The sequence below is a fragment of the Coregonus clupeaformis genome, chromosome 37, assembly GCF_020615455.1.
Source record: "Coregonus clupeaformis isolate EN_2021a chromosome 37, ASM2061545v1, whole genome shotgun sequence".
In the NCBI taxonomy this organism is placed as follows: Eukaryota; Metazoa; Chordata; class Actinopteri; order Salmoniformes; family Salmonidae; genus Coregonus; species Coregonus clupeaformis.
Genome location: NC_059228.1, coordinates 8,643,528 through 8,787,706, shown reverse-complemented (window position 1 = coordinate 8,787,706; position 144,179 = coordinate 8,643,528). Strand labels below are relative to the sequence as shown.

The window sequence follows — 144,179 nt, the reverse complement described above, 5'->3', positions numbered from 1 at the left end:
GATTAAGATCACAACAGTGTGATGGTATCATGGTACATCTGCCTCCACTTCCCATCATGTCCTCCTCTTTGATCCTGTGTGGCTCAGTTGGTAGAGCATGGCACTTGCAATACCAGGATTGTGTGTTCGATTCCCGCTGGGGTCACCATTACGAAAATGTTTGCACTCACTACTGTACGTAGCTAAAAGTGTCTGCTTGATGGCATATATTATATATTTACCCAGAACCAGTTCTTACTCCAGACTGACAACAGTAACAGTGATATGGCCTTGGCTTCTTTTTGCACTCCACAACACCTCCACTTTTATAGCGTGAGAAAGAAGGAGTCTTTGGTGAGAGAAAAGCAGAGTGTAAAGCTCCCACAGTCAAACGAATATCTCGTTTTGTTCTCGAATGCCTTTGCATCTATTTGACCCTCTTTGAATTTGATTCCATTTTAGTTCGACCTTGGATCTTGCTAAGCTAACTGATGGTGTACTGCAGGTTTAGTATACAGCTGGTACAGTAATCTACATGTATCAATCAGTACAGCATAATGCATCTGCCAGTCTCCTGAAGTTCAAAGAAGAGGGGTGGCTGGGGGTCCGTGTTCACTGGCAGAGCCCAAAGCCTCTATCTGCCGCTCTGCCAGGAAGGCCTTGTGAACATTGTCCTGTTAGCAATGACAGCAGCTTATTAGCTTGGCCTCGCCTTTCCTGGGAAACACTGTGTGTGTGGCAACTCATGAATAGCACAACAGCCAAATAAAAAATAGCTTTCAAGTAGTTAAACAGTTACTAATGTGAGAAAGCTTCCAGGATAGTGACCATTCAAGTCCCACTCTGTGATATTTGCAGCAGTTTTTGATCATTTAAGTTATATACCCATTTATTTTTTTGAAGAACATCAACCAGTCAATGGGAAGATAGAGACATGTTTACGGGCCTTTAGTGTCGAACTGGCTCTCTCCCTCCAGAGGACATCGATCGACTGGGTATGTTTACATGCTGTGGTCTGTAGCACTTATCAGGGACTCAGGGACTCAGAGCCCCAGGAGTGTATCTGGGCTGGAGTCTTAGAGAGAGACTTGGTTGTAAATGAAAAGGAATGTGTTTGTGATAATTATAGACCTGAAATACTACAAGAGGTAGAAGATGTTAAACCACATGTTTGTTTATAGTCAGCCCTTTTCTCTAGCCTGGTCCTAGATCTGTATGTGTTGTAGCCAACCTGTATGTGCTGTAAATGTATGTGCTAAACTAAAGCAAATAGCTATAGACAAGGCTGCCTTTCCACTGAAATATGCCTGTACCTTTAAAATTGATTTAACCTTTATTCATCCAGGATATAATGTTTTTGACGTAGACACACATACATTTCAATTACAGAAACATACAAGCATCATACATACAAATCCATCATATGTACCACCCTCTGGGCCGGCCCTGTGAAGGTCAGTCGGTGGTGTACTGTGAGACAGAGCATGCCACAGCGTCAGTACTGGCTCATCCCCACCTCCCTCTCTCTGGTCCATGGGATTGAGGTATGGAGGTCTGCCAGTGGAAGGTCAGGGAGATAAGGCGGAATGGTGTTCAGCCAGGAAGATAGGGAGCTGCCGCAATTACCGCCGCGTCGATGAAAAGCCTTTAAATATCTGTCGCCCGCCTGCTGAGATGCAAGCGAGGACACCTCCCCCTCCCCCCGCTCTCTGTTCCCGAGTGAAGGCCAGTACCGACCCTGGGTGGAACACACACCATGTACTGTAGATGCAAACTCACATCATTATAGGCACTGAAACTATCTGCTCTCTCTCTCTCTCTCTCTCACTCACACACACACACACACACACACACACACACACAACCTTGAGTGAAAGCCAACCCTCACATACTTGTAGACACACACTAGTCTTTAGCTCTCTCTCCGTCCCTGAATGAAGGCCAGTGCCAACCCTGGAACACAGTGTAGATGCACACTCAAATGTAAACACATTGATACCCTTATCGCTGTCTGTCTGTCTCACACAATCACAGGCGCACACACACACCTCTGACATAGTCTCACACCTTAATCCGGGATCCAAGGGGAGGAGATGCCTCAAGCGGTTTACTGGGTGAAATGTACATTTATACTGACATGGGAAAACAGGTCTATCCCTGGAGCGTAACTAAAGCTAGACTGGCGCTAGCCTCTCTGAAATAGGCATTTTCATGCAGATAGCAATTCCTGGGAGGCTGCAGTTTTGCAGCCACACTTTTCTGTCTTTGAGCTTCTGGTTTGAGGAAGATGTGCCACTCCCATTGCCTCAGCAAGCGGTTTTCTCTCCCCTCTCCTCTCTTCTGTTTTCTCTGTAAGTGAATGTGACTTGTTGTAGCAGAAATGCTGCATTGGCTCTTTTGCTCTTTTCTTGTTGTCTGCTTTGAATCTGTCAGATGAGATCGCATTATGTGGCATCCCAATTAGAATCTACATGTGCATGATGTTTTGATTTACCCTTGACTAAGGAGCTCTGTCCTCTGTCTCTCTAGCTCTGACTCACACACGTTTTCTCTGTTCTGTCACTTTCTCTCTCCCTCTCTCCATTTCTCTGTATTTCTCTTGTATCAATCTCTGTATCTCTCTCTTTCTCTGTGTGTTTCGATGTCCCCTCGCTCTTAGCAAAAACTCTGATGAGAGAATGTCATTAAAACTTGCCGGTAAATATTTAATCCAAACTGCTTTTGAAGCATTTTTTCGTTGATGATAAATTCGATGTAAAATGAGAAGTATGCTCACCGGAGCATGGCCTAAGTATTCCCTGTTTAGGATGAACAGCTAGCACCTCATTTGTTTTGCGAGCGCTCTCATGCTTAGTGGGAGGCGTACATAGCATGAACTCTCCCTCTAATAATTTATTTATCTATTAAACATTCTCCGGGGAAATGTTACGTCTCAGACAGCTATAGGGAAGAGGGGGAGGGGTCTCCCCAAGACCAACATCATATGCTAATAAAATTAATTAGATGTAAACCCATTCTAAGGGTTTATGGGAAAACCCAGATGGCAGCTAAATGTAAAAAGATGGGCACATATCTGTAAACTCTCAAGGCATTTGGTTTAGTGTGGTGAGATGAGATGAGCATTGCTTTTGACACTTGCCATTTGGTGCATGTGACATACATGTACTGTAGAAGCCATAAGGAGTCAGAATTGGGCACAAACAGCAATGTAATGCTGCATGATGGGTATAAAGGAGCCTTAGCTAATGTAGTCAGATCAGCTGTTAAGTGGATGGGGCTTAGAGGTTCCAGCAGGGCAAGGTACCATCCTTTCCAGCATAGAGAGACAGAACACAGAGGTGGCACTCACCCCTGGAAGTGACCAATTAGACCATACATCAGGTGGCTGATGCAACTCCCATTGCTGTGACATTAAAAAAGGACATTAGCGGTGCAACACGGGCCCATTTCCTCTGGGAGAGAGCGAGAGAGAGATGGTCTGGGCCTGGATTAGACTGGCAGCAGGAGGTCAGAGCAACACTAGCAGAGGAGAGATAGTGTCAGTCTCCTGATGGAAAGGAGTGTGTATCTGTGCGAGTGTGTGTGTGCGCGCGCGCGCGCGTGCGTGCCTGCGTACGCGTAATGCTGTGTATGTCTGTGTGCACACGCCTGTGGAGTCATGGAGGATAGAGGTGATAATATAAATCACTCCCTGAGGCTCAAAACACGTGATACTCATCTAACCCCCTCTGAATCTCAACTAGCATTTAACAGCCGTAGACAGGATAAGAGAGGCAAGAGTCAAGGAGCTCTGGGCCTTAATGCTGCCATCCTTCTTGACTCATAGCGACTGAGTTGGGTCTTTTCTAAATCTATGCTGATGCTCTAGTAGTACATCAATGGTAGGTATAGTAATGGGTACAGCAATGGTTGGTTTTGTAATGGGTACAGCAATGGGAGATACAGCAAGGATTACAGTAACGGCAGGTACAGCAATGTGTACAGCCATGGTAGGTATAGCAATGGGTACAGCCATGGTAGGTATAGCAATGGGTACATCAATGGGAGGTATTGCAATGGAAGGTACAGCAATGGGTAGATGTGTTTATTTATGCAAGCGAACAGGACCTAATCTATGTCAGAGAGCTAAAACATTGATTGCTTGGGTCAACAGGAATAGCACCAAACCCCTGATCTTTTCTATCTTCATAAAAATTAGTTGTGATTCTTCTGATATTTGCTAACAGTTGGTAAATGAACCAATTCAACAGACGTCTGTGGGGTTTTCTCCATCTTTATCGGTCTGCTTTGAAGGACAATGAAAACAAATGATTAGTGAAAAGACTTTCTCCACCTCTGTGCAATGTACATTAAATGGCCTTGTTAATACATCACCAGTGGTTTACTAGGTTGGCCCCATGCCAACCCTTCTGAAAATGGGAGGACTCAAAGTGTGTCCTCTCCTCTGATGCTAATCTAGGCCATGTGGAGGCTGTGCAGTAGCAGGGCAGAGATGAAATAGGGCCGTTGCTAACAGGGCTAGCTAAGGGAGTGGAATGACAGCAGCTGGTTTAGGTTAGGGCTGTCAGATCACACACCTCCTCTTATAACCTCCAGTACCTGTCATCATCATCATCGCTATCCCTCTACCTGACCTTGAACTATGACATCAGCATAGACATGAACAGGTCTCTCTTGCAAAATAGATGTTATCTCAATAAGAATAACCGATATAAATAAAGGTTATATGACTGTGATGTTTGCGACAGCATCACTTTTTCACAATGCTGCCACAGCATCACGGCTTGAATATCATTTACATAATTGTGATAAGGGATGTAGAATTGATTACTGCTTACAGCGTTTACTGCAATTGTCAGATGCTAAACAGATATATTGAGTCCAAGACAGGTCCTTCGGGAATCTTCTTCTTCTTCTTCTTCTTCTTCTTCTTCTTCTTCTTCTTCTTCTTCTTCTTCTTCTTCTTCTTCTTCTTCTTCTTCTTCTTCTTCTTCTTCTTCTTCTTCTTCAAGAGAAAATGGTACCTATTTTAGGATCCTTTATATCAAGCACGTATTCACAAAGCGTCTCAGAGAAGGAGTGCTGATCTAGGATAAGTTTTCCCTTGTAGATCATGAATATTATATAAGATGATATGGACAGGGGGGACCTGATCCTAGATCAACACTCCTACTAAGACAGTTTGTGAATAAGGGCTCAGAACTCATATAGGAATAGAAGCAATCTTTTAGTTTAGCCTCAGTATACTGTATGTACAGTACCAGTCAAAAGTTTGGACACACCTACTCATTCCAGGGTTTTTATTTATTTTTACTATTTTCTACACTGTAGAGTAATAGTGAAGACATCAAAACTATGAAATAACACATATGGAATCATGTAGTAACCAAAAAAGTGTTAAACAAATCAAAATATATTTTATATTTGAGATTCTTCAAAGTAGCCACCCTTTGCCTTGATGACAGCTTTGCACACTCTTGGCATTCTCTCAACCAGCTTCATGAGGTAGTCACCTGGAATGCATTTCAATTAACAGGTGTGCCGAAGTTCTATCAACACATCGACAGTAGTACTCGCTCTGCTAAAACACTCGACCACTGCTACTCCAACTTCTGGGATGCATACAAGGCCCTCCCCCGCCCTCCTTTCGGCAAATCTGACCACGACTCCATTTTGCTCCTCCCTTCCTATAGGCAGAAACTCAAACAGGAAGTACCCGTGCTAAGGACTATTCAACGCTGGTCTGACCAATTGGAATCCACGCTTCAAGATTGTTTTGATCAGGCGGACTGGGATATGTTCCGGGTAGATTCAGAGAATAATATCGACGTATATACTGATACGGTGACTGAGTTTATCAGGAAGTGTGTAGGAGATGTTGTACCCACTGTGACTATTAAAACATACCCTAACCAGAAACCGTGGATAGATGGCAGCATTCGCGCAAAACTGAAAGCGGGAACCACCGCAATTAACCATGGCAAGGTGACTGGGAATATGGCAGAATGCAAACAGTGTAGTTATTCCCTCCGCAAGGCAATCAAACAGGCAAAACGTCAGTATAAGGACGAAATGGAGTCACAATTGTCACGGTTCAGACAGCCGACAAGAGGACCACAATTGCGTCACACCAGAAAGTTTATTTAAACTTAAAGGGAAAGGGATGTAGGGAGTGAGTGAAGGCTCCAGGGGTTATCCCGTCCGATGTGCTGGGTCTGTGCCTCCCCCCAGTGGCAGCGATGCGTCCGATGACGCCGGTGGTTGGTGGTCCAGAAGTCCTGGGGGGGGGGGAGGAAACACAGACACAACGGGGCGGAATGAAACCAGGCAGCAGTACAGTTCAAGGGAAATCCAAAATACGTAGTAGCAAGGCAGAAGGCTGGTCAGAGTTACCGGGATTGAAGAGTAGTCAGGAGTCGTAATGGCAGAAGCAGGTCTGGATCTCCTGAAGCAGAAGAGTATCCAAAAAACAGGCAGGTCCGGGGGTCACAAAACCAGGGTGAGCCAGAAGCGCGAGCAAACAGGTTCCGGGTGTGAGCTTTGCAGACGATCTGACAAAGGAGAGCTGAAAGACAGGGCTATAAATACTGGGAGAGGTTAGTGGGTAATGCAGCGCAGCTGGCAGAGTAATTAGAGCCGAGCAGAGCAGGGACAGGTGGAGCTAGTTAGGCTGAGTAGAGAGAGAGTGGTGAGCAGAGTGGAAACAACTTAAGGTGGTAACCCAGTGGAGTGAGAGGGCTCATGACAGAACCCCCCAAGGGGACGGCCCCAGAAGTCCCAAGAGCAACACCACGCCGGGCGGGAGGAGGGGAGCCGGAGGAGGGCTAGAACTCCTCCGAACGGTCCGAGCGAACGTCCTCATCCTCGGAGGAAGCCGGAGGGCCGTGGTCGGGAGATGGGACAGGTCCCGAGACAGGATCAGGCACAGGACAGGAAGCCGAGCGGGCAGGACGGTTAGGGATCCCTCTGGGGCGGCCCCTACGGATTGCAGGTTGATCAGGATGCCGTTGGTGGAAAGCGGTGATGAGAGTCCTATCCACAATCCGACTAGCTGGCACCCAGGTCCTTTCCTCAGGTCCATAGCCCTCCCAGTCAATGAGGTACTGGAGACCCCTACCCCTCCGTCTGGACCGAAGCAGGCGGCGGACGGTGTAAACCAGACCACCATCGACGAGCCGTGGAGGAGGAGGACAAGGCGCAGCAGGGACCAGCGGACTCCTGGGCACAGGCAGGGGCTGCAGCAATCCAGCTGGGGGCTGGCAGAACGACTTGTGTTGGTTGCAGATGGGGCAGGCTTGGGACGAATTCCCGTACATCCTTCCTCAGAGAGGGCCACCAGAACCTCTGGGCGAGCAGGTTGTAAGTGCGGGTGGAGCCAGGGTGACAAGCTAGGCGGGAGTCATGTCCCCACTGAACGACCTGGGACCTCAGGTCTTCGGGGACAAAAAGGCGGTCAGCTGGGCAAGTGCTGGGACCTGGCTGGTTACGGAGAGCCTCCAGCACCTGTTCCTCAACAGCCCAGGTCAGAGCTGCAACGATGCAGGGACTTGGCAGAATCGACACAGGGTCCTTGGAGGGGTCAGGAGCGGAGTTAGTAGGTACTGGCCGAGGGGGTAGTGCGGCGGCAAGCAGGCAGGTTCGGTGGCAGTCCTCTCCCCACTCCCTGATCACCCCGGTCACCCAGTCGAGCTGAGGGTTGTGCCGGGGCGGAGCCATGGGTAACCCAGGATGAGGGGGTTGGCCTGGAGAGGGGAGCAGGTGAAACTGGATAGTTTCTTGATGGTTTCCGGACAGACCCATCGAGACCGGGGCCGTGACATGAGTGACCGATCCGAGTAAGTGTCCGTCCAGTGCCCGGGCAGGAATAGGAGGTGTCAAACGGAGGTTCTCCAGTCCCAGTTGGCGTGCCAGCTTGATATCCATTATGTTGGCTTCGGCGCCAGAATCCACCAGAGCAGCCAGGGTGTGAGTTGAGTCAGGGAGGCGGAGGTGAACTTGCAGCAGGGGTTTGCGGTCGGAGGACTGGATGGTCATTGAACTCAACCGGACTCCCCCAATGCCCGGTGAGCTTCGGCCCTTTAAAGGGCAGGTTACCACACGATGTCCATCACCTCCACAATAGAGGCAGAGGTTTGAGGTGGAAGCGTCGCTGGCGCTCTGCAGGAGTGAGAGAGGCTCGCCCAATCTCCATAGGCTCAGACTGATCAAGCTGACCTGGGTGAGTGGCAGTAGATGACAGGAGCCCAGTCGGATCTCTCCGAATGCCGGTAGTAGGTGGACCTTGGCGCCCCCTCCCACGACGACGGGTCTGTATCCTACTGTCGATCCTGACAGTCAGTGCGATGGCTTCATCAAGAGTGGAAGGCAGTTCATGGGAGACCAACTCGTCCTTGATATAGTCAGCCAAACTATGGAAGAACGCGTCCACCAACGATGGTGTGTTCCAAGAACTTCGTCTAGCCAGGGTTCGGAAGTCGATGGAATGGTCTGCGACTGTACGTCTGCCTTGTCGAATACTGAACAGTTCACGAGACGCCTCTGCGGTTGGGGAATCCAGGTCAAACACCTTCAGCATCTCCTCAGCAAACAGGTCGAAGGTTGCACATGCGGGGGTTTGACGTTCGAACTCTGCTGTTCCCCAGAGTCGAGCTCGGCCCGTCAGGTGAGTGATGGCATACCCAACTTTAGCCCCCTCCGTGGCGAAGGTCCTTGGCTGCAAGGAGAACTGAAGTCGGCAGCTAGTCAGGAATGGCCGGACCTGGGTTGAATCGCCGTTGAACCGCTCGGGGTTACCAATCTTGGGTTCCGAGCAGCGGCTGCAATGACCGGGGCAGGTAACTCGGGGGCAGGGCTGGTGGGCAGACTGGCTGGGGTCAGGTTGGTGAGGAGTTGAATGATCATGGCGAGTTGTTGTTGCTGCTGCTGGGACTGCTGCTGGTGCTGCTGGAACTGCTGATGCTGTTGGTGGCCGACCTGAAGCAGAGAGGAGATGACGCCGCTCATGCGGCCTAGCTCTCTCTCAGTGTGTTCCAGGCGTAGCATGGCGGTGGGTTGCTCAGGCTCTTCGGTTTCCATGTCGGGGGAAGTGTGCGCTGAGTCCATGATGGTCAGATCGTACTGTCACGGTTCAGACAGCCGACAAGAGGACCACAATTGCGTCACACCAGAAAGTTTATTTAAACTTAAAGGGAAAGGGATGTAGGGAGTGAGTGAAGGCTCCAGGGGTTATCCCGTCCGATGTGCTGGGTCTGTGCCTCCCCCAGTGGCAGCGATGCGTCCGATGACGCCGGTGGTTGGTGGTCCAGAAGTCCTGGGGGGAGGAAACACAGACACAACGGGGCGGAATGAAACCAGGCAGCAGTACAGTTCAAGGGAAATCCAAAATACGTAGTAGCAAGGCAGAAGGCTGGTCAGAGTTACCGGGATTGAAGAGTAGTCAGGAGTCGTAATGGCAGAAGCAGGTCTGGATCTCCTGAAGCAGAAGAGTATCCAAAAAACAGGCAGGTCCGGGGGTCACAAAACCAGGGTGAGCCAGAAGCGCGAGCAAACAGGTTCCGGGTGTGAGCTTTGCAGACGATCTGACAAAGGAGAGCTGAAAGACAGGGCTATAAATACTGGGAGAGGTTAGTGGGTAATGCAGCGCAGCTGGCAGAGTAATTAGAGCCGAGCAGAGCAGGGACAGGTGGAGCTAGTTAGGCTGAGTAGAGAGAGAGTGGTGAGCAGAGTGGAAACAACTTAAGGTGGTAACCCAGTGGAGTGAGAGGGCTCATGACAACAATTCAACAGCTCAGACACGAGACGTATGTGGCAGGGTCTACAGACAATCACGGACTACAAAAAGAAAACCAGCCACGTTGCGGACACCGACGTCTTGCTTCCGGACATGCTAAACACCTTCTTTGAGGATAATTCAGTGCCACCGATGCTGCCCGCTACCAAGGAATGTGGGCTCTACTTCTCCGTGGTATTTAAGCGTGTTAACCCTTGCAGTGCTGCCGTCCCAGATGGCAACCCTAGTTGCGTCCTCAGAGCATGTGCAGACCAGCTGGCTGGTGTGTTTACGGACATATTCAATCTCTCCCTATCCCAGTCTGCTGTCCCCACATGCTTCAAGATGGCCACCATTGTCCATGTACCCAAGAAAGCAAAGGTAACTGAACTTAAGGACTATCATCCCGTAGCACTCACTTCTGTCATCATGAAGTGCTTTGAGAGTCAAGGATCATATCACCTCTACCTTACCTAACACCCTAGACCCACTTCAAATTGCTTACTGCCCCAATAGATCCACAGACGATGCAATCGCCATCACACTGCCCTATCCCATCTGGACAAGAGGAATACCTATGTAAGAATGCTGTTCATTGACTATAGCTCAGCATTCAACACCATAGTACCCTCCAAGCTCATCATTAAGCTCGAGGCCCTGGGTCTGAACCCCACCCTGTGCAACTGGTCCTGAACTTCCCAACACCTCCACTTCGCTGATCCTCAACACTGGGGCCCCACAAGGGTGCATGCTCGGGCCCCACAAGGGTGCATGCTCAGCCCCCTCCTGTACTCCCTGTTCACCCATGACTGCGTGACCAAGCATGCCTCCAACTCAATCATCAAGTTTGCAGACGACACAACAGTAGTAGGCTTGATTACCAACAATGATGAGACAGCCTACAGGGAGGAAGTGAGGGCTCTGGGAGTATGGTGCCAGGAAAATAACCTCTCACTCAACGTCAACAAAATCAAAGGAGATGATTGTGGACTTCAGGAAACAGCAGAGGGAACAGCCCCCTATCCACATCGATGGGACCGTGGTGGAGAAGTTGGAAAGCTTCAAGTTCCTCGGCGTACACATCCGTGATAAACTGAAAATGGTCCACCCACACAGACACAACAGCGCCTCTTCAACCTCAGGAGGCTGAAGAAATTTGGCTTGGCACTTAAAACCTTCACAGATGCACAATTGAGAGCATCTTGTCTGGCTGTATCACCGCCTGGTACGGCAACTGCACCACTCGCAAACGCAGGGCTCCAGAGGGTGGTGCGGTCTGCCCAACGCTTCACCGGGGGCAAACTACCAGCCCTCCAGGACACCTACAGCACCCGATGTCACAGGAAGGCCAAAAAGATAATCAAGGACAACAACCACCCGAGCCACTGCCTGTTCACCCTGCTATCATCCATCTGCTAAACACGTATATGTGACCAATACAATTTGATTTGATATGATTTAAAAGTTAATTTGTGGATTTTCTTTCCTTCTTAATGCGTTTGAGCCAATCAGTTGTGTTGTGACAAGGTAGTGGTGGTATACAGAAGGTAGCCCTATTTGTTAAAAGACCAAGTCCATATTATGGCAAGAACAGCTAAAATAAGCAAAGAGAAACGACAGTCCATCATTACTTTAAGACATGAAGGTCAGTCAATCTGGAAAATTTTAAGAACTTTGAAAGTTTCTTCAAGTGCAGTCGCAAAAACCATCAAGCGCTATGATGAAACTGGCTCTCATGAGGACCGCCACAGGAAAGGAAGACCCAGAGTTACCTCTGCTGCAGAGGATAAGTTCATTCGAGTTACCAGTCTCAGAAATTGCAGCCCAAATAAATGCTTCACAGAGTTCAAGTAACAGACACATCTCAACATCAACTGTTCAGAGGAGACTGCGTGAATCAGGCCTTGATGGTCAAATTTCTGCAAAGAAACCACTACTAATGGACACCAATAATAAGAAGAGACTTGCTTGGGCCAAGATACATGATCAATGGACATTAGACTGGTGGAAATCTGTCCTTTGGTCTGCTGAGTCCAAATTTGAGATTTTTGGTTCCAACCGCCGTGTCTTTGTGAGAAGCAGAGTAGGTGAACGGATGTTCTCCGCATGTGTGGTTCCCACCGTGAAGCATGGAGGAGGAGGTGGTGTGATGGTGTGGGGGTGCTTTGCTGGTGACACGGTCAGTGATTTATTTAGAATTCAAGGCACACTTAACCAGCATGGCTACCACAGCATTCTGTAGCGATACACCATCCCATCTGGTTTGCACTTAGTGGGACTATCATTTGTTTTTCAACAGGACAATGATCCAACACACCTCCAGGCTGTGTATTGGGTATTTGACCAAGAAGGAGAGTGATGGAGTGCTGCATCAGATGACCTGGCCTCCACAATCACCAGACCTCAATCCAATTGAGATGGTTTGGTATGAGTTGGACCGCAGAGTGAAGGAAAAGCAGCCAACAAGTGCTCAGCATATGTGGGAACTCCTTCAAGACTGTTGGAAAAGCATTCCAGGTTAAGCTGGCTAAGAGAATGCCAAGAGTGAGCAAAGCTGTCATCAAGTCAAAGGGTGGCTACTTTGAAGAATCTGAAATCTAAAATATATTTTGATTTGTTTAACACTTTTTTGTTTACTACATGATTCCATGTGTGTTATTTCATAGTTTTGATGTCTTCACTATTATTATACAATGTAGAAAATAGTAAAAAATTAAGAAAAACCCTTGAATGAGTAGGTGTGTCCAAACTTTTGACTGGTACTGTATATATCAGTCTGTACCAGCCATTCCACAGTGCTGCTGTTGGAGCCGGGTTGGCCATGGGACACATATTGATCAGGAGGGGAGGGGTAAGGGCAGGAGGAGTGAGGATGAATGACCAGAGGCCATGGTAATGATTCACCTGATTGATTAAAGAGATGGGCATTTGCACCATATGAGCACGCCAATAAATCCCCCATCCCAACTGCTCCCTATATACACTTTTTTTTGGGGGGTTGTACTTTTTACCCCTTTTCCTCCCCAATTTTGTGATATCCAATTGGTAGTTACAGTTTTGTCCTATGCTGCAACTACAGTACGGACTCAGGAGAGGCGAAGGTCGAGAGCCATGCGTCCTCCGAAACACGACCCCGCCAAGCCGCACTGCTTCTTGACACACTGCTCGCTTAACCTGGAATCCAGCCGCACCAATGTGTCGGAGGAAACACCATACAGCTGGCGACCGGCACGCCACAAGGAGTCGCTAGAGCGCTATGGGACAAAGACATCCCGGCCGGCCAAACCCTCCCCTAACTCGGACGATGCTGGGCCAATTGTGCGCCGTCTCATGGGTCTCCCAGTCGCGGCCGCCTGCGACACAGTCTGGGATCTGTAGTGACGCCTCTAGAACTGTGATGCAGTGCCTTAGACCGCTGCGCCACTCGGGAGCCTATCAACCTTTTTAATGGCTTTTTGAGGGGGAGCGGAAGTGAACCCTGGAACCCCAAATAACTTCTGGTGCGTTTGTAAACAACAGCGGTTCTATCGCGTCTGCAAACAGCTAGCTAGCTAACGTAGTGTAGTTGTTTTAGTATTCACGGTGGGATGGTCCTAACGATCGGGGACAAATCTATTTTTGAAAAGTTTATAGATTTCCCAAAGAAGCATCGCAGCGGGCTGCATTGCCTGCATGGATAGTAACGTTCGTTAGCAGCAGGAGGTGGCGGCGCCAGGATCATGTGTAGCACACGGGTAAGTTGTTTATCAAGTTAACCAGCTAATCTAGGTAACGTCAGCTGGCTAGCTAACTACATATAAATAGGATAGACAGCCATCCAATAATTGCTTTTTTAATGACACTAACATTAAATTGATCTGCTAAAAACAACAATGTTAGCTACCTAGCTAGTAGCTTAGCTAGCTATCTAATGAACAGATTTCCAGACCTAAAGAGAGAACTATGGCAATACAAAAATATAATTGCAATTAAATATCAAATGTCATATCACTTAAGAATAAGTCCTGTTGTAATTTATTTGTTTCCTAACCTCAGATACAGAGACCTGTGAAAGCTGCTAAACCCTGTCTGCGGATGAAGGTCCCAAAGAAAGTCCTGGAGGGACTGAAGGATATATATATATAATAATAGTACTAATAATAAAATGCCATTTAGCAGATGCTTTTATCCAAAGCGACTTACAGTCATGCGTGCATACATTTTTTGTGTATGGGTGGTCCCGGGGATCGAACCCACTACCTTGGCGTTACAAGCGCCGTGCTCTACCAGCTGAGCTACAGAGGACCACTTCATATATATATATCTCCAATGGGTTATAGGTGGCCTATATGCTATTGGTTTACTTTTAGAATTGGTTGTAGGACTACAAAAATACTGTTAAAAGTAACAATGCATACACCTAGAACATGCATGCTCAACCTTGCCCTTAGAGCTACTGGGTTTGTAGGTTTCTGTTCCAGCCCAGCCCTGACATTCTGCTTATTATTTGTATTAGACACTATTCAATTAACTATTCAGTCGTCTCTTGTATGATATGAAATAAAGTGTTGATTCTTTTAATTAAGTACAGTGTATTTTTTGGTCATTGAACATTCCCTGTTTGTCTGTTTTATTTGGTTGTCACTCACTCTCATATCTCTCCGTAGACACTTGAAACCCTACCTCTTTAAGGAATACCTGGAATAGTATAACAGTAATCCTTCTACCCCACCCCCCCATAAAAAAAAGTGGTTGTCCCACTGGCTATCCTAAGTTGAATGCACCAATTTGTAAGTCGCTCTGGATAAGAGCATCTGCTAAATGACTTAAATGTAAATGAATATTGTCTTATGCTGTTGCACAGATTTGCAGTTGAAGCTGATGTCCTTGATCATTATTGTTCATGTAACAATCCCTGTATGGCTGACCTAGGATGCAACCCCTGTCCACAACAGCACTTCATACCCACAAAGCAGCATCCATTATCCTATCATGCACAGGAGAGAGACATTATTAGCAAATATTGCTGTCATGAGGGTGTGCAGAAAGTAATATTTTAAGGTTCATTTGATTTAATTTAAAAACATGTTGCTTGAAATAAAGTACCAATTTGTTTGCTTAATGTTATGTATCATCCTGGTGTAATTATATGCAGTTCAACATTATCACCACAATGTGTCGTCGCTAGCATTTGTATAGTCTAGCTTTACTACATATAAACAAACCACTAGCTAGGTCTTGTAATGTGAGGTCAATACATGCCTAGCATAAGCTAGCGGTTCATTAAAACTACAGTATGTTCCTTAATTTAAACTAAGTGAGCAACACACCTGGGTAAAATATAGTTGCGGTTTGGAGGAAGCAGAGGAAGTGCTAGGAGAGACCAATTGATGAAGGGGGAAAGGGGTTGGTAGTGGGGTAATAACTGCTGCTAGCTAACTTTTGAAGTAAATAATGTGGCCATCAAACAATGGACTCATATGCTAGCTACAGTACATTTAGTTTAGTTATATTGTTGGCTGCCGTGAGAGAAATCCATCTATCTAGCCGGCTAACAAGGTCAACTGATCTTTCTCTACCTTCACATCATGCTAGCTCTGTGGTTATTTGCTGTGCGAAGTTAGCCAAATGTAGTTAACACCACTAGAGCAAACGGGAAATAAATGTCTGATGATTTTGTTTAGTGGATCTGGTAGCAATACGTCAATTTGTGTATATAACTAGTTTGTTCAGTTTTTTGGTTGGATCAAGAAATATAAACTTGTCATTTTGTGCTAGCTAGCCAACTAGCTAGCTAGCTACCAATTATGGCATGCTGTAGCGCCAGATCTGATTTCCTACCGAATCTGACTGACGGTTGTGCCGATCTGCATCACAAACAAACATTTTTGAAGCTGATTCGCTGCTTCTCTCCCATAACTCCACCTCATAGTTACTGTTGCCATGACGAATCTGCACTTGAGAAGGTGTCCCGGGAGAAGGGTCAGATCGGGCAAGGTGCTGCAAGGTTGCTGATGGCAAGTACACACAGCTAGGTTAGATAACTAGCTAGCTGGATATGGTGAGAGGCAACAGTGTGCTCTCCTAACTAGCTAGCAACCAGTTTTTAATGTATAAATTAGCTTGATTTGGTTTGTATTTATTTTACTTTTCCATTTTGAATAAAGAAGACTTAGTGGCTACTGGCTAGCTAGCTAGGCTCCTAGCCTAGCTAGCTACATTAACAACAAAGAAGACATCAACAAACACTCCTAGGTAAGTGTCTTTTTTGTCTTGTAATTTCACATTTGGGAGGTGCATTGAAACAATTAGCTAGTTATCTAGATAGCATGGTTATATGTTTTTTATCACAGCCAGCTAGTAAGTTATGATGCACTGAAGTTACTAGGTAGGGTACCCAATCAAAAACAAAACATTTGACCAATAGGTAAAATAATGTTAATTATTTACATTTACATTTTAGTCATTTAGCAGACGCTCTTATCCAGAGCGACTTACAGTTAGTGAATACATTTTGTTTTTTAGTTTTTTTTATACTGGCCCCCCGTGGGAATCGAACCCACAACCCTGGCGTTGCAAAAGCCATGCTCTATCAACTGAGCTACATTCCTGCCGGCCATTCCCTCCCCTACCCTGGACGACGCTGGGCCAATTGTGTCTCCCGGTCGCGGCCGGCTGCGACAGAGCCTGGATTCGAACCAGGATCTCTAGTGGCACAGCTGTCATTATGTAGATAATCCTCTAAAAAATCCAATGGTCCAAACCTCCCTCTATCATAATCCTTTCCAAATTTATTGGAGTTTTTACCCTTGTAGGATGGTCAAAATTAGGACGAATAAATCAATAGAGGCCAGAGAAAAATAGCATCACGTCAGCTAGGCTGGATGCTGACTGTGCGAGAATTAAGGCTACCGGACAGGTTTACCATTGAACTCGTCGTCTTTCTTTTAAAATCCGGAGGACATAAAACAATTAGAAGTATGATAGATATCGCTTTTGAGACATGAAATGTAGTGTTTTCATATTGTAGTATATGGTGCTCATATTAATGAGAGTTCCTGTTCTTTTTCGAAGACTTTTCACAAAAACAAGATAATCTCTGAAATTTTAACGGAGCACTGAGCGTACTCCAAGCTTTTTATTTTCAAAGCCTTTTACATGAATTCAGCTTGTGTCATGCTAATTTTGCTAGTTGCGACCTGCAGAAACAACTTGGATGACACGACCACAAATGTAAAATCCTCAGAGCTCGGTGCTTAATTAACGGATGTACAGTATTAGGTTACGAAATCCGACTTTTTGGATATAATGTTAATGATATGTTAGAAAAAGACCCCGCTAAGATTCAGAACATGAAGAATCATATTTGTCTTGGTAAAATTTATTTTATGACATAAGGAAGTGAAATGTCATCACCAAAGCGCGTTTTCATCAACTCTGGGCAGAGTGGGTGGACACCCTACTAGAGGGGATAACTATGGTATGTGGGAATTCAAGAACAAGGCAAGGGCATTGTTTGAAATGTCATCATGCTATATATTGTACATCTACAATAGAAAATGTATTTTTACATTTGTTGATTTATTTTTTTCCCAGCTTTCACAGTGTGTGTGTGTGTGTGTGTGTGTGTGTGTGTGTGTGTGTCTGTCTGTCTTTCTGTCTGTATGTCTCTTAAGGAGTTTCAAATGTGGATGGAGAAGAGTGGTGGTGGCCAACACTTCAAATCAAATTTTATTTTGTCACATGCGCCGAATACAACAGGTGACCTTACAGTGAAATGCAAATAGTCTGGGTAGCCATTTGATTAGATGTTCAGGAGTCTTATGGCTTGGGGGTAGAAGCTGTTTAGAAGCCTCTTGGACCTAGACTTGGCGCTCCGGTACCGCTTGCCGTGCGGTAGCAGAGAGAACAGTCTATGACTAGGGTGGCTGGAGTCTTTGACAATTTGTAGGGCCTTCCTCTGACACCGCCTGGTATAGAGATCCTGGATGGCAGGAAGCTTGGCCCCAGTGATGTACTGGGCCGTACGCAGTACCCTCTGTAGTGCCTTGCGGTCGGAGGCCGAGCAGCTGCAATACCAGGCAGTGATGCAACCAGTCAGGATGCTCTCGATGGTGCAGCTGTAGAACCTTTTGAAGATTTGAGGACCCATGCCAAATCTTTTCAGTCTCCTGAGGGAGAATAGGTTTTGTCGTGCCCTCTTCACGACTGTCTTGGAGTGTTTGGACCATGATAGTTTGTTGGTGATGTGGACACCAAGGAACTTGAAGCTCTCAACCTGCCCCACTACAGCCCTGTCGATGAGAATGGGGGCGTGCTCAGTCCTCTTCTTTTTCCTGTAGTCCACAATCATCTCCTTTGTCTTGATCACGTTGAGGGAGAGGTTGTCCTGGCACCACAAGGCCAGGTCTCTGACCTCCTCCCTATAGGCTGTCTCGTCGTTGTAGGTGGTCAGGCCTACCACTGTTGTGTCATCGGCAAACTTAATGATGGTGTTGGAGTCGTGCCTGGCCATGCAGTCATGAGTGAACAGGGAGTACATGAGGGGACTGAGCACGGACCCCTGAGGGGCCCCCGTGTTGAGGATCAGCGTGGCGGATGTGTTGTTACCTACCCTTACCTAATATGCAGTGGTGGAAAAAGTACCCAATTGTCATACTTGAGTAAAAGTGTAGATACCTTAATAGAAAGTGAGGGCATGTTCACTGAGCAATGAGCACATGTAGGAGCTCATCCTCATGAAATTAATCTACAGTATAACAGCTGATACACTGTAGGTATCCCATATTAGCAGTGGTGTAAAGTACTTAAGTAAAAATACTTTAAAGTACTACTTAAGTATCTGTACTTTACTATTTATATTTTTGACTACTTTTCCTTTACTACATTCCTAAAGAAAATACTCCATAAATTTTCCCTGACACCCAAAAGTACTTACATTTGGAATGCTTAGCAGGACATTAAAATGGTCAAATTCACACACTTAACAAGAGAATACGTGGTTATCCCTACTGCCTCTGATCTAGCGAACTCACTAAACACAAATGCATCTTTTGCAAATGATGTTGGAGTGTGCCCCTGGCTATTCGTACATTTTTAAAACAAGAAAATGGTGCTGTCTGCTTTGCTTAATATAACAAATTTGAAATGATTTATACTTTTACTTTTGATACTTAAGTATATTTTAGCAATTACATTTACTTTTGATACTTAAGTATATTTAAAACCAAATACTTTTAGACTTTTACTCAAGTAGTATTTTACTGGATGACTTTCACTTTTACTTGAGTAACTTTCTATTAAGGTATCTAAACTTTTACTCAAGAATGACAGTTGGGTACTTTTTCCACCACTGCATATTAGATACTACTGCTTGGATGGATAGATAGGAGGTGGAGAGTTTGCAAGCATACAGGTAGATACTGTACTGTATCTAACTATATGGTTCCAAGTCATTGCAAGTCATTACTTGGCACCGATTGTGCAACCCAAAGACACATCATGTGTCACACACTGTGAATAGACCGTGTTTGAAGTACCATTTCTCCTTATAAGCAGTACTCAAATGAGTCTCTCAACCACCTCTACGGCTAGTCCTATACTGAAGACTACAGCAATATTACAAGATAAGGGCTATCTACGGCATTAATTAAAATGGTATTATATTCATATTGTAGTCCCATCCTCCCCCACTGAGTTCTTCTATGTGACATTTTGGTTGTTGCAAGTCAAGCTTTTGTTGTCCCCCACGATGAAATCAGAGAGGGGACTGTGTATCTGGCTCCGTCTGTTCATACATTCGTCACACGCAATATCTCAGACAGCACTGGCCCAATTGAATGATGCGTCTTGCCATAGAGATCGGGCATTTACAAAATTACACTGATTGACCCATGGCAGGAGCTATAGTAATTAACTGACATTTGTTAGTCACACACAAAATCTCAATTGGCGGAGGGGGGGCGGCATCATTCGTGGGGGATGACATGTTTTACGGTTGCCTTCTTACATACCACTAAATATTGTCAATTGTCAACAGTGGGGACAGTACCAGAGACTCTGAAAAGTGGCTGATCTATGATATGGACTGGAATTAGTTTCATTCAGTCTCATTTTCCTATTGTGATATTTGAAGGCTACAAAAGTTATTTTTGGAAGAAAAGCCTTTTCTATAGAAGTTGTGTGGACAACCCCAGGAGCTCCTCCAGCAGATGCTGCCCCCTCCTGTCTTCCAGATGCTGCTGACCAAGCTGCCCACCATCAAACAGGTGATGATGCTCTCCCATAGGAAGCAAGGGCTTGTGTGGCAATAAAATGGCTGAAGAATACATTGTAACCCTGATTCACCCCCCTTCTAATGGTCTGCACTGTTACTCCCCTTCATGGACTTAAGAGCAATGGATTGGTACAACCATGGTTGGAGGCAGTTCCACCATATTCCTTACACCACCAGTCCATTCCTTTTAAGCTCATGAGGGTGATTGTATGAGTGCTTACTTCGACTTAGGGGTAAAGGGTAGGCTTGTGTCCTGTTTGTCCACCCTGTCATGTATTTTACAACAATGGAAACTCCCTCTATAGCCAATGATTACACCAATCCAATGTTTATAAATCTATGGTGGGGGAGAAGGGTGGTGAATCGGGATGCAGATAGTCTCATTCACTCTTCATTTGCCTTTGACCACCTTAGTGCATTAGACTGACCTCTTCTGGAATAGCTGTGACAATAGTGTTTAGTCTAGTTCAGTTTACCTTATTCTTGGTCCTAATGGGCAACAGTTTGTTAATTGTCATCCCTATCTGTGCTATAACTACTCAATAAGACCATACTTGGGTAAATTTAGTGAATTAATGGTTGGAGCGTACAGTTATCGTGAACAATAAAAAAAAAAGTAGGGTATTTAAAATGTGACTAGTGCAATTGCCATGAGTTGTACATTGGTCATCTGTTTTAGGTTTCAACACATGCTAACCATTGCAAAATTTGTGCTCCTTTTTCACAGGTGGTTCCGGCTGATGACCTGTCTCCATAGCTGAGAGAAACCATTATCAAGAAAACCTAGTTGAACACTTTGTGTAAATTGTAACATGTTTCTTGAACACCAGTGATTTGAAGGACAATAATAACTGTTACCTGTAGGACCATGTCTCTATCACCTAATTTGTTAGTTGTGCGGACTAATTGTTATGGCATGGGCATGACAAATCAATCAACTAATTAAACAGTGTTAAAGGCTATTATGCCACTCAATTTCCAGTCGACATTGCCAAGGAAAAAGTCAATATGCATTATAGCTATACCGATGACTAGCAGCTTTGACAGTATTTAGTCAAGAAACAGCTTTACTGTTTCAGAAAATATGGTGTCACAGTGCTGGAGAGGCATAGCAGGCAGGTGGGCTTCCTATCTCCTGATACCCTGAGGATGCACACTGGCAGAGATGACAACCAGCAGTATTTGTAAAGACTCTCACCAAGGATGAACTCAAAGACTGTAAAGGCCAAAGGGGTCCTTCTCCCACAGTCACTGTGTTCCAAAACGTGTTAGAACAGAATGATTGCATTAGGTTATGTCCATCTACTTAAAATGTTGAGAAATACACACAACTTGATATTTGCCATATATGCATAGCCATTGATGTGTTTAAACGGTTGTAAATGGCTTTGGTTATGTTGCATTGCCGCTATCTAGCTAAATTACCACACAACTTGCTAGCTAGCTTATTAGCCTGGTAGCTAACAGAGCAAGGTACTGGAGCTATTAGTTTAGAGGATACAATTAACTAGTATTTTATACAGTAACAAACGAGTTGCTAGCTACATATATAGCCACGGAATTAGCTGCTAGCCTGTTAGCTAACGTTAACTTGCAGCACCTTTCCCAATCTGTGTCTCTTTTTCCAGCGAACTGCTCACACCCGTTGACTGGTCATAGCAACAGTAACTATGGGGCGGAGTTATGGGAGAGAATCAGCGAATCAGCTTCCAAAATGTTTGTTTGTGACGCAGATCGGCGCGACGGTCAGTCAGATTCAGTAGGCAGTCAGATCTAGCACTGACACCGAATGTTTACTGGACACTGGATGTTTACTGGGGAATCTCTTGCCTGTGCATATAGAACGTGTTATTGTTTTGACAGTTGAAAATATTATGAATGTGGCCAAGACACTGAGGGGTGCCTAACAGCATGCCAAACAGCTGCTCTGGATCTAGGGTGGCCTAAAAGTGGAAGAAATGGGATGCGACTAAGTACAGCTGAACCCAGTGCTTGACTTGGCAGGAGCTTACCGGAGCTAAGTACCAGCATCTCAAATGTTCTGCTGCTTGAGCTCCTGTTCCTCTTATAGAATATTAGCTCAAAAGGATTGTGGAGCTCCTGCACCTAAATATAAACAGTACCTATTTCAGTCCAAGTCAAGCACTGGCTGAACCTATTCAGTGTCTGAGGATGGCTATAAGAGTCTACATCCTTTGAAGAATCACGCCCATTTCATTTAGCACAAGTATTAGCTAATTCAAATCTAAAAATATTTTCATTTTTTTCTCATTTGACTTTTCTTTCCTACTGGTTGGAAATGTGTATCTTCCCTATCTCTTCCTCCCAATGCTGCTCTCACATTAAGAATCTGCATGTGGTTCAAGGCAGAGCATAATTCACTGACGCACTCTCCGACTGTGGGAACGCATGATGAATACCCCCCTGGGCTGCTAAGGAAGTTAGTTTGTCATTGTTGCCAGTTAGTTCATCATCAGAGTGATAAAGATGGCCAACAAGCCATTACAGTTGTATTTGGTGCAGCCAAAGCATTAGTGGGAAGGAATTCATATATGGTAACAGGAGGCTGTAAATATAAAGCACTTTTATCTCGCTCCAAGTCTCTTTATTTCTCTAGATCTGTTCAATTCAACCTGGCAAACCCCCAGACGTTTAGGAGCATGAGGTAAATACACATTAAATGGCACACCATTAGACACAACAGCAGTGTGAAGGTAATGTTTATGGTAACTTCGCTTTCAGTTTATCTGCGACTACTCTGAAACATTGGTAGGGAGAGATACTACTGTTTTTTTTTTTTGATATTCATTGGTTAATGTTGACTATTCATTGGCTGCCTAACAAATCATTAACTTCATCTGGTTAACAAAATCAATATTCTATGATGGGATGGCCATTATGAGTTTACATTTGCGTCCGTTAATTTCACAGTGGACACCACAGCCATATTTCACCCGTATAGGCTGGTGTGACAGTGCTGTGTGTGTGTGTGTGTGTGTGTCAATGTGTATGTGTGTACTTACGTTTGAGTGTGTGTGTGCCTATGTGTATGTCCGTACTTGTGTGTGTTTGTGTGGGTCTCAATGCACGTGCGTGCCTGTGTGTGGACTCATTCCTCCTCTCTGCAGACGGGCTGACTGCTACAGGCCAGGGTTCAGCTGGAATCAGTCAGCTTGTCGCATCATCAAACACCGTGATGAAATCGCAGAACCCCCATTATGCCGTTTAGATGTGCGATGGGAGATGATTCATCTCGGAAGCTTTGTTCTGGGGCCTCATTATTATGTTTCTTTGCTATGCAGACAGCCTTATTCCTCTGCTTTTCTGACATCTCATTTATTGGCATATGTTCTAGGTGTGTAGGTGGAAAGTGAGGGATTTAGGACTTTGTATGTGTCCCAAATGGCACCCTATTTATTTACATATATTATGGGTGTGTAGGTGCAAAAGTAATGCACTATATAGGGAATAGGGTCCCATTTGGGATGCATCCCTTGGTCTCCTGCTTAAAGGCACAACATCGGAGAGCCCCATGTGACATTATATGCATTATATGTGCATAATAACCACCTCTTACCACCCCTATACACTGTATACCCTGCGTTATAAACTTGCGTTATAAACTTGACTTCAAAACACATCCCCACTTTGACTTTGTTGTAATTCTACCCTCACATTATAATGATGATTGCTATAAAACTGTATACTTCAAATGATTACATAATTTGACTTCTACTGCAGGTATAAAAGTGTCCTCTTACACTGGCCCTCGCGGAGGTCTACTGTCAACCAGTATGCTATTGAATTAGACTTTCATTTAGTTGATGAATGATCAAACCCCCAGTCTCCAACATGAATATTCATGTTTCTACACTTTGATGTAATGGTACTTTGTCAGTTATGAGACCAGTTGCTCCCATAACTCCCGCTCCGAAGCTCGGTGACCTGCAATGAAATTGTTAAATCACCCAGCTTCATAACCAGGTTACCATGGATACACTTGAAAGGGTGTAGCTATACCTTCTCTTTGCTGCTGCGTCATAAATTGGGAAAGGCACTATGGGCCAACATCTCTCAATGGTTATTAATATAAACGAATACGGCCCATACATCATGAAAAAGTGAGAAAGGTGGATGATATTGATCTGTAAAGAGGTGTGTCTGGGTGAGTGTGAGTGTGTGTGCCTGTGCATGTCCTCTTCTAACCTCCTGAGATGTGTTTCTTACCTTTAGAGAAGTGGAGTCACAATCTATGATATATGTGCTGTGCTGATAATTACAACGCAATACATTTGTCAATTTCAGGCTGTTGTGAATTCAGTGTATGCAATTGAATGGTATTTAAACTCACTGAAATTATAGCCCTTTCAGTGGCTTAAATTTACTTAAATTTTAATCAATGGACTGACCACAATTGAGGGGATTGTCATAAAGATCACACACACAAAATCTAAATTTGATAGTAGCTGGAAAGGTAATTGAATGAGTCGATCTGTAGCGTACATGTCACGTTCGTTTACACACGGGTCAGACCAAGGCGCAGCGTGATATGCATGTTTATTTAAATGAATAAACAACCAACAAACCAACGAAACGTGAAGTCCAAGGCAGCACAACACAACATACCTTAACCGGATGGGCATTCCGCCTCGGAGGTGGATCCGGCTTAGGGCGTGACCACCACTTACTCTACACCTCCCTGTTGCGCCCCTGGTCTGGTCTGGACCTCGGCGCGCTGCTTCCCCTCTCCTTCCACCCACGATGTACCAAGCCCTGTCTGGACCCTGGTGTGGGAGACCCCGAACCTGGAAAGGGGCTGACGTCTGGGTCTGGACTGGAACCGCTGACTGGAGCTGGACCCGACGACGGTGGATCGAACTGCTCTGGCGCCGGAGTGGAGCCGCTGACCGGAGCTGGATCAGGCACCGGTGGAGCGGACTGCTCTGGCTCCGGAGTGGAGCCGCTGACCGGAGCTGGACTGGACCCCGGTGGAGCGGATTGCTCTGGCTCCGGAGTGGAGCAGCTGACCGGAGCTGAACTAGGCACCGGTGGAGCGGACTGCTCTGTCTCCGGAGTGGATCCGCTGACCGGAGTTGGACCGGACCCCGGTGGAGCGGATAACTCTGACTCCGGAGTGGAGCCGCTGACCGGAGCTGGACTGGACCCCGGTGGAGCGGATTGCTCTGGCTCCGGAGTGGAGCAGCTGACCGGTGCCGGACCAGGCACCGGTGGAACAGGCACGGGCCGTGCCGGACTGGACACACGCACCACTGGCTTGGCTCGGGGAGCAGGAACGGGCTGATGACGCGCACCACTGGCTTGGTGCGGGGAGCAGGAACGGGCCGTACCGGACTGGCGACGCGCACCACTGGCCTGGTGCGGGGAGCAGGTACAGGCCGGGCCGGGCTGGCGACGCGCACCACTGGCTTGGTGCGGGGAGCAGGTACAGGCCGGGCCGGGCTGGCGACGCGCACCACTGGCTTGGTGCGAGGGGCAGGAACAGGCCGGGCCGGGCTGGCGACGCACACCACTGGCTTGGTGCTAGTGTCAGGAACAGGCCGGACTGGGCTGGCGACGCGCACCACTGGCTTGGTGCGAGGGACAGGAACAGGCCGGACCGGGCTGGCGACGCACACCACTGGCTTGGTGCGAGGGACAGGAACAGGCCGAACCGGGCTGGCGACGCGCACCACTGGTTTGGTGCGAGGGGCAGGAACAGGCCGGGCCGGGCTGGCGACGCACACCACTGGCTTGGTGCTAGTGTCAGGAACAGGCCGGACCGGGCTGGCGACGCGCACCACTGGCTTGGTGCGAGGGACAGGAACAGGCCGGACCGGGCTGGCGACGCACACCACTGGCTTGGTGCGAGGGACAGGAACAGGCCGAACCGGGCTGGCGACGCGCACCACTGGTTTGGTGCGAGGGGCAGGAACAGGCCAGGCCGGGCTGGCGACGTGCACCACTGGTTTGGTGCGAGGAGCAGGAACAGGCCGGGCCGGGCTGGCGACGCGCACCACCGGTTTGGTGCGAGGGGCAGGAACAGGCCGGGCCGGGCTGGCGACGCGCACCACTGGCTTGATGCGAGGAGCAGGAACGGGCCGGACCGTACTGGGAACACACACCACTGGCTTAGTGCGGGGAGCAGGAACGGGTCGGGCCGTACTGGGAACATGCACCACTGGCTTAGTGCGGGGAGCAGGAACGGGCCGGACTGGACTGGCGACACGCACCACTGCCTTCTGCTGCCTAACCAGCTCCTCTCGCCGTGCCTCTACACTCTCCTTCTCCCTTATCGCCTCCTGTAGCGCCTCCCTCTGACCGAATAACTTCTGCTCCCTCTGAACCAATAGTCCCCTTAACCTGGTGGCCTCCTCTCCTAACCTGCAGATCCGCCCTGTCGCTGCCTCCTGCTGCCTCGTCGTCCACACCGTGTGCCCCCCCCAAAAAATGTTATTGGGGTTGCCTCTCGGGTCTCCGTCGTCGGCACTGTTGGCGCCGTTTCTCCTCTCCTACCTGGGCATCCTCCTTCATCGCCTTCCGGTAGCGGACGGCCTCCTCCTCCGTGATTCTCCCCCAACCGAGGAGGACATCTACTAATGTAACCTCCTGTTTAATTCCCGACGTATGCTCCTGAACACGCTGCTTGGTCCTATTTTGGTGGGATCTTCTGTCACGGTCGTTTACGAACTAGAAGGACCAAGGCGCAGCGTGATATGCATACATGTTTATTTAAATGAATAAACAACCGACAAAACAACAAACCAACGAAACGTGAAGTCCAAGGCAGCACAACACAACATACCTTAACCGGAACAAGATCCCACAACTAACTAGTGCCAAAAGGCTGCCTAAGTATGGTCCCCAATCAGAGACAACGAGCGACAGCTGCCCCTGATTGGGAACCACACCGGCCAACATAGACCTATACATACTAGATCCAACATAGAAAATCAACCTAACAAAACACAACACAGAAAATACACACCCTGACTCAACAAATATGAGTCCCTTGAATCAGGGCGTGACAGTACACCTCAGGTTACACACTCATTCCACCTCTGAGCCAAATGTTAAATTACAATCTGCACGGCCACAAAGCATCGACTATTGTTTTAGGTTAAATCACATTGTTCGAGAACAATATGCTATCGGGTAGTAATATTATCGCAATATTATTGAGGACCTCTATGTAGTTGAATGTGATAGCTTTTATTAAATATGTTTCTTTTGTTATTGTGTGTTGAATTACATTGTTTTATACACATATATGTATGTGGTTTTATTATTCTGTTTTTATTGTAATGTATACAGGGCTCTCTTGTAAAATAATCTGTGTGTTCTCCCTGTTTAAATAAAGGTGAAATAAAAATAAGATTAGCTAGTGCTAGTAGACTGTACCTGTGCCAAAACTCCGGTATTTCTTCTTCTATAGCTTGTTCTCCGTCTTGTTTCAGCACTTTTATTTACATGACTAATCAAAACTCATTTTATCATGGCTCTCTCTTGCCCCTCTGCAGCAGACATATTGTGATCAATATGTTTGGAACATCGAATCGCAGTAAAATCACAGTATCGGTTAGGGATGTGACAAATGGACCATTGTAAAAAAAACGTTTCAACTTAAAACAAATAATCGGTTTTAAAATTCCATGTGAATTCACAATGGAGCTGCGCTACTGCCAACAACGGTTTGGGTCTCACTGTGTGTCACTTTCAGATGGTTAATCATTGCACCTGTACTATCATTACTGTACCTCAATTCCACCTCGCAAAGTTTGTATTTCCTTCTAATTTACCTTCTCTAAGTATTGCCATACAGGACTTTGCTGCTATCGCTTGCCTCTGCCATCTTTCCAACTGTTAAAGACGATGACGTAGTGGTGGAGAGTCAACTCCAAAATAATTGATTCCTCGACTCCCTGCACGTCGACTCCCATTTCTGAGTGTCAAGATTTGATTCGGCTTGGAACAGAGGCGACTGATTAGTTGCGGTACTTCCGAGAACACGAACACTCACATCTTTCATAGCGAGCTAACGAGGGAAAGAGAGAGAGGGGAGGGGCACAGCATGAGGGGAGGGGCACAGCGTAGGCAGATTGGCAGACCGTGCACTTTTTATTTATTTATTTATTTATTTTACCTTTATTTAACTAGGCAAGTCAGTTAAGAACAGATTCTTATTTACAATGACGGCCTACACCGGCCAAACCCGGACGACGCTGGGCCAATTGTGCCCCGCCCTATGGGACTCCCAATCACAGCGGGTTGTGATACAGCCTGGAATCGAACCAGGGGGTCTGTAGTGACGCCTCAAACACTGAGATGCAGTGCCTTAGACCGCTGCGCCACTAGGGAGCCCAACTAGGCTTATCTATCGGCAATCAAAAGCTGTATCTAGCAATTAAATTATGTATCTCGCAATTTATTGTCTCGCAATGTCTCGCAACTTCAGTAAAGCAGGGCCTATCATCAATGAATACGCTAGGATATTGATATGAGCGAGATGTAACGCTTTGCTCTCACACAGTCACATACAGTATCTGCGCATGTGCACAGGTTAGCGTCACACTGTTCACAGCGTGGTAGCCAGGGCACCAAAACAGCAGAGAAGTTGAGCCTTGCGCTTCAATGCTCTAAATTGCGGAAATTGACCCACTATGCTGTTTACTTTCTGCATCTACTTTATATCACTGAGTCTACCTTTAAATTGCACAACTTTCTCCAGGCCTTTTTAGTCTATTGTCTAGTTAGGCTATAACACAGAAAATAATATGTTTTGTGATATCTGCACTGTGATTTACATTTTGTGAAAAAACATCATTGTTTTTGTGTTAGGGATTTTTCTTTACGTTAAGGATCCCAATTTTGTTGAAACATTTTAACGTTGAAACGTTCACACCCCTAGTATCTATTTGCAATACATATAGAATAGTGATACATATAGAATCGCAATACATATCGGCACCTAAGTATCGTTATAATATCGCATCGTGAGATCCCTGGCATTTCCCAGCCCTGTAATCTGTGGGGAGATTACTATTTAGTATTAACTCTGACAGATGCTGCTAAAGATGCACAAGTTGGTAGTAGTAACAAATATTTAATGCCCCCTGTTCTATTATTTCTGGCAACAGAGACCCTCTTTATGTCTGAAACAATACCGTTTCTTATTCCGCTGGCAGAAAAATGAGGATCCGTAACTGAATCAGGGACCAGTAGCATATGGGCTTTATTGTACTGTTATCTTGTCTTTTTGCCCCACAGCCTCCTCGACTAAAGTTCTGAAGGTTAAAACCAATCGTAGAGTAATGGAATGCAGAGATCGGACTGAATGGAAAAAAGGGGGTGCTTTTATGATTAATTTTCTCTGGAGTGGGCCAAATGGAGACACACCCCTATGGCAGCCGAATCCAAAATTATGACTTTATTTCACCTTTATGGCAAGTCTAGCGGTAGCACTCCCACTTTATCAAAGTGATGGCCAACTGTTATTACAGCACCAAGTGACCAATCATCCATCGTTTCTCTGAGCTTTACAGCTGATTCAGACTTGAAATGTGTGGGAGGAATATATGGTGCCGATATTTCAGGAACTTTGGAATAATTCCATACCGGCCATGTATGTGGGCAAAATCCTCATGTGAGCCACCAAAAAATGTTCATGCTGTGGGTGTGATGAGGTGTGAATGAAGGAGTCAGGTGCCGGAGGTTAAACACCGAAGTCCAGAGTTTATTCCGTTTACATAATTAAAACGCACCAAGCATCACAAGGGAAATATTCCACCTTGGCAATAACAAATGGAAGAGTAGCTCAACCGAGCTACTTGCTCTCACAATGAAACAATCACTCACAAAGACAAGGGGAACAGAGGGAACACTTATACACATACTAATTAGGGGAATGAGCACCAGGTGTGTTTGATTGACAAGACATGACAAGTGGAGTGATGAGAATGGGATCGGCAGTAGCTAGTAAGCCGATGACGACGAACGCCGAAACCTGCCCGAACAAGGAGGGGAGGCAGCCTCGGCGGAAGTCGTGACAGTACCCCCCCTTAGTCGCTTGGTGACTGGTACAGTAACCTCCTTAACCAACCCGGACCCTAATGGTTGACTATCAAGTCCTCTGATGGGGAGTGGAATGGATAGGGGAACCAATGAAATGCCTTGACGGCGTGCAAATACCCTGTCCATAAAGTTCACAGCTGCGCCTGAATCGACTAGCACCTTACACTGGGAAACTACCAGGTGATCGGGAAAGGAGATAGATAAGGTACAGTGCGCCGCAAAGGGCTCTGAACAAGTTTGGGTGTTCGTTACCTGGGGTGATGCATGAGTACCCTGCCTACTGCCTCCAGACCCAAAGGAACGTTGACTGCGACGTGAGGTGGTTTGTCCCTTCGTGCCACCAGAGTGGCACTGTCGCTGTCCTCCTGCGCTCTCTCGACCGGCGGCTCCCCCCAGCTCCATCTGCTCGGGGTCAGAGTCGTCTGGAGTGGGAACGGGCAGACCCCTACCAGGATGTCCTCTGGCTGCTAGCAGATTGTCCAGCCGGATGGCCATGTCCACCAGTTGGGAGAACGATAGCATGGCATCACGGCAGGCTAGCTCCCGTCGGACGTCCTCCCTTAGGTGGCACCGGAAATGGTCGATCAGGCCCGCTCGTTCCACCCGGACCCCGTTGCCAGCATCCGGAACTCCAACGCATAGTCCTGTGTGGTCCTCGTCCCCTGCCTCAGATGGACCAGTCGTTCGCCCGCCTCTCGACCCTCAGGCGGGTGATCGAAAACGGCCCGAAAGAGGCGAGCAAACTTCCGTAGTCCTCCAATGCGGCACCTCCCTTGTTCCACACCGCATTGGCCCACTCCCTTACATCGCGCTGCCGTCCCATCAAATGCCGGTGGCCAGTATATCTGGATCCCTCCAGGGGCTGGGGTGTAGGTGGCTGGTTCCGGTTGACCAGCTGGTCTCGATAGATCGGGTCCTCTCTTCTCCAGGCATTGTGTTACCTGAAGAACCCGATCCATCGCTTCCCCCAAGCTGGCCAGCATCGAGGAATGATCCTGGACCCTTGCCACAACTCCAGGCATGCGGTCTTCTCCTGCTGACTCTATTCAGCGGGTGAGTGATTCTGTGATGAGGTGTGAATGAAGGAGTCAGGTGCAGGAGGTAAAACACCGAAGTCCAGAGTTTATTCCGTTTACATAAATAAAACGCACCAAGCGTCAAAACGAAACTCTCACAAGGGAAATATTCCACCTTGGCAATAACAAATGGAATAGTAGCTCAACCGAGCTACTCGCTCTCACAATGAAACAATCACTCACAAAGACAAGGGGAACAGAGGGAACACTTATACACATACTAATTAGGGGAATGAGCACCAGGTGTGTGTGATTGACAAGACAAGACATGACAAGTGGAGTGATGAGAATGGGATCGGCAGTAGCTAGTAAGCCGGTGACGACGAACGCCGAAACCTGCCCGAACAAGTAGGGGAGGCAGCCTCGGCGGAAGTCGTGACAGTGGGCTGGATCCTGGCTTCATGGTAACCATTCATATAGAGTGGTTCAGAAAAATATGGATTGCAAGTCATTCAGTTTAATAAGGTGGACTGCCACTCAAGTCATTCAGTTTAATAAGGTGGACTGCCACTCAAGTCATTCAGCTCTATCGTGAGTGAATGCACCATATACTGAATGAACAGGTATTGTCATTCTCTCAGGCACTCAATAAGCCTTTCACTCCCTTTGCCTTAAAATGAATATGGAGTGTTTTAATGCATCACAGCATTTACAGTACTAGTACAACCTCTTCTCCCTTGCGACATTCAAGAAGCATATCTTTGTTCTGCTAAGATCTATCTCAGTACTGCAGTGCAGTCTATAAGATAAATGCTCCCAGGGCAAACAGCCCTGTCACCCCAGCTGTTTTATTTACTAGGAAGAATTATCTGAATACAGGCACAGCATATTCTATGTACATTTGACATTTTAGTCATTTAGCAGACGCTCTTATCCAGAGCGACTTACAGTTAGTGAGTGCATACATTTTTCATACTGGCCCCCCGTGGGAAACGAACCCACAACCCTGGCGTTGCAAGCGCCATGCTCTACCAACTGAGCCTTCTGTACCTACAGAAGGCTTAATTTCATTTCTAACAGTTTGTCTTTGGATGAACCAAACAAATTACATGTTTATTGATTAGGAATGATAATGTCAATCCAGGCACAGCATATTCCTATGTACTTAGGCTCTTAATAATTTATAACAGTTTGTCTTTGCTCCTTTGTAGCTCAGTTGGTAGAGCATGGCACTTGTAACGCCAGGTTAGTGGGTTTAATTCCCGGGACCAACCATAAGTAAAATGTATGCACGCATGACTGTAAGGCCCTTTGTATAAAAGTGTCTGCTAAATGGCATCATATATTATTATTATTAATCAAACAATATGATATTTACCTCATATTTCAATATGTAGAAAGGTCATTTCATAGTGTATTTCTCTCAAAAGTGAAAGAAAAATAGTGGAAGACAGTTCAGAATTGGGTAAGACTGTAAGAAGAGAAATCTGTTTCCAATACCTAGCAGTCACAGTGTTCTGTCTCCACAGAGCCTGTTGTATTTCCTGCCTCACTCCAATCTGCTCTCAATCCAAACCTTGTCTGGGGGAAGCAGCTCGTTGGCATAGCAACCATGTAGCCTGTTTAAATTTCTCTCACTATGGGAGTGTGTAATGCTAACAACACACCACTGAACAGAACTATAATGCTCAAGAGAGATGGGCCATTTAAGCTTCAAACATGGCAATCATTTTGAGAGAATTATGACTTTTTGATGTGGAGTCATATTTAATTGCGCTACAGCCTAACAATTGCTAGAAAGAACTTCGAAAAAGGAATTCCCATGTTCTCATTATGCTTAGTGTAAGCAAATTATGTTACTTATCACTAAACATAGAGCGTGACAGTAGTCTTTCAGAAACACATGCGTGCGCACACACACACAAACAAATAAATACACGAATAAACACAATTATTCATTTTCTCTGACTCACATTTGCCTCAGATTTGGCTCGAAAAAAGATGTCCTGTTCATTTTTTGAGCTGGGAGATATTAATTTTCATGGCACTTTAGCTTGACATTAATTTGAGTGATCTGATTACATGGCAATAGAGCTCACACAGACAGACTGGCTCTCTCCTATTGCTCTTCCCTTGACATCAACGCAACCGAGTCGTGTTTTGCTCAACATTTTTTTACGGGAGTAATTGTTTGTTGGGCCTCTCGGTGTAAACGTCTCCTGTCTGCCGGTTATCAGAGATGGCCCATAATCCCTTGTGGACCTGAGGGCGGAGCCAGTGTTAAGCGTGGGCACACTCTGAGCTTCTGATTCACTGTTTGCCCTGGGGCAGGTCTATGGCTGAGTTTGCCCTGTAGGCTCAGGCGAGATGACCGTCTGCCTAGCTGATAGCATGTATGGCCTTGCATCAAGGAGCAAGAAGGGGGAGTAGAGTGAGTTAGTGTGTGTATGTATGTGTGTGTGCGTGTGTGCGCGCATGTACATGTGTGTTGTCTACGTATGTGTGTATGTGTGTGTATCACCTATATCCATGTAGGCAGCTCACCACCGACAGCCAACCTTGAGGGAAATGAGAAGTGACTCCTGGCATTCGCCTGGATGACCTCTGTGTGAAATGCGAAAACAACAAGCACTAAAAGAAGCATGTGCTCTCTGAGGTATAGGCTATAGAGAGGCTACAGCATGCCACGTTTTAGTAAGGGGTGGGGATCTGGGATGGTCACACGGTGGTGCCGCTCCCAGTTAAATAACTCTGAAGTGTGAAGTCCCCAGCGAGTTCCTCAGGCGAATGTAGCCTAACTACCTTCTTAGGCCGTTCCGGAAGGACTTAGAGCGTTTGTTAAAGCAAGGCCTTGTGCATGCCATAGACAGCACATCCCCAGGGCTATAAATACCTTTGAAATGTCTGGTAAAAAGGATGAAAAGATGCAGAGAGAGGATGGGCTTGTGAGATAACATTTCTGTGCAGTGTTGTGGTATTTGAAACTATCTGTGTTATGAGGTGAGGGCACCGTTTGAGATCTGGGCCCATCACAAAACGTCTCGGAGTATGACTGCTGATCTAGGATCAATTTAGTCTTTTAGATTATAATGAATAAGAATATATATGGACAGGGAGGAACTGATCGTAGATCACCACTCCTACTCTGAGACCCATTGTGAATATGAGCCCACATCCTTGAGCCACTCCTTCAAGGATTCCACTGTATCCTTCACCTGTCCCTGATGACGTCACAGATCAAATCCACTTCGACGCGGTCTGGGATGCCTCTATCCCAGAGCTTTTTAGAAATAGACTGCTTGCTTAAGCCTTTCTGGAGGAAAACCATATAACATAAATGGTATCTCTCTCTGCAGGATGAACATTTTAAAATGAATCTCTGCAGGATTAGAATCAATAGCCTTTCAAGTGTGAGTCAATGTAGAAATGAATAGCTAACAAACCCTTAAAAGAGCAGGGGCTTCCTGCACACATTGGTTTTAAAGAGACGAGATGGTGCTTAAAGGACCCCCCCAGAGGAAGTTGCCGCCACTATTTCGATGTAATAACCTGTCCTAGAGATGAAATACACATTTAGGTTCCACCTCCGAAAAATGACGAAGGCTACTTATACATATTCACGAATTGGGTGTGGGAATTTCCACGTGGAGTTGATACACATCAATGAATAGGGCACTGACAGCTGTCAGTGTAGCTACATAGCTAGCTAGCTATCTTGCTTACCTTAGTTAGCTAGTTAATGTTATCTGTTATTGCTGGGTTTGTTTTTACTACACCGTATTCAAAAGATTAGCCAGCTGGATGGTTCTGGAGATAGATTTGTCATAAGCATTGATTTAGGGAAAACTTCACCAAAGATGGAAACCACTGGCCTATCTTTGACTTCGCCATCTATTGTTATCTCCAAAGTTTTGGGATCTTCCATATATTGCGGGCGCGAATCCGCCATAGAAATAGTTAGTCCCCTGTAGTTAGTCCCCTGTAGCTCAGTTGGTATAGCATGGCACTTGCAACGCCAGGGTTGTGGGTTCGTTTCCCACGGGGGGCCAGTATGAAAATGTATGCACTCACTAACTGTAAGTCGCTCTGGATAAGAGTGTCTGCTAAATGACTAAAATGTAAAATGTAATGACGCTCCGGTAATATGGATAACTATTGAAAGATAGCTCATATGCGTTTTTCTACATTGTAATGGACACAGTGCAACCTTTGGTAGGCTGCTGGCAGGCTTCGGCTGCAGTAAAGCCATGCTTATGGTTCTCACAGGGGAAGTGAAATGATAGGCTACAATGACTTTGCTCATGACAATTCTTTCGCAGGTGCCTTTTCATTATCTGGATAGACACTTATGGTTTCTAGCCAATCAAAGCAGTGGAGTGTGTAGTGAATCAAAACTTTAGTTGTCAAAACCATTCATCTTGGGGCCAACGGGGGAGTGGGTTTGTAAAATGTCACGCAATTATACCATTTATAAAATGGTCATATATACAGTATATATATATATATATATATATATATATATATACACATACATACATACATATACACTACGGGTCAAAAGTTTTAGAACACCTACTCATTCAAGGGTTTTTCTTTATTTTTACTATTTTCTACATTGTAGAGAAATTGTGAAGATATCAAAACTATTAAATTACACATATGGAATCATGTAGTAACCAAAAAAAGTGTTAAACAAATGAAAATATATTTAAAATTTGAGATTCTTCAAATATCCACCCTTTGCCTTGATGACAGCTTTGCACACTCTTGGCATTCTCTCAACCAGCTTCATGAGGTAGTCACCTGGAATTTATTTCAAGTAACAGGTGTGTCTTCTTAAAAGTTAATTTGTGGAATTTCTTTCCTTCTTAATGCGTTTGAGCCAATCAATTGTGTTGTAACAAGGTAGGGGTGGTATACAGAAGATAGCCCTATTTGGTGAAAGACCAAATCCATATTATGGCAAGAACAGCTCAAATAAGCAAAGAGAAATGACAGTCCATCATTCCTTTAAGACATGAAGGTCAGTCAATACGGAACATTTCAAGAACGTTGAAAGTTTCTTCAAGTGCAGTCGCAAAAAACATCAAGCGCTATGATGAACCTGGCTCTCATGAGGACCGCCACAGGAATGGAAGACCCAGAATTACCTCTGCTGCAGAGGAAAAGTTCATTAGAGTTACCAGCCTCAGAAATTGCAGCTTCACAGAGTTCAAGTAACAGACAAATCTCAACATCAACTGTTCAGAGGGGACTGTGTGAGTCAGGCCTTCATTGTCGAATTGCTGCAAAGAAACCACTACTAAAGGACACCAATAATAAGAAGAGGCTTGCTTGGGCCAAGAAACACGAGCAATTGACATTAGACCAGTGGAAATGTGTCCTTTGGTCTGTAGTCCAAATTTGAGATTTTTGGTTCCAACCGCCGTGTCTTTGTGAGACGCGGTGTGGGTGAACGGATGATCTCTGCATGTGTATTTCCCACCGTAAAGCATGGAGGAGGAGGTGTTGTGCTGTGGGGGTGCTCTGCTGGTGACACTGTCTGTGATTTATTTAGAATTCAAGGCACACTTAATCAGCATGGCTACCACAGCATTCTGCAGTGATACACCATCCCATCTGGTTTGGGCTTAGTGGGACAATCATTTGTTTTTCAACAGGGCAATGACCCAACACACCTTCAGGCTGTGTAAGGGCTATTTTACCAAGAAGGAGAGTGATGGAGTGCTGCATCAGATGACCTGGCCTCCACAATCCCCCGACCTCAACCAAATTGAGATAGTTTGGGATGAGTCAGACCACAGAGTGAAGGAAAAGCAGCCAAGACATGCTCAGCATATGTGGGAACTCCTTCAACACTGTTGGAAATGCTTCCAGGTGAAGCTGGTTGAGAGAATGCCATAAATGCAAATAAAAAAAGGAAATATCACATTTATATAAGTATTCAGACCCTTTACTCAGTACTTTGTTGAAGCACCTTTGGCAGTGATTACAACCTCGAGTCTTCTTGGGTATGACACTACAAGCTTGGCACACCTGTATTTGGGGATTTTCGATCGGGTTTGAGTCCGGGCTCTGACTGGGCCACTCAAGGACATTCAGAGACTTGTCCCGAAGCCATTCCTGTGTTGTCTTGGCTGTGTGCTTAGGGTCGTTGTCCTGTTGGAAGGTGAACCTTTGCCCCAGTCTGAGGTCCTGAGTGCTCTTGAGCAGGTTTTCGTCAAGTATCTCTCTGTGCTTTGCTCCGTTCAGCTTTCCCTCGATCCTGACTAGTCTCCCAGTACCTGCTGCTGAAAAACATCCTCACAGCGTGATGCTGCCATCACTATGCTTCACCGTAGGGATGGTATTGGCCAGGTGTTGAGCGGTGCTGGTTTCCTCTAGACCTGACTCTTGTCATTCAGGCCAAAGAGTTCAATCTTGGTTTCATCAGACCAGAGAATCTTGTTTCTCATGGTCTGAGAGTACTTTAGGTGCCTTTTGGCAAACTCCAAGCAGGGTGTAATGTGCCTTTTACTGAGGAGTGGCTTCCGTCTGGCCACTCTACCATAAAGGCCTGATTGGTGGAGTGCTGTAGAGATGGTTGTCCTTCTGGAAGGTTCTCCCATCTCCACAGAGGAACTCTGGAGCTCTGTCAGAGTGACCATCGGGTTCTTGGTTACCTCCCTGACCAAGGCCCTTCTCCCCCGATTGCTCAGTTTGGCCGGGCGGCCAGCTCTAGGAAGAGTCTTGGTGGTTCCAAACTTCTTCCATTTAAAAATGATGGAGGCCACTGTGTTCTTGGGGACCTTCAATGCTGCAGAAATGTTTTGGTACCCTTCCCCAGATCTGTGCTTCGACACAATCCTGTCTCGGAGCTCTCCTGAGTGGCGCAGCTGTGCCACTAGAGATCCTGGTTCGAATCCAGACTCTGTCGTAGCCGGCCGTGACCGGGAGACCCATGGGGCGGCGCGCAATTGGCCCAGCGTCGTCCAGGGTAGGGGAGGGAATGGCCGGGAGGGATGTAGCTCAGTTGATAGAGCATGGTGTTTGCAACGCCAGGGTTGTGGGTTCGATTCCCACAGGGGGTATGAAAAAATATATGTAAGTCGCTCTGGATAAGAGCGTCTGCTAAATGACGTAAATGTAAAATGTAAATGTCTACGGACAATTCCTTCGACCTCATGGCTTGGTTTTTGCTCTGACATGCACTGTCAACTGTGGGACCTTATATAGAAAGGGGTGTGCCTTTCCAAATCATGTCCAATCAATATAATTTACCACAGGTGGACTCCAATCAAGTTGTAGAAACATCTCAAGGATGAACAATGGAAACAGGATGCACCAGAGCTCAATTTTGAGTCTCATAGCAAAGGGTCTTAATACTTATGTAAATAAGGTATTTCTGTTTTTTATTTGTAATACATTTGAAAACATTTCTAAAAACCTGTTTTCGCTTCGTCATTGTGAGGTGTTCTGTGTGGATTGCTGAGGATCTTTATTTAGTCAATCCATTTTAGAATAAGGCTGTAATGTAACAAAATGTGGAAAAGGTCAAGGGGTCTGAATACTTTCCTAAGGCACTGTATATATTTATTATTATTAATATTTGTATTTATTTTTTACAGACTAGGTCAAAAATAAGTGAACATTTACAAATTACCCAATGGATCAAGTTTGCTCCCCCTTTTTTTTATTTGCTCCATGGCATCAGGCGGCCAAGTGGACACAAGGCTCTTTGGCTCATCCCAGTCACAAAGAGGAATAACTTTGCAGCTGTTTCTGATTAATTAACAATGCCATGCTGGTGGGTGGTAACATTCAAATAAAACCCAGCCCTGAAATGAAACGGTGGCTGAAAATAAGTTGTATGTCATATCATAGGAAAAGACACCGCATTCACATGGATTTGCACAAAGTGGGCAGTTCTGATGTCATTTAAAGCCCAAATATATCATACTTTGACTAAAACAATGCATCATCATGGGTAAGCTCTGACCATCGTCTTTCAACTCAAAAAAGTGAATTTCTACTGGTGTGGGTGTTTAAGTATTCTGTTGGCCCATGTTACTTTACAGGATTGGCCTGCTCCGGGGTAATGTAATGGATAGAGGGCTTGTCACGATCGTCATAATGAGTGGACCAAGGCGCAGCGTGATACGAGTACATACTTTAATAGTACTTTTACAATACAACAAAACAACAAAACGAAACGTGAAGTCCTCGGTTATGAACAAACCAACACGGAACAAGATCCCACCAATCACAAGTGCACAAAAGGCTGCCTAAGTATGGTTCCCAATCAGAGACAACAAGCAACAGCTGATTCTCGTTGCCTCTGATTGAGAACCACCCCGGCCAACATAGAAACACATAACCTAGAACAGAACATAGAAAACGAAACATAGACACTACACAAAGAAACTAACACCCTGGCTCAACATACAAGAGTCCCCAGAGCCAGGGCGTGACAGGGCTGAAGAACTTTGACTCTTGTAAGGGTGCCACACTGGCTGAGGAGAGCCATTCATTGCCAGAGAATTGGATGATAGACCCATGAATATTATATCCATTAACCATAATATCTGTGAATCTGGGAGGGAAATAGCAACAATATATTTCATTTAGCAGCCACTTTTATCCAAAGTGATTTACAGTCATGCCTGCATACACTTTTTATGTATGGGTGGTCCCAGGAATTGAGCCCACTATCCTGGCATTGCAAGTGGGATGCTATACCAACTGAGCTACAGAGGACCACAATAACAATGGGAATGGGATGGGGATAGACAATAAGGAGGAAAAGGTTAATCTCTCGCCATGTTTCAGCACCACGGACAGTTCCAGTCCTTCCCTTGCCTCACCCAACTCTCCCCCTTCCCTTGGTACTAGCTGCTGTCAGACTTCTTTGACTTCACATACATCCATAACCACAACAGACCTCATGCACCTATAGAAGTTTGAATGCTTTTTATTATGTTGTTGAATCATGGTTTCACCCAACAGTGTTTCTCTGTTGGTTATTCCCCCTGAATATCCTCAATGTCCAAGTACATGGATGGATAAAAACACATAACTAGTTGGGCAAATCTTGCTGTACTGGAGTGGAAACACATTTGCGTTGCAAGAATATGCAATTATATCGTCATAATAATGTATAATATATTCATTAAACATTTATCAGCAAAATATTTATCAGAGCACATTCACTATGTGTAGGTTGCGTTCTCATATGCCCCTAAGCTGCTGACTGTATCACTTTGTGACCCTTTTATAGGATTAGACTTGAACTTGAACAATGTAATGCCAGCCTCTACTCTTTTTTAGAAAATGTATATCCCTCCCAGAGCGCACAAAGGGTAATATTAGGGGGTTCCATGGTGTTTAAAGGTTGTGAGGGGAAGATAAAGTGAGTCCGGTTGTCTCTTTAAATCAACGCTGCAGAGCTGAGATGGTAAAGCCTTGATCACACCTACAGTGTCAAGCGCAAAATGGAACGCAGCATTATCTGGATATGTGTGCAACAAAAATTCAGCATTCACCTTCTGCTACTATTTCTGTCAAGCTGTCTAAGCATATCATTTGATGCATATGTTCGATAAATCCAATGTATGCACCACACAGAAAACACTGCAACTGCCTCTGCGAGGTAATGCTGCAAGGCAAACGCAGCGTTCCATTGGAAATGAATGTACTTCTGCTGTTCCAAAATGCAAAAATCACTGTCGGTGTGATCGAGGCGTAAGAACCATTTCCACCTCTGCGGCAGAGAGCCTGACCAAATAGGCGCACGAGAGCGCTTCAGACATAGCCTACTGAGTGAAACCCATTCCCATGGGTACTTGTGCTCTTTGGTCGCTTCCAATCTTGGAGAGGGAAGCAATTTGTCAATCATACTATACTGGAGTGATCATTTTCAGTGCATCTCTGGCGAATGGCATTTTTTAATTTTAATGTTGTCCTTTTTTATTCCATCCGCAGAACTCTCTGGCAGTCGCCTCAATCCATTTACAGCTGGCTGGTACGCCTAACCCCTCTGCGTTGCAATCTGTTGATAACTCGACTTGCAAGCTGCAGTTTATTGTCTTTCGAAATGGGAAACTCTTTCCTTGCACAGGGAATTCGTCAAATCTTGCAGATGATGGAAAACGTAGGAGCGTTTCGACACCAGTTGCTTTCACCAAATTAGGTAAGAGGAAATGCATGCATTTTATCATCATGGCTCTGATGTCAACGCTGTCTACAACTATGATCTGACTGTCGACAAACACAGGGACACGCGCATGCATACAAAATGGAAAAAGTGCGCAGCTTGTAGAGATTTTATCCATATTTCATATTTTTTGTTAAACACAACTATATCTACATGTTTGTAAGTTAAACGCATAGCTTAATTCACACCACATTTTAATGATTTTTATATGCATGTAATTTCCGTTACCATCCCTTTGATGATTTCTGTGCCAGATGTTTAATACCTTTTAAACTTTTAACATAAACATGTAAATGAAAGATAAATAAAAAAATAATGAAAGAAAGCAGAATGAATCATAATTGATGGATGTCTGACAACAGTAACATTACTGTGAGTGTGTGTTTGTGTGTGTATGAGTGTGTTTGTGTTTTCGTTTGTGTCCATGCGTCTTGGATGTTGCACTTAAAGACTTTCCACTTGGTTTCCCTAATTTAATGTTTTGCTTTCTTGCAGATAGGTGCACCCTCGGGAGCGCGGTGCACTCGGTTACCATCGCTCTCAGGCACTTCGCGCTCGGTGTAGACCCTACCGCAGCCTATTGGGATTTTGACCTGCTAGATGGGCACGGTGGCTGGCGGGCAGAGGGGTGCCACATAACAGACTCCGTGGGCAGCACGACCACAATTCATTGCACTCATCACAATAACTTTGCGGTGCTAATGGTGAGTACAGAAGTCCTCTCACAGGACACCTTGTCCCCGGCTCTCCCGGCTTGTTGCTTATGATGAATCAAACACATAATTTTGCATGAAGGAGTAGAGCGACGTGCTTTACCAAGCACTTCGTGATATTAAGGGCCCTTTCAAAATATTGCTTTATTGTTTGTTGTAGCTTACTCCTGCGGAGGAAAATGTAATGGGGAACCATGGCTGAGGATGGTATTACTCTTTTTTTTCTACAATTTGGAAACACGAAGTTGGTTGTCTTGTCTGCCACCTCTGCTAAACGGAGTAGGGCAGCTCAAATCGAAACGATGCTCAATAGAACGAGCGCCTTGTCAGTATTCGCCTGCAAGCGCAAGTGGTGTAGCCTACTAATTGTTTGCAACCTCCTTCCACCGAAATGTTCGATTGTAAAGCAAGCCATCTTTAAATCTATCTCGCTCAAGTTGGTCATGGTGTCGTCGCTGTGTGTATTTCTGAATACCTTCTCCTGTCGACGTCTCCTATTAAAATAGATTTCATGAGGATAAAACCGACAGCGCAATGGCATCGCATCGCTCAGTTGTTCCATAGTACCTCTGCGCCTAGTCGGCGTTTGGACGGACAGGAATTCTCCGGATGTTTACCGAAGAGTGGGATTCGCTAGATTGGGAGGTTAGTCCTTATAGTGCATGAAAGTGGTGTTGTGTGGAATGTCGGTGTTTTCCCAAGTTGCTTTAATCTGCATATTTTATTAGGCTGTTCAATTTCGTTCTTATTCCTATGAAATAAGCCGGGTTGAAAAGCAGAAATGGAGGAGTTGGTGTGTGAGACAGGGGAGAAAAAGCAGCATATTGAGAGTAAGGGATGGTGTGCATGGAATACCAAGCTGTTGTCAAGTAGAGCGCAGATGTCAGATTGTCATTGCGTGGGGCTGTGGCATTGTAGGCTGTGAATTTAATATACAACCTGGGCTAGGGGAGATGCTTTTCGCTGCACTTGACGGCACGCCTTTATTGGGTATGTAGTGGCTGTCAGCGCACGAGCAAAGTGAGATCGCAAGACAATTGAGTGAATAGACCTGACAGCAGATTAAGGATTTGAACGTCAGGGCACGTCAAATGGGAGTGCTAGTCGTGGTGGGTGGGGGTAGCTGTTGCAGTCTGGTCTCTCTAAGGAGAGGAGATTATGGTTTTTATTCGGGTGTTTGTGCCAGAGACCCTGCGCGCTTTACTAATGCAGTCACCACACCCGCAGTAGTCTCTGCAGTGCCCGAGAAAATGACCCTTATTTACAGACTCGTGACATCACTCTCTTTTCGGCATTATCTCTGTTGCAGTATGATTTCTCTCTCCTGTTTGGCTCTGGAGTACTGAACCTGTTGCATGATCTCCTCATGTCAAGCTGAAACTGTTCTGGTAATGTGTTTGCTATATCACCATATAATATATTGTTACCTGTTTGTTAACTGGTGTTAAGGACTATGGTCATTGACACAGGTTTGGGCCTCCCAAATAAACCTGAACACAGCTGCCTTGATGCAGAATGACAACAACTGTGTTAATGCAAATCTAGTGATCTCAACAGGTTGTAAACTCTACCCAAACTTTTAGTATGGTATTTGAACATTATAGTAATGCTGAATAGATGCACTGTTACTATCAGAAATAACAAGCATTTATTTCAGAAATGAGTCTTAGTGTATGTAGCTGTGGTATTATCATCCTGGGCAGTTCTGTAGAACAGTGTGATTGGATGATACAGTATTTACCTCTGAGGTCAACCACTGCCAGGACTGCAAAAAAGTAGAGCAAACATGACACGTCTGTTCTCAAATGTCCTCAAATGAGTGGGCCACAGTCAAATCTCTGCTAGGTACAATACAAGAAACCATTAGAGGATAAAACTTTTAACAGAATGACAGAGGGTCAAACATAGAAAGACAGCTCTGGGAGATGGCAAAGCGAGAAAACCATCATCTCGTCTGAAAGGCACACTAGCAATCTCCAGCTTTAATAATGTAGGCAGTTCTCATTCAGCACTTTGGGGCTTGTGTGGCGATGATTCGTCTACAAATAGCATGACAGACCAATACAATTGTCCCTGGGGATTGGTATCCAGTTATGGTTTGTTATTTAAAAGCAATTTAATGAGATGCTTTTGACTTGGCTTAGGATAATTAAATGCTAGTCTCTCGAGTTGACCTGTGATCAGAATGCTAAATGAAAGGAAGAAGGATAATTTTATTGCAGGTGCTCTTTGTCGTCCTTGTGTTTCTGTTTGGATTAGCCCCTGGATATGAAGATGATTAGCCCCTGGATATGAATATTAATATAGATGTGAATAACTTTGGGTCATGGAATAGGCAGCAGGTAGATTGCTAATAGCACCTGTTTCATTATAGTTTGTGAATACCAAATTCTATTATAAGATAGTAGTTGGTACTGGGCTCATTAAAGAAGAGATGTTGAGCTCTCTTGCTGTGTTGACTGTTGAGTCATAAGTTGGCAAATCAAAGAGACTGGAGAAATAGCATGATGCCGTTCAGGTTTCAGCACCATGGACTGTTCATACACCCTGCCTTCTGTAGCTTCCTGCTGAATCCCATGCTATAGAAGACACCTACATGTTTGTATTTGAGTAAATCCGAGAGATAGAAGACACATAGCATGCTGTTCTCCTGGTTTCAGCACCATGGATAGTCCCCCCCCAGCCAGGCATCCTTATGAGTCCCACATTTCTATGTAAGATATGTTTGTTTTTGGACCTAAATTAAATTGGAAATATATGTTGTTGCATGCTGGGCCCCATGTTTCAGCATCTTGGACAGTTCCAGTTATTCCGTTGTCTTGCTAAGTATTAGTCTACTCCTCTACGTAATGTTCTATTGTATGATATATATATATATTTTTTGTAACTGAAAGAGATGGTGTTGCTTGACTCCCCAGGTTTCAGAACCATGGACAGATCCAGACACCCCTGCACACTGTAGCCTTCTTTGGGAATGCCAAATTATATAGTCAAATAAATTAGCATTTTAGTTAGATTGAAAATGCATGCATGCTCTAGGTTTCAGAACCATGGACAGCTCCAGCTGTAGTCCTTCCCTAGCCCCTCCTCTCTGTGTGTGTGGACTGTAGCCCACTAGGCCTGTGTCTGTAGGGAGGGCAAGGCTGATTCATTCATTTATAGCATTGCAGCCTGATCATTCATCTTCATCAGTGACAGTCTTTTTTTCTTCTTAAACTGTGTGTATGTTTTTCACCGTCAAACATGCTGCCATTTTTAGATTGGTCTAAACATAAGGTATAGTCTGGGAGGCATGTTTTCTCCATGTGATTGCTCCAGTGCTCCAGCCTGTTTAATATGCAAGGACAGACCTTTACAGAGAGCAGAATGCAGGGAAAAGCTGGATTTATGAGTATCCAATCATTATAAAGGCTCAAAACTCATAAGCCAATGGAAGAGGGTCTTTTCAGAGATGTATTTCTATAGTCTGTAGGGCAGGCTGACTGTGTAATGCTGAGCGGACACACAGGGGAAAAAATACTTGGTTCAGCATTACAATTAATACTAACTGGTTTCTGTGTGAGAATGAAGCGAAGCAGATGAGCCGTCCGCTTTTACACCCTAGAATACACTTTTTACCATGTAGAGCACAACACCCATATAAGAACTAAAACAAGGAAATGAAAAAATGATGCGTACTGTAAATAAATACAATATTTTGGGAGTGAGTAGTAATCTGTATTGAGAGTATACCAATGGCAAGCAGGAGAGACAGTGTACATGTACTCTCTTTGTCTCATCCTTCTTATCTGTTGGCATCATTGTGGTGTAATTATGCATGCGCACGCACACACATGCACTGCACACACAATCCCTTGTGTGATAACGATGAGGGTTAGGGCAGCGCTAACGATTTGTGAGCCACTTATCCGTACTTACCTCTGACCCCTAGCTCTCACCCACTCTTGTTTTAAAGATGGGTGCGTATGGAGAGAACATTTCCATACATTTCCATGTATGCGTAGGTGATCAGAATCACTACGCCTTCTGGTTTCTGACAGCGAGTCTAGGCTCATTCAGTCTGCTGCGCGGGAACATAGAATCAATTCCCCTTTCATATTGTCTGAGAGGAGATTTCCAAAGAGTTTTTGAGCTGCTAAAGGACACCTGGGGATAAATTATCCTTTTAATTTGTAAAGTGCCTCAGTTGCTCACTCAGTTGAACACTATTATAACGTTTAGACTATTACAAAAATTAATACGAATTAATACACAGGTTCATTGTTTTCCTTTTCTCACATAATCAGATGCCATTCTGTTGGTATGATAGGCAGTAGGGTGTTTTTCACACGAAGCTGTTGGGTGGATGAAGAATCAGGCCATCTGTGTTATCTGCGGTTGTATGACAGTACCACTGAAGTGTTGACCACTGAAGTGTGTGTTGAAAGGGTGTCATTTCTTGCTCTGTGATACACCAGGGCCAGGAGTGTTTCCTTACCATGCAACCTGATCAAGAACATTTAGTGCACAGAGTTTTTCCTGGTCAGGTCAAATAGTCAGGAAAAACTCCTGGCCCCATAGGGATCCTGATAAACGATGAGGTCACTTTTCTGATCTGGGACCTGTTTTAATAGTCACCATACGTCTAGGCAGGTCTAGCAGAGTCGGTATTCCTCACTTCCATAACAGATTCCAACTTGCCAATAATTTTGCATGTGATGCAGATTGTTTTCACCCTGAATAATGAGTTCCGACTGCACAGCATGCCATTAATTTGAACGTCAACAGTTTTGCTGGGGCTTTGCTGTAGTCAGCCAATAGTCAGTGTTGGGGCTTCTTTTTCCCTGACACAACATATTGGATGGGATGGGAAAACCTCCCTCGTACTTGATCCTCCCCTTCTTTTGGTTACAAATGGCATTACTTTAACTTATTGTTATTCAAATGACTGTTGCTGTCCTCGGCTAAGTATATGAAATATTATAATAGTTCTGCTTCTAGCAAGAAGGAGGTTTCAAATTAATATGTCTGTGTACACAATCATAGTCGGAGCAATCCAAATAAAGTTAATGGGCTATTCAATGGTTTCACAGTTTTAATGTTGTTTATAGAAAGCGACTGATTAATTGGCAGCTAAGCAGCGACGGGCTTTTATGGACTGCACCATTGCGTTCACTTCTATTGTAAAACTGTCCATGCTGATGAACGCTATTGTTGTTGGATTACATTTTTATTCTGATGTGATGTGTTAGGCATAACTTTAACAGTGCTACATTTCAGTTGGCTAGGAAATATGTTTTTACATGGGAAAGGGTTGAATAAAAGGAACCATTTAGCATATATTTCTCATATGGAACCACACACACACACACACACACACACACACACACACACACACACACACACACACACACACACACACATTTACATTGAGTGTACAAAACATTAAGAACGTCTTCCTAATTTTGAGTTGCACCACCAACCCTTTTTGCCCTCATAACCATTCTTGATACACACAGGAAACTGTTATGCATGAAAAACCCAGCAGCGTTGCAGTTCTTGACACAAACCGATGCACTTGGCACCTACTACCAAACACGTTCAAAGGCACTTAAATCTTTTGTCTTGCCAATTCACCCTCTGAATGGCACACATACACAATCCATGTCTCAGTTAAAAATACTTCTTTATGGTGTCACTTCCCCTTCATCTACACTGATTGAAGTGGATTTAACAAGTGACATCAATAAGGGATCATAGCCTTCACCTGGATTCACCTGGTCAGTTTATGTCATGGAAAGAGCAGATGTTCTTAATGTTTTGTACTCTCAGTGTATATATAAGTTATCATTTTGATAAAAGTTACCTGTAACCTTCAGACACAATTAATATAATCTACAATAGCAGTGAAGAGTATAAGTACTACATACAATAATCCCATATTAGCGGATTCTAGCCAGGTTAAGAGGAGGAATAGGGACTGTCTCCCAACAACTGTTCCCCACCAGCAGCCCTCCAAGCCATGGCCACTTCACATTTTTTCCACCCCAAGAACCGCCCCTGTCGAAATGAGGACATTATTTTATTTTTTTCTATTGGGATGCCAATGGCGACGGCTAGTCTTCCTTGTGTCCGACACATAACAAAAAAGACATTACAGACAAAATATTTTACAATTTACATACATTTAAAAACATTAACATGGACATTACAACTAGGTCAGATAGGGGAGAGGCGTTGTGAGGTGTTGTTTTATTTGTTTTTTAAAGCTAATTTTGGTGTTTGCTTGAGTAATTTGAGAGGGAAGGGAGTTCCATGTGATCATAGCTCTATGTAATACTGTGCATTTCCTTGAATTCGTTTTGGATTTGGGGAGTGTAAAGAGACCCCTGGTGGCATGTCTGGTGAGGTAACTATGTCTGTCAGAGCTATGTGCAAGTTGATAATACAGACAATTTGAAATGTTTCAACACAATAATATTTCTCACAAAAACAAGAATTGATGCAGCTAATCTCTCATCAACCCTCAACCAGAAAAGACTGGCATGCATGTTGTTGATGTTAGTTCTGTATGTGCTGTTAAGGGCAAGGCGTGCTGCTCTGTTTTGAGCCAGCTGCAGCTTTGCTAGGTCTTTCTTTGCGGCACTTGACCATATTATTGGACAGTAATCAAAATGGGACAAAACCAGAGCCTGAACAGCTAGTACAGTTGATTTTTGTGTCAACAACACAGAACACATTTTTATAACAGACATACCCATCCTCAGCTTAACAACAACTTTGTCAATATGACTTGAACATGATTTTTTTTTAAAAACATTACATGTTATACCTAGGAGTTTAGCTTCCTCAACTTGCTCAATGGTCACACCCTTCATACACAACTCCAGTTAAGGTTTATGTCTTAGATAATGTTTTGAACCAAATACAATGCTTTTAGTTTTAGCTTTATTTAAGACCAGTTTAAGACCAGTTTATTATTAATCACTGACTGTAGCTCCTTATTTAGAATTTCAGTGAGCTCACTGGCTTTGGGTGCTGACATGTAGAGTGTGGAATCATCTGCATACATAGTCATTCTAGCTTTGTGTAAGACAATTGGCATGAATAATTTTACAAACTTCCAGTGCTGCATCTGGATTTACTTCCTTATACACATCAGACCAACATACATTTCTTCTTCAACAAAATAGTCCTGAGAAAACATTTAGTATGTTCTCTTATAAATTACTTTAGGCCCAACCATTGGCACTTTGGCTTTCCTTGTTATTGCCACAATGTTATGGTCATTACAGCCAATGGGAACTGATATTGCTTTGGAGCAAAGCTCTGCAGCATTCGTGAAGATATGATCAATACATGTGGATGTTACTGATCCAACACTATTGATATACACTCTAGTTGGTTGAGTGATAACCTGGGTCATATTACAGGCATTAGTCACAGTTAGAAGCTTCCTCTTGAGAGGACAGCTAGTTGCTAACCAGTCATTGTTCCGGTCACCCAGAAAACTATCAAGCATTTCACACACATTATCTAGATACTGACTGTTAGCACTTGGTGGGCTATAGCAACACCCCAAAATAATAGGCTTTAGATTAGGCAGGTGAACTTGCAATGACAACACTTCAATAACACTTGACATGAGATATTCTCTAAGCATTACAGGGAATATATACAGCACCATCTTCCCCATAGGCATTCCTGTTTCTTCTGTAGATGTTATATCCTTGTATTGCTACTGCTGTATCATCAAAATAATTATCTAAGTGAGTCTCAGAAATGGCTAATATATATTAATGTTATCTGATGTTAGCAAGTTATTGATTTCATTAAGCTTATTTCTAAGGCTACATATAATTTATTAATATAGGCTAAGTTTAGTCCTTTCCTGGGTAGCTTATCAGAGATAGACATAATATGGAACAGAATAAACAAAGCAAGAGAAAAATTAAAAAGTATTCAGCAGTCCATCAACCAGTTGGTGTGTGTGTGTGCTGCGTGGTTGAAGCTACAAACTCACGGGCTTGGCTCTCTCATCCCTTCCAGGCTTTTGGGAGGGAGGGTGGACAATGAGCCCATCATTGCGGATGTAAGCAATGTCCCCACGCACTCTGGCAGCTTTCATGGCTGGGATAAGTTCTCTCCTATTCTGGTGCACATCTTCAGGATGGTCCTCATTGAGGAAGATGTATGTTCCTCTCAAGTTCTTGGCTCTGTCCAGAACAACTACCTTGTCCTTGAACCTCAGGAACTTGACCAGTATCGGCCTGGGCCTGTCACCTGGGCCGGTGTTGGGTTTTCCAGTCCTGTGGGCGCGCTCCACCTCAATCTTCCAGTGGTCCATCTTCATTTTCTCAATGATCATTTCCCTCACTTTGTCCTCAGACTCCATCCAGATATCATGTGGGGATTCTGCAATTCTGCCCACAGCCATGTTGTTCCGCCTTGATTGGCCTGTTTAAACTCACCAAGATGAACCTTGGAGTACTGAAAACTGTTCTTCAGGTCCTGGACTTTTCTGGTCAGATCGTCCATTATTTTATTAGTTGACTCAACCAGTATTTGGACACAACACTTGAAGCTATTTTATTGATGTTGTAACAGCTGCTTGTAGAATTTTTTGGAGGGTCTAAAATAATTTTGACCTGTGATAGAGAGACACCACTGTCCTCAATGGTACTCCCACCGGCTTTGGTCTTTGTCATGGTAGCATCGTAGGCTAACACTGGTACTCCACGCAATTCCAGCCAGCACAGTTTGCAGGACCGATGGAAACAGCAACAAACAGCAGGGATTTAAACAGCCACAAGCCCGGGACTATCCGCGGTCCCAGCCACAAGGGCTAACCGCGTCGTGGGCTGTGTTCAAACTGTCAAGGAAATCTGGCTAGCCGCCAAGCAGCAGCTCTTCAGACTTTAGGGTTTGGCAGTATCCCGGGACAGATAGTAGCGTCCCCAGCAACTGAGGCTAACCACATCGCGGGATCCAAATTAAACAGGTAGGCTAGTAAACCATTTTCTTTCAAGAAAACACTTTTACAGCAACTTTCAAAAACAACAAACTAAGCTCTCTCCAGTTCCGATTGGAGGAGGGCTTGGGCATGGCTGTTGTTATTGTGTATCGCATTAACCGAAACAGACAGCACCTTATTTGCACATGCTGGCTGGTCTATACAAACACATGTATAGCTTATTTTGCATCTATTAGGGCCATGTACAGTGTGATCCAGCTCAGCGCTGGCTGGCTTCAGGTCTGCCTCAAGGGGCCAGGGTTCTGGTCAAGAAGCACAGTTTTGACTGCTCCTACAGTCTTGCTTCGGTACTACAGTTTAACTGACGCCCGGCCCAGAAAGACAATTTCCATAGTCAGCCACATAGATAAGTCAGATTATAAAAATTCCTAATAAGACAGTCATCACCTTCGTGGACAAAACATGCACTGAATTATTCAAATAATTGTCGCTGAGACCGATTTTTTTCCATCACTCACAGCCAAAGATATTAACAATTTATATTCATCCAATGTCTGCCATGTTTTTGGATGACGTGATGACGTTGACGCTGCTCGCGCTGCTCCCTGTGCGCACTAAGTGCTTGTGCGCATGTGAAGTTGGGCCTTGTAAACCAGATGCAACCTGGTTATAGACGGTTCATGAATTGGCGTTTGCGAACGTGTGGATTACATTGAAAACAAAGGTCAGACACATTCTAGAAGGGTCGGAGGTGGGGGGGGATTTGTTGCTTGGCTACCCAGACTAATTACTCCAGCCAAACGTTAGTTTTTTCTCCTCAATGAGTCTGGATTTGACTCCCTCCCCGACCCTTCTAGAATGTGAACACGTTCGGACCGTCTGATTGGTCCCAGAAACCGATGGGTTGGGCCAGAGCCAGAACAAACGTGGTTAGAGTGACGTTTTGAAAATTCGCCATTGGCATTCATACTCTGGTCCAATCGCTGATGACTTTGTTTTGTACAACTCCTGTTGTCACCACAAACAACTTCAATGATGGCAGATTCAGGCTAATGTATGTAGCGCTCGATAGAGTAGTGGAATAATTCAGTATGAGTCGTCAGCAAGGTTATTAGAGTCAACGAAAACTGAAACCAAAATAAAAAAAAGATTGGCAAAATATTTTTGGTAAACAGATTAATTTTTTTCAAATGAAAAACATTTGAAAAGACTCCTTGTGGCAGGCCGGGCGTTTCCTCCAACACAGCAGTGTGTCAAGAAGGAGTGCGGCTTGGCAGGGTCGTGTTTCGGACGACGCATGGCTCTCGACCATCGCCTCTCCCGAGTCCATAGGGGAGTTGCAACGATGGGACAAGACTGTAACTATCAATTGGATATCACGAAATTGGGAAGAAAAAGGGGTAAAATATTTGAAAAACTAAGACTATGCTGAAACTATTTTTGACTGCAAAACTAACCATTTTTTAAATAAAAACCATCATAAATGATGATCAGTTTTTTTCTTCTAAACTTTTAGCAAAAATCTAATGGGGTTTACAAGCTTTTTTTCCTAAATGTATTTTTTGAGCTTCTGAATCGGGTCGGTAAATGCTGCCAGTAGATGCCGATGTTTCGAATAGGCCTAGCTTGTGCATCATTATCACTAGCTATCACAAGCTAGCAGGGAAGAAATACGAGGGTAAGCACGGCGCGTGACTGTGCCAAGCTAGAACAGCTTGTGAAGTTGCTGGAGCTGTTCGCAATCCACACCGACCAAATTCAAACTGACAGCCAGTCGCTGTTTGATGTGGTGCCATGCCTTCTCAAACTTGAGGCACACTTGCAGTCAATTACTGTTGCAAAACAGTTGGCACAGATCCTCCTGAAGTCACTGTGCGAGCGCTTCGCATGCATACTGAATCCTCTGGCAGCCAACTTTGATCCAACCCATACAGCAGCTTGCCTGATGGACCCAAGTGTGTCTCTGTCACTTCGCTAAACAGAGATGGACCCATTTGCTTTACTTCACCAAATCAGAGAGTACAGCAGTGGAGCAGCAGGACCCCAGGAAGATGCAAGCACGATGAATCCAGCAAGCATCTCGACCACAGTGCTTCAGAAATATAGCTTCCTCGCATCGAAGATTGTGCCTGAGATCACTGTCCAGCTGGAGGGTATTAATCTGGCAGGGGGCTGCGGAAATACATGGAAGAGGTAAAGGGGGGCATGTTTACAGAGTCACCTCTCCAGCTCTGGCAGGCAAGGATGACTGTTTATCCAAAGCTTCGCCCTGTGGCACTGGATCTGGTTTCTGCCCATGTATCCCAAGCGTTCATGAGAGAATATTCTCTGTCTGTGGACAACTGTCATCAGGCTTGAGAAAGTTGAACGACCACCTCTCTGGAATGCAGTGTCTTGAAGATAAACCAGAAAATCTTGTTTGAACAGAAACACTGCTGTTTTTATTAACCCTATTTGAAGGGGTTAGTCAGTGATATATGTTTGATATTACATAAACATAACATGTCAAATGTGCCATGACCTCATTTTTTTCTCTCTCTCTTTCTGACAGATAAAGGTAAAGGTACTTGATTCTTCTTACATCTACTACTAACATTTTAAAAGTATTGGATTGGTGTAAACATGGGCAAGAGAGTTTCCTTCCTCCATATTTCTTGCACCAGTCTAGGCGCTTATCCTTTAAATCCAAGTCACATTAGGATTGATTTATAATTGAACCTAACCAAACCTATGTCCTGGTCATGGATTTGTATGGAGTCCTGTAGTGGCCAAAAACCTGTGTTAGCATGGGCAGCACCATTGAGGACTTTCCCCGCTTTGATTTAGTCAACGGGGCAGGACTTCCAACTTGATTGGCTGAATTATCCTGATGACCCGGTTGGCATGACCTGATGACTCAGTTGGAGTCGTGACAGCCGGGTCATCAGGAGGGAACCGGCAATTAATTTTATTTGTGAAGAAGAAAATTGACTTTCAAGATGGAGGTGGCCTCAATGGGGCAGCCCATGCTCTCACAGACGCCATTATGGCACAGACACAGAGATGTTATGTCTATCTAAGTCTATGATCCTGGCCCATCACCTAATGTATTACTGCCTCCCAGTGCCAACAAGTGACATCCCAAAAATGCTAACTATAGGCCTACAACACATACATGGCTCCTAGCCTCCCTAACACTACAACTAAAACTGAAACTAAATAATATAACATTTTAATGTTTTTATCGAACTGAAACTAAATAAAACTAGTCAATCAAGTCAGAAAACTAACTGAAACTAAACTGAATTTCAAATGAAAATCTAAAAACGAATAGAAATAACATCTAATATTAAATCACAAAACTATAATAACCCTGGTAATCAGGCAAGGGGATTTGAGTTCCTGAGCGCCTGTATGTGATGTGAAATAGTGAATATCTAAGAGTAGGTCTACAGCATAACCCCCAACTCCTCTCCAGAGTACATGAATCCGATTGAACCAGGAATCACAATACCATTTACAGAGCAGTGGGACTAAACAGTTCCACAGCAACCACATCAGCGTGACCTGTGCTCTTTGTGAATGCCTTCTGTGCAGCAGGCAAGGCCAAGACTATGCTCTGTGCTAATTAATATATAATAATATATATAATATAATAATACACTTTTATCCAAAACAACTTATAGGCATGCGTGCATACGTTTTACATGTGGGTGGCCCCAGGAATCGAACCCACAATCCTGGCATTTCAAGCACCATTATCTACCAACTGAGCCATACAGGACCACAATTCTCCACTTGAACACTTGGAGAACGTTGGGCCAATGCTTGGACAACGCTGGGACGAGGCATGGGCAGCTGGATGCTGCCTTGTAATTAGAGCCTGTGTATTGATGTGACGTCGCCCCACGCACTCTTCTTAATGCTGATAAGGACAGTAGGAAATGAGACTTGTGTAATTTGAAGGGGGAGAGATAAGGGGAGGGATGTATCTGTGGCTAGGTCCATTAAGCACCCTTTGAATGTCTTATCACTCAGCAAGAATTCAAATATTTTTAATAAAATCATTGTAGCGTGTTTGTGTGTCTGCCTGTATGTACAGTTTGTGTGTGTCTCATCGTACTTCAGAAGTGTCTTAGGTGAGGCTTGCTCTGGAGCTATCATTTGCCCTGACTGTTTTTAAATAATTAAAGCCGTTCAAAACAATGAATGGATGTGAACTAATGATGTTTGCTCTCAGATAATGTATGTACAGTATTTTTTTATGAGAAGGGTTGCCGAGGCAAGGTATAGTTATTTGAGTTCATGTGGGTAGCTCTTCAAGGGTCAAACACAGCCAGTGATGGGATATGGGTAAAGAAGCCAGACAGACTTATTATCTTAATATGCATTGACTTACGTTTCATATGGTCATAATTATGGCAATACCTTTTTATGTTCATTGACCTGACAGTAATAGTTTAAAAGTGGCTCATAATAATATACATTTTTCAGGAATATTTTAGTAAAATGCTGAGAGATTATGTTTCTTTGATTTTAACAGCTCTCTTACCATTTTTTCGGTGTGCGTGCATGTGTGTTTGTTCTTGTTTCTAGCTGAGAGAGGGGGCCGTTTGTGTGTGAGAAGTACAGATGTGTGTGTAGGGGCTGTGCTTGCCGGTGTGTGTGAGTCATGTTTCACATTAGTATTTCTCTGGAGGTCAGGCTAGGCATTGCACCTCCACGGTTTAACTTCAAAGCTCACTCAATTCTCCCCCCACCCCGAATCCCATTCCACTGGGTAAGTGATACGCTCCCATATCAAAGGTGAAAATGAATCTGCCCAGTGAAATGCCCCTTTGCGCATCTAGACACTGTGTGGCGGCCTGCCTGCCTTATGTCATAATGAGACCCGAACATGTAAATGGCTCCAGGATGAGATGGAGCTGCCACTTAGGCCTAAATGGCTGCAGGTAGCAGAGCTTTCAGTGTGTGAAATGGGATTGGCCTTGTTGTTATGCAATCCATAATAAAAAAATGGAAGAGAAGATTTCAGAGGCAGGAAGGGAGGGTGGGAAATGGGAATGCATAGGGGGTCGGAGGGTGTGAGACAGACATTTCACAGCCCATGAACGTACATGCACATAGCCTACGCACACTGTAAATACACACAGACATACCTCACATTGGCATATGCGATAGGACACAGTTCAGCACAGAAACACTTTTTGTCTTTCCCTGCTATCTTTTCTCTTCCAGACCTATCAAGTTGTGCATTGCTGCCACACATCATCGTAGGCCAGTTATGGTCTGGACCTGATGGGGATTCAGCAGTGTCTAGTCTTTGACAAGCCCTTCATCCGCACTAGCAAAATTCAGTCTGAAGTGCTTTGGAAACAACATGTATTTTATGATGATCATAATAGAGTCATCAGAGCTCTAACATTACATTACACTGCTTTTTTATGGGCCGGCGGCACTCGGATGCCATTGGAGGCCTCTGTTGGTTCAGGAGACAGATAAACAAATGTGTTGAACAGGAATAGATGCTTTTTACTTTTTAACATCATATTCATTATCTCCAGCAGCATACCAGTCTTCAAATGTCTCCAGTCTCCCCCTGGCTGGAAACTCATTGTAGGTTTTGGAAATCGAAGTAAAAAAAAAAAAAAAGTATTACTCCCAATGACATCATAGGGACAGATTTTCTAAATAACTTTTCTTCATATCCTTTTCACTGTAGAACATAGAAATGTGCAGTTATCACATGATATATGGGCATGGTAAACCTTGGTTGCACCTCCGTCACTCGGTCGCATTGTTGCCATTGTTATCAACGTTCTACAGAAGCCGCAGCATATTGATGTCTGACTGATGGTTAACGCCAAGTCTTTCTAAACGGGGCTAATGACTGTTTCGTCAAATTTACACTAGTGGCCTGGAAATACAATTACATTGTTGAAGTAGACACATCATTCGTAGAAAACAACTTTGACATCATTATGATGTTGTCAAGTTTACTTTAGAGACATGGCAATGTTGCTAGCAAAGTTTGTCATAAATAGCTAGCAATGTTAACGTTAGCTAGCTAAAATGTTGGTGCTCTCCCCTCAATCTTAGCTAGCTAGCTAAAGTTATACTGCATCTAAAGTCAATTTGGAGAAGTCAAAATGATGACAAAAGCTTTGTCCTACTAATTATTTGCCTATTTTTTTAATGTCATCGTGTTTCCAAGCTACAGTAATGCACATTAGATGAAATCTTTATCAGCACCAATTGAGACTGTATTGATTAGAATGCTCAGCTGGGCATCAGTCCTAAAACAAACGTTCAAAACAATATTGTGAAGAAACAAGCACCCCATTAATATACAATGTTAATAAGTGCCCCTTTAAGCACAATACAGTCAAACACAGGTGCTATTATCCACAAGGCTCTTGATAGGCTGCTGGTGTGGTGTGCATTTGTGCGTAAATGCATACATCGATGCGTGCTTGTGTGTGTTATTATGTTCTTAGAAAAGCACTGCATTGTTCAAGTAGACCTATAGATATTCTAATAGTCTGACAGGGGTATTCATCAGATAATAGGTGTTCTATGTATGTAGGTTGAGAGCTTGGTTAGTGAAGTGTGGAAGTCAGTAAATAGCCCTTAGCCACCCCTCCCCCTTCCCCCCTCCCATACATGTATTTCTATGGATATATTCACATTAGTTAAATCGACATGATACATAAAGAAGTCTCATTTCATACAGTAGTCTTAGTATATTTTTCACTGCAGAACATAGAAATGTGCCGTTATCACATTTCTCATGAAACTACCTCTAACTCAGGGATGGGCAACTCCAGTCCTCGGGGGCCGGAGTGGTGTCACACTTTTCCCCCATCCCTAGCAAACACAGCTGATTAAACTAATTGCATTCTAAACTGAAGATCATGATTAGTTGATTATTGTTGGAGTCAGGTGTGTTAGCTGGGACAAAAGTGTGAAACCAATCAGGCCCCCGAGGACTGGAGTTGCCCATTTCTGCTCTAACTTCCTTCATATTGCACGCAGATACATACAAATGGTATCCACAAGTTCATCTAACTCTGGGTAAGTAGAAAAATTGAATTAGTTGCCAGAATCTTGCAGTATCCCTTTAACCTGTGGAATGTTATTGTTATTCTTTGTTGGGCACTTTAGAAGAAAATTGCATTTTTGTGTACAGTGTATCGACCAGTGAGGGAGGAGATTGATGTTGTCCATATTCTCTCTTAGTGTTGAGCAGCATGTGGTCTCAGGAGGCGTAAGGAACGTGTGTGCATGCATTTGGCTGTGTGCGTATGCAGAGAGCATACAGAGCTCCATTGAGACTGCTGTGTAGTAAAGAGGAGATGAGTCACCCTCCTCTCACTCTCAGCCCCAGACAGTGCCCACCAGCCAGCTCTCCACCAGGCAGGTCACCAATAGATTATCCTCTTAGAAAAGCACTGCATTTTCAAGTATACACTACCAGTCAAAAGTTTTAAAACACCTACTCATTCAAGGGTTTTCTTTATTTGTACTATTTTTTACATTGTAGAATAATAGTGAAGACATCAAAACTATGAAATAACACATATGGAATCATATAGTAACCAAAAAAGTGTTAAACAAATGAAATATATTCAAATAGCCACACTTTGCCTTGATGACAGCTTTGCACACTCTTGGCATTCTCTCAACCAGCTTCACCTGGAATGCTTTTCCAACAGTCTTGAAGGAGTTCCCACATATGCTGAGCACTTGTTGGCTGCTTTTCCTTCACTCTGCGGTCCGACTCATCCCAAACCATCTCAATTTGGTTGAGGTCGGGGGATTGTGGAGTCCAGGTCATCTGATGCAGAACTCCATCACTCTCCTTCTTGATAAAATAGCCCTTACACAGCCTGGAGGTGTGTTGGGTTATTGTCCTGTTGAAAAACAAATAATAGTCCCACTAAGCCCAAACCAGATGGGATGGCGTATCGCTGCAGAATGTTGTGGTAGCCATGCTGGTTAAGTGTGCCTTGAATTCTAAATAAATCACAGACAGTGTCACCAGCAAAGCACTCCCACACCATAACACCTCCTCCTCCATGCTTTATGGTGGGAAATGCACATGCAGAGATCATCCGTTCACCCACACCGCGTCTCACAAAGACACGGTGGTTTGAACCAAAAATCTCAAATTTGGACTCCAGAACAAAGGACATATTTCCACCGGTCTAATGTCCATTGCTCGTGTTTCTTGGCCCAAGCAAGTCTCTTCTTCTTATTGGTGTCCTTTAGGAGTGGTTTCTTTGCAGCAATTCGACCATGAAGGCCTGATTCACCCAGTCTCCTCTGAACAGTTGATGTTGAGATGTGTCTGTACTTGAAATCTGTGAAGCATTTATTTGGGCTGCAATTTCTGAGGCTGGTAACTCTAATGAACTTATCCTCTGCAGCAGAGGTACAGTGTCTTGCAAAAGTATTCACCCCCTTTGGCATTTTTCCTATTTTGTTGCATTACAACCTGTAATTTAAATTGATTTTTATTTGAATTTCATGTAACGGACATACACAAAATAGTCCAAATTGGTGAAGTGAAATGAAAAACATAACTTGTTTCAAAAAAATAAAAAATAAAAAATAACGGAAAAGTGGTGCGTGCATATGTATTCACCCCCTTTGCTATGAAGCCCTTAAATACGATCTGGTGCAACCAATTACCTTCATAAGTCACATAATTAGTTAAATAAAGTCCACCTGTGTGCAATCTAAGTGTCACATGATCTCAGTATATTTACACCTGTTCTGAAAGGCCCCAGAGTCTGCAACACCACTAAGCAAGGGGCACCACCAAGCAAGCGGCACCATGAAGACCAAGGAGCTCTCCAAACAGGTCAGGGACAAAGTTGTGGAGAAGTACAGATCAGGGTTGGGTTATAAAAAAATATCAGAAACTTTGAACATCCCACGGTGCACCATTAAATCCATTATTAAAAAAATTAAAAGAATATGGCACCACAACAAACCTGCCAAGAGAGGGCCGCCCACCAAAACTCACAGACCAAGCAAGGAGGGCATTAATCAGAGTGGCAACAAAGAGACCAAAGATAACCCTGAAGGAGCTGCAAAGCTCCACAGTGGAGATTGGAGTATCTGTCCATAGGACTACTTTAAACCATACACTCCACAGAGCTGGGCTTTACGGAAGGGTGGCCAGAAAAAATAGTTATACACGCTCAAGTTTCCCGTTTTTTGGTCTTATTTCTTGTTTGTTTCACATATTTTGCATCTTCAAAGTGGTAGGCATGTTGTGTAAATCAAATGATACAAAACCCCCAAAAATCCATTTTAATTCCAGGTTTTAAGGCAACAAAATGGGAAAAATGCCAAGGGGGGTGAATACTTTCGCAAGCTGCTGTAACTCCGGGTCTTCCATTCCTGTGGCGGTCCTCATTAGAGCCAGTTTCATCATAGCGCATGATGGTTTTTGCGACTGCACTTGAAGAAACTTTCAAAGTTCTTGACATTTTCCGTATTAACTGACCTTCATGTCTTAAAGTAATGATGGACTGTCGTTTCTCTTTGCTTATTTGAGCTGTCCTTGCATTAAGAAGGAAATAAATTCCACAAATTAACTTTTAAGAAGGCACACCTGTTAATTGAAATGCATTCCAGGTGACTACCTCATGAAGCTGGTTGTGAGAATGCCAAGAGTGTGCAAAGCTGTCATCAAGGCAAAGGGTGGCTATTTGAAGAATCTCAAATATAAAATATATTTTGATTTGTTTAACACTTTTTTGGTTACTACATGATTCCATATTTGTTATTTCATAATTTTGATGTCTTCACTATTATTCTACAATGTAGAAAATAGTACAAATGAAGAAAAACCCTTGAATGAGTAGGTGTTCTAAAACTTTTGACCAGTAGTGTAGATGTTATCATAGTATGACAAGGTATTCAACAGATAATGGGTGTTTTAGCGGTGTTCTAAAGGTTGAGAGCTTGGTTAGTAAAATGTGGAAGTCATTAGTCATCTTATCTCGTCATTCAGACGTGGTTCAGGGTGTTTCATTTAGATAAGGAACTCTCAGCCTACAGTCATTCCTTCAAAATCCTTTAGTTGTAATCATGGTTGAGTAACATTATGTAATGCTGAACAGTGAGTGGGCTGTGCCACACACACACACACACGGGTGCCAAGGTCACTCCACAGAGCACTTAGTATAGGTATCTTAAGCTTATAGCTTCAAGTCTATTAAGACAAGAGACAGCAGTAACTAGAGTGATATACTCATTTAACATTTAAAGTCATTTAGCAGGCGCTCTTATCCAGAGCGACTTACAAATTGGTGCATTCAATTTAGGATAGCCAGTGGGGGGGGGGGATTACTGTTATACTATTCCAGGTATTCCTTAAATAGGTAGGGTTTCAAGTGTCTCCGGAAGGTTGTCAGTGACTCCGCTGTCCTGGCGTCGTGGGGGAGCTTGTTCCACCATTGGGGTGCCAGAGCAGCGAATAGCTTTGACTGGGCTGAGCGGGAACTGTGCTTCCGTAGAGGTAGGGGGACTAGCAGGCCAGAAGTGGATGAACGTAGTGCCCTCGTTTGGGTGTAGGGTCTGATCAGAGCCTGAAGGTAAGGAGGTGCCGTTCCCCTCACAGCTCTGTAGGCAAGCACCATGGTTTTGTAGTAGATGCGAGCTTCAACTGGAAGCCAGTGGAGTGTGCGGAGGAGCGGGGTGACATGAGAGAACTTGGGAAGGTTGAACACCAGACGGGCTGCAGTGTTCTGGATAAGTTGTAGGGGTTTAATGGCACAGGCAGGGAGCCCAGCCAACAGCGAGTTGCAGTAATCCAGACGGGAGATGACAAGTGCCTGGATTAGGACCTGTGCCGCTTTCTGTGTAAGGTAGGGTCGTACTCTGCGAATGTTGTAGAGCATGAACCTGCAGGATCGGGTCACCGCTTTGATGTTAGCGGAGAATGACAGGGTGTTGTCCAGGGTCACGCCAAGGTTCCTTGCACTCTGGGAGGAGGACACAATGGAGTTGTCAACCGTGATGTCGAGATCATGGAGCGGGCAGTCCTTCCCCGGGAGGAAGAGCAGCTCCGTCTTGCCGAGGTTCAGCTTGAGGTGGTGATCCGACATCCACACTGATATGTCCGCCAGACATGCAGAGATGCGATTCGCCACCTGGTTATCAGAAGTTATCAGAAAATTAATTGTGTGTCATCTGTGTAGCAATGATAGGAGAGACCATGTGAGGATATGACAGAGCTAAGTGACTTGGTGTATAGAGAGAATAGGAGAGGGCCTAGAACTGAGCCCTGGGGGACCCCAGTTGTGAGAGCACGTGGTGCGGAGACAGATTCTTGCCACGCCACTTGGTAGGAGCGACCTGTCAGGTAGGACGCAATCCAAGAGTGAGCAGCGCCGGAGATGCCCAACTCGGAGAGGGTGGAGAGGAGGATCTGATGGTTCACAGTATCAAAGGCAGCAGATAGGTCTAGAAGGATAATAGCAGTGGAGAGAGAGTTAGCTTTAGCAGTGCGGAGAGCCTCCGTGACACAGAGTAGAGCAGTCTCAGTTGAATGACCAGTCTTGAAACCTGACTGGTTTGGATCAAGAAGGTCATTCTGAGAGAGATAGCAGGAGAGTTGGCTAGAGACGGCACGCTCAAGAGTTTTGGAGAGAAAATAAAGAAGGGATACTGGTCTGTAGTTGTTGACATCGGAGGGATTGAGTGTAGGTTTTTTGAGGAGGGGTGCAACTCTCGCTCTCTTGAAGACGGAAGGGACATAGCCAGCGGTCAAGGATGAGTTGATGAGCGAGGTAAGGTAAGGGAGAAGGTCTCCGGAAATGGTCTGGAGAAGAGAGGAGGGGATAGGGTCAAGCGGGCAGGTTGTTGGGCGGCCGGCTGTCACAAGTCGCAAGATTTCATCTGGAGAGAGAGGGGAGAAAGAAGTCAAAGCATAGGGTAGGGCAGTGTGAGCAGGACCAGCGGTGTCATTTTACTTAATAAATGAGGATCGGATGTGGTCAACCTTCTTTTCAAAATGGTTGTCGAAGTCATCCACAGAGAGGGAGGAGGGAGGGGGAGGAGGAGGATTCAGCAGGGAGGAGAAGGTGGCAAAGAGCTTCCTCTTAATGTACAAAACATTCCTAATACCTTCCTAATATTGAGTTGCACCCCCTTTTGCCCTCAGAACAGCCTCAATTCGTCGGGGCATGGACTCCACAAGGTGTCAAAAGCGTTCCACAGGTATGCTGGCCCATGTTGACTCCAATGCTTCCTACAGTTGTGTCAAGTTGGCTGGTTGTACTTTGGGTGGTGGACCATTCTTGATACACACGGGAAACAGTTGATCGTGAAAAACCCAGCAGCATTGCAGTTCTTGACACACTCAAACCGGTGCCCCTGGCACCTACTACCATACCCCGTTCAAAGGCACTTGCATCTTTTGTTTTTCCCATTCACCCTCTGAATGGCACACACACAATCCATGTCTCAATTGTCTCAATGCTTAAAAAACCTTCTTTAACCGGTCTCCTCCCCTTCATCTACACTGATTGAAGTGGATTTAACAAGTGACATCAATAAGGGATCATAGCTTTCATCTGGTCAGTGTATGTCTAAGAGCAGGTGTTCGTAATGTTTTGTACACTCAGTGTAATTCAGATAGACAGCAAATGTTACTTCATTTTAATCTAAGGCAGAGGAAGAGACTCTGGGGACATGATGTTAACTGTATCCTTTGATGTGTAAGTAGATGAATAAAGCACAAATTATACACAGGACCCTTAAATAACGATGTTTGTCTGGAGGGATGTTTCACTATTCCAAATGAGATTCATCATCTCATAATGGTCCAAACTACCCGCCCTCCAAGACACCTACAGCACCCGATGTCACAGGAAGGCCAAAAAGATAATCAAGGACCTTAACCACCCAAGCCACTGCCTGTTCACCCCGCTATCATCCAGAAGGCGAGGTCAGTACAGGTGCATCAAAGCTGGGACTGAGATAATGAAAAATAGCTTATATCTCAAGGCCATCAGACTGTTAAATCACTGTCCACTTTAAGAAATGGAACACTAGTCACTTTAATAATGTTTACATATCTTGCACTACTCATCTCATATGTATATACTGTATTCTATTCTATATTATTCTACTGTATATTAGTCCATGCCGCTCTGTCATTGCTTGTCCATATATGTATATATTCTTAAATTCCATTCCTTACTAGATTACTGTTGTGAACTTGTTAGATATTACTGCACTGTCGGAGCTAGAAGCACAAGCATTTCGCTACACCCACAATAACATCTGCTAAACACGTGTCTGTGACAAATACAATTTAATTTGATTTGATTTTATGATGTGTTTGTATTTGATTGAACTTGAATTCATTACACTCATAAATAACAGTGTGCTTATGTGCATGTCTCTGTCAACAGCTTGTTCTTATCTGTCTTATTTAGTCTCCAAGGTGATAAGAGCATTCAGCTCACAGCCTTAGTGAAATGTTGTAGAAATGAATGTTGCATAATGGTTTTCTGAACATCGCCTGTTATTCACCTTTCACTGTTAGTCTACACCTGTTGTTTACGAAGCATGTGACAAATAAAATGTGATTTGTCCAGGGAGGGAGTTTGACTGGCCTATTCCCCTGAGTGCACACTCCAGAATGGCTGCTCAAGGATGATAAAGCATGGTGCTGGATGGAGCCGGGAGCCCTTCGGGCAGTCCACCAAGGGACTTTAATGTGTGTGTGTGTGTGTGTATGTGTGTGTGTTCCTGTGAGTCGCAGTTTTTTTGTCGTATACATGTGTGAGGGAAAAAGAACAAGGGAGAGATATTGAGCGCATGCGTTTCAGTTTGACCATAATCCTTAAATCTTTATGAAAATAAATATTGGTAAACAGATGTGAGTCATTCTACCAACATCAGATGTCATCATAGCATAGCACCTCCCAGACCCCACTGACTCCATGATCTCTCAATGCTCAATGTAACTGGGATCTTTTGAGATTATGGATTGAATTGGGCCTGGTTTAATTAACACTAGTAATCTGATTTCAGGGATGGTGGGGGAGAGCGCATGTCGTGTGGATTAAATGGGTAGCGACAACTCAGACACGGGATAAAGAGGCTGTTTGGCTGCAGAGGGGAAAGGGATAATGGAGTGTGCTTAGACGGAACATGGCAGCTAATCCAGAATAGGTTTAGCCGGCCTGGGCACGGTAATACTGCGTCTCAGTCTGTAGTGAATTGTGCTGTCAGGGCCGGGACAGGGGCCCCGCTAAACACACTAATATTGTCCACACAGGCAGCCAGGCAGCACTCACTGTGATGTAATACGATAGTAATAATGATAATAATAACTGTGAATGGTCTGGATGGAAGAATCATATTGGAAACTGGAGGATGGGAATAGTTCAGAGCCTAGTGCTACAAGGTATTGCAAGGAGACATCACTCAATATCACTGCTATATAAATGAATAGGGATATACTGTCTTTTTTAAATGTCCCTACAGGCAAACTATGATGGTTATGGATATTGCATTATGTGTCTGTTATGCAACTACACTCTTAGAAAAAAAAGGTTCCAAAAGGGTTCTTCGGCTATCCCCATAGGAGAACCCTTTTTGGTTCCAGGTAGAACCCTTTTGGGTTCCAGGTAGAACTCTCTGTAGAAAGGGTTCTACCTGGAACCAAAAAGGGTTCTTCAAAAGGTTATCCTATGGGGACAGCCAAATATCTATTTTAGGTTCTAGATAGCACCTTTTTTCTAAGAGATAACACAAGCGATGATAATGATAAAAGGATGTTTTGCGATTGGGAGAATATGCAGGTTATTTTCTCAATTTCCTGGGACATAGATTTTCCACCAATGGGAGCATTCGGTTGTGAGATCAAGTTGATGCGCCAGAGACAGTCTGTCAGTATTTGGCATCAATCACCCAGCAGTCTTTGTTCTCCTGTCCTCTGTATGAGAGGTCTGTCTTTCCCTGCATCTCCCCAGGAGTTTTAACACTGGGACTGGCAACGCTAAGAACTATTTGTTCAAGGCAGGCAGTCATGCACCCTGCAGTGTGATTCGCAATTTTTCTCGGTCTGGTGAAAGTGACATCTCCCTCCTCCCCCACTCCTCCTCCATCTTCCCCTTCTTCTTTACTTCTCACCCTCCCACATTGCACCTTTTCCCTCTCCTCTCTTCCACCTCTCCGTGCTCTTTTCTCTCCTCTTCGTCACCCTCCTCCTTCTCCCCCTCCCTCTCCTCCTCTCCCTCCTCTCTCCCCTCCATTCCCTTTCCTCCCCTCCCCTCCCCTTTCCCCTCCTCTCCTCTGAGCCCCTTCCTACCCTTTGACCCGAGCCAGTCCGATGGCTGGTGTGTTAATGTTCCTCCAGTGACCTCACCCTACAGCAGTAAATCCAGCCCTGGGCAGCCCCGTGAGCTAAAGTCCCCTCCTGCAGCACCATTTCTCAGATACTAGGACTGCTCCTGGAGTTATGGGGATACTCTCAGTAGGCTATATATGGATAGGGTATAAAGATTTAGTTGGGTATATATGGGTTTTTCTTAGCAGGAGGCTCCTTGAATCCAATATGAGGGCATTTGACGAGTAGTTTTGATTGGTTCAGTCAATCAAGTGGTCAGTCAAGTGGTAAATGATTGAATATGGTGTAAAGGATCAGAGGCCAAGAGGCAGAGCTACAGTAGTCTCAGTTATCATTATAGCCTCAGTGATAATGATCTAGTGATGCTGATATGTCCCATGAGACACTTTGACCCCGAGAACTTGCTCTTCTCTGTAATTTTAACCCCTCTGGACGGATAAATAAAGGTCCTGTCGTTTCAGATTGTCATTACGATAGCTGAGAATTGTAGTGGTACTTGCAACCAGCCCTCCCTCTCCTTTTGCCTCGTTCCCTCTCTTTTCATTTCCCTCTCACGCTCTCTTCCCCTCCTTCCACATACAAATTCTCTATCTCTCTCTCTATTTCACCCTCTTCTTCTCTCTCCCTCTCTTCAGCTTCCTCTCCATCTTTCTCTCCCTCACTCTCTTTCCCTGCTATCCCTCTGCCTCTCTCAGTTAAGGCTCCATTGAATTGACTGGTGATGTTCTGAGTGTTTGTCTCTCCCTGTCACACTGTTTTATATCTGTAAGAGATCCAGATCAGCCACTGGCCACAACCCTCTTACCCTCCAGCCCTGACTGGGCCTATTAGTGCCCAGCACACAGGACAGCAGGGTCACGGGCCCCCACAGGCCTCTAGCAGCCCATACCGGTCCCTGTGTGAGCCTGTGGGTTAGCTGGTCAGGGAAGTGGTGATAGAGAAGGACAGCTATGTAGAATACACTCACAGCCATGAACACACACGGGGTATCATAGAGATACAGAGCTATGGAGCCAACCCTGTTCACTCCCTTCACTCCCATCTCTCCTATCTGTACCTCAGTAGTGGTGCCCATTCAGTTCTACGGATGTGTTGATCACAGTGCAGCCAAATCAATGGAGCAAGCTTTCATGTGTCTTGATGGAAGGGATGTGAAAATATTGGTCCTAACCTCCTATTCACCTCACTAATGGTTCTCAACTGCCCATGCAGTTTTACTAATGGTCACAGTGCAGCCAAATCAATGAAGCTTGGCTAGCTTTCATATTTCTTGATGGATATGACGTGGAAGAACATATGTTTACCCAACCCTGAAAGAGGAGTAAACCATTCCCAGTGAATGATGTACAGTTGAAGTCGGAAGTTTACATACACTTAGGTGGGAGTCATTAAAACTCGTTTTTCAACCACTCCACACATTTCTTGTTAACAAATTATAGTTTTGGCAAGTCGGTTAGGACATCTACTTTGTGTATGACACAAGTAATTTTTCCAACAATTGTTTACAGACTAAGTTGACTGTGCCTTTAAACAGCTTGGAAAATTCCAGAAAATGATGTCATGGCTTTAGATATCATTTGAGTCAATTGGAGGTGTACCTGTGGATGTACTTCAAGGCCTACCTTCAAACTCAGTGCCTCTTTGCTTGACATCATGGGAAAATCATCCAAGACCTCAGAAAGAAAATTGTAGACCTCCACAAGTCTGGTTCATCCTTGGGAGCAATTTCCAAACGGCTGAAGGTACCACGTTCATCTGTATAAACAATAGTACGCAAGTATAAACACCATGGGACCACGCAGCCGCCATACCGCTCAGGAAGGAGACGCGTTCTGTCTCCTAGAGATGAACGTACTTTGGTGTGAAAAGTGCAAATCAATCCCAGAACAACAGCAAAGTACCTTGTGAAGATGCTGGAGGAAACAGGTACAAAAGTATCTATATCCACAGTTAAACGAGTCCTATATCGACATAACCTGAAAGGCCGCTCAGCAAGGAAGAAGCCACTGCTCCAAAACCGCCATAGAAAAGCCAGACTACGGTTTGCAACTGCACATGTGGACAAAGATCGTACTTTTTGGAGAAATGTCCTCTGGTCTGATGAAACAAAAATAGAACTGTTTGGCCATAATGACCATCGTTATTTTTGTAGGAAAAAGGGGGACGCTTGCAAGCCGAAGAACCCCATCCCAACCGTGAAGCACGGGGGTGGCAGCATCATGCTGTCGGGGTGCTTTGCTGCAGGAGGGACTGGTGCACTTTACAAAATAGATGGCATCATGAGGAAGGAAAATTATGTGGATATATTGAAGCAACATCTCAAGACATCAGTCAGGAAGTTAAATCTTGGTCGCAAATGGGTCTTCCAAATGGACAATGACCCCAAGCATACTTCCAAAGTTGTGGCAAAATGGCTTAAGGACAACAAAGTCAAGGTATTGGAGTGGCCATCCCGCCCTGACCTCAATCCTATAGAAAATGTGTGGGCAGAACTGAAAAAGCGTGTGCGTGCAAGGAGGCCTACAAACCTGACTCAGTTACACCAACTCTGTCAGGAGGAATGGGCCAAAATCCACCCAACTTATTGTGGGAAGCTTGTGGAAGGCTACCCAAAACGTTTGACCCAAGTTAAACAATTTAAAGGCAATGCTACCAAATACTAATTGAGTGTATGTAAACTTCTGACCCACTGGGAATGTGATGAAAGAAATAAAAGCTGAAGTAAATAATATTCTCTACTATTATTCTGACTTTTCACATTCTTAAAATAATTTGGTGATCCTAACTGACCTAAAACACGGCATTTTTACTAGGATTAAATGTCAGGAATTGTGAAAAACTGAGTTTAAATGTATTTGGCTAAGGTGTATGTAAACGTCCGACTTCAACTGTACATAGTTGTCACGATGATGTGTGATGTGTGTGTTCTCAGTGTAACGTGACAGCGTAGTAATGCTTCTGTGTGAGTCCTGTAAAGGGCAACATATGCTTCCAGATGTGTAGCACAGATGCAGCGTGATGTTGAAGTGTTCCAATTGAGCATCTGCTACTCTAGTTGTATGACATAAAGAGAGATAGTCATGCTGATTCTCCCCGGGAGCGCTACATATGTTTAGCTAATTCTGAGAATTGTTTGTGTGACATACATTTTTTGTGGATCATTGTTCATCTAGCAATGAGCATTGTGCGAGTGTGTTTTGCTTTCGGTTGCCCAGATACAGCATACACATGAGGTCCACTTAGTTTTCTTTGAACTTAGACTGTCATATACAGTACATTGCTTGTTTGTCTACATAGTATGTGAAATATGATACCATATGTTGTGTCTGACCCTGGTCTCTCTCTCACTCTCTCCCCCCCTTCTCTCTATCTCTCTCTTCACCCCCCTATCTCTCTCTGCCCCCCCTCCACCACTCTCTCCCCCGCTGTCTCTTTCTCTCTCTCTCCATGTCCATCTCTCTCTCAATTCAAATCACTTTTTTGACATGAAAATATTGCCAAAGCATTGAGGACAATTGCATAGTCTTATACATTGTTTCTAAAAAAATAATGTTTCTTTCTCCTATAGGATCTGAAGAAGGTGCTTTCTTTCCCCCCATACCCTGGGGAGTTTCTGCACCCGGTCGTGTATGCCTGCACGGCCGTCATGTTGCTCTGCCTCTTCGCCTCCATCATCACCTATATCGTCCACCACAGGTAAAAACCCTTGGAATACTGTGTGTGGCGGGCCTGACTCAGACCCACAGATGCCTGACTCAGACATCTGAAGTGGAGGATTGATGTGTGTGTGTGTCTCTGTGCAGTTTAGTGGGATGTGTGCCAAACTACCCCACCACCACCTGACTCAAAGAGATGGCTCAATCTGATGTCTATAATATCCAGACCACCTCAGTCACCTCTCTCCATATGGTCTTTCAATCCCTGAGGGCTGTGCTATATATCAGTTAATCTAGTCTTCCTCTACTGATGATCCAGTGTGGGCTCCAGGCAACTTGGATACATTTACATTTACATTTATGTCATTTAGCAGATGCTCTTATCCAGAGCGACTTACAGGAGCAATTAGGATTAAGTGCCTTGCTCAAGGGCACATCGACAGATTTTTCACCTACTTGGCTCGGGGATTAGAACCAGCGACCTTTCAGTTACTGGCACGCTCTTAACCACTAAGCTACCTGCCACCCGACAAGGTTGGATAGCTAGATATTTGTTTGGGCCTCATTTTCCCTTTGAGTCTTTGTTAGTCACTCACGAGCAATGGAGTAAGTGACTGAAACTGAATGTGATCGATCATTCAGTCCTTTTATACTTTCACGATGCTGAGAATAAAATACCAAAAAGAAAGTTGTGCCATGTCTCTGAAATGACAGATGAAAAGAATGATACCTTTTTGATACTGCCTTTGGTTCTGATTGAAAGGAGATGAATAGATTAGATAGGGTGTAATGGGGCATGAATATCTATGAACAAATGTTAAGGTTTGAATCAGTATGAGGCAACTCTAACAAAGAGAGGAAAAATAGATATTGACAAAATGAAGGGCTATAGACGGGTTGGTTGTTTAGCAACAAAACGCAACTATCGGGCAAAACAGACAAGGTTGGCTTAGATTGTTGACAACATGTAAACTATATTTAGTGTCCAATGTTTTTTGAAAACATAAATACATTTGGACAATGAGCACTTGTTGTCTCTCAAATACATTGTTACAGTTGTTGGTTAGCTAGCTAGCAATTTTGTCATATTAGCATTGACATGAAATCAGCGATAACACCTCAAAACAAGACATGGTATCAAGAACAAGATTAAACTAGCTGAAACGAGTCACTTACAATTCCCCACATGGCAGTTTCTTGTCATTGTTGGAAGCTATCTGGCCATCCAGAATCACAACAACTCATGGACTTCTTCCCCATTGAAGCGTGCACATCGTTTTCATGACATTGTCAGCTAGCCCCATCTATAGGGATAGATGGATGATGAAGACAGGTAACTGCAGTATGGGAGGAGTGATGTCGTCGGTGGCTCCACGACTGCAGTCGGGAGACACCCTGTTGTCAGAGGAAACAAGCCGTCGTCGCACAGCTGCAGCTGGAGTACAACACTCCAACATTTCACCTCCCTCCATCCCCAAAGGCATCACAACATAGCCAAGCCTTGTCTTCCTTATTGTAGAAATGCTCTAAGGGCGACATTCTGAATTGAGATCCGTGCACACCAGTCTCCCATTGATATCAATGAATGATTTACGCGAAAGTCAGAGTTGTGAACGCAGATCTCAGATCAGAAACATTTCCTAAATGTGTAGAAATAACTTCACTGACTGTCATAACGTTAGTGTATTCCAAGAAAGAGGAGGGTGTAATGTAGCATCACTGAATAGTGTAGCTGGTGAGCTTACACGAGTACTAATTCCACTGGGGCGAAGTTCACCCTTCGAAACGTTCCCTCCCCTCGGCCAAGGAGAACAAGTAAGGGGTCAGTTTTGCCACACATATAGAAGTCATTTCAGCGCTTCACTGACTCTCATAACGTTAGTGTATTTCAAGCAAAGGGAGTGTGTATTCACTGAATAGTGACGCTGGTGAGCCTATTATCAAGGGTCCATTCCATTCGGACTCCAAGTTCACCCTTCAGAATATCCCCTCGGCCAAGGAGAACAAGCGGGAGATCAGTTTAGCCACATGCTCTCCCAGGGGAACAAGGAAGTGGAGGGGTTCCAGGTTAATACACTTGACCCAATAAGAGCCCATAGCCAAGCCCATGAAAAGCACTGGGAGGCAGGCAGAGGCTGCAGTGATTTATAGCCCTCTCCTGGAGCTTCCTGGTTGTAGTTTAGCACCTAAAAAGCAGCTCTTCCTCTCCTCTCTGGCACATAACACTGCACACTAACTCAGACACGCCTCATAGATTACTGCAGCTCTCTATCTTTCTTTTTCTCTCTCCTTCTCTATCTCCCTCTCTCTCTGTCTGTATGACTCGCTTTCATTATGACTTGTTTTCACTAATTCTCTCTCTCTGGTATCTCTCTCTCTGGTCTCTCGCTCTCTGGTCTCCCTGGCCTCTCTCTCTCTGGTCTCCCTCGCCCTGGTCTTTCTTACTCTCTCTCTCTCTCTTTCTCTCGCTCTCTGCAAGTTTCTCGCATACAACAGAGGTTCTTTCCTATACATGTTTTTCCCCTGGTGTTTAATGGCACTGGTGAAAATGATGAGGATAATGCTGATTTAGTCTGCCTCTCTCTCTCTCTCTCTCTCTCTCTCTCTCTCTCTCTCTCTCTCTCTCTCTCTCTCTCTCTCTCTCTCTCTCTCTCTGTGTGTGAAATGGTTGTGTAGTGTACTGTACATTACTGTAATCAAAGAATACTCTAAAATCTCTGGATATAAAATGAATGTGGAAAAAATGAAATAATGGCAATAGGAAAAATATAAATAATAACTCATGATCTACAGCAATCCTTTAAGTGGACCACAAAAAATATAAAATATTTAGGATGCTTAATAAGTGACAACAAACAACAAATACATATAGAAGATAACTTTATCCCATTACTCAACAATATGAAAGCAGATCTAATCACATGGAACAATCTTTCCATAAATCTTACAGGTAGAATAAACCTCTTCAGAATGGCATGGCTCCCAAAGTGTTTATATTTCTTCTCAGTAATACCAATTACCCCTCCCGAAGACATTCTTTTAAAAAGTATACTCGGTCATAACAGACTTTATATGGGCAAATAAAACTTTTAGAATAAAAAGGAAGGTTTTACATCTTCCTGAGTCTGAGGGTGGTTTTAACCTTATTTCAACTCACCACCCAGGGCTTTTAATTGCGACATATAGTTAAATGCACTAAAGAGGAACAATGGGTACATATTGAAGCTGCGCATGCTCATCCCCAGAATCTTTTCACGTGTCTATTTTCAAAGGATAAAGCTAAGAACATGAACAATTTCATAGTTAAAAACGTTATAACAATATGGAAGAAAATGAAATGTACAGTATTATGCAAGAACCAATATCACTCCCCTAAAACACAAACCTATGGAACAATACTTGGATCGTTTTTCAGAATTCACCGATAAATTGGTGAATTGCATATACTCCAGAATGTTATGAAGAGTGAGCAGATGAATTGCAATTAATTGGAAAGTCCCTCTTTGCCATGAAAATGAATTTAATCCCAAAAAAACATTTCCACTGCATTTCAGACCTGCCACAAAAGGACCAGCTGACATCATGTCAGTGATTCTCTCGTTAACACAGGTGATAGTGTTGACGAGGACAAGGCTGGAGATCACTCTGTCATGCTGATTGAGTTAGAATAACAGACTGGAAGCTTTAAAAGGAGGGTGGTGCTTGAAATCATTGTTCTTCCTCTGTTAACCATGGTTACCTGCAAGGAAAAATGTGCCGTCATCATTGCTTTGCATAAAAAGGGCTTCACAGGCAAGGATATTGCTGCTAGTAAGATTGCACCTAAATCAACCATTTATCGGATCATCAAGAACTTCAAGGAGAGAGGTTCAATTGTTGTGAAGAAGGCTTCAGGGCGCCCAAGAAAGTCCAGCAAGCGCCAGGACCGTCTCCTAAAGTTGATTCAGCTGCGGGATCGGGGCACCACCAGTGCAGAGCTTGCTCAGGAATGGCAGCAGGCAGGTGTGAGTGCATCTGCATACACAGTGATGCAAATACTTTTGGAGGATGGCCTGGTGTCAAGAAGGGCAGCGAGGAAGCCACTTCTCTCCAGGAAAAACATCAGGGACAGACGGATATTCTGCAAAAGGTACAGGGATTGGACTGCTTAGGACTGGGGTAAAGTCATTTTCTCTGATGAATCCCCTTTCAGATTGTTTGGGGCATCCGGAAAAAAGCTTGTCCGGAGAAGACAAGGTGAGCGCTACCATCAGTCCTGTGTCATGCCAACAGTAAAGCATCCTGAGACCATTCATGTGTGGGGTTGCTTCTCACCCAAGGGAGTGGGCTCACTCACAATTTTGCCTAAGAACACAGCCATGAATAAAGAATGGTACCAACACATCCTCTGAGAGCAACTTCTCCCAACCATCCAAGAACAGTTTGGTGACGAACAATGCCTTTTCCAGCATGATGGAGCACCTTGCCGTAAGGCAAAAGTGATAACTAAGTGGCTCGGGGAACAAAACATAGACATTTTGGGTCCATGGCCAGGAAACTCCCCAGACCTTAATCCCATTGAGAACTTGTGGTCAATCCTCAAGAGGCGGGTGGACAAACAAAAACCCACAAATTCTGACAAACTCCAAGCATTGATTATGCAAGAATGGGATGCCATCAGTCAGGATGTGGCCCAGAAGTTAATTGACAGCATGCCAGGGCAGATTGCTGAGGTCTTGAAAAAGAAGGGTCAACACTGCAAATATTGACTCTTTACATGAACTTAATGTAATTGTCAATAAAAGCCTTTGACACTTACAGTGAGGGAAAAAAAGTATTTGATCCCCTGCTGATTTTGTACGTTTGCTCACTGACAAAGACATGTCAAAAATGTTATAAATTTATTTGCATTTTAATAAGGGAAATAAGTATTTGACCCCTCTGCAAAACATGACTTAGTACTTGGTGGCAAAACCCTTGTTGGCAATCACAGAGGTCAGACATTTCTTGTAGTTGGCCACCAGGTTTGCACACATCTCAGGAGGGATTTTGTCCCACTCCTCTTTGCAGATCTTCTCCAAGTCATTAAGGTTTTGAGCCTGACGTTTGGCAACTCCAACCTTCAGCTCCCTCCACATATTTTCTATGGGATTAAGGTCTGGAGACTGGCTAGGCCACTCCAGGACCTTAATGTGCTTCTTCTTGAGCCACTCCTTTGTTGCCTTGGCCGTGTATTTTGGGACATTGTCGTGCTGGAATACCCATCCACGACCCATTTCCAATGCCCTGGCTGAGGGGAGGAGGTTCTCACCCAAGATTTGATGGTACATGGCCCCGTCCATTGTCCCTTTGATGCGGTGAAGTTGTCCTGTCCCCTTAGCAGAAAAACACCCCCAAAGCATAATGTTTCCACCTCCATGTTTGACTTTGGGGATGGTGTTCTTGGGGTCATAGGCAGCATTCCTCCTCCTCCAAACACGGCGAGTTGAGTTGATGCCAAAGAGCTCGATTTTGGTCTGATCTGACCACAACACTTTCACCCAGTTCTCCTCTGAATCATTCAGATGTTCATTGGCAAACTGCAGACGGGCCTGTATATGTGCTTTCTTGAGCAGGGGGACCTTGCGAGCGCTGCAGGATTTCAGTCCTTCACGGCATAGTGTGTTACCAATTGTTTTCTTGGTGACTATGGTCCCAGCTGCCTTGAGATCATTGACAAGATCCTCCCGTGTAGTTCTGGGCTGATTCCTCACCGTTCTCATGATCATTGCAACTCCACGAGGTGAGATCTTGGATGGAGCCCCAGGCCGAGGGAGATTGACAGTTATTTTGTGTTTCTTCCATTTGCGAATAATCGCACCAACTGTTGTCACCTTCTCACCAAGCTGCTTGGCGATGGTCTTGTAGCCCATTCCAGCCTTGTGTAGGTCTACAATCTTGTCCCTGACATCCTTGGAGAGCTCTTTGGTCTTGGCCATGGTGGAGAGTTTGGAATCTGATTGATTGATTGTTTCTGTGGACAGGTGTCTTTTATACAGGTAACAAACTGAGATTAGGAGCACTGCCTTTAAGAGTGTGCTCCTAACTCAGCTCGTTACCTGTATAAAAGACACCTGGGTGCCAGAAATCTTTCTAACTGAGAGGGGGTCAAATACTTATTTCCCTCATTAAAATGCAAATCAATTTATAACATTTTTGACATGCGTTTCTCTGGATTATTTTGTTGTTATTCTGTCCCTCACTGTTCAAATAAACCTACCATTAAAATTATAGACTGATTGTTTTATTTTATTTTTTATTTTTTATTTTTTTTGTATTTTTTATTTATTTTTTATTTTTTTCTGGGGGGAATGGATCAGCTTAATATTGCAGATAGATTGTATCTTCTATCAATGTAATCGTCTGCATCACTTCCAATCCCCCATGTTTTTTTTGTTTTAGTTTTTTTGTTATATATATACTCCCCTTTATTACTTTTCAACCCCACCATCCTTTCCCTACTTGGAGTAAATTAGTGAACAACATTTACATTTACATTTTAGTCATTTAGCAGACGCTCTTATCCAGAGCGACTTACAGTTAGTGCATACATCATTTTTTATCGAACCCACAACCCTGGCGTTGCAAACGCCATGCTCTACCAACTGAGCTACATCCCCTAACAACAATGCCCAGGCCTCTACTTCCGGTCTATACTTACTATCTACACCTTATGGACAGAGTTAATTTTACAATAATTCTATTATATATATATGTATTTTTTTAATATATTTTTTTATTGCTCCTGAACTTCTTCTACTCTCAACCTCTCCGATCATTTTCATGATGTCCATCCGGTTTGCTTCTATATGCCATATCTTTCTAACTGTGCTCTTTCCCAAAAGCTCCCAACATACAACCTATATACTTATTATGGACATAGTATGCTTACATTATTAGCTATCTTTGTTATTATTTGTTTTTATTTGTTATTAGTCCCATTCTTCAACTCTATTCAATACCTCCCATCTATCTCTTAACACCATCCATATAGGATTTATATTTGCCATATATATTTCAACCGTACTGTGATGTTTTACAAAAGTTCTGAACCTTTCTATTCTCATTGCTTCTACAGATTGTGAATTGAAAATAAACAATTTTGCTAAAAGTATTATTATATTATTGATTGATTGACTATGACTTTTCAGATCACCCAGTAATGCTATCTGCAAGGTTAGTTCCAGGTAAATATTGCAATCCTTTAGCCATTCCTGGACCTGTGTCCAAAAACAAGCTACAAATGGACAGAACCAAAACAAATGATCTAATGATTCTGTCTCTTCACAGCAAAATCTGCAGAGCTGGGAAGATTGTATCCCCCATATAAATAACATTCTATTGGTAGCAAGAATTTTATATAATAATTTAAATTGAAAGATTCTAATTTTTGAATCCGGTGTCGTTTTGCATATCAGTTCATAAACACTATGCCATGGGATCGGTACGTCAAAGATCTCTTCCCAACTATTTTGCAATCTATATGGGACGGCTGTCAATCCTTTGGTCCTTAAGTGAAACTGATATACTTATTTATTTATCACAGTTTTCCTTAACCAATTATGTTCTTTAATGCAAGGCCGACAGACAAGTAGACTGATAATTTCTTTGTCAGTGGGCAAACGTACAAAATCAGCAGGGGATCAAATACTTTTTTCCCTCACTGTATGGAATGCTTGTAATTATACTTCAGTATACCATAGTAACATCTGACAAAAATATCTAAAAACACTGAAGCAGCAAACTTTGTGAAGACCAATACTTGTGTCATTCTCAAAACTTTTGACCATGACTGTACACTTGAAGTCGGAAGTATACATACATCTTAGCCAAATACATTTAAAGTCCGTTTTTCACAATTCCTGACATTTAATCCTAGAAAAATTCCCTGTCTTAGGTCAGTTAGGATCACCACTTTATTTTAAGAATGTGAAATGTCAGAATAATAGTAGATAATTATTTATTTCAGCTTTTATTTCTTTCATCACATTCCCAGTGGGTCAGAAGTTTACATACACTCAATTAGTATTTGGTAGCATTGCCTTTAAATTGTTTAACATGGGTCAAACGTTTTGGGTAGCCTTCCACAAGCTTCCCACAATAAGTTGGGTGAATTTTGGCCCATTCCTCCTGACAGAGCTGGTGTAACTGAGTCAGGTTTGTAGGCCTCCTTGCTCGCACACGCCTTTTCAGTTCTGCCCACACATTTTCGATAGGCTTGAGGTCAGGGCTTTGTGATGGCCCCTCCAATACCTTGACTTTGTTGTCCTTAAGCCATTTTGCCATAACTTTGGAAGTATGCTTGTGGCCATTGTCCATTTGGAAGACCCATTTGCGACCAAGCTTTAACTTCCTGACTGATGTCTTGAGATGTTGCTTCAATATATCCACATCATATTCCTTCTTCATGATGCCATCTATTTTGTGAAGTGCACCAGTCCCTCCTGCAGCAAAGCACCCCCACAGCATGATGCTGCCACCCCCGTGCTTCACGGTTGGGATGGTGTTTTTCGGCTTGCAAGCAACCCCCTTTTTCCTCCAAACATAACGATGGTCATTATGGCCAAACAGTTCTAGTTTTGTTTCATCAGACCAGAGGACATTTCTCCAAAAAGTACGATCTTTGTCCCCATGTGCCCAAACCGTAGTCTGGCTTTTTTATGGCGGTTTTGGAGCAGTGGCTTCTTCCTTGCTGAGCGGCCTTTCAGGTTATGTCGATATAGGACTTGTTTTACTGTGGATATAGATACTTTTGTACCTGTTTCCTCCAGCATCTTCACATGGTCCTTTGCTGTTGTTCTGGGATTGATTTGCACTTTTCACAACAAAGTAGGTTCATCTCTAGGAGACAGAACACGTCTCCTTCCTGAGTGGTATGACAGCTGCATAGTCCCATGTTGTTTATACTTGTGTACTATTGTTTGTACAGATGAACGTGATACCTTCAGGCATTTGGAAATTGCTCCCAATGATGAACCAGACTTGTGGAGGTCTACAATCTTTTTTCTGAGGTCTTGTCTGATTTCTTTTGATTTTCCCATGATGTCAAGCAAAGAGGCACTGAGTTTGAAGGTAGGTCTTGAAATACATCCACAGGTACACCTCCAATTGACTTAAATTATGTCAATTAGCCTATCAGAAGCTTCTTGCTATGACATCATTTTCCGGAATATTCCAAGCTTTTTAAAGGCACAGTCAATTAGTGTACTTCTGACCAGCTGGAATTGTGATACAGTGAATTATAAGTGAAATAATCTGTCTGTAAACAATTGTTGGAAAAATGACTTGTGTCATGCACAAAGTAGATGTCCTAACCGACTTGCCAAAACTATAGTTTGTTAACAAGAAATGTGTGGAGTGGCTCAGTCCTAAGTGTATGTAAACCTCCGACTTCAACTGTAGATTTTCAAATACATGCAACTTTCACATGTAGAAATGTATATTTGAAATCTTTTGGACATCAGAGTAATCTTGAGGGAATCCTATTTGAGTCAGAAAATGATATTCATATGATAGGTAAGATATACAAAACATTGCAGAGAGCATATCCAACTGACAATCTCTTAGAAAAAAATATAAACTATTGGAACCAAGACTTAAATAACTGATATTGGCACAAGATGGGGGGAATGTTGGAACATAACTAACGTAATTACAGTTAATAAAAATGTACGCTTAATCCAGTGTAAACTAATGTATAGAATTTATTACACGAGACAAAATTCACAAATTCTACAGCACAGAGTCTTGTCTTAAGTGTAAAACTAACAATGACTCAATAATCCATGCATTCTGGGAATGCTATAAAGTCCTAAAGTCATGGGCGGAGTTAGAAAGTTGGCTGTCAGAAGTATTACAATGTAAATGTACTTTTAATCCGTCTGTCTGCATATTTATTTCAAGACATGGCATATGAGTGTGCAATGAGATCACCGACAGGTTGGACGATCTTTTTCTCGTCAATCAACTTAAAAGAACGTATAGTTACTGTAAATCAACCAATCCTCCATCATTAACACAATGGAAAGGTCAAGTGCTTTATTATCTAAATGTTCAAAGAGAAACAAAATGGTGCAGTTTGAGACCATGTGGCCTGAGATGCGGGTGTGGGCAGGGGTGATGTTGTGGATGTTTATGTGCGTCTGTATGTTGTGCTTTGTATGTGCAGGTGTTTTGTATTGTTGGAAAACAATTATAAATAAAATATTACCAAAAAATGATGCAATACATTTGACTGACTTTCACCTCATCCTGTTATTTCTAATTTCTCATCCATCTATTTTCTCTTCATCCCTGTATATGTTCTGAACTATGAATTGTATGACATGGCTGTGCTTTAAAGTCTGTATATTAATGTAGGGGATATGTAGATTATTATTATTATTTACAAAATGTAATTTGCAAATGATGCATTGCATTTCACCAGATTTTTCCCTCACCCTTTATTTCTCACCCCCTTGTATCCTAATAAAGTATCTGAATGATGAAATGGGTATTTTTTTAAACTCTAAAATGTTCAACATCCTCTGCATCAATGTGTAATCCATTCCCCTGATTTTCTGTGCTATTCATATTTATGTGACTGACTGTGTGGGTTTCTTTTCTTTTGGCAGCACAATCCGCATTAGTCGGAAGGGATGGCACATGCTCCTCAACTTCTGTTTCCACACGGCTCTGACCTTCACTGTGTTTGCTGGAGGCATCAATCGAATCAAATACCCCATCATCTGTCAAGCAGTAAGTGTACTGCCTTTTCATTTCCGCCCTCTCAAAGCTCTCCGGTGGAAATGATTATGAATGTCTATGGAGGTACTCTGAGTGCACACAGTACGTATAGCTCTCTCTCTCTCTCTCTCTCTCTCTCTCTCTCTCTCTCTCTCTCTCTCTCTCTCTCTCTCTCTCTCTCTCTCTCTCTCTCTCTCTCTCTCTCTCTCTCTCTCTCTCTCTCTCTCTCTCTCTCTCTCTCTCTCTCTCTCTCTCTCTCTCTCTCTCTCTCTCTCTCTCTCTCTCTCTCTCTCTCTCTCTCTCTCTCCCCACTGTCCCTCTTGATGCTCTGATGAATAGGCTACACCAACGCTCCGTCACGACTCTCTCCACACAGTGTGAGACAATACAGTCCATACAGCTTAATTTTCGCACCCTACAGCAGATGAATGCATTTATCTAGCTAGCTATCTTCCTGTGTGTTTCCTATTGATATAATGGCTGGCAGTACATATCCCGTGATGAAAGCCATGTTGCCTGTCCCTCCAGGGGTTTCCCGCCCCGGCCCCCAGGGGCTTTTTACCCAGCAGTTTGTTGTCCTAATGAGGGTGTTGTTTTGGGGGGAGTAGGAGTATAGCTGCCGTTACTGATGTTGCCGACCGCTTGACTCTCTCTTCCTCCGTAGGTGGCACCTCCGTCTCTTAGCCTGAGGCTGTGCGCAAGAAAGAGAAATAGAGAGAGAGAAAGGAAAAGAGAAAGAGAGAGCGAGGGAGATAGAAAGGTGGAGAGAGAGCGAGACACAGGCGCCAGTCAGCGCTGCGGGACGTGGCTGGTTACGAGGCCTGTATGCCGGTGTGGGTTAGCTAATGGGTCACAGGAGTGCTTTCTCTCCTGTTGGGACCATTAACGCTTAGCTCTTAGATGTTATAAAGCAGAAGAGATCAAGGGAAATGTGTCAATGTGAGAGGATCCTGCCATACATACTGTTTTTAGGTCAGAGCCTGGAGGCAGCTAGGGGAAGGATAGTGTTGGGGTGGCTAATTGGTGGTGCATGTCATGACCTGAGGGGTATCCTGAGTCCTTATTTAAAGATAAAGCAGCTGATTGGAGACATCAGGTAAGAGATGTTACAGCTTTTAAATAGAGATGCTTACCTCTTAGTCAATAATTGGCTTAACTGATGTCTTGTGTGAAAGGGTTATTATGGTTGTTAGGGAGTTTTGATTTCAGGGTTAGCAATAGACTCAAGCTTGTCTTGACAAAATAAGGAGTAAGAAAACCAGACTCTGGTATGCATGCCCATTGTTGTTTTGGGGAGATTGATAGGAAGATTTTAGGAAAATGGATAATGATTGGTGTGGAGTTAAAATGTCAGAGTTAGCGATAGACTCAATCGTGTCTTGACAAAATAAGGAGTAAGAAGACCAGGCACATTGTTCAGTTTTGGGAGATTGATAGCTAGATGATACTGTAGGTTTTCAAGAGAGTTTGATACATCCGTTTGAACATGTCATCTTCCCTCTGCTATCTCTCCTCAGCATGTGGGTATTTAGCTGGCGAGAGATTGATGTTTTTTCTCTCTTTCTACCTTTCAGTTGAGGTTTCAAAGGCTTCAAACTCATCCTCTATTTATATCAACAAGGCTCTTCTTCTCTGTTCAGAACCTAGTCCGTCAGTGCACCTGGGACACTGCTGAGGCTGCTGCCTTACCCTCCTGTCACAAACAGTTTAGACATCTTCTTGTTCTTAAACATAATGAGTCCACCTCAATATGGAGCTGCACACATTGATCGTTGTAGCTCACTGTAGCTCACTGAAGCTCACTGTAGCTCATGGAAGCCATCCCTTGGATGCCTGTCAGGAGGCTTGGCTTCACAGAGAGACAACTAGCTAGGCTAGGCGCCTCTGGTTCATGTCACGCCCGTCAAGCAAGAGTCGAAAACTACTGGTGACACATTTCAGCCGGTGTCACGGCATGAAACGCTGCCCCCCTATCGACCCACCTGCTCCCCCGCTGCGTAATGGCACATTATTACGACACAATTAGCATATTCCCCATCAGATTTGCTGTCCACATGCATGCATTAGCAACATGTGTTCTGAGTGACATGCAGACATCTTGCCGAGATGCCACAGCTTGAGAGATGCCTGTAAAGCAACAAAAATCTTGATTGTACTCACACATATGTAGATATTACCCCTCTCTCAATGTCATTATCACCGCAGGTGTGTTTTGCACAGTGCCTCTGGTGCTCCTCACCACTGGCTATTTATCTGATTTAATCATGTTGCCTAATGTAGAAGCACTGCATTTTTAATGGGTAACTCGGCATTGCTGTGGGATTATTTGGGCCCGGTTTGTCTCCCCTCCTCTCAATGGGTTTGAGGCTGTTCCCCTGTTCCCAGCAGTGGTGAAATTATCTGGGATGATTACATGACTGATTGCTAGAGGAGCTGGCTGTAAGGATATGTGTGATCACAAACACCTCTCCACCCTCCTCCACCCTCCGCCCTGCCAGGCAAACTTCAAGGAGCTCTGGAACCGTCTTTGGCAGCCTCTCTCAGCACTTCAAGCACTTGCAAACCCCCTTCCTCTACAAACCTCCCTCTCTCTCTCTCTCTCTCTCTCTCTCTCTCTCTCTCTCTCTCTCTCTCTCTCTCTCTCTCTCTCTCTCTCTCTCTCTCTCTCTCTCTCTCTCTCTCTCTCTCTCGTCTCATCCTCCCCTCTCGTTTCCTTCCTCCAACCCACTCCTCATTCTCTAATGTTAGTCATCTCTTACTTATAAGCCACACTGCGACAGTAATACTGACCCTAACCCGGACTCACTAAATTATACTCCACACTGACAGACCCTATCATTCCTCTGTGATTCAACCATACCACACTTTCATACCACTCCTTGTGACAGTGACATACACGTAGCTAAAGACTATACTATTCCACGCTGTGTACATCAGTCTACTCTGTGTGTGCGTGTGTGTGTGTGTGTGTGTGTGTGTGTGTCAATGGAGGCTCCTCAGAGGAGGAAGGGGAGGACCATCCCACTCAGTGAATTTCATTAAAATAAATATAGTGAAACATTAAAAGTATCTATTTATATATGATCTGAACATTATCTATTTAAATATTCACATATCACCAAATAACTGATTAAAACACATTGTTTTGTGTGTGTGTGTATGTACATTGTGTGTGCAAGAGATTGATTTGATCCCTTTTGAGTTTTCTGTAGCTGATATTGCTTGTTGTGAATGTGCTGTTCATATCTTCTTGAGGTCAAGGACTAGTTCAGTGTGTGGCAATAAAACCTTTTTACTTGGGTTCTATTCCATCCTACATTAGTGGTTGTTTGTCCATTCAGCCAGTGTTCCTTTCAGTCCAAAGGATGTGGGTTATAGCTATACTCTTCGAAAAAAGGTGCTATCTAGAACCTAAAAGGGTTATTCAGCTGTCCCCATAAGATAACCCTTTTTGGTTCCAGGTAGAACCCTTTTGGGTTGTATGTAGAACTCTTTTCACAAAGGGTTCTACATGGAACCAAAAAGGGTTCTACATGGAACCAAAAAGGGTTCTACCTGGAACCAAACATTTTTTCCTACAGGGACAGTTGAATAACCCTTTTTTCTAAGAGTGTAATTATTGATTGGTTGAATCATAGACCACCACCTACTCACTGTGAGCTTTTTCCACCATTAACCAGTCTCAAGGTTATTTCAAATCAGTATCATGTCTGACTCCTGTATGGTTCCTTCAGTCCCTGTAGAGTTGGCGAAGCCTAGCAGACTGGAGCGAGTTATTTGATTGGATGCCTCTTAGTTTTGGGTCCGCTGAGTGAACTGAGGAGTGTGTTTGTGGAAAGAAGGACACAATGCATTTCTAATTCTCTCTCTCTTTCCTCTATTCTTGCTCTCCTTCTCTCTCGTAGCTGTCTTTCTGTCTCCTGATAAAGGCTTAAAACAATGTCAGATTCCCATTCAAGCATAATTCATGAATATTAGAACAAGAGAGGATGGGATACAATATCTGTTAGAAAACAAGTTGTATTTTATTTTTATGAAGCATTGTAGACGTGACAGACATTTATATTGTGGTTTATTGTTGACTGCTCAAGGTTACTGTCCTGAGTCCTCTATTGCTATTGGTGGAAGATGTGGGTGTGTGTGCGCGCACGTGCATGTGTGCTTGCATGGACTAATAGAAAGGTCACAGTCTTCCACTCCCGCTGCAATTGATCTTTGGAAAAAACACTTGATGCTAGTGACGTTGTGAATAGTGACTTTGATGACATGCTTGTTGTGTCTGGAAAATAACTCTCTGTGAGTCAACTGGGTGTGAAGAAGTGAGAGGGACATGAAGAATGCGAAGAGAAGAGTGGGAAATGATGTGAAGATAGATACAGTGAGTGACCCATGTCTGTCTGTGTCCCCTGGTGCAGGTTGGCGTGGCGTTACACTACTCGTCCCTCTCCACCATGCTGTGGTTGGGGGTGATGGCCCGGAACATTTACAAGCAGGTGACCAAAAAGCCCCTGCAGCCCCGGGACGGTGACCCCCCTGCCCACCCCAAACAGCCCATGCTAAGGTAAGCACAATCCCCCTCTGTGTGTGTGCTCGTGCGTGTGTGTGTGTGTGTGTGCGCACATATGGGTATGCATGCCTGCGTGTCTAATCGTGCATCTGTGTGTGTATTTGAGTTTTATGCCGTTTCATTTCACTCCCTACTATACTGTATCCCTTGTGTGGACTAGAGATGCTTGTAGGAATCTGTACACAATAGCATTGGCCTGCTGTCCTGCCAGTACTTATTAAATCCTAATTCCCGCTAAATCCAAGCCTTGTATCCTGCTTCTCTGTTATTAGAGGCTGTGGATCTGTGCCTTTTGTCTTAACCTTTATGTAATGTACTGTTTCTGAAATGCTGTCAGCTACAGAGAGAAAGATGATTGGGCTCGTAGTTTAGTAGGTTACTTGAAAGAAAGGATATTATAAACAAGTCATGCTTGGTGGATTCTGTATAAACCTTAGTTGTGTGTGTCTGTTTTTTTTTTTCTCTAAAAGTATGATTATCATGGGTTTCACTTGGGAGAGTTATCGGATCATTTATCAAAAGAAGTGTATATAGCGAGATTACATTCCTCACTCTCTGGCTTTGTTCACTCCAAGCCCTCTATTGTAATATTGCTGTCACTGCTCCGAATGTATACAGTTTGGCTCCTCAGTAGCTAGTGCTTCTCTTACACTTATTAATGTCAAGAAATTACATTTTGAACTTGAGTCGCTCTCTGCCATCAGGGAATAACTGTTAGTTTGAATAATTTGACTCACATAATTTGGAATTTACTCAGATAAATACCCTAGATTGCTGGGAGCCGAGGATATTATTTTTAATCAAACACATTTCAGAAATGGGGCCTGTTCAATTTAGAGACACCTATTAGGGTGGTAGAGGTGACATTCAACGAGGTACAGTGCCTTCAGAAAGTATACCCCATTATGACGAAGTGAAAACATGTTTTTAGAAATTGTCAACTGTGGGACCTTATATAGACAGGTGTGTTTCTTCCTAAATCATTTCCAAACAATTGAATTGGCCAGAGGTGGACTCCAATCAAGCTGTAGTGACATCTCAAGGATGATCAAAGGACATTGGATGCACCTGAGCTCAATTTGAAGTGTCATAGCAAAGGGGTGTGAAGACTTATGTAAATATGATATTTCTGTATTTCATTTTCAATACATTTGCAAATATTTCTAAAAAAAACATGTTTTCACTTTTTCATTATGAGGTATTGTGGGTAGATGGGTGAGAACCCCCCCCATTTAATCAATTTTGAATTCAGACTAACACAACAAAATGTGGAATAAGTCAAGGGGTATGAATAGTGTCTGAAGGCACTGTAGGGATGGAGAAGATATCTACTGACATCTGTCCAGGGAGCATGTGTTTATTAATATCATCATCGGCATAATCATGGTCATTATTGCCTTCATAATTATTCAGCAACTTGTCATCAATATTACCTTAGAAAATGAAGGAGAAGCCACGGTGGAGATTTTATCTCACAGAACTTGTTGGTTCATTGGCAGGATAACAAATCATGGTGACTGTGTGAGGCTGGTTTGCAAACTGACACGTTACACATTTTACAATTATTTATTTATTTATTTATATTCAAAACTAAACTATAGGGAGAGAGTCTGAGCCAAGTCGTAGGTGGCTGGTGCATTAGAGTAAAAACTAAAGCGGTACTCATACTCTGCATGACCCAGCTGCGCTTCAGCTTCAGCTCACAGACGGATGGCAGCAAAGCATCCCCAAACCATTACACTACCACCACCATGCTTGACTGTTGGTTTGGGGATGCTTTGCTGCCTCAGGACCTGGACGACTTGCCTTAATAGAAGGAACCATTCATTCTGCTCTGTATCAGAGAATTCTACGGGAGAATGTCAGGCCATCCATCTGTGAGCTGAAGCTAAGGCGCAGCTGGGTCATGCAGCAAGACAATGATCCAAAACACACGATCAAGTCTACATGAAAATGGCTAAGAAGCAACATATTTGAAGTTTTGGAATGGCCTAGTCAAAGTCCAGACCTAATCCCAATTGAGGTGTTGTGGCAGGACTTGAAACGAGCAGTTCATGCTTGAACACCCACAAAGTTCGCTGAGTTAAAACAGTTCTGCATGCATGAGTGGGCCAAAATTCCTCCACAGCGATGTAAGAGACTGATCAACAACTACAGGAAGCATTTTGTTGCAGTCATTGCAGCTAAAGGTGGCACAACCAGTTATTGTTTCTAAGGGGGCAATTACTTTTTCACACAGGGGAATTGGGTGTTGCATAACTTTTTTATTAAATAAATAAAATAATTATAAAATTGTTGTTATTTGTAAACTCTGGTTCCCTTTATCTAATATTAGGTTTTGGCTGAAGATCTGATAACATTCAGTATGAAAAATATGCAAAAAATAGAGAATCTACAGATGTTTAGCGAAGTCCAGCCAACCTTTTGATACAGGATGCAGTGATGAGTATCAAAACTGTCACCAGTAACAAAACGAACAGCTTTATGATAGACGGCATCCAAACGTTTAAGAGTAGTAGCAGCTGCACTTTGATAAATAATATCACCATAATCAAGAAAAGATAAAAAGGTTGACTGAATAATTTTCTACCTACTGCTTAGAGAAAGGCACAATCTGTTTCTGTAGACAAAGCCAACTTTAAATCTTAGCTTCTTAACCAGCTCATCTATGTTTTTTAAACGTCAAATCCATATCAATCCAAATGCCTAGGTATTTATATGCGGGAATACGTTCAATTGGAGAACCATTGAATGAGTGAACATGTAGTTAATCTGAAACATTCTTACGAGAGTTTAAAAACAACATGTATATTGTTTTGCCCATATTTAGTTTTAAATCAGCAAGGGATTCCTGCATAGCTATAAAATAAATTGGACTGTAGTTTTGACACCGCCAGATCAACAGTCGGGGCAATAGCATACATAATAGTATCATCCGCATATAGATGAAGTTTCCAATTTTTTACAGATTGACCAATGGTGCTTATATAAAGTGATGAGAACAGGTCTCAAAATCGACCCCTGTGGTACACCTTTATGCACTTCAAGAAATTCTGACTTAACCCCATCAATCACGATGGCCTGAGTTCTGTCACTAAGATAATCATGAAACCATGAACGGGTAGTCAGAGCTCAGGCCTATCGAGGACAACTTATTCAATAAAATAGCATGATCAACAGTATCAAAAGCTTTTGACAGGTCCACAAACAAAGCAGCACATTTAATTTTAGTGTCTAAAGCATTGACAAGATCATTAACAACTAAAGTGGTGGCTGTAATAGTGCTATGCCCAGGCCTAAACCCTAATTGGTTTACATTCAAAATACATTTCCCAGATAAAAAAAGAGCAAAGTTGTACATTTACCAAGGATTCAAGTAGCTTAGCTAGACAAGGAAGCCTTGAAATGGGCCGATAATTACTAAGATCACTACTATCCCTGCCCTTATGGAGTGGCAGCACAAGAGCAGATTTCCATACTTTTTGAATATTTCTGGATAACAGTGTTAAATAAAAAATGTGGGTTATTGAGCCAACAATGATGGGCACTGCACACTTAAGCAGACCGGGATCACAATTCCTGACATTTAATCCTAGTAAAAATTCCTTTCTTAGGTCAGTTAGGATCACCACTTTATTTTAAGAATGTGAAATATCAGAATAATATTAGAGAGAATAATTTATTTCCGCTTTTATTTATTTCATCACATTCCCAATGGGTCAGAAGTTTACATACACTCAATTAGTATTTGGTAGCATTGACTTTAAATTGTTTAACTTGGGTCAAACGTTTCGGGTAGCCTTCCACAAGCTTCCCACATAAATTGGGTGAATTTTGGCCCATTCCTCATGACAGAGCTGGTGTAACTGAATCAGGTTTGTAGGCCTCCTTGCTCGCACACGCTTTTTCAGTTCTGCCCACAGATTTTCTATAGGATTGAGGTCAGGGCTTTGTGATGGCCACTCCAATACCTTGACTTTGTTGTCCTTAAGCTATTTTGCCACAACTTTGGAAGTATGCTTGTGGTCATTGTCCATTTGGAAGTCCCATTTGCGACCAAGCTTTAACTTCCGGACTGATGTCTTGAGATGTTGCTTCAGTATATCCACATAATTTTTCTTCCTCATGATGCCATCTATTTTGTGAAGTGCACCAGTCCACCCTGCAGCAAAGCACCCCACAGCATGATGCTGCCACCCGTGCTTCACGGTTGGGATGGTGTTCTTCGGCTTGCAAGCCAGCCCCGTTTTCCTCCAAACATAACGATGGTCATTATGGCCAAACAGTTCTATTTTTGTTTCATCAGACCAGAGGACATTTCTCCAAAAAGTACGATCTTTGTCCCCATGTGCAGTTGCAAACCATAGTCTGGCTTCTTTATGGCGGTTTTGGAGCAGTGGCTTCTTCCTTGCTGAGCGGCCTTTCAGGTTATGTCGATATAGGACTCGTTTAACTGTGGATATAGATACTTTTGTACCTGTTTCCTCCAGCATCTTCACAAGGTCCTTTGCTGTTGTTCTGGGATTGAGATTGATTTGCACTTTTCGCACCAAAGTACGTTCATCTCGAGGAGACAGAACACGTCTCCTTCCTGAGCGGTATGACAGCTGCGTGGTCCCATGGTGTTTATACTTGCGTACTATTGTTTATACAGATGAACGTGGTACCTTCAGGCGTTTGGAAATTGCTCCCAAGGATGAACCAGACTTGTGGAGGTCTACCATTTTTTATTTCTGAGGTCTTGTCTGATTTCTTTTGATTTTCCCATGATGTCAAGCAAAGAGGCACTATGTTTGAAGGTAGGCCTTGAAATACATCCACAGGTACACCTCCAATTGACTCAAATTATGTCAATTAGCCTATCAGAAGCTTCTAAAGCCATGACATAATTTTCTGGAATTTTCCAAGCTATTTAAAGGCACAGTCAACTTAGTGTATGTTAACTTCTGACCCACTGGAATTGTGATACAGTGAATTATAAGTGAAATAATCTGTATGTAAACAATAGTTGGAAAAATTACTTGTGTCATGCATAAAGTAGATGTCCTAACTGACTTGACAAAACTATAGTTTGTTAACAAGAAATTTGTGGAGTGGTTGAAAAACTGGTTTTAATGACTCCGACCTAAGTGTATGTAAACTTCAGACTTCAACTGTACATATAAATACATATACAGTCGTGGTCAAAAGTTTTGAGAATGACACAAATATTAATTTTCACAAAGTCTGCTGCCTCAGTTTTTATGATGGCAATTTGCATATACTCCAGAATGTTATGAAGAGTGATCAGATGAATTGCTATTAATTGCAAAGTCCCTCTTTGCCATGAAAATGAATTGAATCCCCCAAAAACATTTCCACTGCATTTCAGCCCTGCCACAATAGGACCAGCTGACATCATGTCAGTGATTCTCTCGTTAACACAGGTGAGAGTGTTGACGAGGACAAGGCAGGAGATCACTCTGTCATGCTGATTGAGTTAGAATAACAGACTGGAAGCTTTAAAAGGAGGGTGGTGCTTGAAATCATTGTTCTTCCTCTGTTAACCATGGTTACCTGCAAGGAAAAATGTGCCGTCATCATTGCTTTGCACAAAAAGGGCTTCACAGGCAAGGATATTGCTGCTAGTAAGATTGCACTTAAATCAACCATTTATCGGATCATCAAGAACTTCAAGGAGAAAGGTTAAATTGTTGTGAAGAAGGCTTCATGGTGCCCAAGAAAGTCCAGCAAGCGCCAGGACCGTCTCCTAAAGTTGATTCAGCTGTGGGATCGGTGCACCACCAGTGCAGAGCTTGCTCAGGAATGGTAGCAGGCAGGTGTGAGTGCATTTGTACGCACAGTGAGGCCAAGACTTTTGGAGGATGGCCTTGTGTCAAGAAGGGCAGCGAGGAAGCCACTTCTCTCCAGGAAAAACATCAGGGACAGACGGATATTCTGCAAAAGGTACAGGGATTGGACTGCTGAGGACTGGGGTAAAGTCATTTGCTCTGATGAATCCCCTTCCAGATTGTTTGGGGCATCCGGAAAAAAGCTTGTCCGGAGAAGACAAGGTGAGCGCTACCATCAGTCCTGTGTCATGCCAACAGTAAAGCATCCTGAGACCATTCATGTGTGGGGTTGCTTCTCACCCAAGGGAGTGGGCTCACTCACAATTTTGCCTAAGAACACAGCCATGAATAAAGAATGGTACCAACACATCCTCCGAGAGCAACTTCTCCCAACCATCCAAGAACAGTTTGGTGACGAACAATGCCTTTTCCAGCATGATGGAGCACCTTGCCATAATGCAAAAGTGATAACTAAGTGGCTCAGGGAACAAAACATAGACATTTTGAGTCCATGGCCAGGAAACTCCCCAGACCTTAATCCCATTGAGAACTTGTGGTCAATCCTCAAGAGGCGGGTGGACAAACAAAAACCCACAAATTCTGACAAACTCCAAGCATTGATTATGTAAGAATGGGCTGCCATCAGTCAGGATGTGGCCCAGAATTTAATTGACAGCATGCCAGGGCGGATTGCAGAGGTCTTGAAAAAGAAGGGTCAACACTGCAAATATTTACTCGTTGCATAAACTTAATGTAATTGTCAATAAAATCCTTTGACACTTATGGAATGCTTGTAATTATATTTCAGTATACCATAGTAACATCTGACAAAAATATCTAAAAACACTGAAACAGCGAACTTTGTGAAGACCAATACTTGTCATTTTCAAAACGTTTGACCACGATTGTACATTCAGTGGGGAGAACAAGTATTTGATACACTGCCGATTTTGCAGGTTTTCCTACTTACAAAGCATGTAGTGGTCTATAGTTTTTATCATAGGTACACTTCAACTGTGAGAGACATAATCTAAAACAAAAATCCAGAAAATCACATTGTATGATTTTTAAGTAATTAATTTGCATTTTATTTCATGACATAAGTATTTGATCACCTACCAACCAGTAAGAATTCCGGCTCTCACAGACCTGTTCGTTTTTCTTTAAGAAGCCCTCCTGTTCTCCACTCATTACCTGTATTAACTGCACCTGTTTGAACTCGTTACCTGTATAAAAGACACCTGTCCACACACTCAATCTAACAGACTCCAACCTCTCCACAATGGCCAAGACCAGAGAGCTGTGTAAGGACATCAGGGATAAAATTGTAGACCTGCACAAGGCTGGGATGGGCTACAGGACAATAGGCAAGCAGCTTGGTGAGAAGGCAACAACTGTTGGCACAATTATTAGAAAATGGAAGAAGTTCAAGATGACGGTCAATCACCCTCGGTCTGGGGCTCCATACAAAATCTCACCTCGTGGGGCATCAATAATCATGAGGAAGGTGAGGGATCAGCCCAGAACTACACGGCAGAACCAGGTCAATGACCTGAAGAGAGCTGGGACCACAGTCTCAAAGAAAACCATTAGTAACACACTACGCCGTCATGGATTAAAATCCTGCAGCGCACGCAAGGTCCCCCTGCTCAAGCCAGCGCATGACCAGGCCCGTCTGAAGTTTGCCAATGACCATCTGGATGATCCAGAGGAGGAATGGGAGAAGGTCATGTGGTCTGATGAGACAAAAATAGAGCTTTTTGGTCTAAACTCCACTCGCCGTGTTTGGAGGAAGAAGAAGGATGAGTACAACCCCAAGAACACCATCCCAACCGTGAAGCATGGAGGTGGAAACATCATTCTTTGGGGATGCTTTTCTGCAAAGGGGACAGGACGACTGCACCGTATTGAGGGGAGGATGGATGGGGCCATGTATCGCGAGATCTTGGCCAACGACCTCCTTCCCTCAGTAAGAGTATTGAAGATGGGTCGTGGCTGGGTCTTCCAGCATGACAACGACCCGAAACACACAGCCAGGGCAACTAAGGAGTGGCTCCGTAAGAAGCATCTCAAGGTCCTGGAGTGGCCTAGCCACTCTCCAGACCTGAACCCAATAGAAAATCTTTGGAGGGAGCTGAAAGTCCGTATTGCCCAGCGACAGCCCCGAAACCTGAAGGATCTGGAGAAGGTCTGTATGGAGGAGTGGGCCAAAATCCCTGCTGCAGTGTGTGCAAACCTGGTCAAGACCTACAGGAAACGTATGATCTCTGTAATTGCAAACAAAGGTTTCTGTACCAAATATTAAGTTCTGCTTTTCTGATATATCAAATACTTATGTCATGCAATAAAATGCAAATTAATTACTTAAAAATCATACAATGTGACTTTCTAGATTTTTGATTTACAGACCTCTACATGCTTTGTAAGTAGGAAAACCTGCAAAATCGGCAGTGTATCAAATACTTGTTCTCCCCACTGTATATATACATATCCTTTTTTAAAATATATTTCCCTTTATTACTTTCCAACCCCACCACCCCTTCCCTAATTGGAGTAATCTAGTGAACAACAACGCTTAGGCCTCTACTTCCAGCTTATACATACTATATACATTTTATGGACACAGTCAATTTTACAATAATTCTGTTTTGTTTGTTTTTACTCCTGAACATCCTCAACCTCTCCAATCATTTTCATGATGTCCATCCGGTTTGCTCTGTTGTGGCAGAGAGGAGGAAGTAGAACCCTTTAGGGATTTGACAATTTTCCATAATTTAGCCGGGTTCTCATTACAATCCGAAAGACTGGTTACATAATAATCAGATTAAGGCATTCTAGTTTGTTTTACACAATGATTCCTCAGTTGCTTAAAGCTTGCCAGTCTAAGCCTGTGTTCCTAGCCTTGACTCAAGCATTATCTCTTTTATGAATTACTTATAATTCCATAGTGTACCAGGCATTCGACATACATTTAACCCTTAGTTTTTTGAAGGGAGCATGATTATCTTCAATACTATTGAGGACATCTGCAGAAAGTTTGAAAGCTAAATCAGGTTCAGGGATAGCTGAAATACAATCAAGGTCACTAAAATAAAGACCATGTAAAAAAGCCTGTTCACTGAAGTTTTTAAAGTTTCTCTTTGTGATGACACAAAGCTTAGATTTTTGTATTCTCACATCTCTAACACAAACAACTGGGCAATGGTCACTAATATATTGGGCGAACACATCAGTAGAAACATATTTGTATTGTGTATTCGTTAGAATAAGATCAATCAGAGTTGACCTTGAAGGATCTTTAGGGTTGGCCCGTGTAGGCTCAGTCACCAGCTGTGTTAGGTTTAGATCAAAATGTCTTTTAGATCGTCCGAAGCCTGCATTTCCCAATCATAATTTAGGTCACCCAGGATAATAACGTCTGATTTTAGTAAAAGAAGACAACAAACTAGTTAACTCCTCGAGTGCATAAAGGTTAGCTGAGGGAGGACCGTAGACCACTATAACAGTTATGGATACATTTTTCCCCAGACAAAGGCTTAAAGATACTTTAACTCTTTCACTTTCACTTTCACTTTAACTCTACCCACATGTACATATTACCTCAACTACCTCAACTAGCCGGTGCCCCCGCACATTGACTCTGCAACGGTACCCCCCTGTATATATAGCCTCCCTACTGTCACTTTATTTTACTTCTGCTCTTTTTTTCTCAACACTTTTTTTGTTGTTGTTTTATTCTTACTTTTTTTGTTTAAAATAAATGCACTGTTGGTTAAGGGCTGTAAGTAAGCATTTCACTGTAATGTCTGCACCTGTTGTATTCGGCGCATGTGACCAATAAAATTTGATTTGATTTGATTTGAAGATAGTAGCTCAAATTTTGGGGCAAGGGAAATGGATTTCAATAAAGAGACAAAGAAATATCTATAAGAATGGCCACTCCACCACCTCTACCCTGTCTGTCAGCTCTGAACACATAATAACCCTCAATATTAATATCAGAGTCTAGAATGTCCCCAGAGATCCAAATTTAAGTCAATACCAGAATGTCCTGATTCATCTGCATAGCCCATGTCTTGATGTAATCCAGTTTAGGAAGTAAATTCCTAATGTTCAGATGCATCAACCCAAGTCCTTTACAATTTTTAAAGTCACATGGAGTCTCCAACTCAAACAGGCTATGTTCAATAGGCGGTTGCAGGCCCTGTCTGATGGTTGATATTGACATAGTTGGTATGGCAATAAGATTGCATAGAACTGCACCATTTGGTCTATCCCTATTTGTAATAGAGTAGAGAGTAGAAATTGGAATTACTTTTCCAAGGTTGACACCATAGGGCCTGAGGCCGCAGCCAATGTCAGTATGAGGAACTCTCAGAGTAACCAATGATGGAATGTTATAAACTGACCTATATGGGCTTTGGTTGCCCAAGCCCTCTATGTGATTTGAAAACCAAGGGGGTATTCAAGTTTATGGAATTCACATTTGTACTAATAGTACTGGGTGAGCAGACCACAATGGGTTTCTTTTTTGAGCTAACAATAGCAGATCTAAGAGTGGAGTTCAAACGAATGGGTACAAGATTACAACTGACAACACCCCAATATATTAATGCAGCCTTGAAATATGAAGAGAGGGTCCAGGCTTCTATATAGTTTGGGTGGAGTCCATCATCTCTGTAGAGCATCTTTTGTTTCCAAAAAGTGTCGAGATTGTCAATAACACTTATGCCAACAGAGTGGCAGTAGTCTTTAAGCCAGATATGAAGTGCTAAGAGCCTGCTGAACCTTTCGCAGCTGCGACCCAGCGACGGCACAGGGCCAGAGATATGGATTTTTTTGGGGGGTTGTATCATTTGATTTACACAACATGCCTACCACTTTGAAGATGCAAAATATTTTTTATTGTGAAACAAACAAGAAATAAGACAAAAAAACTGAAAACGTGGGTGTGCAGAACTATTCACCCCCCCCCCCAAATTCAATACTTTGTAGAGCCACCTTTTGCAGAACTTACAGCTGCAAGTCTCTTGGGGTATGTCTCTATAAGATTGGCACATCTAGCCACTGGGATTTTTGCCCATTTTCAAGGCAAAACTGCTCCAGCTCCTTCAAGTTGGATGGGTTCCGCTGGTGTACAGCAATCTTTAAGTCATACCACAGATTCTCAATTGGATTGAGGTCTGGGCTTTGACTAGGCCATTCCAAGACATTTAAATGTTTCCCCTTAAACCACTTGAGTGTTGCTTTAGCAGTATGCTTAGGATCATTGTCCTGCTGGAAGGTGAACCTCCGTCCCAGTCTCAAATCTCTGGAAGACTGAAACAGGTTTCCCTCAATACTTTCCCTGTATTTAGCGCCATCCATCATTCCTTCAATTCTGACCAGTTTCCCAGTCCCTGCCGATGGAAAAACATCCCCACAGCATGATGCTGCCACCACCATGCTTCACTGTGGGGATGGTGTTCTCGGTGTGATGAGAGGTGTTGGGTTTGCGCCAGACATAGCGTTTTCCTTGATGGCCAAAAAGCTAAATTTTAGTCTCATCTGTCCAGAGTACTTCTTCCATATGTTTGGGGAGTCTCCCACATGCCTTTTGGCGAACACCAAACGTGTTTGCTGATTTTTTTCCTTTAAGCAATGGCTTTTTTCTGGCCACTCTTCCGTAAAGCCCAGCTCTGTGAAGTGTACAGCTTAAAGTGGTCCTATGGACAGATACTCCAATCTCTGCTGTGGAGCTTTGCAGCTCCTTCAGGGTTATCTTTGGTATCATTGTTGCCTGTCTGATTAATGCCCTCCTTGCCTGGTCTGTGAGTTTTGGTGGGCAGCCCTCTCTTGGCAGGTTTGTTGTGGTGCCATATTTTTTTATAACCCAACCCTGATCTGTACTTCTCTACAACTATGTCCCTGACCTGTTTGGAGAGCTCCTTGGCCTTCATGGTGCCGCTTGCTTGGTGGTGCGGCTTGCTTGGTGGTGCCCCTTGCTTAGTGGTGTTGCAGACTCTGGGGCCTTTCAGAACAGGTGTGTGGATATATACTGAGATCATGTGACAGATCAGGTGACACTTAGATTGCACACAGGTGGACTTTATTTAACTAATTATGTGACTTCTGAAAGTAATTGGTTTTACCAGATCTTATATAGGGGCTTCATAGCAAAGGGGGTGAATACATATGCACGCACCAGTTTTCCGTTATTTATTTTTTAGAATTGTTTGAAACAAGTTTTTTTTTTTTTTTTACTTCACCAATTTGGACTATTTTGTGTATGTCCATTACATGAAATCCAAATAAAAATCTATTTAATTAGAGGTTGTAATGCAACAAAATAGGAAAAACACCAAGGGGGATGAATACTTTTGCAAGGCACTGTAAGTCAAATAGGGGCGATACGTTGTGCCGTGAGGTGTTGCTTTATCTGTTTTTTTTTTACAGATTTGCTGTTCACTTGAGCAATCTGAGATGGGAGTTCCAGGCAATCATGGCTCTATTAATACTGTATGTTTTCTTGAATTTGTTCTGGATTTGGGGACTTTGAAAAGACCCCTGGTGGCATGTCTGGTGGGGTAAGTGTGTGTGTCAGAGATGTGTGTAAGTGGACTATGTAAACAATTTTGAATTTTCAACACAATGTTTCTTATTAAAAGAAGTAGTGATGCAGTCAGTCTCTCCTCTACTTTTAGCCAAGAGAGACTGGCATGCATAGCATCGATATTAGCCCTCTGATTACAGTGAAGAGTGATTACGTGCTGATCTGTTCTGCTTTGTGGATTGTGGTGTAAAACAAATCTCGGACAGACCTCTCCCAATCTTTACAACCATTGAATCAATATGTTTTGACCATGACTTTACAATCCAAGTTAACACCAAGTAATTTAGTCTCCTCAACTTGTTCAACAGCCACACCATCCATTACCAGATTCAGCTGAGGTCTAGAACTTAGGGAATGATTTGTACCAAATACAATGCTCTTAGTTTTAGAGATGTTCAGGACTAGTTTATTACTGGCCACCAATTCTAAAATGGACTGCAAGTCTTTGTTTAGGGTTGCAGTGATTTCACTAGCTGTGGTTGCTGACACATTTAGAGTTGAATCATCAGCATACAGTGCTGTGAAAAAGTATTTGCCCCCTTTCTAATTTTCTCTACTTTTGCATATTTTTTATACTGAATGTTATCAGATCTTCAACCAAAACCTAATATTAGATAAAGTGAACAAATAACACAAAAATTACACCACAACAAAGTAATTTCCCCCCTTACACTCAATAACTGGTTGTGCCACCTTTAGCTGCAATGACTCCAACCAAATGCTTCCTGTAGTTGTTGATCAGTCTCTCATGTTGCTGTGGAAGAATTTTGGCCCACTCTTCCATGCAGAACTGCTTTAACTCAGCGACCTTTGTGGGTTTTCAAGCATGAACTGCTCGTTTCAAGTCCTGCCACAACATCTCAATTGGGATTAGGTCGGGACTTTGACTAGGCCATTCCAAAACTTCAAGTTTGTTGCCATTCTCATGTAGACTTGATTGTGTGTTTTGGATCATTGTCTTGCTGCATGACCCAGTTGCACTTAAGCTTCAGCTCACAGACGGATGGCCTGACATTCTCCTGTATAATTCTCTGATACACAGCAGAATGAATGGTTCCTTCTATTAAGGCAAGTCATCCAGCTCCTGAGGCAGCAAAGCATCCCCAAACCATCACACTAGCACCACCATGCTTGACCGTTGGTATAAGGTTTTTAATGTGGATTGCAGTGTTTGGTTTTCACCAAGGCATAATGGGACCTATGTCCCATTTTTTTTACAGTGCTTTACAGCGATGTATGGGTTTCAACTGACGGCTGTTCTAAATGTGTGTACCATGTGTAACAAAAAGATGCCCTTATCCAGCCCGCTAATTGGGCTACGTTTGCTAATGGTTTGTTGTCTGATTGGGGGGAATGATGTAAATCGAGAGGAGTCGATGTGCTGTGAAAGGTGAGACGTTGAGGATTATAATGAATACCGCTTTGATATCATACAGAGGGTGGTCCTCTGTAGCTCAGCTGGTAGAGCACAGCGCTTGTAACGCCAGGGTAGTGGGTTCGATCCCCGGAACCACCCATACACAAAAATGTATGCACGCATGACTGTAAGTCGCTTTGGATAAAAGCGTCTGCTTAATGGCATATTATTATTATTATTATTATTATTACAAGCAAACCAAATGTGCACTTCACATTTCCATATATTTACAGTATCAATGTTTATGATCGCTATGTTTGGTGTATAGTTACCAGGATGACATGCATCTTACCCTGGGTTGTCCTGAACAGAATGAGAATATATGTCGTATTGTGAAGAAATTTAGTCGTGGAACATGCACTTGAAGGCACTAATGACCCCATTCTATGTGCACCGAAATTACAATCTGTTAGGCTTTCAGAAGGCACTTCAGACAAACACTGTAAGATCATATTCTATAACAGCTACTAATGTTAGCAATAGAATAAGCTTTCAAAAGAAGTCCACTTACATTTTAGTCATTTAGCAGACGCTCTTATCCAGAGCGACTTACAGTTACATTCTTTTATTTTATTTTTCATACTGGCCCCCCGTGGGAATCAAACCCACAACCCTGGCGTTGCAAACGCCATACTCTACCAACTGAGCTACATCCCTGCCGGCCATTCCCTCCCCTACCCTGGGCCAATTGTGCGCCGCCCCATGGGTCTCCCGGTCGCGGCCGGCTACGACAGAGCCTGGATTCGAACCAGGATCTCTAGTGGCACAGCTAGCACTGCGATGCAGTGCCTTAGACCACTGCGCCACTCGGGAGATTGCCAGATTGTGATTTATAATTGAACGTTTGTGGATTGCGTAAACAACAACCGTAATTGTGTGATGGTGGGGACGCAGGGCTGTGTTCCAAACAAAAAACTAAGTGTGCTTGCTTCCGTTCCTCAACGGCAACCTTATAGTTGAAGGTGCTTTCCTTGACTCATTAAAGTGCATTGAAATTACTTGGGAGCTGTGCACAGTTTGAAAGGTGTGTGGCCACTTGGAGACCCCAGTTAGACCTATTAAAAAAAAAATATATATATATACAGTATATTGCACCTACCCCAACATTTTCATGAATATTCTTCTTATGTTACTGATTGCATCCAAAGTATTTTCAGATGTTGTTATTGACAAATGTTGTGAAAAGTACAGTAAATGTAAAATACACATAAAATCAACAGTATAATGTTTGGATTCAGTCTTATGTCAGGTGAACTGTCCTCACCTTTGGTCTGATCATTTCCTGATATTCTCCAAAGTGTTATCTTTAAATTGCTACCATGATCATGCATATGCTTTTTATATTTCTTCTGTTGGGCCCTATCCATATAAGCCCATTTCCACGAATTTAAAGGGTTAATTCATATTCGGTTAGCTGCACCACATCAGGTTTAACATTGCTTCCGGTGTTCTTTTTATTTATTTATTTATATTTCTGCTTACTCACTGTGTTTGGCACATTTAAGAGGATCAGCTTTGGGACAGAGAGAGACAGACACTCTTTGCTCGCTGGAGGAAGGTGCTGTGTATGCGCTTTGGCTTTTGCAACCATGCTGTGTAACTCAATTTTAGCAAATCCCACAGGAAAGCCTGTTAGACTAAGAGAGGTTGACACACGTGGTGATGGAGACAGACAGACAGATAGCACACCAACACCAGGTTTACCATAGAATCTCAATGTAATTGTATGTTTAAGATATGTTACCTCAGGCTCTGACACTTTACTCAAGACACTTTGCTCAAGAGCACTTTTGAATATTCAAAGTCACAATAGCTGTAAAATAATTAATAAACATAAACAAAGAATACATGGCAAGTGCTGAAGTAACTTCCCAGCTAGCACATTAAGTTCCCTGGATGTTCTTGGTGCATCTGTTTAGTGTTGGGAACCTTCCTCTTGAATCATTCTTACTTTGTAGAAGCATAATGGAAAAGGATGGAACATTTTGAATAAAAAGTGGATTACACCCTCCTGTGAGGTATTGTATAGTACAGTATAGTAATTACAGGTAGCCTGTAATATAAACATTCGGTATTCAGTGTACATTCCTCCATGAACCATAGCAGCTGGATGCCAGTGAAAGTCATTGAGGGCAAAGACCTTGATGGATAAGGACCCTCAGCCTCTCTTCACACTCTCCACACAGGCAGATCCTCGACCACCTGCACTGCACAGGGAGGGGGCTTTATGGAATATTCTGGAGGCTGCTGTCTCCAGAACAAACATAAACTAATTGCAAAGACAGGCAAATCCAGCTCATAAAGTTATACAAGCATAGCTAGTAGCTACCGAATGTCATTTTCGGTGAGTGTGGACATTTTACGAGCGAAAGTGAACAAGAGGAATTGTGAAAATGAACAAAGTTGTGATGCATGCCTTTCTGAAGGAAGGGCAGCAGAGGGGAGAACGGAGGAGAAAAATAATGCTAGTAGGAAGCACAGGGAAAAAATGGCAGCTATACAGATAACTCATCCAGAGCTCTTTGACTTCTGGCAGAAAGCCGTTATAAGATATCTGATGGCATACATTTAGTGCAAATCTTCACCTCATTTGCGCCGCACAACAGAGACTCGCCGATAGATATAGAACGCTATGGATCCCGCTTTCTCCCATTGTGCTATTTAGAAACAAACATGGGACTGGCTCAGCTGTTCTGGGGAACTACAGGAAGCTTCATCATGTAAAATAATGTGACAGGTGAAATGAAGAACTCGATCTGCTTTATCTCATAACTTATTGCACAAGTTGACTGCAGGTTTTAACTTAAAAAGTAGCTACAAATATTCAAATGTATTTTTACGCACTACTCGTTTCAGCACTCGGTGGTCCCATTCTGTGAGCTTGTGTGGCCTACCACTTCGCGGCTGAGCCATTGTTGCTCCTAGACGTTTCCACTTCACAATAACAGCACTTACATTTCACTGGGGCAACTCTAGCAGGGCAGACATTTTTTGACGAACTGACTTCTTGGAAAGGTGGCTTCCTATGAGTGGCGCAGTGGTCTAAGGCACTGCATCTCAGTGCTAGAGGCGTTACTACAGACCCTGGTTCGATTCCGGGCTGTATCAAATCCGGCCTTGATCGGAAGTCCCATAGGGCGCCGCACAATTGGCCCAGCATCCTCCTGGTTAGGGGAGGGTTTGACCGGTGTAGGCCGTCATTGTAAATAAGAATTTGTTCTTAATTGACTTGCCTAGTTAAATAAAGGTTAAATAAACAAATAAAAAATGGCGGTGACACGTTGAAAATCACTGAACTCTTCAGTAAGGCCATTCTACTGTCAATGTTTGTCTATGGAGATTGCATGGCTGTGTGCTCGATTTTATACACCTGTCAACAACGGGTGTGGCTGAAATAGCCGAATCCACTAATTTGAAGGGGTGTCCACATACTTTTGTATATACAGTTGAAGTCGGAAGCTTACATACACTTAGGTTGGAGTCATTAAAACTCATTTTTCAACCACTCCACAAATGTCTTGTTAACAAACTATAGATTTGGCAAGTCGGTTAGGACAGCTAATTTGTGAATGACACAAGTAATTTTTCCAACAATTGTTTACAGACAGATTATTCCACTTATAATTCACTGTATCACAATTCCAGTTGGTCAGAAGTTTACATACACTAAATTGACTGTGCCTTTAAACAGCTTGGAAAATTCCAGAAAATGATGTTATGGCTTTAGAAGCTTCTGATAGGCTAATTGACATAATTTGAGTCAATTGGAGGTGTACCGGGGGATGTATTTCAAGGCATACCTTCAAACTCAGTGCCTCTTTGCTTGACATCATGGGAAAATCTAAAGAAATCAGCCAAGACCTCAGAAAGAAAGTCTGGTTCATCCTTGGGAGCAATTTCCAAATGCCTGAAGGTACCACGTTCATCTGTACAAACAATAGTACGCAAGTATAAACACCATGGGACCACGCAGCCGTCATACCGCTCAGGAAGGAGATGCGTTCTGTCTCCTAGAGATGAACGTACTTTGGTGTGAAAAGTGCAAATCAATCCCAGAACATCAGAAAAGTATCTATATCCACAGTAAAACGAGTCCTATATCAACATAACATGAAAGGCCGCTCAGCAAGGAAGAAGCCACTGCTCCAAAACCGCCATAAAAAAGCCAGGCTATGGTTTGCAACTGCACATGGGGACAAAGATCGTACTTTTTGGAGAAATGTCCTCTGGTCTGATGAAACAAAAATAGAACTGTTTGGCCATAATGACCATCGTTATGTTTGGAGGAAAAAGGGGGTGGTTTCCAAGCCGAAGAACACCATCCCAACCATGAAGCATGGGGGTGGCAGCATCATGCTGTGGGGGTGCTTTGCTGCAGGAAGGACTGGTGCACTTCACAAATTAGATGGCATCATGAGGAAGGAAAATGATGTGGATATATTGAAGCAACATCTCAAGACATCAGTCAGGAAGTTAAAGCTTGGTCGCAAATAGTCTTCCAAATGGACAACGACCCCAAGCATACTTCCAAAGTTGTGGCAAAATGGCTTAAGGACAACAAAGTCAAGGTATTGGAGTGGCCATCACAAAGCCCTGACCTCAATCCTCTAGAAAATGTGTGGGCAGAACTGAAAAAGTGTGTGCGAGCAAGGAGGCCTACAAACCTGACTCAGTTACACCAGCTCTGTCAGGAGGAATGGGCCAAAATTCCCCCAACTTATTGTGGGAAGCTTGTGGAAGGCTACCCGAAACGTTTGACCCAAGTTAAACAATTTAAAGGCAATGCTACCAAATAATAATTGAGTGTATGTAAACTTACATTTTACATTTTACATTTAGCAGACGCTCTTATCCAGAGCGACTTACAGTTAGTGAGTGCATACATTTTCATACTGGTCCCCTGTGGGAACTTATGTGATGAAATAAATAACAGCTGAAATAAATCATTTTCTCTACTATTATTTGACATTTCACATTCTTAAAATAAATTGGTGATCCTAACTGACCTAAGACAGGGAATTTTTACTAGGATTAAATGTCAGGAATTGTGAAAAACTGAGTTTAAATGTATTTGGCTAAGGTGTATGTAAACTTCTGACTTCAACTGTATCGTGTACTTTTAGTGGTGCACGCTTTCACCAGATTGGGTGAAAACGCACTTTGGTGATGAAATGTCACTTCCTTATGTTATAAAATACATTTTACCAAGACAAATATGATTATTCATTTTCTGAATTGTTCAGTGGGGTCGTTCTCTAACATACTGTATCATTAACGTTATATCCAAAAAGTCGGATTCTGTAACCTAATACATCCGATAATAAGCACCAAGCTCAGTTGACATAGCGGTGCAGGTTTCTCGTAACAACTTTTGAGGATTTTACATTTTGTGGTCGTAGTCTTCAAAGTTGTTTCCGCGGGTCGCAAAAAGTAAAATTATCATTACACGAACTGAATTAAATGTAAAAGGCTTTGAAAATAAAAAGCTTGGTACAGGCTCAGTACTCCGTTGACATTTCACAGAGATACGCTTGTTTTTGTGAGAAATCTTAGAAAAATAACAGGAATTTCGAATGAATATGAAAAGCGTACATTAAAATATGAAAATACTATGTCATGTCTCAAAATTGATATCCATCTTACCTCTGTATTGTTTTATGTCCTGCGGATTCAAGAAGAAAGATGACGAGTTCAACGGGAAAGTGAGCCTGTCAGCTAGCCAGTTGCTTTTTTTTTTTTTTGTGATCCAATTGACATTTTACTCATTTAGCAGACGCTCTTATCCAGAGCGACTTACATTTTTCGTACTGGCCCCCCGTGGGAATTAATTATTTAATTCTTGCACAGAATCCAGCCTAGCTGACGCGATGCGATTTTCCTCAGTTTTGACCCCTTTTTTAATCTGGTCTCCATTGATTTAGTCACCCTAATTCCAGCCATCCTACAAGGGTAAAAACTCCAATAAATTTTGAACGGATTATGATAGAGACATGAGGGTTGGACAACTGGTTTTCTTGTATCTAGGATTATCTAGACAATTAACATTATTTTATCCATTGGTCAAAATGTGTTTTTGATTGGACACCCTACAGTATACAGTGCATGCATCAGTATTCTGTCCCCCAAAAATAGAACGAGTTACAGTAAGCAGCACAACAACCACACAATGCAGTTTTATTCACCCGTTTTTGCACCAGTTTACTCCATCAGCAGCAAATGTCACAACATGTGGACAGGCCTGAGTACTCCACTGCCCGTAGTATATCCAGGGCCAGACAAAGAGAGACAGGACAGTACATAGTCAGAGGAGAGGAGGCACTTCTCGCTCCGGGGGCTTTGGCTGTCTATTTATATCAGTTGATGATTGCTGCTGCTCCCCAAAACTTAACTCAAAAGTGCCCGCCGTCTGCACTGTCTGCCATTTTGTTAGTCCGCAGTAGGGAAAACAGAACCACTGTCTGCCCCACGGCCATTATTGTTTTTGTTTTGTTGAGAATGCGGAGGTGAGGAGCGTCGCCCAACATGGTCAATTTTTTGGGGGTGTTTGTTTGTTGTTTCTAGTAACTTCTTTGTTGTTTTAATATCACAGACGGATGTGGCAGTTTTACAGAGTGAGTGAGTGCTTTCGCGTGTATGTGAGAGAGAGTGAAACCTACATGGGAATGTATTCCTCTGTGTACCGGCATGGTTAGCCTGGCTGGGTTCTAGATAGAGAGGGGAATAGGGATCATAAAGCACTAGGCTTTAACATCCACTAGTCCTCTCGTCTTTATGCTTATCTCCTTGACATGTGTGTAAATTACTTTCTGTTGGAGAAGTGTCCTGAGGGAATCACTCCACCCAGACACTGACAGCCCCGGTAATGCCCCCACTTCCACCTGCCCACACACACACATATATTAATTGTAATTGAATTTTGGGATGGGTGCAGTGTAAGGAGAGAGGGAGGGAGGTGGGGAAAGAAGGGGTGGGGTAAAGGGTAGAGATGGAGAGAGAGCAAGACAGACAGAGGGAAAGAGGATGAGGACTACATGTTCCTGCCATTGTGTTTTATCCAGAGCTGAAGCAGTGAAAGGAAAAATATCTCAAGCAGTAATAGAGTACAGTTCTCATCGGGCCTGAAAATCCGAGCCCGGTCGGACCCAAGCCTGGTGAGCTGAAGCCCAGGCCCGGTCCAACATCACAGAAATTAAATGAACCCCAAAAACAAGCCTGAGTTCTAGAAAACTGTATATTGATTTAAACTGGTGTTGAGAACAATGCGGCGGAGTGAGGAGACGAGGAAACAGCCATTGGGCTGAGAGAAAGTACAGAGAGAGGAAAATGTACCTTAGTTATCATCAACTGAATGACGAAAATATGGGAATAAAGAAGGCTAATGCAATTGAAAGCATGTATGAAATTCTTTCTTATAATGAAACTCCCGAAGTCTTATCCAACCGTTATACTAATTGAAAGCAATAGTCGTGTGTGGTCACCTAGATGGTCATTTCAGCACTGTTTTGATTGAGATAGCGCCATTGCGCTGCTTTGAGACAAGCATGGGAGATGCGTCTTGATAAATCAATCAATTTCAGATTTATGTTTGGATATTTGGTAACTATTAGGCTGGGAAAATTGTAGCTAAGTTGAGGTGAGTGCTCACGATCATATTTATTAAACACTGAACAAAAATATAAACAAAACATGTCAAGTGTTGGTCCCATGTTTCATGAGCTGAAATAAAAGTTCACAGAAATGTTCCATATGCACAAAAAGCGTATTTCTCTAAAATGTTGTGCACAAATTTGTTTACATTCCTGTTGGTGAGCATTTCTCCTTTGCCAATATAATCCATCCACCTGACAGGTGTGGCATATCAAGAAGCTGATTAAACAGCATGATCATTACACAGGTGCACCTTGTGCTGGGGACAATAAAAGGCCACTCTAAAATGTTTTGTCACACAACACAATGCCACAGATGGCTCAAGTTTTGAGGGAGCATGCAATTTGCATGCTGACTGCAGGAATGTCCACCAGAGCTGTTGCCAGAGAATTTCTCTACCATAAGCAGCCTCCAACATCGTTTTTGAGAATTTGGTAGTACGTCCAACCGACCACACAACCGTAGATCACGTGTATGGCGTCGTGTGGGCGAGCAGTTTGCTGATGTCAACGTTGTGAACAGAGTGCCCCATTGTGGCGGTGGGGTTATGGTATGGGCAGGCATAAGCTATGGACAATGAACACAATTGCATTTTATCGATGGCAATTTGAATGCACAGAGATACCGTGACGAGATCCTGAGGCCCATTGTCGTGCCATTCATCCGCCGCCATCACCTCATGTTTCAGCATGATAATGCACGGCCGCATGTCGCAAGGATTGTAACACAATTCCTGGCAGCTGAAAATGTCCCAGTTCTTCCATGGCCTGCATACTCACCAGACATGTCATCCATTGAGCATGTTTGGGATGCTCTGTATCAACGTATACGACAGTGTGTTCCAGTTCTTGCCAATATCCAGCAACTTCACACAGCCATTGAAGAGGAGTGGGACAACATTCCACAAGCCTCAATCAACAGCCTGATCAACTCTATGCGAAGGAGATGTGTCGCGCTGAATGAGGCAAATGGTGGTCACACCAGATAGTGACTGGGTTTCTGATCCACACCCCTACTTTTTTTTAAAGGTATCTGTGACCAACAGATGCATATCTGTATTCCCAGTCATGTGAAATCCATAGATTAGGGCCTAATTTATGTATTTAAATTGACTGATATCCTTATGAACTGTAAATCAGTATAATCTTTTAAATTGTTGCATGTTGCGTTTACATTTTTGTTCAGTGTAGTTTGCTCATATATTAGCTGATCAGAAACTTTTGCCAGGATGTTATGTAGCTTAACAAGTGGATTTTGCTCTTCACTCGCATAATAGCCTGTCCTACTCCCGACCAAAAGTCTGTGATAATTAATCAATGTGATTTTGTTTCACTGAATCTCTGTCTGTATATTTGGTTAATTGATCTCTGGCTGGACAAGTGGAAGTGGAAGTGGTGGCTCATTTATTCGTTTGCTCATCTATCACTGATCAGAAACATTTAGCATGCAATAATGTTGCCTAAATCAAGAGTATTATTTATCTATTGACTCACATAGTAGCCTTATATAATCTATCCATCACTGAGCTGTGAGAGCCAATCCTGTTTTATGTCTTAATGTAACCTACTTCAATATAACAAATAAATCATTCATTCATGTCATTACAAAGTCATCCATGCCTTTAAATACGATCAAGCATAAACAAATAATTAAATAACAAAGGAGCCTTGAATAATTAAACAATAAATAAATAACTAGATTTTCTGCCAAACATACATTTGAATAATCGCTTAAAAGCCCGTGTTTTGAATGCATATTTGACTAGGAAATATTTGGATCAGTTATAGGTGTACTTTCAATAGTTGCAAGGTCCAGCAAGGCACATTAGCAGGGCAGTCATAGGCTGTATTTTGTTAGGATGTATCTGCGTTAAGATGCTATTGGAATATGGACTTCTCCTGATACTGAGATGCGCTGCCTGTCATAGTCTTGTGGATCATCAATCTCCCGAGGGCACTCCAGCCTATTTGTATCGCAATTTGAAACATTTCAATCATCAAAAAACTAAGTTTAATCATGGACACAAATTTCTCTGGCCCAGCCAATATTAGAATCCTGGCGGTGCTAGTTTCTGCAGCTGCTGCGGCTGAGAGAGCGCTGTATTAGGCTAAAAGGTGCGCAGACACGCACAGTTTTTATTTCTTAACGCAGCACAGCAAGCCCAAAACCCGCCCGCACAGAATCAATTCACTGAATTTGAGGCTCGGCCCGGTATAAGACCGGGCCGCGTCGGGTTCGGGCTAAGAATGAGAACTCTATAATAGAGACATCTCCTATTTGAGAAGAAGTGGATGCACCAAGCTGTGTGAAGATGCTCCAGCACAAATGAAGCTGTTTGCCTACTTATACTGTGCCTCAGAGCTGTTTTCATGTTGAAGAGCGGTAGAGATTTTTTATGCTGCACAGAGGAAAAAAGAGGAGAGGAGGAGGTCCATTTGACCTTTCTCTCACGCTGTCTCTCATTTTCTCTCCCTCCTTTTCTCTTTCTCTCCTTTTCTCTCCCCTCCTTTTCTCTCTATCTCCCTTTCTCTCTATCTCCAGTCTACAACCCAGGCCAGCACACAGAGAGAAGCACATCCTCAGGTCTCACTCCCTTTCTTTTTCCTCTTCTTTTTGTCTCTCGCTCTCATTCTCTCTCTCTGACTCTCTCTCTCTCTCTTATCTCTCTCTCTCACTCAATACTATTGATTACTAAAGTACAGCCCAGAAAATAGAGGATATTGGTGTTGTAAAGTTTATTTTTATGTCACACATTTTATAATCTCTCTTTCTCTCTTTCGCTCTCCCCTCAGGTTTTATTTAGTCAGTGGCGGAGTGCCCTTCATCATCTGTGGAATCACAGCAGCCGTCAATATTGAGAACTATGGCAGTGGGGAGACGGCACCCTAGTAAGTCACCCAGCAGTCTCCTATTCTCAAGGTCACAGTTTTAAACTGTTCTAGTCAACCCTGTCTGCTACATTGGGCCACAAGTTCTCATCCACATCACACCGTATGGCCTCTCGCGCAATACACCTGGGAAAGAATCTCTTTGCATGCCTGATCCATCCCTGGCAATCTTCTGCAGAGATATCCAGGCATCCTGCATTCATTGCATCCAAGAGTGACATTTGATCATGTGGATGATAGTCATAAACTTTCCACCTCCATGAGGAAAATAATTATTCTATGGGGTTGAGGAAGGGAGAGTAAGGGGGGAGGAAAAGTGATACCATCCCGGGATGGGCTGCAAACCACTCTGTGACTGTATGGGAGTGGTGAAATGCCACATTGTCCCATACAATCACCCAGGTTTCCATATTTCTTCTGACTTGCCCTCTGTCTTCACCTGGCAAAAGCCTTCCATAGAGGTCATCCATGAATGAAATGAGGCGCTCTGTGTTGTATGGCCCAATTAGTGGTTTATGTAACAGCAATCCTTCAGAGGATATTGCGGCACACATTGTGATGCTGGCACCCCTCTGGCCTGGGACATTCACTGTTGCTCTTTTCCCAATCACATTCCTTCCACGTCGGCGTGTTTTGGCCATGTTAAAACCAGCCTCATCCACAAAGATGAACATGTGGGGTGTTGGCCTGGCTTCAAGCTCCATGGCACTCTAAAATATTGTAAATCCACAGGGCAACATAACAGTTATTCTATAACAGTAGTTTACATTACAGTATACTGTAACTGAAATCACTGCTGAGTGTGCAGTGCTCTGGTGGGTTTTGTTTACAGTAAAAACAGTACTGTATTACAGGATATAGACATCTTACCTGGACATATTGGTACCGGAATTCGTTGACACGATCAGAGTTCCTCTCAAAGGGAACAGTTTACACCTGCTTCATGTTGATATAATGCTTTGTCAAGATTCTAGCAATGGTTGTCGTGCTTACACTTTCAACATTTTGAAATGTATTATTGTCTGCCAACACTCTCTCTTGAATTTCTCTGAGTTTTATGGCATTGTTGCTAATGACCGTGTCAACAATTACAGCTTCCTGCTGAACAGAGAAAATCCTACCTCTCCCCCCTCCATTTGGTAACCGTTGGGTCCTAAAACAGAAATAAAATTACACACAAATGGAGAGCTTTTGCTCGATTTACTACTCTACAGTAAAATTCAGTTATTTTATTTTAGAATTTCTATTTTGCTTTTACTGTAGCAATGTAAAAAATTACAGTCGAATTCAATTTTCAGTAACTTTTGAACTTGAGTTTAACAGTTTTGATAAGGGTATCTTAACATTTGCAAAATGGTCTGTAGATACATAGAGTTTTGTTGGTAAATGTGTTTTTGTGAGACAAGTATTTTTGTAATTTGAAAGATGTCATTGAATGCATTTTTTATCAAAGCAATGACAAATGATCCACAGGTTACCACAGAGTGTTGTTGTGATAACTGTATTTAGAGTTTTGCACATGTATCCGCAGTATTGAACAATGCTTGTTAGCAATCTAAAAAAAACTGTAACACTCCAAAATGAGATGCAGATAGATCTGATGATATGAGTCACACTTCAGTGTATGTTGCTCACCCCCCACCCCCAAGGTAATGTATCACTTCAAGAGGCCTATGTCTCTTCTCTGTGTGTGTTTTTCAGTGTTTATTAAGGAAACACACCCTCATACTGTAATACTAATGTAGCCTACTGTGTGTGTGTGTGTGTGTGTGTGTGCGTGCGTGCGTGCGTGTGTGTGTGCATGTGTGTGTGTTGCAGCTGCTGGATGGCATGGGAGCCCAGCCTTGGAGCCTTCTACGGCCCCGTGGCGTTCATCGTCCTGGTCACCTGCATCTACTTCCTGTGTACCTTCATTCAGCTGAGGCGCCACCCCGAGAGAAAGTACGAGCTGAAAGCCCTGACTGAGGAGCAGCAGAGGCTGGCATCCGTCACCGACGTGGGTGGGCATTGCCATCAGGGAGGGGAAGGGGAGCCCGGAGCCCTGCCACCACCGCCCAATGGAGGGCACTGCCCTGCGGGCTGCCACTCGTCCACTGCCATCAACCCCTCTATGCTGGCCAACGAGCATTCGTTCAAGGCCCAGCTGAGGACGGCAGCCTTCACCCTCTTCTTGTTCGTGGCCACGTGGGCCTTCGGGGCGCTGGCTGTGTCACAGGGCCACTTTCTGGACATGATCTTCAGCTGCCTGTATGGTGCCTTCTCCGTCACGCTGGGCCTCTTCGTGCTCATCCACCACTGTGCCAAGCGGGACGACGTGTGGCACTGCTGGTGCGCCTGTTGCCCCGGGAGACGCGCCCACCATGGTTGCCACGGCCATGGTCACGGCCACACTCGTCCAAAGATTAATGTCAATGGGGATGCCTTAGGGCATGGGCACGGGCATGGGCACTGCCACCTGGATTCGCCTTGCCCGGGTAAGGCCCTGTTAGGAGGACACACCCACAGTGGCACCTTGGGTCACTGTAAGCATGGCAGCCTGGCGTCATCGCAGAACCATGTGACGTGCCTGCCCCCTGTGGTGCCCTGCTGCCAGCAGCTGATGGAGGAGGAGCCTCCCGCACACGTGCTGCTACACGCCGACCCCGAGGGCTACCGGCCAGACATCCACCTGCATCGATGCCTGAAGGGCAGCACTAGGACTAAGCCTCGCCACTTCAGCCGTCACCGGCAGGCTGGCACAGGAGGGGGAGGAGGGGTGGGAGAGAGGGAGTACGCCTACCACATCCCCTCCAGTGTAGACGGAGGCTCTATCCACAGCTCCCACACAGACAGCCCTCACAGCACGCACGAGCGCCACGGACACATCTGCCACCTGGCTGCTGCCCCCCACGAAGTAGGCCACCACACGTGCCAAGCTGCGACGGCTCACGAGGCGGCGCTGGCATGCCACGCCCCCTGCCACCGGCACGTGCCTTGCTGTGCTAAGGCGGACCTGTTCCCCACTCTGTGCCAGGTGGAGGCAGGTGACACGGGTACCTTTCTGTGCGGCTGTGGCAAAATAGCCAATGAGGAGGACCTGATCGTGCCTCATCACCAGCTGGAGATGCACCCACGTAGACAGTCCTACCCCCAGAACCCACCGCCCAATCAGAATGGCATCCTTAAAGGCGGCCTGCACGAGGGTTTCCTGTACGCATCAGACAGCACAGGGAATATACGCACTGGACCCTGGAGAAATGAAACTACTGTGTAGTGTAAAGATATAGGCAATCATTCCCATACCAGCCTCCCTCCCTCCCTCCCTCCAATCCTCAACTCACTCCTCCTTTCCTTTCTAGGAACTACAACAACAACAACAACAAAAATCTAACATCACGACTTTTACTTGTATTCTTTTTTTGTTTGAATGTGTTCCATTTCACTGTACAGATGATCTGACATTGTCATATAAGCTCCCCAATGACCAGCCATACAATACACAGCAGAACTGATTTTTCTCCTTCATAGAGGAATGTGAGTCACACGCCACAAGATATAGTACCTTTTGTTGAAGGTATTTTTACCACTATAGTATGTTATTATTATTACAGATCTATCGAAGATAGAGAATATGGATGTGTGTGTGGATGTGTGTGAACCGAACACTTGTGTATATTCTCGCTCAAAGCAAATGAGATTGCGTTCTCTTTTGTGAGTCACTAAATCCACCGACTACTCTCTGATTTGTGTACCTGCAGTACTTCAATAAGCTCAGTACCAGTGTTTTAAACAACCAGCAATTTAGAGTCATTGGTATTTTCGCCATTTTGAACAAGCATACTTACTATAATATACTGTGAATATCAGTTAGAGATTTCTTAGTAATATACAAAGATGTCTGCTCTTGTCAGATTTCTGTGGATGCCGATACGTTGTGAAAATTAAAAAAAACAACCGAAAAGAAAAACCGAAACCACATTGAGTATTCTGTTACAGGTTGATATTGAATGTTCTTGTCTGTATGATGTCTTACTGTTGTTGTTTTTAGAGCGAAGTGTACAACAATAACAACAATCACATTGTCATTGTGTATATTTGTGGTGTTGGAGCAATAGTGACATTCATGTTATGACATGCCATGACCAAGCAGCAGCAGTTCCAGGCTCAACCATTTCCTCTTGTCCCATTTGATATACAGTAAAACCCAAGCCAACATTTTCCATCTCTGGCAAGGCGTCACAAAATGGTTGGAGGTTCATTCAATGGGTCATGTCCAAAATCAATGCTTAAACACTATTTTATTTATTTATAGGAAACAGAGCATGCAAGCCTTGTATATAGCTATGTGCTGTGTGTTTTGCTTTGTATATCAATGCACATTTCTTGAAAACGCCATCACTTTTGTCTATGGAGCAGATCAAGCTACGTTCGCTATAACATGACGTGAAACAAACAATTATATTTTTACACAATTTTAGTATCATTATGCCATTATTATGGATGCTCCTGAAACCATGTTCTGTTGAGGGACAGAGGACAGGGCAGAGATTCAGTGTTGAATATTTAACCTTATACAGCTGGTATTATGTACGGTGGCCCTAAGAGCCAATTTATGCTTGATTCGAAAATGTGGTCAGAGGCGCTTTATGGATGGTGTGACGCAATTGCGGAGCCTCTGGAGGCACGCAGAGGCCAAATTGAACTCTGTTCCGCATCGCCGTGCGCCTCTCAAATGTAACAATGTGGAGGGCACCCTATAGCTCCGCATTGACATGATTGGTTGACGGTAGGTGAGGGCGGGAGGTCCTGTATAAACACAAACTCACTTCCTTGACAAGGTCCTTCACAACAGCTCTGCTTTGCGAAGCGCAGGAGTATGAATGCCCTGACTTCTGCAGAGGCCATATCACCATAAATGCTGCACAGCCAATGCAGACGTCAGATTGATGTTGTAGAGCCTTTATGTGGCAAAGTAATTTTAAAAAATCAAATTTTCCCCTTAGGGCCACCGAGTTATGTTCGGTATGGAAACAAGTCATTCCCGAGTGAGAGAACTGACCAGGTTAATAGAGAAACAAATCACTACCTACAAGAATACAGCAACTCCTGCCTGGCCAAAACCACCTTGGCATGCCACACCATCCATTCATCTTGTGCACTCTTGTCTATGTACATAGAATTGGTTCTGATTAATTATTTTATATAAGATTTAAAATATTTAAGAGCAAATAAATATATATGTAATGAAAATGTATTGGAAAGACCTCTTAATGTTAATGCTCAGTATCTGAGTTTAGAAATGTTATTTGTTTTTGGTGCATTTTTCTGTTTGCTTGTACTTTTGTTCTGATCTTTCTTAAAGTATGCGGACTGGCCATATATTTTGTTATATTTGACACACAAATGCACTAACAGCTATGGGATACCAGGACTTAATGTCAACTGTGATTGAATTGTGATCTGAATTCAACAAGGGACCTGATTTTAGAAAGAAATGTTTGAATAAGAAAGATGTTAGAATTTCTGAAAAGAGAGCATTTTTAGATGTACATACATAAAAGGAATATTTCTGATTTTGGAAGGCAAAGACTGACCAGTAGCAAAATGAGCCCCCATGAGACTTCAAGAATATGTCAGATGAAGCAAGATGCTATGTTATCTATGGATCAATGAGCTTTGTAACAGTTTCACTAAAAACACCTAACATCCTTGGTATTTCCTTCTTAAATCATCCTGCATTAAACATGTCTATGCGAGAGTATATTGCTTTGGTCTAATTCCTGTACCTCGTGGACATCGACATATCTTAAAAGCAAAAAGAGCTTTCCAAGTGTGTGAACCTCAGCGTTTGTTACCATAGGCCTCTATCTACCACCTGTCTCCTCATTCAGCAGTAGTACTGCCAATTCAGCCAGCTGGATTCGCTTGTCAGATCTCTGCCAGTATACACTTGTGGTACTGTAACAAAACCCAAAGTCAGTCTTCACCTTTTTCTACATCGACAACACGGATACCAATTGGTTTTTGTGCGTGCGCATGTTTTGTTTCCCTTAGTTATTTTGCAGTATTCATATCTTCTGACAGCAGTGATGGAGATGTCTTAAGGACTCACCACAGGGGGAGGAGTTCAAATGATAGCAGGCTTGACTGGCAGTGTGTGTGGTGTGCGTGCTTGCATGTGTGTGTGTGTGCTCACATGCCTGCCTGCGGGGGTGTGTGTTTGTGTGTGCATGCGTGCCTGATCGCATGCATTTGTTCGTGATTGAGTGTGTGCGTTAGTGTGTTAGCATGCATGAGTGAATGTGTACAGTAATGTGAGTGAGTGTGAGTAAATGAGACTGTGTGTGTTTTTTGTGCATCACAAATCAGGCCAGGGCTGACAGGCCATGAAATGAGCACATTTAATATGCAGTTGGCCACACGACACTCAGCCCCCTCCCTGCCATCAGATTATTCCTGTAACTTCGAGCAAATAAAAACCCAGGCCCTGCCTTTAAATTGAGCCCTGAAGACAGACTCTGACAGAGATCTCTGTTTGACCTTCTGGGATGCTTTCAAGGTCAGTCACTGGTGTATATGGTATCTTATCTAGAAAGGTGATCTGATTTACCCAAGAGAGGACATACTGTACTGTAAATATTTGTTGTGCGATGTTGATGACGGTTGTGTGTGTGTGTGTGTATGTGTTGATGACAGGGTGGTAAGCGGTTCACTGCCAGATGAGTCAAGTGTTGATGATCATGGTGATAATGAATGCAGGGTATGAGGGGGAGGGATTCATTAGATATGGTGTTTCTGAGCCAATAAATATTATCCTGGATCTGCTTTTGGTGGAACCTCAGATTGTAGTACCCTATTCCCTCAGTCTAAGATGGAGAACAACAGGCAGAGAGGATGGAGGATGCATTTCCACCCACAGGAAAGCATGGAGGTCAGAAGCAGTGGTGCCCCTCCACTCCAAGACATTTGCTTCTGTTTAATAAAAATGGATCTGGATTAAGCAAGACAAATGTAATGTTTATGGTACAATTAGGCATGTTGTATTTTCCTGGTTTGGCATCGGCTCCCGATGAATGCTGACAAGTGCTCACCAACAATAGCCAGGTTTTCTGTGGATACTATTCAGGTTGTATGTACTGTATCTTCATATCTCACTGTAACTGCGAAGGAGGGACTGATTACACGTAATCAGTTACATGTAATCTGACTACAAAGAACTGTGGTCAGTTATGTTACCAGCAAAAACATTGTAATCAGATTACAGATTCTTTTGAAAAACTAGATCATTACTTTTTGTATTACTTTTAAATTCAGAAACGATGTTTGCGAAAAAAAAATACATTGACACCTTTCCGGTTTCTCAATGACATTCAATTCAGCATTAAACAAAAGGCGCACGTTTATTATGTTTGATCCACCTGAGTGGGTCTGAGCACACGTCAGAGACCACTATGATGACACACCAAATGTGTTTTATGGATCCCTTTTGTCTTGTCTTAAGGGGAATGTAATCCAAAACTAACGGAAAGTAATCCAAAAGTTACATTACTGGTTAAAATTGTGGACAGGTACAGTGGGGGAAAAAAGTATTTAGTCAGCCACCAATTGTGCAAGTTCTCCCACTTAAAAAGATGAGAGAGGCCTGTAATTTTCATCATAGGTACACGTCAACTATGACAGACAAAATGAGGGGAAAAAATCCAGAAAATTACATTGTAGGATTTTTTATGAATTTATTTGCAAATTATGGTGGAAAATAAGTATTTGGTCAATAACAAAAGTTTCTCAATACTTTGTTATATACCCTTTGTTGGCAATGACACAGGTCAAACATTTTCTGTAAGTCTTCACAAGGTTTTCACACGCTGTTGCTGGTATTTTGGCCCATTCCTTCACGCTGATCTCCTCTAGAGCAGTGATGTTTTGGGGCTGTCGCTGGGCAACACGGACTTTCAACTCCCTCCAAAGATTTTCTATGGGGTTGAGATCTGGAGACTGGCTAGGCCACTCCAGGACCTTGAAATGCTTCTTACGAAGCCACACCTTCGTTGCCCGGGCAATGTGTTTGGGATCATTGTCATGCTGAAAGACCCAGCCACGTTTCATCTTCAATGCCCTTGCTGATGGAAGGAGGTTTTCACTCAAAATCTCACGATACATGGCCCCATTCATTCTTTCCTTTACACGGATCAGTCGTCCTGGTCCCTTTGCAGAAAAACAGCCCCAAAGCATGATGTTTCCACCCCCATGCTTCACAGTAGGTATGGTGTTCTTTGGATGCAACTCAGCATTCTTTGTCCTCCAAACATGACGAGTTGAGTTTTTACCAAAAAGTTCTATTTTGGTTTCATCTGACCATATGACATTCTCACAATCCTCTTCTGGATCATCCAAATGCACTCTAGCAAACTTCAGACGGGCCTGGACATGTACTGGCTTAGGCAGGGGGACACGTCTGGCACTGCAGGATATGAGTCCCTGGCGGCGTAGTGTGTTACTGATGGTAGGCTTTGTTACTTTGGTCCCAGCTCTCTGCAGGTCATTCACTAGGTCCCCCCGTGTGGTTCTGGGATTTTTGCTCACCGTTCTTGTGATCATTTTGACACCACGGGGTGAGATCTTGCGTGGAGCCCCAGATCGAGGGAGATTATCAGTGGTCTTGTATGTCTTCCATTTCCTAATAATTGCTCCCACAGTTGATTTCTTCAAACCAAGCTGCTTACCTATTGCAGATTCAGTCTTGCCAGCCTGGTGCAGGTCTACAATTTTGTTTCTGGTGTCCTTTGACAGCTCTTTGGTCTTGGCCATAGTGGAGTTTGGAGTGTGACTGTTTGAGGTTGTGGACAGGTGTCTTTTATACTGATAACAAGTTCAAACAGGTGCCATTAATACAGATAACGAGTGGAGGACAGAGGAGCCTTTTAAAGAAGAAGTTACAGGTCTGTGAGAGCCAGAAATCTTGCTTGTTTGTAGGTGACCAAATACTTATTTTCCACCATAATTTGCAAATAAATTCATTAAAAATCCTACAATGTGATTTTCTGGATTTTTTTCTCTCATTTTGTCTGTCATAGTTGACGTGTACCTATGATGAAAATTACAGGCCTCTCTCATCTTTTTAACTGGGAGAACTTGCACAATTGGTGGCTGACTAAATACTTTTCCCCCCCACTGTAACTGGTAACTGTAACGGATTACATTTAGAAAGTAACCTACCCAACCCTGAAACTGCTGCATTACTTCTCACATATCCATCCACAGTGATTTGGCATCATGTACACTCAAAGCATAATTTTTGAGTCTCTTTGTAGGTATATGTCTTGATACCGCAGACATGTTTCTGAAAGACTGTTGACAGTACACTGCTAATGTCATCCTTGACTCAAATAACGTACACACACCTCAAAGGGAGGGAGGCAGAGTGGCAGGCAACATGTTTGAGAGAGGTGGGAAATGCAGGAGTATTTTGAAGTAGGATGAGAGAGAGAATAGTGATGGAAAGACTTCATTCTGTTGACGAGAGAGCGAGAGAGAAAGAAAGAGAGAGAGAGAGGGAGGGAATGACTTTGCTCACAACAGCTCATCAGCTCGACAGAGCAACAAAGAAGCTTGGGAGAAAACCCAGCATGTGTGACTGCCTTTTTTGTGTGTAGCATCTCTCACAGTATCTGCATGTGTGTGCATATGAATGATCATTAATGCTGGGGTCTGACTGTGTTTGTACTGCTCTGCTAATGATGATGATGATGGTAATAAGCAGGAGGCACATTTCTGTGTCATGCTATTTCATGCTTTCGTGCTTCCTAGATTTGAGAGGAATGGGTTGTTTATTTTCTCCACTGAGCTGTACAGTACAGTAGCTATCTGCCTGCGGGGGGTTGGAGGATTGGAGACTGTGTTGTGTGTTAATGCAACACACAGGGGCCCGACCATGAAAACAAAAGAGAAATGTATTGGTTTATTTTCTTGTCATTGTTCTACTTCTCCCCCAGTATTTCTTCTTTCGCAGCTGTTGCCTCCCAGCTAGTCTCTCTCTCTGCTTCCCCTGAGAAGACCTTAGTAGAGAGAGATACTCCTTCATTGAACAAACCAAGGAACAAACCAAATTCGGAATTCTACCCGACCTATTTTACATTGCTGGCTCACCCTTCACTGTTGTGCCAGATTTTACTTCATTACTGTGTCTGTATTATTCTATGGCATAACAATGTGACTTTTGTTAGTACTTTTGTTGAAGCGGAGTTTGGTGTCTCAATAAGTAACAAGTTCAAACGTTCTCTCATTGTAGTCCTGACAGAGCACTTGGTGCCTCCTACCGTGCTGTTGTATTGCCTTAGACAGACAGTTAGTACTTCGAATCCTCTGTGAATACTGATATAGAAATGCTATGTAAGCCAAAGCTTATATGCACATGTGAAAATACTGCTATGTAACCCTATGCAAATGCATGCACAATACTGCATACATTATACTGCTATCTAACCCAAAGCCTGTGTACATGTGAGCAGAGTTACCGCTGAGCCAATCGTCTGCCTCAACCCCCCCCCGCCACACACCCCTCATCTCTACCCATGTTATTTATAGCTGTGTGGTGATGCAACACATGGTACAACTGGAATGGAGAAAGGAATCATGCGGTGAGTGTTAATACGCAATAATATCAAGTGGATTATAGAGCCTAAGAGGCTGCTGTCTGTGACATCAGGACCAGCCATGGCCAGCCAGGGCCACCTCACTGAGGGGACAGCTGGGGAGCTGGTGACCGTGTGGTGGGGTTGGGGGGGGGGGCATGATTACTACTCTAGTGTGTTAGCAGTGCTGAGAAAATCTGGCAGCATTGCCATGGACAGGTGTCCATCCCCTGTCTCTCTCTAACCATTTCTCTCTGACTCTCACTCTCATTCTCTCTACCCATTCTCTCTTCTCGCTCTCATTCTCTCTGACTGACTGTCAATCTGTCTCTCTCTCTCTTTGTTCTTTATCTCTTTTTCCTTCACTCACTCTTACTGGTTATAAAGGTTGTACATATTGTAGTCATGTCAACACATGAGTCAGTCTCATTGAGTTTCATACAGAAGTATTATTTTACTCTTTAATTAAGTACATTTACGGAGACGAGGATGGGCGAAGAAACAAATATCCTTTTGGTCTGTTCCTTCATAATAACCATAGTACAAACACAGACTCTGATTCATATTATCGGTACAAACGTGATGAAATTACAGACAATGATGATTCAACGTGATGTAACTAAGCAAATATTGGTTTTGAATGGTTCCAAAATCAAACACATTGCAGATTAATCCTGCCTATTGGGTAAAGCATCATTTAGAGTAAACGCTGTGAAGTGCTGCCCTCTGCTGGTTAAGATGCACAATAATACACCGGTATAGTACAGTATTGAGGCTGCTCTCAAGGGGGATGTCATTGGATACTGCATCTGTGGTCACTTTTTATGTTTTACAGAATCTGTGGTTGCTTATCCAATTCATCAACAGCAGTATGTTTGACTTGAGGTTAACCGGCTCGGCACCAGACTAGGGTTGGGTATAACTTGTGGTGGGACTCGGGAGAACAGCATACTGTAATATATGACCAGCCACAGCTAAAAAATATGTTTGTTTTCTTGTTTTTTATATAACTGTATGGAATAGTAATATATATCAGAACAATTTCTATTTACCTTTTGCACTGTTAATTTTAAAAAGGCTTCATGTGAACACTGGTCATAATACACAATAGCAAATGCAGCAGCTACTAGAATGCATGAAATATGTCTTGGCCAAGCGTGGCAGAAACACCAGGGCAGTGCTCCAGCTCTCTAAATTATTGCCCACTTACGACCCTGACAGCCTAATTTAATTGATTTTATTAAGTGAAAGATTAGCTAGCTGAAGTAATTAAGTGTTCAGATGAAAGTGAAAAATGGGGGACCAGAGTGAACTCCAGGGGCTGCTGCTCACTCCTCTTCCCTCCCTCTACCCCTCTCCTCCATCTCCAAGGGGCATTCTAGGGCATTCCACAAAACAACATGTTTGTCCCCATGTTTGTCCCCCAGTAAAATATCCCCAGTATGAGGCAGTATGTTGTTGGTTGTTGCATCTCATTGCATGTACATTGTTTTGACTGGGACTTGTCTGGAAGGCCTGATGAATATGTAGCCTTGTTCTCTGGCTTTTCTGCCGGCATGCTCAATTTGTGTTCTAGCATGACATGAAAGACGTAAGAACTCTCTAGAGGAAAATGCACACACACACACACAGACACATACACATTCACACACATCTTTAACATCAGCACATCTTATCTAAACAGAGCAAAACATCAGTAGTACTCAATGTGACAGAGAAGCTATCATGCTCATACAGTATGTGTTGTTTAATAGAGGGTATATGCTATTGGGAATATGCCATCAACAGTTCATTTTTCATTTTAATTTATTTAGCCAGGATGGTCCACTCAGTAACAATTGCCATTGTTTTCCAGGGAGTCCTGGGTTCCATAGAATCAATAAAAACAGCTAAAATCACAGCATACAAAGAAGTACACACATCATACGCAGTAGCATACATACAAAACCACGCTCACATTACAGCTATCTAGATACAGTGGGGAGAACAAGTATTTGATACACTGCCGATTTTGCAGGTTTTCCTACTTACAAAGCATGTAGAGGTCTGTCATTTTTATCATAGGTACACTTCAACTGTGAGAGACGGAATCTAAAACAAAAATCCATAAAATCACATTGTATGATTTTTAAGTAATTAATTTGCATGACATAAGTATTTGATACATCAGAAAAGCAGAGCTTAATATTTGGTACAGAAACCTTTGTTTGCAATTACAGAGATCATACGTTTCCTGTAGGTCTTGACCAGGTTTGCACACACTTCAGCAGGGATTTTGGCCCACTTCCCCATACAGACCTTCTCCAGATCCTTCAGGTTTCGGGGCTGTCGCTGGGCAATACGGACTTTCAGCTCCCTCCAAAGATTTTCTATTGGGTTCAGGTCTGGAGATTGGCTAGGCCACTCCAGGACCTTGAGATGCTTCTTACGGTGCCACTCCTTAGTTGCCCTGGCTGTGTGTTTCGGGTCGTTGTCATGCTGGAAGACCCAGCCATGACCCATCTTCAATGCTCTTACTGAGGGAAGGAGGTTGTTGGCCAAGATCTCGCGATACATGGCCCCATCCATCCTCCCCTCAATACAGTGCAGTCGTCCTGTCCCCTTTGCAGAAAAGCATCCCCAAAGAATGATGTTTCCACCTCCATGCTTCACGGTTGGGATGGTGTTCTTGGGGTTGTCCTCATCCTTCTTCTTCCTCCAAACACGGCGAGTGGAGTTTAGACCAAAAAGCTAAATGTCTGTCTCATCAGACCACATGACCTTCTCCCATTCCTCCTCTGGATCATCCAGATGGTCATTGGCAAACTTCAGATGGGCCTGGACATGCGCTGGCTTGAGCAGGGGGACCTTGCGTGCGCTGCAGGATTTTATTCCATGACGGCGTAGTGTGTTACTAATGGTTTTCTTTGAGACTGTGGTCCCAGCTCTCTTCAGGTCATTGACCAGGTCCTGCCGTGTAGTTCTGGGCTGATCCCTCACCTTCCTCATGATCATTGATGCCCCACGAGGTGAGATCTTGCATGGAGCCCCAGACTGAGGGTGATTGACCGTCATCTTGAACTTCTTCCATTTTCTAATAATTGTGCCAACAGTTGTTGCCTTCTCACCAAGCTGCTTGCCTATTGTCCTGTAGCCCATCCCAGCCTTGTGCAGGTCTACAATTTTATCCCTGATGTCCTTACACAGCTCTCTGGTCTTGGCCATTGTGGAGAGGTTGGAGTCTGTTTGATTGAGTGTGTGGACAGGTGTCTTTTATACAGGTAACGAGTTCAAACAGGTTCAGTTAATACAGGTAATGAGTGGAGAACAGGAGGGCTTCTTAAAGAAAAACTAACAGGTCTGTGAGAGCTGGAATTCTTACTGGTTGGTAGGTGATCAAATATTTATGTCATATAATAAAATGCAAATTATTTACTTAAAAATCATACAATGTGATTTTCTGGATATTTGTTTTAGATTCCATCTCTCACAGTTGAAGTGTACCTATGATAAAAATTACAGACCTCTACATGCTTTGTAAGTAGGAAAACCTGCAAAATCGGCAGTGTATCAAATACTTGTTCTCCCCACTGTATATATAGCTCTTTTGAAGGCGGACATACTAGCTAGCTGTTGTGTGGATAAGTCCAGCTTGTTCCAGAGCAATGGCCCAAAGAACTGCAGACTGCCTTGGAAGGCCACGTTTTTCCACTGATGGTTGTGCCAGTACGTGTGGGTCCCCCCCCCTCCCCCAGAGGATGGGTGGAGTCTCCCACCTGAACAGGTCTGACGTATTCAGGCAGTTTGTGCTATGTCACCTTGAAAACAGTCACTAGGGTGTTGTAATGGATCCTGACCGTCAGTGGTTAGATTCCAGCTTTTTGCAGAAGAACCTCTGTCTTTATGTGTTCCCTCCATGAATGCCCGGTCATGATACAAGCAGCCCTGTTGATGATCCACTGTAGCTGGTTAAGACCTGTCTGGTGTAGGCTGGGAAGCCATACTGTGGCGCAGTAGTCCAGGTGAGTTGTTATCAGGGTGTGGTAGACTGTCAGGAGGATGTCCTTGGAGACGAAGTCCCTTGCCCTTTTTAGAGCGCTACTACAATAGTAACAGTTACTACTATGGTCTGATATGATGAATATACAGATAGAGGGGCTGTGTTAATTGATCTTCACCATCTTATGTCAACCAGAAGCAAGATAGGAATTGACCTGAATTTCACATTTGACAGCAAACTCCCAGGAGTGATGCTCTACTCAAGAATGATCAAGTCTGGCAGATGTAATTTGTTTAATTAGTTTCAACAGTTTTAATTCTGTAATACCCAAGATGTTACCCAGAGCTATCAAATCACGGTGAGTAAAAGTTGGAGCAATACAAGCTCGTGTCTGTGTATGTCACGTGTTGCCATCACTTGTTTTCCCCCAATTGGAGACCAGTCCTTTTTGTGTATATTTATTACTTATATTGAGTTTGCAGTTATCTTTTATTTAACTTATTTTACGTGCCCTTTTCTAATTCTGCATGATTTACCTTGGTTTGTTGTGTTTCTCTTCCTTCTTAATTGATTTATTGTAGACCCCTCCACTTTGTCTGGTCTCCTTGGAGACTAAGTGGGCCCAAGTCTGCCACACCTGGGCCTGATTGACATAACGAGCTACCATGCAGCTCCAGTTCAGGGCCTGCTGCTAGAGGGATAATACCACCACCACTAATGCGTGCTGTTGCTGCCAGCCACGATTGATACCTGGAGCCAAAGGGGGACCAGTGTCGACAATGCTCTCTACCACGCAGATATGGGACGGGCGACCCCCTAAACGTGTGGTTGAATACTCCCTCTCTCGGGCATTAGCTGTGTGTCTAGGTCCATGCAAACATGTATGGCTATATGCATGGAAGAATATGGCAGGCACATATTTTCTTCCTTGCCCTGCTCTGGAAGAAACTTTACTAGTTAGATATTTATCAGGGCACACAGCACTGCTCTCACATCCCAATATAGTGTGTAAAACTTTATGGTGCTTCAAGCCTTTTGCTGCAGTGCAAGATCCGAACACAGGGCTACCTGTTTACATAAACCAGATGTTTAATTTGTGGACTAGATTACTTGTCCTAACTCATAGCACATATTTTCAAGGAGAGGAAATGGTGTTAGTTCTGGTCTGGATGCCGCGAGCAGTCAATGGTTTTAATACTAAACTGGAGTTATGTTCAGCTAAAGGCATATCTTTCCTACTTCAATGTTGAACTCTTCTTCTAGTTAAATAGATGTCTGTTTCAATATTCCAAAGCCTTAACTTTCCCACTGCCTATATAACAATCGTCTCAAAGGAGGGTGTGATTTGTTACACTAGGTAGCGACGGATCCAAATCCTCTCAGTTCAACCTGAACTTTGGGTCGACGTAATATAGTAAATGCACATTTGTGTCCCTCTGCTTAGATATGTTACATTTTGTAGGTTATGTATTAATTTGTGGATGTTTATCATCCATTTTGCATGTTATGTCCAATTTGTATGATATGTTACGAATATGTTGGAATGTCCTCCTTTCTCTGGGACAGAGCCAAATTTAAGTTTACCATGTTATGTCTAGTTGGAGCGGCCAGGCTGCTCAGTTACAGCATCATCTTTGGCTTGTCCACTCTGGGGACTTTGACATCTCAAAACTGCTGGTTGTCACAATCCCCTCAGGGCGGATGACTGTCTGCATCCCTGACAGGCCTCATGCCAGGGTTGCATAACAATACTGTCCAGATTGCCCAGGTCAACCCGACTGCGAAGTGCACATGAATGCATGCCCGTGTATTACCCTGTGCCTATGCATAACCAGAAAAACAGAACAATTTCCCTTGTTCATCTCAGATATGCTTTTGCGTTTGGATTAGGTGTATACAGTGGCTTGCGAAAGTATTCACCCCCCTTGGCATTTTTCCTATTTTGTTGCCTTACAACCTGGAATTAAAATTGATTTTGGGGGGGTTTGTTTCATTTTTGGGGGTTTGAACATCCATTCTGCAAAATGTAAGGGTCGTCGTCGTCGGGTGAGGTTGTGTCTCTCTCTGGCGGGAGGTAAGCTTGGGTTATATGGTGTAGAGTAAAGCTTAAACTATGTATTTAGATTGTAGTTAGGTATTGTAGGTAGTTATCGTGGGTTGTTGTATGTAATTATTGTAGGTAAGTATTGTATTCGGCTGAGCCCGGTGAAGCACGAAGCTAGCTAACCCACTACCTGGACTAGCTAGCGGGTAGCTACTGGTAACTATTAGCAACTGTGGATAGTTGTTTCACGCCTGAGAGTACCTTTAATTACGCCAGCTAGCTGCCTACAATAATTACATACAATGCCTACCATTCAGCTGTTTTTCTAACCTCATTGTCTGAAGCATTAACGTTAGGTAGTAAGTAGCTACTGTGCTCGAAATGTAGCTAGCTTGTTGCTACCTGAATAGCTACTAAACAATAGCTGGAACGACCTAGCGAACAGACGCGAACTGGCTGAATCAATTCAGTGGCTAGTTTTGCACTTGGCTAGTTAACAGTAGCTGCTAGGGGTAAGTTATAACCTACATTTGTGTTTAGTTTTTTACATACTGGTAGAGTCGTTCAAGGGAATTCGGGACATGGGTGACTAGTTAATGTTAGCTTGGCTCTCTCTGTGTGTTCGTGCCGTGGGAGGACAGGTTTCTTCGTTGGCAGAAAGCAATGGCTAGCTAGTATGCTAACTATTCTAGCTAACTAACTGGCTGAATAAGTTGACGACGGACTCGCTCAAGCTGTCAGGACTAACCCACAACGTTAGACACAGACACGAATGATCTGCTTGGCATGTTGACACACTGGTGGTTTGTTGTGGCCGAGTATTGATGCTAAACCGTGTTGTTGGATGCCAGCATGCTAGTTGGCTGTGGCGTCATATGACTAGGTGCCCTGGACGGTTTTCACAGAAGAATACTGTACGAAGTTAGCTAGCTGAATAAACTAAGTTAGTCTATTCATAGAAAACATTGAATTATAGTTTCGGAGGTGGAAGTTGGGAGAGTTATATTTGGGTGTTTCAGTGAAACGTAAGTGAGGGAGGCCCCGCTCTCTCGCTTTCCCAGATGTTTAGTTCATTTCATTCCGATCTCCTTTGCATTATTGTAGCCATTTTCTGTAGCCTGTCAACTATGCCTCTGTCTATCCCTGTTCTCTCCTCTCCGCACAGGCTATACAAAAGCCTCACACCACGTGGCTGCTGCCTCTCTAACCTGGTGGTCCCTGCACGCACGACCCACGTGGAGTTCCAGGTCTCCGGCAGCCTCGAACTGCCGTTCTGCGGCCAACAAGGCAGAGTTAATCTCAGCCTATGCTACCCTCCAGTCCCTCGACTTCTTGGCGCTGACAGAAACATGGATTACCACTGAAAACACTGCTACTCCTACTGCTCTCTCCTCGTCTGACCATGTGTTCTCGCATACCCTGAGAGCATCTGGTCAGCGGGGTGGTGGCACAGGAATCCTCATCTCTCCCAAGTGGACATTCTCTCTTTTTCCCCTGACCCATCTGTCTATCTCCTCATTTGAATTCCATGCTGTCACAGTCACTAGCCCATTCAAGCTTAACATCCTTGTCATTTATCGCCCTCCCGGTTCCCTTGGAGAGTTCATCAATGAGCTTGACGCCTTGATAAGTTCCTTTCCTGAGAATGGCTCACCCCTCACAGTTCTGGGTGACTTCAACCTCCCTACGTCTACCTTTGACTCATTTCTCTCTGCCTCCTTCTTTCCACTCCTCTCCTCTTTTGACCTCACCCTCTCACCGTCCCCCCTACTCACAAGGCAGGCAATACGCTTGACCTCATCTTTACTAGATGCTGTTCTTCTACTAATCTCACTGCAACTCCCCTCCATGTCTCCGACCACTACTTTGTATCCTTTTCTCTCTCGCTCTCCTCCAACACTACTCACTCTGCCCCTACTCAGATGGTAATGCACCGTCGCAACCTTCGCTCTCTCTCTCCCGCTACTCTCTCCTCTTCTATCCTATCATCTCTTCCCTCTGCTCAATCCTTCTCCCTCCAATCTCTTGATTCTGCCTCCTCAACCCTTCTCTCCTCCCTTTCTGCATCCTTTGACTCTCTATGTCCCCTATCCTCCCGGCCGGCTCGGTCCTCCCCTCCTGCTCCGTGGCTTGACGACTCATTGCGAGCTCACAGAACAGGGCTCCGGGCAGCCGAGCGGAAATGGAGGAAAACTAGACTCCCTGCGGACCTGGCATCTTTTCACTCCCTCCTCTCTACATTTTCTTCATCTGTTTCTGCTGATAAAGCCACTTTCTACCACTATAAATTCCAAGCATCTGCCTCTAACCCTAGGAAGCTCTTTGCCACCTTCTCCTCCCTGCTGAATCCTCCTCCCCCTCCCCCCTCCTCCCTCTCTGTGGATGACTTCGCCAACCATTTTGAAAAGAAGGTTGACGACATCCGATCCTCGTTTGTTAAGTCAAATGACACTGCTGGTCCTGCTCACACTGCCCTACCCTATGCTTTGACTTCTTTCTCCCCTCTCTCTCCAGATGAAATCTTGCGACTTGTGACGGCCGGCCGCCCAACAACCTGCCCGCTTGACCCTATCCCCTCCTCTCTTCTCCAGACCATCTCCGGTGACCTTCTCCCTTACCTCACCTCGCTCATCAACTCATCCTTGACCGCTGGCTATGTCCCTTCCGTCTTCAAGAGAGCGAGAGTTGCACCCCTTCTCAAAAAACCAACACTCGATCCCTCCGATGTCAACAACTACAGAACAGTATCCCTTCTTTCTTTTCTCTCCAAAACTCTTGAGCGAGCCGTCTTTAGCCAACTCTCTTGCTATCTCTCTCAGAATGACCTTCTTGATCCAAACCAGTCAGGTTTCAAGACTGGTCATTCAACTGAGACTGCTCTTCTCTGTGTCACGGAGGCTCTCCACACTGCTAAAGCTAACTCTCTCTCCTCTGCTCTTGTCCTTCTAGACCTGTCTGCTGCCTTTGATACTGTGAACCATCAGATCCTCCTCTCCACCCTCTCCGAGTTGGGCATCTCCGGCGCGGCTCACTCTTGGATTGCGTCCTACCTGACAGGTCGATCCTACCAAGTGGCGTGGCGAGAATATGTCTCGCACCACGTGCTCTCACCACTGGTGTCCCCCAGGGCTCAGTTCTAGGCCCTCTCCTATTCTCGCTATACACCAAGTCACTTGGCTCTGTCATATCCTCACATGGCCTCTCCTATCATTGCTATGCAGACGACACAACTAATCTTCTCCTTTCCGCCTTCTGATAACCAGGTGGTGAATCGCATCTCTGCATGTCTGGCAGACATATCAGTGTGGATGACGGATCACCACCTCAAGCTGAACCTCGGCAAGACGGAGCTGCTCTTCCTCCCGGGGAAGGTCTGCCCGTTCCATGATCTCGCCATCACGGTTAACAACTCCGTTGTGTCCTCCTCCCAGAGTGCGAAGAGCCTTGGCGTGACCCTGGACAACACCCTGTCGTTCTCCGCTAACATCAAGGCGGTGACCCGATCCTGTAGGTTCATGCTCTACAACATTCGGAGAGTACGACCCTGCCTTACACAGGAAGAGGCACAGGTCCTAATCCAGGCACTTGTCATCTCCCGTCTGGATTACTGCAACTCGCTGTTGGCTGGGCTCCCTGCCTGTGCCATTAAACCCCTACAACTCATCCAGAATGCCGCAGCCCGTCTGGTGTTCAACCTTCCCAAGTTCTCTCACGTCACCCCGCTCCTCCGCACACTCCACTGGCTTCCAGTTGAAGCTCGCATCTGCTACAAGACCATGGTGCTTGCCTACGGAGCTGTGAGGGGAACGGCACCTCTGTACCTTCAGGCTCTGATCAGTCCCTACACCCAAACGAGGGCATTGCATTTATCCACCTCTGGCCTGCTGGCCCCCCTACCTCTGCGGAAGCACAGTTCCCGGCCAGCCCAGTCAAAACTGTTCGCTGCTCTGGCACCCCAATGGTGGAACAAGCTCCCTCACGACGCCAGGACAGCGGAGTCACTCACCACCTTCCGGAGACACTTGAAACCCCACCTCTTTAAGGAATACCTGGGATAGGATAAAGTAATCCTTCTACACCCCCTTACCCCACCCCAAAGAAAGAAAGAAAAAATATATATATACAGTGAGCTCCATAATTCATTGGACAGTGACAATTATTTTGTTATTTTGGCTCTGTACTCTAGCACTTTGAGTTTGAAAGGATACAATGACAAAGAGGGTGAAGTGCAGACTGTCAGCTTTAATTTGAGGGTATATTCATACATATCGGATGAACCGTTTAGAAATTATAGAAGCTTTTGTACATGGTCCCCCCCTTTTTCGGGCATCAAAAAACATTGGACAGTTTAACATAATGTAGAATAAAGTAATCATTGTTAATATTTGGTCGCATATCCTTTGCATGCAATGACTGCTTGAAGTCTGCGATGCATTGACATCACCAGACGCTGGGTATCTTCCCTGGTGATGCTCTGCCAGGCCTGTACTGCAGCCATCTTCAGTTCCTGCTTCTTTTGGGGACTTATTGCCTTCAGTCTCCTCTTCAGCATGTAAAATGCATGTTCAATTGGATTCAGATCCGGTGATTGACTCGGCCAGTCAAGGATTTTCCACTTTTTGGCCATCAAAAACCCTTTGTTGCTCTAGCAGTATGTTTAGGGTCATTGTCTTGTTGCATGATGAAGTGCCGTCCAATGAGTTTGGAGGCATTTGGTTTTATCTGAGCAGATAAAATATTTCTATAGACTTCAGATTTCATTGTTCTACTTCTGTCTGCAGTCACATCATCGATGAAGACAAGTGAGCCTGTTCCACTGGCAGCCATACAGGCCCAAGCCATAACACCCCCTCCACCATGTTTCACGGATGAGGTGGTATGCTTTGGATCATGGGCATTTCTTTTTTTTCTCCACACCTTCCTCTTTCCATCACTCTGGTACATGTTAATCTTTGTCTCATCTGTCCACAATACTTTTTTCCAGAACTCTTGGGGCTCTTTTAGGTGCTTTTTAGCAAACTGTAATCTCGCCTTTCTGTTCTTCAGGCTTATCAGTGGTTTGCATCTTGTAGTGTTACCCTCTGTAGTCCTGCTGGTGTAGTCTTCTACGTATGGTAGACTTTGACACATCTACACCTGCATCCAGGAGAGTGTTTTGATCTGTTGGGCTGTTGTCAGGGGGTTTACTTCACCATAGAGAGTATTCTCCGGTCATCCACTACAGTGGTCTTCCTCTGTCTACGGGTCTTTTGACATAATTGAGTTCACCGGTTGTTTTTTTCTTGTTAATGATGAACCAAACTGTTGACTTGGGCATGGCCAGGGTTTTTGCAATGTTCCTGATTGATTGATTTTCATTTCTGAGCCTTATGACGGCCAGCTTCATTTGCATCGACACTGCTGTCTTCCTCATGTTGTCACACCACAACAACAACCTCCAAAGGCAATAGCAAAGTCTAGAATCAATGCTATTCATCAATAGCTCTCCTGCATTCACTAACGACACAAATGAATACACCTGCCTAACGACACACATCTGTGAAGCCAATTTAACAAATACTTGTAGTACCTTAAAATGGGGGGACCATGTATAAAAGGTGCTATCATTTCTAAACAGTTCATCCGATATATATGAAAATACCCTCAAATTAAAGCTGACAGTCTGCACTTCACCCTCATTGTCATTGTATCCTTTCAAACTCAAAGTGCTAGAGTACAGAACCAAAATAACAAAAAAATTGTCACTGTCCAATGAATTATGGAGCTCACTGTATATATATATTGTAAAGTGGTTATCCCACTGGCTATAATGTGATTGCACCAATTTGTAAGTCGCTCTGGGTAAGAGCGTCTGCTAAATGATGTAAATGTAAATGTAATTTGATTTACACAACATGCCTACCGCCTTGAAGATGCAAAATACTGCACGTCTCTTGGAGTATGTCTCTATAAGCTTGGCACATCTAGCTACTGGGATTTTTGCCCATTCTTAAGTCATACCACAGATTGTATTTTTTAGTGTACGGCTTAAAGTGGTCCTATGGACAGATACTCCAATCTCCGCTGTGGAGCTCCTTCAGGGTTATCTTTGATCTCTTTGTTGCCTCTCTGATTAATGCCCTCCTTGCCTGGTCCGTGAGTTTTGGTGGGCGGCCCCTCTTGGCAGGTTTGTTGTGGTGCCATATTCTTTCCATTTTTTAATAAGTGATTTAATGGTGCTCCGTGGGTTGTTCAAAGATTCTGATATTTTTTTATAACCCAACCCTGATCTGTACTTCTCCACAACTTTGTCCATGATCTGTTTGGAGAGCTCCTTGGTCTTCATGGTGCCGCTTGCTTGGTGGTGCCCCTTGCTTAGTGGTGTTGCAGACTCTAGGGCCTTTCAGAACAGGTGTATATATACTGAGATGATGTGACACTTAGATTGCACACAGGTGGACTTTATTTAACTAATTATGTGACTTCTGAAGGTAATTGGTTGCACCAGATCTTATTTAGGGGCTTCTTAGCAAAGGGGGTGAATACATATGCATGCACCACTTTTCCGTTATTTATTTTTAGAATTCTTTGAAACAAGTTATTTTTTTCATTTCACTTCACCAATTTGGACTATTTTGTGTATGTCCATTAAATGAAATCCAAATAAAAATCAATTTAAATTACAGGTTGTAATGCAACAAAATAGGAAAAACGCCAAGGGGGATGAATACTTTTGCAAGGCACTGTATGGGTGATTCTACAGAAGTGGTTTAAATTGCTGTCCAAAATCTAAGAAGTCTCAATTTAGGACATTTAATTACATCATGATTCAAGGCAATAACAAATATATCGTTAAATTAATATAGTACAAAGTCATTAACTCCTAAACGTCATGTTTGAAAATAAAGCAATTAATGATTAAAACATGTTTTTAAACATTATTTCAGTAGAACATCTTGAGTTGTTATATTACATTGAAAGATACTGATCTAATTAGTCGTTGTTGTTTTTAAAAACATATTTCAACAACAAAAGCATCTCCCTTTTGATGTCCTTACTGAAATGCTCACATTAAGACTGTAGAACGAACTTGCCTTAAGCCACACCCTACAAATATCACCAGGTGATGGGATTGCACCCCTCTCCAGCATGGCCACACAACGAGTAGTCTGTCTGCAAACGTTTTGAAGAAAATGAGTGAGCAACTTGGTAAATGGGCGGCGCACAATTGGCCCAGCGTCGTCCAGGGTAGGGGAGGGAATGGCCGGCAGGGATGTAGCTCAGTTGATAGAGCATGGCGTTTGCAACGCCAGGGTTGTGGGTTCGATTCCCACGGGGGGCCAGTATAATAATAATAATATGTATTCACTAACTGTAAGTCGCTCTGGATAAGAGCGTCTGCTAAATGATTAAAATGTAAATGTAATGTAAAATGTAAATCTTCATGTATTTTTAAGAAGTGTCACTACCGAACATCTAATATTTTATGAAATATATAAAGTGTAGTTTTGGGACTAAAATATGTTTTCTGGGATGTACATCTGTCCAAATGAAAGCTAGCCAGTGATATGCTAGCTAAGGGGATTCATTAGTCCAAAATAAGTCTAAATTGTGCAAACCGAAACGTCACAACCGAAACAATTTACACCATAGAGACAGAGGTCTCATCTTTGTATCTGTGCCATTATGGCATCTGTGACAGCACAGGCAGGGCCATTGAGGCAATCTCTATTATAAAGTTGCAAGTGCCATGGTCTATCAACTGAGCTACAGAGGATGACCATGTGGGTAGTGGACAAGTGCACACTTCAGGGAAAAGTGTGGAGTTCAGATGCATAGCCAGTAGGGAGCTCCAACCCTCCAAGAGCCTAAACATTGACATCTATTTGGCCCAAACATAGAAGTCTATAATGTACTAAACTGTATTGTATTGTACTGTAAAAAAAAAAAAAAGGGAACGGAAAGGGGATACCTAGTCAGTTACACAATTCACAATTCATGGCAATATTTCAAATATGCAAGAAAAACTGTGTGTGAGACATAGATATGTCTATGTAACATACTGTACGTTGTAAGAGATGTGTGCTGAAAGTTTGGTAAAAATAGGATACAAATGTGAATTTTTTTCCAACCCCCAATTTGCACCACTTTTGTAGAATCACCCATACACACTGAGTATACAAAATATTAAGAACACCTGCTATTTCCATGACATAGACTGACCAGGTGAAAGCTATGATCCCTTATTTATGTCACTTGTTAAGTCCACTTCAATCAGTGTAGATGAAGGGGAGGAGACAGGTTAAAGAAGGATTTTTAAGCCTTCAGACAATTGAGACATGGATTGTGTATGTGTGCCATTCAGAGGGTGAATGAGCCAGACAAAATATTTTAAGTGCCTTTGTTGAACGGGGTATGGTAGTAGCTGCCAGGCGCACCGGTTTGAGTGTATCAAGAACTGCAACACTGCTGGGTTTTTCCACACTCAACAGTTTCCTGTGTGTATCAAGAATGGTCCACCACCCAAAGGACATCCAGCCAACTTGACACAACTGTGGGAAGCATTAGAGTCAACATGGGCCAGAATCCCTGTGGAATGCTTTCGACACCTTGTGTTGTCCATGCCCCAGTGAATTGAGGGTGCAACTCAATATTAGGAAGGTGTTCCTAATGTTTGGTATACTCAGTGTATGACTGGTTATGATATCAGAAAGGTCACCATACACTGCCTTAGTGTTATCAGATGACTCCAGCTGCCATTGTTGAGCGCCTGCCTGCCAAATAAGGGCTCATTTGTATACTGTGGATGCATCTCACAAAGGGCAGCAGAGCAGCTGAATCATTACCTGGGTTCGCAGCCATAATCCGATTGTCACTAGTTACCACAGCAACAAATATATATATGGCTATATCGTAAAAATTAATTAAAACAAAAATGTGCTTTTTGGTCTTAATTTGAGGTTAGGGTTAGACATAAAGTTAGCAGGGTGGTTAGGGTTAGGTCTAAAATCTGATGTTAAGAACATCAATTGTAAAAATAGGCGGGGTTTAGCCATAATTATGACTTTGTGGCGGTGGTAACTAGTGACGGCCCCATATTCCCTTTGAGGAAATATCCTGTGAATATGAGACTGTGTTTTTCTGCTACGGGGGTGCCAGCTATGCTAAAATATGAATTACTCAGTTAGTGTAATGCTATAGCCATTTTGCGGATGTGTGTGTTCCCCAATAATTATCTGGCTAACCTCGTAAAAAGTGTTGCCCCAATATCTCAACACCACAGAGTGCTGAACAGTCAACAAATTAATAGTTTTGTTCCAAAACGCCATATATTCAAATTTTTCACATTTGTGTTTATTCATTGGAAATCATTGCTTATGGGTACCTTCGTGTGTGTAAAATGTTAATGTTCTCAGATAGTTAATTCATAGATTTTAGATCTATATATTAAAATGGGTTTTGTTGCAAAACGCTATATATCAATTGTTTAGCTGGAATGGAATGCTAATATCCTGTATATTTGACTGTGATATGTGCTTGTCTCACCTACCAATCCTAATCCTAAAATGAATGCACTCTGGATAAAACTCTGCTAAATGACTAAAATGTAAAAATTTTACATACAGATCTCATATTACTGTATAGATTACAAAACAATGTTGATGTCACATGTACAGTTCTTTATAAAAAATGTAGTTATTTGTCACATTTGTCTGTGTAAAACCTAGCAGTACTACTATTTATCTGAGAGTGAGACGGATGTATAGCATTTTCAAACAAAACTTTTATTTGTCTCTGAAATGAAACCATCAGGTGATAGATTTCAAACAAATACATGTCTGTCATTTAACAATCCCATGCCATGATTAGATGGTCTATTTCATAAGTTCTTTAAATAATAATAGCAAATTTAAATGGAAGAAAATGGATATATAGCGTTTTGGAATGAAACTCTTCATATCTAATAGTATTTTCCCCAGTCCAGCCAGGGCAGACCTCTACATCACTGCTGAGTAGCCACAGGGCACTGCCAACATAAAAGCAATCACATTCCCTGCCACCCTCCCTGCCACCTACATCTCGGCAGGCACCCAAACAGGCTCGACTTCAACCCACTAGAACAGGCATGGGATTATGCTCAAATGGACTTTGTAATGATGTTGGCAATCATGTTCTGCAAATGGCATTGTACATCTACAATGTATGCCAGGCAGATCGGTGACCACCTCAATGGATTGGGCAACAATGCACCACTGGTTAGATATGGGGGACGAATAATGGCAAGCTTTGTCATATCAGCTGATGGCTGATATGAGAGAGCTTCACCCCAAGCTGGGTAGTGGTACCGTGAGACTAGCATATGAGTAATAAACCCACACAACCAGGATCAAATTTCCTCATCTGCTTGCATGCGCCTCCCCTATCACGCTTTTCCGTGCGCTTACTATACCACCAGTCAATATAGTCTACCAGTCTAACTGTCTATCCTGCCCTCTATCCACCATTCATAGTCGCAATAGTGGTAGGTGGATCGTTTGTCCCATGACTATGACCACACATAAAATCATTAAAAGCTGTACCAATTTTCTATATTAATCCACAAGAACAAAGAGGAATAGCTGATAGGCAGCAAAGTGGAAAGAACAGTGAAGGCATGAGACACGCAGCTCCCCTATTGATCTTGTTTAGGGACAATATAATTATCCTACCTAGACTAGCCTACAACACCACAATGCAATGAATAATTGCATTATTGTTTTCAAGTGAGTACAAAATTATAGTCTAGGCTGTAAACTGCAGTGAAAATGTCATTTGAATAACGACGCAAAAGTTTGGTGATTTGAACGTCACATTCCATTCAATCCATTTGGATCAGTTGTGCGTCTACTCTCTACAGTTTATAAGGTCTAGAAAGGCAGAGTAGCAGGCCAGTCTGGCTGTATTTGTACTTCTGATACTGAATGTGCTGTCTGTTGCAGATCATCATTCTCCCAAGTCGTCCTATAATAATGTGGCCACGTGCTCCCAGCAGGCCCAGTTATTCAGGAAAGCTCTGCCTCCTCTCCAATCCAAGTGAAAATATTTGTCATTTAACTTTTCAAATGTATTACCTTGTGTGTGGCATAAACACAACCAGTCACAATCTTTTAATCTGATTAGGCTACTTCAAAAGTCTCCTGTATGCCACCTGCACACATTCGTCCACTCTACTCTAATATAATTCCAGCATTCAAACAGTGCACCTGCCATCTAATGAATGGAAAGAGACATTTGACTACAAAACACCCAAATGTTTAATGACATTCGAAGACTGTCAAGCCAAGCCTTCCATACTGAGTAGGGAGGGATGTATTTTCTGTTTGTCGAGATTGACATAGCCCTCGTCTATTTGATTGTGGTGAAAACGCAAACCATGATGTTGAAGCGCCCAAAGTCAGTAATTGGTATGCAGTTACGCTTTGCTTATTGTTTGTGTGGTGCATTGGCACAGAAAACTGTTGGAGGGAGGGAGGGAGGGAGAGAGAGAGAGAGAATCAATCAAATGTTAAGAATGTCAGCGCATGAGTCACCAGTGCAGGTGAGACTTTGCCCTTGGTAATACATGAGTGACACAAGCAATTCAGCTTGCAATTGATGTCACGAGAAGGAGTGCAAAATATGTGTAGGACAGACTTTGCAGCAAAGTCCCCATGACTCATGTCACACTATTCCAGAATTGCTTTGATGCAGAGGCGCCATGGAGCGAACAGTAGCGGTGCGTGTGTAAAATCACTTGGGAAGCCAAGCCAGAAAAAAAACATATTACAACCTGTGTTGTGATAATTGAGTTGTTTTCTCTATAACCTGTTAGTTCATATAGCTTGCCACCGTGATATATAGGCCTAAGGCCAAGACAATAAGACGATACAGTGGCAGAATAAATTCAACCACACCTTTGTTTCATCACAATACCGGAGAGCAACATCTGTCCGGTGAAGTCCACAAAGCATATTGCATGTAACAAACAGTTACATTACTTTCAGCATTGTCCAGCAAGTTAATGTTTATGACATTTTCAGACTACTAAATAACAATTGATTTAGAACCCCGGTGTTACCGCAAGTCGCAAAGAAAACAGGAGCTGCCGCCACTATTCCAGGACCATTTCAACTTCAACATTTCAACATCATCAAATCACCTATGCTTAGTCCAGTGACAACTAAGATACCAAAAACTATTTAGTCCAATCAACGTAAGCTAAATATGATGTGGCTGTCCATGGTACTGATTTCTCTCTCTCTGTGTGTGTGTGTGTGTGTGTGTGCAAGGAGAAAAAACATGTTGACTCACTCTGCTTGTAGAGAAACAATGCCATCCTCCTCTCTTTCATTTTGCCGAAACGGTCTGTGACTGTCATACAGTACACATTTTTATTTTTTGTTTTATGCTTGCTTCCTAGCCTAACTTCCTTTCATGGGCAATGATGAGCCAGGCCAGCTAGTTAACATTAGCCTATTACATCTAGCTACATATTGAATTTTCATCCTCTCAGGCCAGGGGCACAATGTATGAATTTATGGTTGGATCAGAATCGCCATTATAATCATTGGCCAGTACGGATAATTAAGTAAAACCACAAGTCCAAATCCCTATCTCCATCCATGGCAAATTAAGGAAAGGGCCAATTTTAGCTAGCTAGCCACTGGAGGACAAAGACACAATGAGATGCAACAGTTCAAGGTTTTTCTGTAAATTACCTTTTGCTTTTGATGTGATTGGTGTGAAGCCAAATCCAAACTGGCTTCCCTTGACACTTATTTTTGGTGCACCAGCACCATTCACAGTTGACCTCACTCAACAGCTGATTGGCTGTTGTTTTATATTTATTTATGTTTATGAAGGGAGGCCAATCCCTTGCATTCAATGCTACACGGGGCAACAATGTCATACTATTTTTGACCAGACAGCATCAGATAGATGGGCTACACATACTGAGACAGAGGGCGCTGTTTCGCTCGCTCGATTGCTTTGTCCTGTGAGATACACAGCCTCTTGCGAATTGAAGGAGAAGTATGAAACACAGAGAGACGAAAGATACATGATAAAAAAAATAAAAAAAATGGGAAGCCTAGCTTCCCTTGGCATCCATGAATACACGCCACTGCGGAGCGAATCTTGTATGTAGGGCAGCGCAGGCTACGCCTCTTCAAAACAAATTGTATATAGGCTGTAGTGTAGTGCGTAGTGTATTCCTTGCTAGGAGGACTTGAGAACTGCAGTACATTATCGCAATGTCAGTTGTTTCTGTGGAGGTGCGGCAGTTGTTGCCATGACAGCATATAGTTGGCAAACTCTCCTGTTGCCATCAATTATTAGCAATAGGCTACACATTCAAACCTATTGCTCTGGTCATTTTTCAGCTGTCTTTCGCCTGTTTTGGAATTAAAAGAACCGCAGTCACACCGAACGTTTTGTGGAACGCTGCATCATGTTGCAACTTGCTGGTAGGACGGGAAACACTCTAAAAAGTAGCCAGCGCTGTCCGTGTTTGGAAAACGTATTTATGTAATCTTTCATTCATGTAATCTTTCCTGACCTGATACAGTGTTGCCAGGACAGTAAGGGAAAGGGGAAACGCTTTACAGTAGGCTTAAGGCAATGGGAGTGACACTGCACTCACCCAATTCTACAAATATCCACAGTCTTGATTAAAACTAAATACAATGGGGACATCTGGAACTGATGCAGTCGCATTCTCAGGGGAAGAGGAGGAAGAAGAGGAGGAATACTATGAAGTTGAGCATCTGCCTCCACTCCTTGAAGATGAGGTGAGAGTAAATATTTATGTTTAGCCTACATTATTATCATCATAATTAAGGTTCTCTCAATGACATATATTACATCAGCCAGAATTATGTACCAACAATATTGTGGACTGAGGTCCCCAGGGGACTGACTTTAATGGCTGTGACATATGCACCTGTGTTACATCACTTGTGCAGTCCCAATAAATACACTCTTGGGGGGTAAAAAGGTGCTATTTAACCTAAAGGGGTTCTTCGGCTGTCCCCATAGGAGAACCCTTTGAAGAACCCTTTTTGATTCCAAGTAGAACCCTTTTGGTTCCAGGTAGAACCCTTTTGGGTTCCATGTAAAACCCTTTCCACAGAGGGTTCTACATGGAACCAAAAAGGGTTCTACCTGGGACCAAAAACGGTTCTACCTGGAACCAAAAAGGTTTCTCCTATTGGGACAGCCGCTATACAGCTAACATACAGTGAGGTGAAAAAAGTATTTGATCCCATGCAGATTTTGTACGTTTGCCCACTGACAAAGAAATGATCAGTCTATAATTTTAATGGTAGGTTTATTTGAACAGTGAGAGACAGAATAACAACAAAAAAATCCAGAAAAACGCATGTCAAAAATGTTATAAATTGATTTGCATTTTAATGAGGAAAATAAGTATTTGACCCCCTCTCAATCAGAAAGATTTCTGGCTTCCAGGTATCTTTTATACAGGTAACAAGCTGAGATTAGGAGCACGCTCTTAAAGGGAGTGCTCCTAATCTCAGTTTGTTACCTGTATAAAATACACCTGTCCACAGAAGCAATCAATCAATCAGATTCCAAACTCTCCACCATGGCCAAGACCAAAGAGCTCTCCAAGGATGTCAGGGAAAAGATTGTAGACCTACACAAGGCTGGAATGGGCTACAAGACCATCGCCAAACAGCTTGGTGAGAAGGTGACAACAGTTGGTGCGATTATTCGCAAATGGAAGAAACACAAAATAACTGTCAATCTCCCTCGGCCTGGGGCTCCATGCAAGATCTCACCTCGTGGAGTTGCAATGATCATGAGAACGGTGAGGAATCAGCCCAGAATTACACGGGAGGATCTTGTCAATGATCTCAAGGCAGCTGGGACCATAGTCACCAAGAAAACAATTGGTAACACACTACGCCGTGAAGGACTAAAATCCTGCAGCGCCCGCAAGGTCCCCCTGCTCAAGAAAGCACATATACAGTGATGGAAAAAAGTATTTGATCCCCTGTTGATTTTGTACGTTTGCCCACTGACAAAGAAATTATCAGTCTATAATTTTAATGGTAGGTATATTTGAACAGTGAGAGACAGAATAACAACTAAAAAATCCAGAAAAACTAATGTAAAAAATATTATACATTGATTTGCATTTTAATGAGGGAAATAAGTATTTGACCCCCTCTCAATCAGAGAGATTTCTGGCTCCCAGGTGTCTTTTATATAGGTTACGAGCTGAGATTAGGAGCACACTCTTAAAGGGAGTGCTCCTAAATCTCAGCTTCTTACCTGTATAAAAGACACCTGTCCACAGAAGCAATCAATCAATCAGATTCCATACTCTCCACCATGGCCAAGACCAAAGAGCTCTCCAAGGATGTCAGGGTCAAGATTGTAGACCTACACAAGGCTGGAATGGGCTACAAGACCATCGCCATACAGCTTGGTGAGAAGGTGACAACAGTTGGTGCGATTATACGCAAATGGAAGAAACACAAAAGAACTGTCAATCCCCTCGGCCTGGGGCTCCATGCAAGATCTCACCTCGTGGAGTAGCAATGATCATGAGAATGGTGAGGAATCAGCCCAGAACTACACGGGAGGATCTCGTCAATGATCTCAAGGCAGCTGGGACCATAGTCACCAAGAAAACAATTGGTAACACACTACACCATGAAGGACTGAAATCCTGCAGCGCCCGCAAGGTCCCCTTGCTCAAGAAAGCACATATACAGGCCCGTCTGAAGTTTGCCAATGAACATCTGAATGATTCAGAGGAGAACTGGGTGAAAGTGTTGTGGTCAGATCAGACCAAAATCGAGCTCATTGGCATCAACTCAACTCGCCGTGTTTGGAGGAGGAGGAATGCTGCCTATGACCCCAAGAACACCATCCCCAAAGTCAAACATGGAGGTGAAAACATTATGCTTTGGGGGTGTTTTTCTGCTAAGGAGACAGGACAACTTCACCGCATCAAAGGGCCGATGGACGGGGCCATGTACCGTCAAATCTTGGGTGAGAGCCTCCTTCCCTCAGCCAGGGCATTGAAAATGGGTCGTGGATGGGTATTCCAGCATGACAATGATCCAAAACACACGGCCAAGGCAACAAAGGAGTGGCTCAAGAAGAAGCACATTAAGGTCCTGGAGTGGCCTAGCCAGTCTCCATACCTTAATCCCATAGAAAATCTGTGGAGGGAGCTGAAGGTTCGAGTTGCCAAATGTCAGCCTCGAAACCTTAATGACTTGGAGAAGATCTGCAAAGAGGAGTGGGACAAAATCCCTCCTGAGATGTGTGCAAACCTGGTGGCCAACTACAAGAAACGTCTGACCTCTGTGATTGCCAACAAGGGTTTTGCCACCAAGTACTAAGTCATGTTTTGCAGAGGGGTCAAATACTTATTTCCCTCATTAAAATGCAAATCAATGTATAACATTTTTGACATGTGTTTTTCTGGATTTTTTGTTGTTATTCTGTCTCTCACTGTTCAAATAAACCTACCATTAAAATTATAGACTGATCATGTCTTTGTCAGTGGGCAAACGTACAAAATCAGCAGGGGATCAAATACTTTTTTCTCTCTCACTGTATGCTCTTGACCGAGTGATTGAATGATTGAAAAAGACTGTTTTCTAAGGTCTAATTTAATCAACAACATTCTCTCTCTCTCTCTCTCTCTCTCTCTCTCTCTCTCTCTCTCTCTCTCTCTCTCTCTCTCTCTCTCTCTCTCTCTCTCTCTCTCTCTCTCTCTCTCTCTCTCTCTCTCTCTCTCTCTCTCTCTCTCTCTCTCTCTCTCTCTCTCAGGACACCAATATAAGATTAATGTGTCTGTGGCCTTTCCTTATAACTCTCATGGTGATCAGGGACCATATTAATTGTACTGTGGGATGTACAGTAATACCCACCACAGCTTACTGTACAGATGTATTGACCCCTGCTGTATCCTCTCTTGACTTTATGTGGATAATAAGGGTATTCATTAAAACACTACCCCATCCCCCAGTTTGAGTGTTAAAGTTCCAATGTGAAACAATGTACAGTGAGCAATATGATTCAGTGCAGAACAGTTGTTCAGTCCAGACGTTTTGAGCTGCAGGTGCCTTTGCAAGTGTGGAGACTCCAGAGACACTGCAGGGTAATCTTGAGTGGAGGGCGGTATGTGTGAGGTCAGCCTGACAGATGCATTCAGCTGTAGCCTACACACAAGGGGAACAAGTGTAAATGTAATCACTTTTTACCTTTGAATACTAAGGGATTAATTAAACCACTAACAGCTCACCATGATTTCCCTCAATTACTTAGTCACCCACTTAGTAGCCCACCCAGAAAAAAGTCCCTAACTACTTCACTCTTCTTTTCTTTCCTCTATCTCATTCTATTTCCTTCTCTAAACCTTGGAGGTGCTCCACCAGTGTATAGTTGGTCTTATTAGAGCTCTTATGGTGAGAGGGAAAGTTATGTAGGCCAGCATATTTAACTTGAGGAGGGAGGGAGAGACTCAATGTTTCTCTGCACTGTTCTCAAGGGAAACATTCTATTTATAGGCTTACTGTATGCTGCTGCTTACAGTGACATCTTTTTGACCTATTATTGTGCCATATTATACAGCATTATAGGTGTGCTTTATTCACCTTCTGCCAAAAATATTTTGTAACAAACAATAATCTCTTAGATCTCTCTCAGATCAATCGAAGAAGGATATTCTGTATTCACTCCAGTTCCAACTTTTTTAAATGTATGACAAAGACACAAAACCAGGGCCTGCAAAGTATCTCAGAGTAGGAGTGCTGATCTAGGATCAGGTCCCCCCTGTCCATGTAATCTCATTCATTATGGTCTAAAAGACGAAACTGATCCTAGATCAGAACTCTGAAATGCTTTGTGTATACGGACC

General features: G+C 43.6%; 1 protein-coding gene across 3 annotated transcripts; it reads left to right on the top strand.

The window, feature by feature from the left end:
* The first annotated feature begins 40,809 nt into the window (after positions 1-40,809).
* LOC121553489 (adhesion G protein-coupled receptor A1-like) lies at positions 40,810-114,430 on the top strand. 3 transcript variants are annotated; one of them, XM_045211526.1, is made up of 8 exons: positions 40,810-41,255; positions 41,775-41,983; positions 69,875-70,002; positions 80,594-80,717; positions 85,121-85,266; positions 109,301-109,342; positions 109,552-109,647; positions 111,466-114,430. In XM_045211526.1, exons 2-8 carry the CDS (start codon positions 41,981-41,983, stop codon positions 112,898-112,900), a joined length of 1,974 nt encoding a protein of 657 aa, XP_045067461.1. In that variant the 5' UTR covers positions 40,810-41,255; positions 41,775-41,980; the 3' UTR covers positions 112,901-114,430. The 3 variants fall into 3 exon arrangements, with proteins under 3 accessions (XP_045067461.1, XP_041722558.2, XP_045067462.1); XM_041866624.2 differs by lacking the exons at positions 40,810-41,255; positions 41,775-41,983 and adding an exon at positions 42,382-42,637; XM_045211527.1 differs by lacking the exons at positions 40,810-41,255; positions 41,775-41,983; positions 109,301-109,342 and adding an exon at positions 42,382-42,637.
* The last annotated feature ends 29,749 nt before the right edge of the window (positions 114,431-144,179 follow it).

What these genes read in the sequence shown, in the direction of transcription:
- LOC121553489 (XM_041866624.2), top strand. Translation starts at nt 42,602, where the DNA reads ATGTTTACCGAAGAGTGGGATTCGCTAGATTGGGAG. An exon ending in CCCAAACAGCCCATGCTAAG is followed by an intron (nt 85,267 to 109,300) that starts GTAAGCACAATC and finishes CTCTATCTCCAG; the next exon opens with TCTACAACCCAGGCCAGCAC. An exon ending in AGAGAGAAGCACATCCTCAG is followed by an intron (nt 109,343 to 109,551) that starts GTCTCACTCCCT and finishes CTCTCCCCTCAG; the next exon opens with GTTTTATTTAGTCAGTGGCG.